Raw genomic sequence first — 121,896 nt, 5'->3', positions numbered from 1 at the left:
TCTTGCCGGACACGGTGGGGCTCGCCTATAATCCCAATGAGGCAGGAGGATCACAAGTTCAAAGCCAGTCTCAGCAACAGTGAGGCACTAAGCAATTCAGTGAGACCCTGTCTCTAAATAAAATACAAAATAGGGCTGGAGATGTGGTTCAGTGATTGAGCACCCCAAGTTTAATTCCCAGTACCCATTCCCCACCCCTCCAAAAGAAAAATCACTCCTTTGTTTATTCTCATATTAATTTGTTCAGTAGATAATTATCAGGCATCTATAATGTGCCAGGCTCTGCCCTAAAGTGCTTGCAACCCAGCCAACCAGGATGGTCTCAGCCATGTGTTTGGGTTCTTGTGAGGGAAGCAATCCAGCAATTAGTGTCTGCTGGACGCTCCCTGTCCTGGCTCAGCCAAACCTGCTTCTCCATTCACTGGAGAAAGAGCGAGTGGCTCTTTGTGTTGGATGAAGAAGGGGCCCTCGTTAGATGGGCTTGAGGATATTTCCACTGTGCAGCCCCTGAAGGCTGAGAAACGACAGCCTGGCAGCCACACCGCAGAGGGCAGCTGCAGCTGTTCTGAGTTGTTATCCAACAGCCACTGGCGAAAGGAGTGGTTTCCTGTTGAGTGGAGATCTCCGGGCCCTAGCTTGTAAGTCAAGATGTTCCCAGGAACAAATCGGTCAGGCAGCCTACTAAGGTTCTTTGGAATTTTCATTATGCCTCTATAAAACACAGGCCTGTGTCTGACTCCCCTAAAGGGACAGGAAGGCTCAGACCCTTATCCTGGGTAAACCTAAGAATTCTTGCTCTGTTCCCAGCACCAGCAGGAATGGATTGCTGTGGTGGTGGGGGGTGGGTGGGGCAGGAGGGGTAAGAGCGCCCCTGCAGGGAAGGATTTCTGATGCACTGACTCTATAAGAGAAGCAAGGCAACAAACAGATGCCCATGGGATTCACTGATCTGGATAAGACCTTCACTTACAAGTGATAACCCCAGCCAGAGTCGCTATAGGTGCTGTTCTGTTAACTGTGACATCTGCCTGGGGCCAGCAGCATACAATCCTAATCAAGGGATGAAGGTTTCTATTCTCTGGCCACCCTTGAACAACTCTCCTATATGCAGATTGGTGGCCCAAGTATAGTTTTGCTCACTGTTGTATTTGTGTGTGTGTGTGTGTGTGTGTGATGAATTGTTTTCACAGGATATATCGGTGATGGCAAATGGAGGATTTCACCCACTGTTTGGAGAATGGATAGAAGTCACACTTGGACTAGGTTGTACCTAAACCAGAGGACACTGGACTCTGGGTTGAGACTTTTTGAAGGGCCCTTCCATAATCACTTTTGGAAGCAAGAATTCAAGCGTCAACCCTGCTAGGAAAGATAGAGTGAATTTTTGGGTGTGGCAGTGAGAGGGGGATCATGACAGGGTGTTAAGGGAAGGAGGTGGGAAGCCAGCTGGGCTGGTGAGTGGTGGGAGGCATCAGATGTGTAGCCATTCCTAGGGCCTGCCACGCCCACTTCCTTGGCCAATGGGACAAGTGGAAGTCAACCCCACAACCCTTCCTTGTCAGCACCCGCAATCTTCATGGTATCAAGCAGGTAGTGATGGAACAAAGGCTGAGTTGGCGACATGTGCAGAGAGAAGACAAGAAGGTGATTTTGGGCCAAGACCACAGTGAAGGATGCAGACATTATGCAGGAGAAAGGTGAGACACGTAGAACAGGCAAGCTAGTTCACAGAGAGAACACACAGCACAAACAGAGCGGTAGAGGAGAGGTGGGGGTGACTACCAGGTCCTCCAAATGGTCCTGGCTTCAGACACTGGTGCACTGTTATCCTAGCTCATATGTAAGACCACAGGAAATAGAGGAAACCTCGCTGTTCTTAAGACAGACCTGAGTGGATGTGATTCACCACAGGGTACCTTCCATGGCTCCTGGTTTTCACTTTTTTCACAGTTCTGGTATTAACAGTCTCTATTTGTATGTCTCCCCAATAGTCAATAAGTCCTTGAGGCATGTCTTATTCATCTCTGTAATCAGAGCATCTGGGCTTTGTGGGGAACCATGTAAGTGACCAGCAATGTTGGAATAAATATTTGCATTTATTACAACCTAACGCAGAGGCTATGGAATGTGTAGCAGCATAGAACTGAGAAAGAAGATGTGTACCAGCCATGTAGGGTACAAGAGGTGAGCTGGGACCAAGAGATCTTCCAGGGGTCTGAAGTGGAAAACAAGGAATGTCAGGCAGTTAAAGGCGGAAGCAGAGTCTTTAAGGATGTGTGGGAAATGGCCAAGAAGCCACACGAACATGCTGGTCTTTGGGTCCTCACCTGTAACATGGAGGTGATAATGAGGGACCTCATAGACAATGGGAAGAGACCAAGAATGAGGGACATGAAAGTACTTTGTGAAGACCAAAATGAACACAGGTGTACATGATCCATACAGTTGATTAATACATCTCATGCATTATTGCCAACGTACTTGTGTGAACTTGGACCTCCACCTTAAAGTCCTTCATGCATGCAGAACAATGGTAATTTATTTGCTGGATTGGTGTGAAGAAGTAGTATCATAAAAAGTGCCTATCCCAGGCCTGGAGATGTAGCTCGTGGTAGAATGCTTGCCCAGCACATGCTAAGGCCCTGGGTTCTGTCCCCAGCACTTAAAAAAAAAAAAAAAAAAAAAAAGGTACTTCTTGGTTAGGAATCTACATTTTATTTTATTTTTTTGGCACTGAGGATTGAACTCAGAGTTGATTTACTACTAAGCCACATCACCGGTCCTTTTTATTTGTTGAGGCTGAGATCTTCCTGCCTCAGCCTCCCAAGTCAATGGGACTACAGGTGTGTACCACCTTTAAGGTCAAAGAATCTGCATTTTAAATAAGCACTCCAGTTAATGATGAGAGTGGTTTTAAGAAACAATGAACCTGGAGTGGTGGTCCATACTTGTAATCCCAGCAACTCTGAAGGCTGAGGCAGGAGGAGGGCAAATTCCAGGCCAGCCTAGGCAATTTAGTGAGATTCTTTTCATTTCACAAAAATAAAAAAGGACTGGGATGTAGCTCAGTGGTACAGCATTCTGGGTTCAATCCCAGTTCAAAAGAAAAAAAAAAAAAGTAAATGTGGTGATACTAGCCTGTAATCCTAGCCAATTTGGATAGCTGAAGCAGGAGGATACCAAGTTCAAAGCCAGCTTCAGCAATTTAGCAAGACTCTGTCTCCAAATTAAAAATACAAAAAATTGGGGATGTGGCGTAGTTGTTAAGAGACCCTGGGTTGAATCCCCAGGGCCCCACCACCCCCTCAAAGAAGAAAGAACAATGAAAAGGTTAAGGTGTTTTTTTTCAGGAAGCCAGGTGATCCACACCATATTATCATCTGTGGCCACAAGGTGGCAGCAGGGAGCACTAAAGAGAACTGGAACTTCTCCTAGGGCCCCTCAAACAGAGGGGACAGGGGTGGGCAGATCTGGGGATCAGGCTGTCAAAGGACCTTATATTGTAGAATGATGGAATCTGTTACTGCTGACTAATTCCCACCCGTCTCATGCAGCCTCTATGATGCTTTTTGTCAAACATTGCTGGCAGGAACTGTTAGCGTGAGCTTGGCAGGGCTGTGGGTGGTGATAGTGTGTGCTTCATATGGGTAAGTATGGGAGGCAAGGGGTGTGCACATCCCCGGAGGGGTTCATCAGGTAGAGTTACCTGCACAGGGCAAAGGACACCGGCGCATGTTGAAGAAGGGTCTCCATACCCTGCTGTGGGCTTGTGATTCCAGGTGCTGTTCAAAGCCTTCTCATTTTGTGAGAGATTAGGTCTGCAGCTGGGGAGCTGGCTGAAGACCAGGTAAAGGATGCCAGAATGATGGGGCAGTTGCCAATAGATGTAGCCAAAATGTCCCCAGCTGCAGCAGGGGTGGGTAAAGGATTAGGTGACAGTCCCCTAACCGGTCCCGGAACTAACACCCTCCTCCCTCTCACACATGCACCCTAGCCTGTCTCCCATCAACCCTGCCAAAGCTCAGAATAACTCAGAACCAGACAGCAGGATGGCATGGGCTCTGCTTGGTGCCCTACTCCTCTTGGGGCTCGTTGGTAAGGACAGGGGTCAGGGAGGCAAGTGGATACACAGAAATACTGACATGAAGGGACTAATAGAGAGCTTGGGTCCCCAGGTGGGATATGGTTGGCTTAGGAGACAGCTATAGAAAGATACAGAGCCTCAGGGACCTGTGAAGACCCACAGGGGCAGAGAGGAGAAGCCCTCCTGCCTCTTTGTGTCCAGTGACCCTTCCTTCTTGATTTTATCCCAGTCAGAGGTGAGGGAAAGAATGAGGAGCTGAATCTTTACCACCATCTCTTCGACAACTATGACCCAGAATGCCGGCCAGTGAAGGAGCCTGAGGACACTGTTACCATCACCCTCAAGGTCACCCTGACCAATCTCATATCATTGGTAAGATGTCCCACTCCCACCCTGACCTTAAAATCCCATTTCTGGCCCCAACTACTGAACTCTGTCCTAAGGCTCATTTCTGGCCTTGAAATCCTGTTTTCAATCACCCAAACTCCTATCTGCAGAACGAGAAGGAGGAGACCCTTACTACCAGCGTCTGGATTGGAATTGTGAGTCAAATCTGGGAAGCAGTGTGAGGTCTTGCCCAGGAGACCCTTTTCTCCCAAATTTCTTGGAGGCAGCACCAGGTGGGAAATGTGGGGTACATGTCCTTCCATCTCCCAACTCTTCATAGGATTGGCATGATTACCGATTCAACTACAGCAAGGATGACTTTGGGGGCATAGAAACCCTGCGGGTCCCTGCAGAACTCGTGTGGTTACCAGAGATTGTGCTGGAAAACAAGTAAGGACCAGTCAGGCCACCAGGCTGGAGGGGAGCCGGCCTCAGAGGCTGGGCAGGACTTGGGTGAGGTGGGTGGCTGGGTGCTTGGACAGGTGTACCCACTTGTGTTAAAAGCACGGTTTCTCTGAGCCCACAGTATTGACGGCCAGTTCGGGGTGGCCTACGAAGCCAATGTGCTCATCTATGAGGGTGGCTACGTGAGCTGGTTGCCTCCAGCCATCTACCGCAGCACCTGTGCCATGGAGGTCACCTACTTCCCCTTCGACTGGCAGAACTGCTCACTCATTTTCCGGTGGGAAGAGTTACTCAGAGGCCCGAATGATTGTGGGAAGGGCCTGCAGCAGGGGGCGGAGCAGGATGGGGAAGTGGGATTTCTGAGACCAGGCTTTGTCCGGAGGCAGAGCCAGACCTTGGAATGGGGTGGGCTGCTGGAGTTGGGTTCTAAGTAGGGTTGGGGCCGGTGGGCAGCTGTAGTCTTAGCTACTCTGGAGGCCGAGGCAGGAGGATTGCTTGATTCCAGGAGTTGGAGGCCAGCTTGGACAACATAGCAAGACTCTGTTTCAACAAAACAAAAGCAAAAAGGAAGCAGGGGTGTGCAGGTGGGGTCTGGGTAAGGCGGTGAAGCCTTATTTCTAGGCCATATCCAAGCTTCCAGGGAGGGGCCCACAGCAGGGACCCAGGTCTGAGTTTCTGGGTGGGGTCCCTGGTTCTGATTCCACAGCTCTCAGACATACAATGCCAAAGAGGTGGAGTTCGTCTTTGCAGTGGACGAAGATGGCCAGGCCATTAACAAGATAGATATCGACACCGTGGCCTTTACCGGTGAAGTTCCCTCTTGCTCTGAAAAACCCAATTCTAGATGGGGTCTAAAGAGAGGATTCTTTAGAGTGGGATTGCCCCAAACCAGGCATCCTGAGAACATATGTAGACAACTCGGCCTTAGCTTGACCCCTTTCTGAATTCCTGATTGTCACTTTAGTTTTGGCTCCTTGATTGTGATCTTTTCATACCCTGGCTAGGACTGCCCTTTTCTGCCCGATGTTCATGGCCCAAGCAATGCACCCTGGTCAGACAGCTGCATCTTTCTTGGCCAGAAGTTACAAGTTTCCATGGTCAGGTGTGCAGCTGGAGAGCAGGGCAGGATGCCCCACTTGCCAGAGTTGACTGACTGCACCTCCCATCCTGCAGAGAATGGCGAGTGGGCCATCGACTTTTGCCCAGGGATGATCCGCCACTATGACAGCGGCTCCGCTGACGGCCAGAGAGAAACTGACGTCATTTACTCGCTCATCATCCGCCGGAAGCCGCTTTTCTACGTCATTAACATCATCGTGCCTTGCGTGCTCATCTCCGGCCTAGTGCTGCTCGCCTACTTTCTACCAGCGCAGGGTAAGGAGTAGCCTCAAACCTAAGCCTGGGCTCGCTCCCGAGGTCAGGCCCGCTCTCACTGGGTGTTCGCTCCAGCCGGTGGCCAGAAATGCACCGTGTCTATCAACGTCCTGCTCGCCCAGACTGTCTTCTTGTTCCTAATTGCCCAGAAAATCCCAGAGACATCTCTGAGTGTGCCGCTGCTGGGCAGGTAAGGGCAGAGTGAATTCTGGCATTGGGGGCAGGGTCAATGTAGAAGTCGGAGTCAGAAAAGTTGGACATGTTAGCTTGGGGGTGCGACCGAGGGCGGCCTGGGTAGGGACTAGGCCAAGACCAAAGGACTCTAGAAATTTTGGCAGTCTCCTTCCCTCTTGGCTTTATTTGGATGCAGTGTGGGGCCGGGTCTGTGATGGATTTCCTGGTTCCCCGGTGTCCTCACTGCTTCTGGGCACCACCTTCATGTCTCCTGAGTATTTCTGGTGGAGGATAGTTGTCTTCAGTGCCTCCTCAGCCCCACCACCTCTGATCCTCAACACAGCCCCTCTCATCCCGAACTCACCGGTTCCCCGGGGATCCTAAGGCCCAGCTGGCGTCGCCATTGTTGCAGGAATGAGGTGGACCCTTGCAGACCGCGTCCACACAGGCACAACCACGCCCCCTGGACCAGGAGCCTGGCGCTGGCACCCGCTGCAGCCCCGGCTTGCTGAGCTCCCTGGCCGGCAGCCAGGGCTACCCGCGCCAGCGCTCTACCTGGATCCCCGGAGTTCAGGGCCAGGCCAGTGCTGCTGTCGCTGCTATCCAGTCTCCGCATCTCCTGCTGCACCCACAGGGCTGAGATCTGCATTGGGAGTATAGGGGCTAGAGAGGGGACGAGGTCTCTGCCTCGCTGCCCTAATTCCCTTACCCAGTCCCTTTTCTCCGCACTCCTCCTCACACCCTATCCCTAGTGCAGCACCTCTAACAAGGTGGCGCCAAAATTCATGATGCTGGATGCGGCTTCTCTTAGCACCAACACTAAGGTGGGCTTCCGGGCAGGCGGTTCCCGCGGCTCCAGAGACTTCAGTTCTCTGAACTTCTGCTCCAGATACTCGTGGGCTGCAGCCACAGCGAGCTCCAGTGAAGACAAAAGAGGGGGCTGGAGGGCCACCTAGAGAATGAGCAGGGATAGTGGATCATCAGGTGTGGGGTGCCTTTGAGCCTCTCTAGGCTGCCCTTAGGGTGGACTGTTCGCATAGCCTCACCTCGGTGGAGCTGTGGAAGTGGTAGACCCACAGCAGAGTGTCTAGGGATCCAGGAGTCCCCTTCATGGCTGCCACAGGTGGTGGGAGAGGCAGTAGGGCCTCACCGAGGGGGAGCAGGTAGGGTTTGAGGTGTGTTTGTGACATCAGAGAAGCCAGTATGTTGTAACGTCATGAATTCGGGGATCCTCAGGTATCTTATTTTCGTCATGGTGGTTGCCACGTTCATTGTCACGAATTGCGTCATTGTGCTTAATGTGTCTTTGCGGACGCCCACCACTCATGCCACGTCCCAGAGGTTGCGCCACGTAAGCCGCGGAGGAGGCGGTGGGGTGGGGAGCGGGGTAGGGGGATCGCCCTTGAGTGGCAGGTGGGGCTTGGAATTGATCCCTGCCCTGCCCCAGGTTTTGTTGGAATTGCTGCCGCGCCTCTTGGGCTCTCGCCAGTCTCCTGAGGCTCCCCGGGCCGCCTCAACCCCGAGGCGCGCGTCATCGATGGGCATATTGCTCCGCGCAGAGGAGCTGATCCTGAAAAAGCCGCGGAGTGAGCTCGTGTTTGAAGGGCAGAGGCACCGGCACCGGGCCTGGACGGGTGAGCACAGCGGGCCCCAGCGGGCCAATGGGGGCATCCGAAGTGGAGGAAACCTAGTGACCCAGCCCGGTTTTCGCCCCTGCCAGCTGCCCTCTGCCAGAGTCTGGGTGCTGCAGCCCCGGAGATCCGCTGCTGTGTGGATGCTGTGAACTTTGTGGCTGAAAGTACTAGAGACCAGGAGTCCACTGGTGAGGTGGGTTAGGAGCCAGAGGCAGGATGGGGAACTACAGAGGCCTCCCACTGTCTCCTGTGCCCCTAGCTCTTGCAGATATTTCTTTAGGGACTCAGCTTTACTGTCTCTTCCCCAGGAGGTGTCCGATTGGGTGCGCATGGGGAAGGCCCTTGACAACATCTGTTTCTGGGCTGCGCTGGTGCTCTTCAGTGTCGGTTCCAGCCTCATCTTCCTTGGTGGCTACTTCAACCAAGTGCCTCATCTCCCCTACCCACCCTGTATCCAGGCTTGAGCTTGTACCTGCTCCCACTACAACTGCCCATCCACCTCTAGCAGGAAATAGATTTTGAAAAAACAAGTGGCTGCCATTATGTATTATGTTCCCTTCCTAAGAGGTACCACAGTGACCATGTGGGCAGGCCTGGCCCCTGTCCAGGTGTCAACAGAAGTGGAGGGTGGATGGTTCAGGCAGGCTGTTGGTGCCAATCCTCCAGAAAGCAAGGCTTGCCCTCCTCAGTTCAGCCTTGCTGACCTCTGGGCTTTTCTCCAGCCCAGCCCTAGTGACTCCAGGCCTATGAGCTTCTAAGTTATGTTTATCCAGTTAATAGCTATTAGGAGAGACACCTTTGCAGGACTTGCAGGAAGCCCTGTGCTTCTTTGGCCTGACTCTGCTAGAATGGGTGGGGACCCAATACCCTCAGTGAAGGTCACCACTGAAGGCTGTGGCTGAGGATGCCCTGGTGTGCCCTGTCATGTCTTCTAGGTTTTCTTGGCTCAGCCCACTCCACCTCCATAATTACTCATCACAGATTCCATCCCCCACTCCCCCAGCCCTAATCCTACCAGTGCAATGGTGCATGCTCTCCCTGGCTAATATCCAGGGTTATGAGAAAAAACAGAATAATATGGGGTCTGAAATGGTGGGAGCTGGTTGAATTGTCTTTATTAACAAACGGGATATCCAAGGCCACTACATGGAGGAAGGGCAAGGGAAGGAGAAGGGCTACTTGCTGCTCACACTATATACAGATGCAAGCAAGGGGGGGGCACGGAGGGTGAGAGCTTCCTGCTCCCTCCCTCCACCAGGGAAGGGGAGAGGCTAGAAGAGATGGGGGCTGGGAAGGGGGGAATGTTTTGGCTGGCGGGGTCCCCACTCCGTTCCCTGGGGTTTGGGGGGAGGGGAATCATTAAAGTGCTTTCAGAAAATGAGGAAATGGTCCCTGCCCCTGGAGTGGCTGGTGACCCCCCTAGAACCTAGGGCCCAGTGACCCCCCCCCCAGAGTCTGGTACATTCAAGGGGGGAGCCGGCTCCCCTGACGTGCAAATAAAGGGGTCCAGGGCCCTGCCCAGTCAGCAGCAGTGGGGAAAGGGATCTAAGTCCCAAGCACTCTCCTCTTAAATGGAGAAAGGGGGGAGGGGCGAGGCCCACTCAATTCCTGGTAAGGGGAAGCTGTGTCCCTCCCCAGAAGTTGGGGACAGGCACAGTTGTGGGGAGAGAACATGTTGGGGAAGAGGGTGGTCACGTGATCACAAAAGCATCAGGGGTCAGAGGTCACGTTCCCAGCAGGCTCCAGTGAATCAAACCAGTAAAAGCAAAAGCCCAGGGAGGGGAAATAGGGGCGGCCTGGGAAGTCTGGCTGTGGGGGAAGAGCTGGGTCCAGTGTGGGGCAGCCCCAGCCCAGGGCCCCGTCACCAGTTCATGATGCAGTTACGGTTCAGAGTCATGAAGTAAACTTGGCTGCTGCCCCCGGAGCGGACTGAGGCAAAAAATACCTGGGTAGGAGAAGAAGTCACCAAGGGTTGGGGTGAGGGGTCTCAACTGGGGAGAGACAGAGGAAGTAATAAACTGCAGAATGAGACTGGGGTGCCTCTTCCAGCCCCACAAAAGGCAGAGGTATGCTACTAGATCCCAGGGGAGGAGACATCAGAAAAGCTCTCAGAACCAAAGGGGAGGTAAGGCAGACGTTAGGCCTGCACACTGTTTCTACAGGTCTCCTTTTAGGAAGACACCACAGCCATTCCCTCCCCAGATCTCTGCCCAGGGACCTTTAGATAAGAGAAAGAGCTTCCCACCTTGTCATTCCGCTCACACAAGAACTTGAGCCTCTGGGCCCGTTTGTGCATGAAGACCCCGTCCAGGTGGCCCGTCTCCACAGAACGGATCTCAATGGCTTTCTCACCCCAGCCCATTATCTGGTTGGAGCAGATGTAGGCTGTGGGGAGAAGGTGGAGGAGGGGCAGTGAGCAGGCTGCTCTCCTGTGCCACCTGAGGGGCAAGTGGCTTGGAGGGTGGTCATCACTCACCTACAGAGGTGGGCATCTCTCCCCACTGCAGCACCACATCCTTAATGATCCGCCCGTACGTGTTGACGTAGACACCCTCGTCCTCGTAGCACAGCAGCATCTCCATGCCATCAGTGTTGGGGAGGAAGATGATGGCGTGGGGCGTGATCTGGCTCTGGATCTGAGGAGGAGAAGGGTGGGCTGTGTCCCCATGGTCTGGTGCCCAGACTGGGTGGTCCCACTGTCCCCACAGCCCCACCAAGCTCACATGCACAGGGATGTAGATGTCGTAGCTGTTCCCCGAGTCTACATCCACAGCATGGAAGCCGGCACTGGAGCCATAGATGACCTTGAGCCGCTGTCCTTCCTCTACTGTCAGGTCAACCAGCAGAGGACGGTGAGGGAGGTCAGCAAAAGACTGTGGAAGAGAGGAGGAATTAGGGGAACAGGTGGAGAAGCCAGACGGTGAAAGGGTGTCATGGGGCTGAGGCTGAGATTACCTTGAAGGCCATGAATTTGTGGTAGGGCTTGGGGGCCCAGGCGTACACCTCCACTGAACTCTTCAGGGCAATGACCAGGAACTTAATACGCTCATATTTCACTAGAGGCAGGAAAGACAGACAGATGCAGGAACTTCCTTTCTCAGCCCCCTCTGGGCCTGCCACCAAGCTGCCCCAAGCCCAGGACCACGTGTCCAGCTTTCAGGCTCTCCCAGCATTTAGCCCAGGCTCTTTTTCTCCTTGGCCACTCTGTTAACATCCTTACCGACACGATAGTGCCCGCAGCCCTCCATGTCCCCCACAGTGGTCCAGCCCTGCTTCTTCTCCACTTCTGGGTCATTGTGCAGAATCTTGTTCCGGAGCCAGGACAGGTAATACACCCGTAGTTTGTTCCTTTTCCCTGAGGGGTGGACACACACACACACACACACACACACACACACACTCCCGTCCTCATTGGAGGTCCAGCTGCTGCCTCCCCACCATCCTGTCTGCAAACCACAAGTGTGGCCCCACCTTCTGGCTCCTGGACCAAGGTTGCCCTCCTCCCCAGGCTGAAGATGGTGACAAAGCCGAGGAGCTGAGCCCCTCCCCCCACTCCACATACATACCTGAGATGGTGATGAGCAAGTTGAGCCCTTCCAGTACGTCCATTTGCTGGAAGCGTCGCCGCCCAATGAGCCCATACACCTTGCCCTGCCCGCTTCGATCCAGCAACATCAACCCATTCTCTGTGCCCACCAACAGGTTGACCCCTGCAACAGGAGCCCTCGGGCAGGTCAGAAGCAGAGCCAGGACCCTCACCTGACTGTGAGCACAGGACCTGTGTTAGACCCCTCTTCAGCCTTCTTGGCCTGGCTTACCCCAAAGGGCTGCACAGAGGATCTCAGAATTGAATCGTTTCTTGTACTTGCGAATCTCGGGAGTTTCACTGTGAGCCCGGGTGTTGGTGGGGTTCACATTGACCACAGAGCCCTTCCTCACGTCGTACTGTAGCTGATCTAGCCGACCTCCTTCTCCACCTACTAGGGCTGCCAGGAAGAAGAGGGAGGGTAGGCTGCAGCCCTCTCACCTATCTCTTTATCTCCAACCCCCTACACATGGCCTTGGTACCTCAGAATATTCAGAAGGGAAGGGAAAGACTGTTGAACAAGGAGGTGCAAGGAAGAGGTACAAGGTCAAAAGACTTGGTTCAAGGGCTGGGGTTGTGGCTCAGCGGCAGAGCACTTGCCTAGCATGCGTGAGGTACTGGGTTCGATTCTCAGCACCACATGAAAATAAACAAATAAAGGCATTCTGTCTGTCTACAACTACCAAAATAAATTAAAAAGAAAAAAAGGGGGGAAAAAAAGGCTTGGTTCAAATCCTAATTGTCATTTATCCATTTTGTACTTCTGCCCAAGTCCCTTGGCCACCATTCTGAGCATGTGCCTCCTCTGTCAAGGGGTCTCAGAAGTCTCCCTGCCTCTGTGCCAGAGAAGGAGTTGAGGCCCAAAGGAGAGTTCCTGCCTGTACTCTGTAAAGCCACGTCCTCAGGGACACCTGCATTCCCCTCCAGGCCACCTCTGGGGCCCACCCCATGGCAGATTTACTTTCCTCACCTGTGATAGGAATGGTGTCCCCACTGCCTCCTGGCTGGTAGATCCCTAGATCCACAAACATGGTGAAGGAGCTCTTGCCAGGGGCCTTTACTAGTCCACGAGACTGGTACTGTTTGGGGGCAGTGGTAGTAGTTAGTCAAACAAATAAGACCCCAGCCTGTGGCCCTGCCCCTCTCGTTCCCAGGCCTCAGGTCCTCACTGAGAATCTCACAGTGTCCAGCCCCATCTACCCCTCTTACCACAGTGCCCCAGCCCCCCAGCTCTCCTGCCATTGCAGGGTTCTTACCCTATGGGCCTGTTCCAGCCCACTTACATCACTGCCCCCATCCTTGGAGGGGGGGCTTTGACCTTTGCTGTTCTCGGTTGGCGAGTGGCTGGGCTGAACCACATCTGGAAGGTTTGTGTAGCCATTGCTGTCAGCATGCAGCAGGCTTCGCTCCTCTTCGGGAGTCTGCAGAACAGAGGAAAAGTTTGGTCCTGGGACAGAAGAGGGTACGCCACAGGCATGGGGAAGGGCGGGAGGCCCACTCACACGCTGAACCACCATGGTGCCACCCCCATATGGGGGCTGAGTCCCGGCTATCTCCTCGACGTCATGAACCACCATGGTGCTGACACTGTCTGTGTCTCCATCGCTGCTGTGGGAGAGAGGAAGGTGGCCCTCCAAATCCTGCCTGCCACACACAAGTGCCACAGGAAGCAGAGGCGAGCCAAAGACTCAGGCTTCCAGTTTCTCTTCAAAACATGACCTGTTCTGGGCTGGGGATATAGCTCAGTTGGTAGCGTGCTTGCCTCACATGCACAAGGCCCTGGGTTCAATCCCCAGCATCACCAAAACAAAACAAAAAACCCACGACCTGCTCAGCCTTCACTAAGCAATCAGGTGCTCCCTGCATGGTACTCAGGGCAGATCGGTGCAGAGGTACCTAGAAAGTCCCACCCACAATGGACAGCACAATGGACGAGCAGAAACCCAGAACCTCCACCCGATGCTCCAGAATGGGGACCACTCGCCCTCAGGCCTGTTCACAGCCCCACCTCTCCTCCCCACCTATCATTATGGTCGAGGTCCCTCTTCTCCCCTTTCTCTGACATGGGACACCTCTCCCCAGGACACGCCATACCGGCCCCCAGGGGTGTCTCTGCTCCCCTCTGATGGTTCGCCATCGCCTTCTTCCTCATCATCTTCGCTGCTCTCCACCTCCTCACTGGATGATGAATAGTCCATGGCTTTCTTGGGAGGCCGCGGGGCCTCATCCAAGGTTCGCTCTTTGAGTAACACAAAATCCTGCAGGGGAGGAGAGGCGTGAGAGGAGGATGGAGGACACAGTTGGGCCGGGGCAGAGGAGGTACAAAGGGTACCAGTGCAGACCAGGGCAGGAAGCAGGAGAGGGCTCCCACAGTGGCCCCTCACTAACCTCACCAATCGCTCGCTTATAGCTCTGGGAGGGGCCGCAGGGGAAGAAAGGCAGCCAGGAAGAGGCAGGAGAGAGGGTTAAGAGAGGTTAGTGATGTGGACATGCCATCTATGACCCCCACAGTCCTTCCTCTCATGTGCATTAGTGAAGGCCCCCTGACACCCAGCCCCTGGGGCTCTGGAGGCTCCTCCACATCCTGCCCCTAAGCCCCGTCCAGGGTAAAGCAGGGCCACGCCTGCCACCAGATGACTCACTGCGGGCCGGCCTGGCCGTGAGCGGTGGTCATCAGGCTTGGCTTTGTTCCCAGGGGAGAGCACTGGGGAGCTGTCCAGTTTGGTGGAGGCTGGACACAGCAGGGTGAGAGAAGAGTGGTCACTGACACCTGGACAGGGATGGCCTCAAGCCTATACCCTTGGCTGATCCCTTGGCCCTGAGCCCAGAGCTCAGTAACATGTTCCATGTCCATCCAGGTCCCCCACACCCTGTGGGTGTTCTAGTTCACAAAGGCAGGCCTGTGGTGATCAGGCTGTCCAGGCCCAGGGCAGGCCATCGGGCCCAGAGCAGGCCATCGGGCCTGGGCTCACGTACCTCCCACTCGGTTTCGGTTTCGCTCCAGCGAGCCGGCCTGGGGGAGGTGCCCATGAGAGGCAGGGAGGACGCTGTCTGAACGCTCCCAGCCTGGGTCACTCCTCCTGAGGTCAGGGTTACTGTGAAGGGGTAGAGTGAGGGTGAGGGAGATAGGGGCTCCCCTCTGGGGTGTCAAGCTGCACTGCAGAGGGAACCATCACCAGAGGGAAGCAGGTGGCAGAAGTGAGAGGTGGGAGTGAGTGGAGGGACAACTCCATTACCTAGAGGCGTTGGGCGGGCCAGGGGGCTGAGCAGGGGGCCCTGGAGGCTTGGGGGTGCCCCGCTCTGCCCGCCTTTGCAGATAGATTTGCCAGGCGGAGTTGCTGCGAGGTCTGTGGAGGGAGCACAGGGTGCCGGGGCAAAGGGACTGAGGTGACTGGGTCAGGGCTTGCCCACCCCTAAGTGGGTAACTTGGTAAAGTCCCCTATTCCCTAGGCTGCCACCTGACTCCACCCAGATGTTACCTGGCACGGACAGCTTGAGCTGGCCGGGACCCTCCGGCCCCACTGGTGTTAAGGGCAGTGGCAATAGATGAGGTCCTCTGAGGCACCTGGAAAGGAGAGAGCACGGTCAGCACACCCCGTGCCAGCCCTGCCCGGGCACTCAGAACACAAGACACCTCCGCAGCCCTGAGGTGTGGTCCCTAGCTTTTATGGGAGTTAGTAAGTCCTGGTTATGAAGCCGGGAGATGGCAGAGCTGGGATTCTCACTCAGAAGGCTGCCCCAGTGCTTGAAGCACCCTGGTGCTTTTACACCCCCCCCCCCCCTTCAGCACAAGGAGTTACATGACCCAGCCTTGTGCCTTCAGTCTGGCCAGTTCACCCCGCAGGGCATGGGCCTTTCCCACTCGAAATTCTCTTTCCATCTTGCGTGCCCATCTGTTCTCCTTTCTTTCTTTCCTGTCACTATTTCTCTGCTTTTTCCTGGACCCCCACAGGGCTGTCCTTACCTTGGGTGGGGCCTCATTATCTGGCCGGACCCAGGAGGGGGGGTTCGGGCTGGGTCCAGGCCCTTCGGAGGTGGGGTCTGAATTCTGGCGAATGACAGCTCCGCGGGCACTGGGCGTGGCAGTTGGTGTAGGGACTGCTGGGTCAGAGTCGTGGGAGGCTGGGAAGGCAGCCAGGTTTCGGGTGGGCTGGTCCTGCAGGGACTGGGATCGGGGTACAGGTGCTGCATATGGCTTCAGTGGGACCCGGTGTGCCACCAGGCTCTGCAGGGAGAGACCAGGAGGGTGGGCTGCCTGCTCTGTGGCACATCCCCACCTGCCAGTTGGGGTCTGGGCTGAGAAGAGGCATTACTTGCCCCCGTGTCAAAGGGCACAGGTTTCCTGGAGCCCAAGAACAGATAGAAACACATCCAAGCTCATAGCAGCAAGCAGGCGATGGACTGTCTGTGCCCACGTGGCATTTGCTCTCTGATCCTAGGACTCCAGTGAATGTATGTATGGACGTGGACACGTGTACTCTGAGTATGACTACCTGTGTGTGTGTGTGTGTGTGTGTGTGTTATGACAGGAATGGGGAGACTCACCTTGTGCGGTCCCTCCTGGGGCTCCACCGGCCTCTGCATAGGAGGAGTTTGGGAAAGGGGTCCTGGAGGGCCAGGAGAGGCCTGGGGGGTTGGGGGCTCTGGCCCTGTGCTGCTTGGCTTCGTCTTGGCCAAGGGAGAGTTCTGCTGCTTGTTCATCCTTGTTCTCTCTTCCACCTATGATACAAAGGGCTGTCAAGCAGGCCAACTCTTACCTTCCTGGTCTCAAAATGTAGATCCCCACCTGCTCTAACAGCCCCAGTCTTACAGCCTGTGTTGGTGCTCCCTTCCCCTAATCAAAGCCCACTATTGGGGAACAACTGCTTTTTGCACTCTCCAGGGCTGGAACAGTGGGTCTGATGGACGGAATCTCAGGAGGCAAAGAAGACAGTGAGTACCTCTCGGGCCCAGGCTGGCTTATCAGCGGGATTAATGCCTCGACCATAATGATACAGAGGCTTCCTGTCCCCAGGCAGGATCTGCTGCTGCTGCTGCTTCTGAAGCTGCTGCTGCTGCTGCTGCTGCAGGGACTTGAGGTAGGCATGCTCCTGCTGCAGCTGCCTCTGGAGCCGTTCTGATTGCCTCTGCTCCTCCAGCTGCTTCCGCTTGTATTCCTGGGCCCAAGGGTAGGGAAAGAGGGCTCAGCAGGGTGTGACCATGGAAATTAGAGCAGGCGTGCCCTTTCTTTCCTCCAACTGCCTAGACAAGAGCTGCTTTCCTGTGATGTCTTGGGTGAGTCCTTTCCCCTGAAGTGTTCCCATCCCAGTCCACCAAAGCAGCTCTGGATGGCATCTTCCCAAAGGACGCCAAGGGACCCCATTACCAGCAGTAGGGCCTGTTCCTGGAGCAGCTGTTGCTGAAGGATCTCGAGCTGTCGCTGCTCCTCCTCTAGCCTGTGACGAATATATTCCTGGGGGGCGGGGGTGGGGGCACAGGGCAGGGAAAGAGGGAGAGGCAGCAGAGGAGGGGCAGCAGCGGGCGGCGAAGGGAGCGATCAGCAGGGTGAGGATGAGGAGGAGCAGGGAAGATGAGCCCCAGGGTGGGGGTGGGGGTGACGCAGCACAGATGGGAAGAAGAGGGCACAGGGAATGAGGAGGAAGCGGGTGGGGGCCATGAGGGAAGGTGCAGGGGAGGAGTCAGGGATGGTCAGAGAGATGGGGAATGAAGGCACAGAGACAGGAGGAGGGCAGGGAGCCAGGGTTGGGGGTTGAAGGGTGGGAGAAAACAGAGAGAAAGAGTGAAGCTAGAAAAGATAGGGGAATCTAGGGGTAGGGGAGCCAAGGGGGAAGGGCACAAGGGAGCAGGGGAGGCAGGCAGCAGGAGCAGGGGGAGGGTGGACGGGGAGGACAGGGCAGGTGGAGAGGGAGGCGGGTGTGTAGTGTGCGCTGGCGGCCCGTACCTGCTCCCGCTCTGCCTGCCGCCGCTCCTCCTCCCTCCGCAGGGCCTGCATGTCCTCCAGTCTCCGCTGCTGCTCCTTCTCCTGCAGCTTCCGCTGTTCTCGCTCCCGCCGCTGTTGCTGTGAACCAAAGACAAAGTGGTCTTTGGACCATGCCAGATGTTAAGACAGTCCAGCCCAGAAAGGGGGCCCTCCATGAACAGGAGCAGGTCTTCTTGCTTGCTAGGGGTGGTGGAGAGGACAGCTTTAACATGTTTCTGCAAATATACCTGCCCCTGTGCCAGAGGCTGCAAGGGCTTGGCTTGGGGGAAAATGGTTTGTTTAAGGTAGCTGTGAGCAGGGGACCAGAGGCTAAGAGCTGATTGTGTTCTTGGGGGGGCCTGAATTGGATGACACCTTCCTCTAACCATTACTCCACACAACAACAAACAAAACCAAGGCTCATCTGCAATAACCTCAGCGCCCCCAACTCCTGGACTCAAAGCAACCTTTGCCCAGAGGTCCAAATACAATGAGTGCAAGTGACACACTTTGGCCACCAGAGGGCACCAGATAGCCACACACAGAAAAGCAACCTTTGGATTTAAGAAACTGCCTTGACTAATCCATAGTCCCAGGTTGCCTGTGACTTTCAGAATCTTCCTGACCAATGATTCTGGGCTCCCCAAAACAAGAAAAAGTCAAGCTCAGTCCCAGGGACCCTTACACAAGAAGGAACTTGTGCTTGTTCTACAATGAGTTGCTGGAAGCCTTCTCCAGGAGATAACAACTTGTTACCCCAGATTCTGTTTCAGGCTATCCAGCACTACATGTATTAAAAAACTGACAAGAGTCTTAGCAGCCTTTCTTACAGATTATTTTTTGTTCTGCAGAGCCTACATGAGAGAGTAATAGGTGGTGTGGATGCTATACAAGTTCCTTGCCTCCTATTTTTGTTAAGCCCAGCTATGAACTTTGAAATTAGGTAATAATTCAACAAAAGATACATTCATTTAAGGCATTTAAAAAAAACAATCTATATTTTCTGTACCCCTGCAAAATAAGTAATTTAAACCTGTATGTATATGCAAATATATTATAATTGGTTGAAAAGAGAGAAAACTACACTTATTTAAAAATAAGATTCTGGTGGCACACACTTGTAATCACAGTGGCTTGGGATACTGAGGCAGGAGAATTGTGTTTTTTTTTTAATATATACCTTTTAGTTGTCAATGGACTTTTATTTTATTATATATGGTGCTGAGGATCAAACCCAGTGCCTCACACATGCTAGGCAAGTGCTCTACCACTGAACCACAGGATTGTGAGTTTAAACCCAACCTCAGCAATTTAGCTAGGACCCATATAGCTCAATGGTAAAGTACCCCGGGGTTTAATCCAAGCCAAAATGACCAAAAATAAAAGGAGACTTTGAAGGGGTCCTTTTCCTGTTCCGAGCAGATCAGCAGCACATCTGATAGTAAGATGAACACAGGTGCACTCAAGTACACAGATCCCTCTCCCTGAGCCTGGCAGCTCATGGAACCAGATACATCCAGAGTAGAGGTTTATAGCAGAAATCAAGAGAGGAGCAGTCTTGTCCTAGGGAATCGCAATGACCTTTCAGAAACTGGCTGTTCTCTGAAGGGTGCTGACAGTATAACCACATAGGACTGAGGGGACGGGGGACAGTGGATGGGGACCCAGGCCTGGAAACTGAGTTTCTAATAACAGAGGATAGAGCTTTTGTAGAAAAGTCTTAAAGAAGTGGGGTTGGGACGACCCAGCTCACTCCTTGTTCTTCCTGCTGCCTTAATGGAACCATGGTTGGGACCAGGGCAGAGGTCGGCCCTACCTCCTCAACCCGCCGCCGCTCCTCCTTTTGCTCCTCTATTCGACGCTGCCGCTGGTGTAGCAAGTGTTTGATGTGTGCCTCAGGGTCTCGTTGTTGCTGCTGCTGCAGCTGCTGCTGCTGTTGCTTTAAAGCCTCGGAGTTGCTCTTATTCTCCTGCTGGAGTCGGAGGAATTCCCTGCGTAGCGTGGACTCCCCAGGCACATTCATGATGGAGCTGGGTCAGTGTCACAAAAGAGTGCTGGGTCAGGACATGCTAGGTCCCCCCTCATCCCTAGGGTGCCTGTCTGAGTGGGTGCTTTAACTGCTAGAGTCTGCCTCTGGCCACTTCCAGGGGGGCCAGGAGATAGGTCTTTAATATTCTGGCGGGTACCCGCTGCATCCCTGAATAACGTCCCTCCTCACCACTGGCTCATGCGTTCATTTGATCTCTTTCTGGCACTCAGGGAATTGGTATATATAGGCATCTACCCTTTTAATGTCACCGCCACCAGATTTAGAGTCCTCAAAGCCAGGACCATTTTTGTCCCCTCAGCTAATACAGGATGGCCCCAATTCTTCCCTCTACCTGCCAAACCCACCTTGGCTCTCCTTCCTCTCCATGACTGTCATCTTCTTCTTCACTGCCGCTGTACTCATATTCTGTCTCCTCTGCAGGGGGAGATCACCGCTGTTTCTTCATCCAGTGCCCCATATCCCACCCTGGGCTAGGGAAACCTTAGACAGGGATAACTAGTAAAGGTCTGTCAGATAACCAGCATGAGGCTCCATCTGCCTCCCCAGAGCAGTGGGGAGGCAGGGGTCTCAGGTGTGGGCCAGGACAGAGATGGGGGCACGACCCCACAGGAGGGGGCATGGGGCAGATGTGCACATGCACTGACACATGCATGCGCTCAGTGTGAGATCTGCCAGGATGTGAAAGGGTGATCCTAATTTGGAAGGCTGACTCAGATCAAGTGGTTAAAAACCCATCTGGGGCTGAAAGTTTGAGAAAGGAGAGAGATCTTGGAGGAGAGCTGAGACCTGGGAGGTGCGTATGAAGTGGAGCCTCGAGGAGTCAGGGCTGAAGGGAGTGGGGGCTGAGGTATCTCCTAAGACCCACCACCTCCTACCTGCCCACTGACCTTTCTCACCCCGCTTCTTCCGGGACCGGTCAATGTGGTCCTTGAGCTGGATGCGGACCTGCCGCTCCGTGGGCTGGTCGCGGATGAAGGGAAACTTGAGCAGCTGTTCCGTTGGCGGGCGGCTCAGATAAGTCTTGATGAGACAGGTGTCAATGAAGTCAATGAACTTCTTAGACCTGGAAACAGTGGTGGCTCACACTGGGGGGCCTCCCTTGGAAGGGGAGGGTTGCAGGAGGAAGAGGGTGGACCACTTGCCCCAAAGCCACCATGACTTTCCTCCTGGCAGCTCCACTTCCCAATCCATCACCACCCACCACCCATACCTCTTCCACGGGGCAGATCACATACACAGGAGAGTATTAGGGTGGGGGTCACCCTGCCCAGAGACCTCTTTTTTCAGACCCCAAGCCCTCAGAGACCTACCATTTCTTGGACTTGAGCCTGGGTGGAGGGTTCCGAGGGATGAGGAAGAGGGCTCTCATTGGATGCATGTCACACAGAGCTGGGACAAGAAGAGACACCATCAATCCCTTCTCCACACTGAGGGCCCAAAGGACCTCTCTCCTCAACATGACCTCCCAGGACTACCTCCTCCTTATAGCCACTCTCTGGGCCCCCTCCCTTCTTTCCCATCCTACCCAGGACAGACTCAGCACTTACGGGGGGCTCCCTCTGCCATCTCGATGGCTGTAATTCCTAGAGACCAAATGTCACTCTAAGGAGGGGAGAGAGGAAGGGACAGGTGAATATTCCTGACAATTCTGCCCAGTAACCTCTCTCTGCCCATCATCTCCAGCCCCTTTAGGATCCCTTCCTGAGGCCCCTGTCCTCCAAATGATCCATCTATCCTTTCCTTGCCGTAAAACGTTCTTTACTAGGAACATGTCACCACATTTTCACTTTTTCCCCCCACTCTGTTCATGCGCCCAAACTTTCAACCTCCCCATCCTCCCCATCTCAATTCCTTTCCCTGTGGGCCCCATGTTCCACCTTCCCACGTCATACCCTGTAATCGTAGGTGGCATCAGGATTCTCATCACAGGCGATAACCTCAGGGGCCATCCAGTATGGGGTCCCAATGAAAGTGTTCCGCCTGCCCACAGTGCGGTCCAGCTGAGCACTCACCCCAAAATCCACTGTGAGATGGGAGAAGGGGATGTCAGCACAGGGAGTCCCCTTCTGCTCCCTTGACTCAGGTCCCGTGTGCACAGCAGCTGAGGCAGCTGAGGCCCTGGCCCCATCTCTAAGAGTGCTTAGAAACCCTCAGCACTCCCCCATCAATGTCCTGGAGAACTTGACAAGCCTTCCTATATCCTGGGGATCAAGGGACAGCATCCCAGGCAGTAAGGGTCATGATACCCCATCTCCCTCTGACAGATGCACAGTACTGGGAGCCCAATAGATGGCAGGTGAGAAGCTTCTCAAGTGCTTTTCATCAGAAGGGAGGAGGCAGGCATCCCAAGGCAGAAGACAGGAAGGGAAGAAGTAGACCTCCTCAGGATACAGGCATTAGACCTGAGACACCAAAGGAAAAAGGGGGCCCCCATTCTCTGCCCAGTAGGAGGGCCTCGCAGTGAATCAGCGTACCTAGCTTGACCTCAGCATTCTCTGTCAGCAGCACATTCTGCCCTTTGATGTCTCGATGGATCACCTTGTGGGCATGGAGATGGGCCAGACCCTGGGACAGCAGAGTGGAGAAAATCAGCCATGGTGTTGGAGGGTGTGAGAAAGAACAAGGAGGGGAGCAGAAGTGATCCATCTAGACAGAGGTGGGCTAAAGGTGCAGACCTTCCCCACCCGGGCCCCAGATATAAACTGAACTGTCCTGGGAGAAGCGTCCTCAAATTGGTGGCTCCCTCCCCATGAGGCCCTAGCAGCTGCAGTGTTACAAGAGGAGAAGTGGCAGAGCTTGGAGCATCTCCTTCAACACCCTGAGAGCTCTCAAAGTTGGGACCCTGTCTCCACCCCCATGCTCCTTAGAGTGGGCAGTTCTCTCTCCCCAGTGTGGGGAGGTTATATGCCCATGGAGAAGCTCTGGTAGGGTGACATGGGGAGGGGAGGGAGCCTTGAGCTTGGTGAAGGCGATCCCCCACTCACTGTCTTGACAGGGTCACAGTGAGAAAAAGTGTTGGCAAAGCCGCTCTCCCACTGTCTTGACAGGGTCACAGTGAGGATGAATGCTGGCAAAGCCACGCTGGTTGGTGGGAAACCGAAACCATGAGACCCTTTTTTATGTAATTGGGACTTTTCATTTTCATGCTTATATTTCCGACAGGAGGCATGAGTATGTTAAATGCCAAACAAATTAAATTTCAGATGGCTAGAACATAACAGGTAGTTCATGCCTTGAAGGCTGCTCTACTACCCCTCAGCATATCAAGGACAAAGTAGAAGGCTGTTCTTCTATCTCAGTACATTATGGACAAACCTGATAACGGACAATAATCATCCTTTGAAAGGTCATGAGAATTTTAGGCACCACATTGATTATATCAATTAGAACCCAAGCCCATATTTCCGGTCTCTTAGAAAACCTAATCAGTATGCTTATTTCACAAAGTTCACCACATGCAGTTTCATTTTTGTTTAAGGAAAGTTATATTATACACTTAGGAAAGTTAAAACATATAAAGATATATTCTTCTCTTTTTATAAATCCTTTCTTACTTTACATAGGGATATATGATGAGCATAGTTAATATTGGTGGAAAGTGGATTGATGTTTAGAACTTACTTTCTATTGAGAAAGATTATAAAGATATGAGAACTAGTGCACCTTGACTGAGAAACAAAGAAACTCTTTGAGAAAGCAGCTCAACCAGTTTTATGAGAATAAATTTAGGAATTAATTAAAACAGCTTTATAAGACACAGTTTTAGAATAATGTTAGAAATATTATTTTATTTAGATTCTTAAGTTTAGAAATTCTTAAGTTTTTAGTTGTATAGGTTTCTGATATGTTTTAAGAATGATTCATAAACTTTAGGATATTTTAAATATAAGATTTAAAGGGACTTTTTTAGATGGGAATTTTAGATTAGAAATAAAGTACAAGTGTACTTTAGGTTAATGATTGGTTAGGAGACTTAGAGTCTGGTTACGTAGTTTGGCATTAGTTAATAAGAAAATAGCATATCTTGGGAAAAATAGTAAATCTTGGGAAAATCTGAAAAATGTAAATTAGTGACGTATTTTATTAATGATTCTGTACTTTTAATAATTATATAACTGAAGGACATATCCTGGAAAAATGTAAATTAATGTTACATTTTTTGTACCCCCAATCATGGTTAAGGAAATGTCATGTCTTGGCAAAGTTTTAAATTATATAATCAATGACGTATTTTGAATCTATAATGATGAGAAAAATTGTAATAAAAGATGACCCAGAGAAAGCTGCATTAGCTCTCTCTCTGGAGATTGCTCAAATGGAACGACTCCTGTCTCATCTTTTCGCCAACGCCACTCATCCTTCAGGACTCCCTGGACCCCGCTAGGGCAGGACCCCGGCATGAGCTCACCCTGAGAATCTCCCTGCAGATGTAGGCGATACAGTCCTCCTTCAGGGCGTTCCCTTTTGTGTTCTTTACCAGGTCAGTCACTGAACCAGCACCACAGAACTCCATCACCAGCTATGTTCCAGGAAGGTACCAGAAGGGAAAGTATTCATCAAGCAAGGCCTCTGCCCCCTGCCAGACCCCTGGAGGAGGACCAGAGACCTTGGACCAGAACTGATCTAGGTCAGACAGCAGGAACTGCCTGACCCCTAAGAGGCACAGGACATCCTGAGATCAAGAGAGAAAGAACAAGAACACAGCTAGGAAAGAACTAGCAGGTGCATTTTCCTTGGGGAAGGGCCCAGTGCTTTCATCAGATTCTCACTGAGATCCCCAGATCCAAGTGGTTATGAACTAATGCTCTGTCTGCTGGGTACAGTGATAGACACTTGTGAAGTCAGCAACTTGGGAGACCAAAGCAGGAGGATTGCAAATTTGAGGTCAGCCTCAGCAACTTAAGGAGGCCCTGTTCAAAATAAAAAATTAAGCCAGCACAAGCCGGGTGCGGTGGCGCACACCTGTAATCCCAGCAGCTCAGGAGGCTGAGGTAGGAGGATCTCAAGTTCAAAGCCAGCTTCAGCAAAAAAGAGGTGCTAAGCAACTCAGTGAGAGCCTGTCTCTAAATAAATATAAAAATTGGACTGGGGATGTGGGTCATTGGTTGAGTGCCCCTTAGTTCAATCCCCAGTATACTCCATCCCCACCGAAAAAAAAAAAAAAGAAAAAAAAATTAAGCCGGCAGAGATGTGCATATCTGAAATCCCAGCAGCTTGGGAGGATAAGACAGGAGGATTATGAGTTCAAAGCCAGCCTGAGGGGCTGAGGCCATAGCTCAGTGGTAGAGTGCCTGCCTCGCATGTGTGAGGCCCTGGTTCAATCCTCAGCACCACATAAAAATAAATAAATAAAGATATTGCATCCCATCTACAACTAAAAAAATAAAAAAATAAAATAAAATAAAAAGCCAGGGCTGGGGCTGGGGCTCAGTGGTAGAGTGCTCACCTAGCATGCATAAGGCACTGGGTTCAATCCTCAGCACCACATAAATGTAGGATATAGTGTCCGCCTAAAACTTAAGAATAAAATCTTTAAAAAAATAAAAAAATAAAAAAAATAAAAAGCCAGCCTGAGCAACTTTGTGAGGCCCTAAGCAACTTAGTAAAGCCCTGTTTCAAATTAAAAAAAATATTTTATTTGGGGATGTAGCTCAGTGGTTAAGAGCTTTTGGGTTCAATCCCTAGTACAAAAATAAATAAATAAACTAAAAGGGCTGGGATGTAGCTCAGTTATAGAGTACCCTTGGGTTTAATCCCCAGTACTGCAAAGAAAAAAAATGGATGGGACATGTACATTTGCTATTAATTTGAAATAATTTGCTTGTGTCCTGAGTTTGGGCCCGTACTTGGGGCAGGGGAACACAGCGGTAAGAGACAGTGCCTAGTATGTCCAGAAGAGGGCGCCCAGCCACTAGATCATTGAGGCAATTATCTGCCACTACACACACATCTGGCAGGTTAACCCGTTTCTCACCTTTGTGTGTATGAATCTGTATGTCTTCAAAAAGCCTTAGAGCCTTTAAGGCCAGGACTATGGCTCATGCCCATCTATGCAGGGTATATAGAAAGTGCTTACTAAGTACTCGCCTGACTGACTGCTGGGAGGGGAGGCCTGGCATGAGCTCCAAAACTCCCAAAAGCCATTGCGATACTGCCTGCTGCTCTCCCCTCAGGGCTGGGTGCAGCACCACAAAGGGTGAGGCTAAGAGAATCCCATTGGCACCAGTGTTCAGGCAAGGGAGGGGAATGACTCTTAAGAATGTTCTGGGCCAGGAGGATCCTGGGCAGGCTTTGGTCAAATAATCATCCCAAAAGGCAGTACACTGCTGGGAGGGGTTTAGATCATGTCATTTCTGATAGACATTTTGGTTTTGTGGGTCTCCCTGGAGCTGTGCTTACAGGCAGGAAAACTGATGGACTAAGTGCCCCTCGTCTCTTCTAGCCCTTACCAAGATTTTACTGCCCGTCAGACTGCTCGGGGCAAAAATAGGGGCAAATACCACGCTGAGCTGTGCTGGACGGAGGGTCCATGTGAATCATGAGGTCCCTCTGGATCAAGAGACAAAAAAGGCTGTGTATACTGAAGGGAGGGTTGGCAGGCAGAGATGCTGGGCACTGACCCTGATTTCCACATAGGCAGCCTAGAGGGAGGCAGGGAAGTATGAAAGGAGTAGCCAGAAAGCATTTCTCACCCAGAGCTGGTCATCATTCCCAGGTGGGCTCTTCTTGATGAAGGCTCCATAGTAGGTGGCAATGTTGCGATGGTGAGAATACTTCTTCAACATGTTGATTTCCTGTTTGATCTCTTCCTCTTCGTCCTAGGTGAACATGAGGAAGTGAGTCTGCTGACCACTCTATCCCTCCACTGATGCCCAGCCTGCCCTCTGCCCTGTTCTACTCCCTACCTCTGTGACATCCATGACCTTGATGGCAGCCAGCTGCCCAGTCTTGACATGCCGACCCTGCAGGACAGAGAGGAGAGCATGGCGGGATCTGGGTCTATACTCAGAGAACAGACCAACAGAGAAGGCTTGATTCTGGAAGAGGCTTTATCTTTTAGCTTAATTCTAGTCTTACAATGTGCCCCTCACTGTGACCAGATGCCTCAGTGTACATGTTGGTCACAGATAAGCTAGGTGTGGTGGCACATGCCTGTAATCCCAGCAATTTGGGAGGCTGAGACAGGAGAATCAAGTATGCGGCCAGCCTCAGCAACTTACTGAGACCGTCAGCAATTAGGAAGATAATGTCTCAGAAATAAATAAACAAACAAACAAATAAATAGGACTGGAATGTGGCTTAGTGGTAAAGTACCCTGGGTTCAATTCCCAGTACCAAAAAAACAAAAAACAAACTAAAAAATCATGTTGGTCACAGACAATAGAGGGAGAAAGCACCTGAGTCACTGGGGCCAACAGAGCTCCTTAGACTGGACTGCCAAGCTACAAAGATGAAACCCCTCCTATAAAAAACTCAAGAGTGATTGTCATTTATGTCATTTATTCCACAGATTGAAAGCTAGAGTGGGAGAGAAAGATACTTCTCCATTCCAATGGAGGTAGCTGGGGGAGGGGCTGTCCCCTCACCTCTGTGAGGCAGAGTGCCGGGTGCTTTCTTGGCACGCCTACTCTAGACAGGAGGCCTCTCCAGGATCATCCCACCCCAAGGTTTTTTATTGGTTGTCAACAGGGAAAGAATAGAGACACAACTAAAGATCTTAAGGAACTTGGGGAAACAGGGACCCAGAGGAGCATAATGACTCCATCACTAGTCTTAATGGGCGGAAACTTCCCCTTTTTAACTCCCAGTTGTTCCCTATCCACCCCATCCTTCTAAAATTCCTAGGAGGAGCCATCAAAGGCTTAGACAGGAAAGTCCAAGGCTTCCTGAGAAGGGGGAGGGAAGGGGAAGGCAGCCACTTGTGCAGATGGACCTGGGTACTGCCAGCCCATGGATTATTTTTGTCCTCCGCAGCCATTCAAGACCCCAATCCCAGAGAAACAGAAGCACACAGAGCTACTATTTCCATGGCAACAACTAGGCAAGAGATGGGGAAGGGTGCCTGTTTCCCAAGGCTTACAAGGGAAGGAAGGCAAAAGAAAGTCAAGTGGTCCCAGTGACCCAATAAACAAAGAGAGGACTTGTGAAAATGCCAAGTGCTGTGTTTGGAGACAAAGAAGCAGGCTGTGTGTTCTAGGAGGCTGCTAGCACTCTTAACATCTCCACTCCCTTTCCCCCAATCCAAGTGTGGACAGTGGTCAGGCCATGTGAGAAGGCTGGGTTAAAAAGTACCATCAGTGGCTGAGAAAATGCCACTTCTGTGCAGGAGAAGGCAGACTCATAAGCAGAAGACCTGAGCTCTGGCTCCAGCTCTGTTGCACGAAGGTGTAGGAGGTCATGAAGCCACTTCCCCTCTGCAGAAGGCTACCTATAAGGGTCACCAACCCCAATTCCTGGGTCTCTTTGTGGTCTTCGGAGGAGTCAAAACATCATCTCTGGTCTGAGTTCTGAATTCCCAGATGACCTCTGACACCCAACTATGCTCCCCACTGCCTCCCTGGCTCCTCCCACTTCCTGTCCCACAGCCACCCAGCTGCAGACCTGTTCCTGTCCTGCCAGAGACCAGTTCTACACTGAGAGGAAAGCCCAGTCACATGCCCCACTTCTTGCAGCTGTTCTCTTTGCTCTCCTCTTTCTTGGGTCTTTTCTTTCCCCCCAGCCTCTGTAATTACCTGTAGCACCCCTCAAATCTCCAGAACTAGAAAGTACTTCGTCCATTTGAGAGGGCCTTGCAAATGTGGAGGTCACACTTCTGCACGATTAGAATCTCACCTTGTACACCTGTCCATAGGTTCCATTGCCAACCACCTCCACCAGCTCAAAGATTCCAGCAGGGTCCTGGGAAAAGGGGACAGGAGGGACACAGAAATAACAAAGTGTCAACACTTCAGAAAAGGACTCTGATGCTAGAGGGGAAAAGAGGGGTGTTCTGTCAGATGATGAAGGGTATATGAGAATGTCACTGGGGGGCTGGCAGGGCAACTATGGTGGCCAGCTTGCCCTGCCCCTGGATGGTTCAGAGTTCATGTTCTATGGGAAAAGTCAGGAGGGAGCTGTTAGGAGGGAGCATGGAAGTCAACCCAGATGGATTTTCAAAGACACTGAGCAGCTCTATTGCATCCGCACCTGCAAATGAGGATGTGAAGGACCCACCTCTGGGGTTGGTGAAAACTTTAAGTGATGTAATACTCATAAAATGCCAAGACGGAGTCTGGCACAGAGCGTGTGCTCAATAAACGTTAATTACCATCATTATTATTTTATTTTAAAGGCAGGGATGAAGAAAGCTAGCAGGGTGCACGAGGGGCTAGCAAGAATTCCTTCTCCTCTGGTCCTTTTCTCCCCTTCCTAGTCCTCCTGAGACTGGGGGTTTCAAGGCCAGGGTTGGAGGCACTTTGGGGCAGGTGAAAGAAACTCCAGGGAGGGAAAGAACAGATGTCGGTTAGAAAGGGCCCCTGGCGGACAAATGAGCAGGGAGAACTCCCTGTTCCTCCTCTTTTGAGCCAAGCAGTGCCAGGAGGAGAGGGCCCAGGGCTGAACAAAGCCTCTAAGAGGCTCTTGGGTCTGCTGGGCCATAGCAGGCAGCCTGGCCTCAGAGGCACAGCTGCCATGGCTGGGCTGAGGCCTCCCACACACTCCAGGCAGGACATTTTTTTTTTTTTTTGAGAGAAGTTAGCAGGTGGAGCTGCAAGCTGGAGAGAGGCCCTAGCAATGTCATTGCTCCTGCAGCTCCTGTGGAAAGGGCAGGTCCTTCTCCACCACTGCAGGGATAGGGAGGGGAGGCAGAGTGAGGACGGCACCTGAGAATAAACTCTCCAGGAAACACCCGGGCCCCTGTGCTGATCATATATAATCCAAGACCCCCTTCTCCCTCATTCTGAACACTAACAAGGTTTCTGAAAAAATAAAAACACAAGAAAATAAACCTCACAAGCAAGGCAAGCATACCCTTTATCCACCGATGTGAGCATACAAAACAAGAGTCAGGCATGGTGGAGACATAGCTCAAGGATTTGAAAGAATGTCCTCACTGAACTCGGTGCACTTTCTAGAGAGGAACTAGAGGGCAGGAATGGCTCCCTGAACCTGCCCCATCACAGCATGTGGCACATTCAGCAACTGCATTTACAGGTCTGCAAACTCCTGGGGAAAAGACCCATGTTCTCATCTCTCATTAAGGCTGTCCAGCACCCAGCCCAGGCCTGGCATTTGGCAGCCTGAGAGGAACTGCGAGCCTGCCCCAGAGGGCACTTGACAGAAGTTGGAGACCTCCCAGGGGCTCTGATGGGGTCTGGGCTGACCAGGCCAAGAACCTCATGGGGTATGTTCAATTATTTTGCTTCTATTGAAGTTATTACTAAAAAATCTTTTACTAGTTTGTCTAAAAAAATCAGTAAGGTTCACAGTAAAGAGGCATCATTGGGGTGGAGGGCAAATGAGAGGTTTGTCTGCATCTGAGAACTGCAAGAAACCTGGAAGAAGTTCTCATGTCTAACTACAACGCCAGACTTAGAGCTTTGAGGAGAACACACTTCCCTAAAGATCTCCCCAAGGGCTGGGCATGGTGGCACATTCCTATAATCCCAGTGGTTCTGGACGTTAAGGCAGGAGGATCACAAGTTCAAAACCAGCCTCAGCAATGTTGAGGTGCTAAGACACTCAGTGAGACCCCGACTCTAAATAAAATACAAAATAGGGGATGTGGCTCAGTGGTCAAGTGTCCTGGAGTTCAAGTCCCCAGTACCCCCCCCTTCCCCCCAAGTCTCCCCAAGATCCTGGCACAGCAACACACACCTATAGTCCCAGAAGCCCTGGAGACTAAAACAGTAGGACTGCAACTTCAAAGCCAGCCTCAGCAACCTAATGAGATCTTGGGGAACTTAGCAAGACCCTGTCTCAAAAATTTAAAAAAAGGGCCTCTCAAAATTTTTTTAAAAAGGCCCAAGGCCTCAGTGGTTAAGCATGCTTGGTTCAATCCCTGGTATAATGTGTATGTGTGTGTGTGTGTGTGTGTGTATCTCCCCAAGACAAGAGCTCATCCCTTCTGAAGCCTCACAACTTTCATAGTTGGGAAGTCCTTTCTTGAATCTAACTTTAATTCTGCAGTGGAGGGAGACAGAAAAAAGGATAAAGGTTGTGATTTTCTGAATGTTCCTGATCTAAGAGGGAAAATAATGATGGGCCTGGTAAAAGTACAGTGATATAGCACCACCTCCTAAAATCACTACAAATAAATCTTAACTTTGCAATCCTAATTTTCTTTTTTTCAAAGATTGCAGTAACTTATACTAAGAGAGAGGAGAGAGAGAGAGAGAGAGAGAGAGAGAGAGAGAGAGAGAGAGAATTTTAATATTTATTTTTTAGTTCTCGGCGGACACAACATCTTTGTTTTGCATGTGGTGCTGAGGATCGAACCCGGGCCGCACGCACGTCAGGCAATCGCGCTACCGCTTGAGCCACATTCCCAGCCCATGCAATCCTAATTTTCAATCTGTCTCCTTCCTATATGTTTGGGGGGAACTAAGGAATGAGGTAATCTGAGGTCAGACATTGATATTCAATGGAGCCCCGCCCACTCTGCTTGTGGAACAGCAGCACATTTTCCCCATCAAAATCCACCCCTAGCATCGTGCTCTGCAGCTGCCCCTCCCTTCTCAGCATCACTGTCCCGTCTCCTTTCAAGTGTCCTGATTCACTCTCAATTCCTGCACCTGCCATGTCAGCCCTGTCCCTTCCGTCCTCCTCCGTGCAGCTCCTGTCCCTCCACAGCTCTTTTTGCTGCCACTGGCCAATTTGATCCTCCAAGCACAGTGCTCTCCTAATTGTCCCAGCACTGTCCCAGCTCCCCATTGCTGGAGGTCAGCCCGAGCAGCTCTGCTTGGAATCCACCCTGCTCTATCATGAACCAACCAGTGTCTGCATTTGCCCTGCACAGAGCTAGGCCCTAATGAGGGGATATCGATAAGAAAACCTTATTTCATTCATCCTTTAAATATTCATTAGGTACTAATTATGCAGCAACTCCTGAACTAGGCACCATGGGAGCTCAACCATGTATAAGAAGCATATCACCTCATCATTTTACAGATAGGCCAAGTATCCAAAATGGACATGTGGCGGTATGTCATAAGAGCAAATGAAGAAACTGGTATGGTGGAAAGAGCATGGGAGAGTGGCTTTCCAGTGAGAATTTGGGCATTAACCCTGTGTGTCTGGGACCTCATCTTCCTCCCACAAACTGAGAGGGAGTTGGACTGGGTAAAAAGCCTGTTTTATGGTTTCAGGGGAGAGAATTAAATTCTAGTTGGGAACGTCTGGCCATCTCCCTGGAGGACTTTGGAGGCTGGTAAGTTTTCAACTAAAGAGAGGAACTAAAGAGCAGAGAAGGCCATGCGCCGCTGAGGGACAGCCAAGATTGAGATTAGGGGAGACGAGGGAGTACATGTCTATGGGGCATTTAAAAATAGGATCTGGAGATAAAGATTTGGAGAGAGATCTTGAGTGTGAAAGACATAAGACAAAATACTGAGGAACAGTGTCCAGGGAAAGCAGAAAGGGAGAGCCAAGGCCAGCCTCAGAAGTAGCTGCAGGCTGCACACTAGAGGGCAGGTGAAGAGACACCAGGAGAGGGACGACCCTGGAGGCCATCCTGTAGGAAGGACAGGGTGAATGTGGCTCAAATGCTCCAGAGCAGTCAGAGGACACTGAGAAAACACCCCTGGCCTTAGCCTAGGGAACCTTTGTGGGAACTGCAGTTGCAAAAACAAGGCGGAGAGCAGGGGCCAGAGGAGGCAGGGAGCAATGAGGAAGTAGAGACTACAGGGGCAGCACCCTCTCTGGAGAGGCCAAACTTTGAGAGGAAGGGGAAATCAGATGATGCCTGGAGGAGGCAGCAGGGTCAGACAAGATGGTTTTCAAAATAGGGAAGAGTGTTCATGCCCGAGGAAGGAAAGAAACCAAAAAGGGAGAATGAGAGAGGAACTGTTTTTTTAAAATAATATATGTGTACATATAGTTTTTTTCTTGTTTGTTTTTATAGTGCAGGAGATTGAACCCAAGGCCTCACACGTACTAGGAAAGTGCTCTATCGCTGAGCTACAACCCCAGTCCAGGTGTACGCATATTTTTATTCCATAATATATAAATGATCTTTCTCTGGTTTGCAGTAATGATAAAATCCAACAGTGCCTATTTCTCTCTTATTCAGATACCCATGGATTAGAATGCCCAGAGAGGTATAATACAATTCAGATTTGATTTTTGTGTTAATTAGGCTACAAATGTAGCCCTTCAAATATGGCGCCTCCATTCACCTCTTCGAAGGTGAGGGGTCTCCAGAAGGAGGTGCTCTGCTCCTGGGAAGCCCCCAGGCAGTCCTGGCTGGCCCTGGCACAGCTTTACAATGTGCTGTCAGTCTTGTCTAGCTCTTCTTCGTGATGCCCCCAATTCTGTTCTCCTCTCAGGAATCTGCTTTTTTTCTAGCCAGCTGTCGGAAGATAGGAAGAGATGATAACCAGAGCATGAGGATATCGCTGAGAAGAGTGAGAAAGGACAGGGAGAGATGAGAAGTGAATAGACAGTGGTCTCCTGAGGTCAAGAGGAAGGAAGATGAACGTCGTGGCGTATGCCTGTAATCCCAGCAATTTAGGAAGCTGAGACAGGAGGATTACATTTGAGAGTAGCCTGGTCAACTTAGCAAGACCCTGTCTCAAAAATAAAAGGGGCTTGGCTTTCTTTATTGATCTTATCCCTGCCCTGAGTTGAAATTTCTCAAGAACAAGACCAAGTAGGTACATTTAAAAGAATAATCTAACAATAAGACATTCCCACTTGGCACTTCGATTCAATATTGTACTGCAGGTTTTAGCCAGAATGATTAAAAAGAAAAAGAAATGAGAGGTATCTAGAGGCAGGCACAATGGCACATGCTGGGAATCTCAGCAAACTCAGGAGGCTGAGGCAGGAGATTGCAATTTCAGGGCCAGTCTGGGCAATTTAACAAGACCCTATCTCAAAATAAAAAATAAAATATACAACAGGCTGGGGATGTAGCTCAGTGGTAGAGTACTTGCCTAACATGTGTGAGGCTGAAAAGATTTTATTTAAAAAGTAAAAAGACAGCCAATAGGATGGGAGAAAACATTTTCAAATTATGTATCTAGGGGCTGGGGCTGGAGCTGGCTCAGCAGTAGAGCACTTGCCTAGCACGTGCAAAGCCCTGGGTTCGATCCTCAGCACCACATAAAAATAAGTAAACAGATAGATAGATAGATAAATAAATAAAGATAGTGTGTCCAACTACAACTAAAAAAAATTATGACTCCAATAAGGATTCTTACAATTCAATAATAAAAAGATAAATAGGGCTAAGGGTATAGTTTAGTGGTAGAGTATTGCCTAGTATTTATGAAGCTCTGGGTTTGATCTCCAAACACACACACACACACACACACACACACACAAAATGAAGATAAAAAGAAAGAGCCAGAAATGTAGCTCAGTGGTAGAGTGCTTGCCTAGCATGCACAAGGCCCTGGGTTCAATCCTAACATATATCAAAAAAATAAAGAAAAAACATCAATAGCCCAATTTATAAATGGGGAAACCCTTTAGCACTGTGGACCAGAGCCTGAGGTGGTCAGGGGCACCACCTGCAGACTATGGGTGAATGCTGGTTTTTGTATGCTGGCCATGCAGCTCTTGGGTTGGGGTGGGCTTTGAGGAGCGCCCCCCCCCCAGGGTCCTTCTGTCCCCTGATTCCCTAGGAGGCCTGGCACTGAGCAGAGGTGCTCTCCAAACAAGATTGCACACTCTGGGCAGCACTTATTGTGCCTGTGGGGTAGGGAGAGAGGGAAGTCTGAGCCAGGTAAACAAGTAAAATTAAAACAATAAGAAACGGGGAAAGGATCTGAATAGCTATTTCTTCAAAGAACTTATATTCAGTGGCCAAAAAGCACATGAGAAGTTGTTCAATATCTATAGTCATCAGGGAAATGCAAATCAAAACCACAATGAGAATACCACTTCACTCCCACTAGAATGGCTATAATCAAAAAGTTCGGACAATAACAAGTGTTGATGAGGATGAGGAGAAATTGGAACCCTTGTATATTGCTAGTGGGAATGTAAAATAGTTCAGGGCCCTTTGGAAAAAAGTCAGGAAGTTCCTCAAATGTTGAAGAGAGTTAACATTATGACTTAGCAATTCCACTTCTGGGCAGACTCTCAAAAGAACTGAAAGCCCATGAAATCTGTACATGAATGTTCACAGCAGCATTATTCATAAAATCCCCAAAGTAGAAAAAACAAGAATGTCTGTCAACTGCTGAGTGGATAAACGTGGTATGTGTGTGTGTGTGTGTGTGTGTGTGTGTGTGTGTATATATATATACACACACACACACAGTGGAATATTACTGGCAATAAAAAGGAATGAAGTGCAGGACTAGAAGTGGTAACAGTAAAGAATCTTGACAGTGTTATGCTAATGAAAGAAACCAGTTACAAAAGGTCCACGTATTGTAGGACTCCATGTCCAAAAGAGGCAGATTCATAGAGACCTAAAGTAGATTAACGACTGCCTGTGGAAGGGGTGAGGGGGGAATGACAGCAGCTGCGAATGGGGGCTGGGTTTCACTTGGAGCTGATGAAAATATTCTGAAAGTAGATACTGTAATGTTTGTACAAATCTGCAAATCTACTAAAAACCACTTTAACAACCTTTAAAAGGGTGGAGTTTATGGCATATGAATTATATTGATGAAGTTTTATTAAAAATAACCCTAAGTGCTGGGCATGGTGGCACATGCCTGTAATCTCAGCAGCTCAGGAGGCAGGAGGATTGCAAGTTCAAAGCTTAGTAAGACCTGTTGCAAAATAAAAAAATAAAAAGGGCTGGGGATGTGGTTCAGAGGTTAAGTACCCCTGGGTGAGATCCCCCCACCCCACCCCCAAAAGACAAAAAAAAAAAAACTTTAAAAAAAAAGTATTTACCGTAGTGCTCAATAATTTATTTATTTAGTTATTTATTTTGGTACTGAGGACTGAACCCAGGAGCACTTAACCACTGAGTCACACCCCCCAACCCTTTTTTGTATTTTATTAAAGACAGGTCTTCCCAGTGGCTGGGGAGGCTGAGGCAGGAGGATTGTGAGTTCAAAGCCAGCCTCAGCAACTTAGCAAAACTCTAAGCAACTCAGTGAGACCCTATCTCTAAATAAAATACAAAATAGGGCTGGGGATGTGGCTCAGTGGTGAAGTTCCCATGAGTTCAATCCCTGATATCCGTCCTGCCACCCCGAAAAAAAAAAAAAAAAAAAAAAGAACAGAGTCTTGCTGAGCTGCTGAGGCTGGCTTTGAACTCACAATCCTCCTACCTCAGCCTCCTAAAATGCTGGGATTATAGGCATGTGCCACTGCAGCCTGTGGGGAGTGGTGACTTGGCTCAGGATCTCTGACTGTCTCACATCAGGAGTCTGTGCCTGGGCTGGGAACTTCCTGTACAAAGATGCAGGTCAAGATTGCCCAGTTGCTATGGTGATGTCCTGCTAAAAGATTTTATGCAAGGCATAGGACTATTGGTCTTGATCCTGAGTTCAGACACCAGCTGCCAGGGGTAGAGAATTATGAGCACAAAAAGGTAACTATAATCGGACTTTGTCCTTCAGCCTACCTGCATTGACAAAACTTTCTCACAGAAAACCCTTTTGATGATAGAACCTACATAATAAACATTCTAAGCTAGCTCCGGTCATTGTTCCTCCATCGGAGGATGGTGTCCCACATAGCTGGTCCCAGCATTCTCTCTATGTGTGTCTATCAGTCTTTTCTAATCCCCCATTGCCCCTTGCCAGTTTCTGAATTAATGGCCATGCAGGTTGTGGCAGCAATTGGCTTAATAAATTATTGATTAATGACAATTTCCATTCTAAGAAAGTTACCCTGCCAGGCACAGTGGTGCACACCTGTAATCCCAGCAGCTCAGGAGGTTGAGGCAGGAAGGCCACAAACTCAAAGTCAATCTCAGCAATTTAGCAAGGCTCTAAGCAACTTAGGGAAACCCTCTCTAAATCAAAAATAAAAAGGGCTTGGGGGTTGGGGTTGTAGTTCAGTGGTAGAGCGCTTGCCTTGCATGCATGAGGCCCTGGGTTTAATCCTCAGTACCACATAAAAAATAAATAAAAATATTGTGTCCATCTAATTTTTATATATATAATAAATATTGGCTCACTGGTTAAGTACCTCTGGGTTCAATCCCTGGTAACAAAAAAAAAAAAAAAAAAAGGAGAAAAAGTCCTGAGTCAAAAAGCAAATAATAACATATGATAACTCATATGATTAAGAATTTGATAATTTGGTTTCTATTCCTGGATTTTCCACAAACAGGCTGTGTTTTGGGGGCAAGTCACTTAAACTCTCTGGGTGTCCTTTTGATGCATCAAGAAAACTCTTCAATTCTACTAGAATTTCAGGTGTACGTCCACACTCCATGGAGCTGCCACCTTAATGCCTACTCCTTCCTTATTCTGTGTCACTGACTGCTAGGCTGGGGAACAGAAGAGTGAATAAACTGAGACAGCTCCTGCCATCCTGGTTTGCACAAAACAACTCTACAATTGATTATTTAAGGGGCTGGGATTGTGGCTCAGTGGTAAAACACTTGCCTAGCATGTGTGAGGCACTGGGTTCAATTCTCAGCACCACATAAAATAAATAAATAAAATAAAAATATTGTGTCCAACTAGAACTTAAAAAAAATTGGCCCAAGCCACAAACAGAAAGCTGTCCCAGCACCTCATCTAAAAAGGCAGGCTATCACATGTCCCTTCCCCTGGCCCCGCCATTACAACTTAAAGAGATCTCCCACCTTTGCTATCTCAGAGTTTGCACTTACTGCCCACAATCCTCACTGCCCTTTAATAGTTATAATAACAAGCAGTTTTAAAGCATCTTCTTTGTTTCTGGTACTACCAAGTACTTGTATAATCTCAGCCAGATGTGGTGGTGCACACCTGTAATCCCAGCTACTTGGGAAGCTGAGGCAGAAGGATTATAAGTCCAAGGCCAACTTGGGCAACTCTAGTCCCCGTCTCAAATAAAAAAAAATTTAAAGGGCTGGGAATTATCTCAGTGGTAGAGTGTTTGCCTAACATATACAAGTCCCCAGCACTGGGGGGGAAAAAAGTGTAATCCCATAACTAACTTAGAGGTAGGTACAACAATTACACTCATCTATAAACTCCTTCAAGTGAAGGAAAAATCAGAGCAATTACATGACTTGCCCAGGGTTACACACAGCTAGGAAGTGGTGGAGCCAGGATCTGGCCTCAAAAATCTGATCCCAAGGCCTACAGTGTGCTTTGCTTGGCTCACAGCTCCTGTGGCCTAAAGGACTGTGTTTTCAAACATTTGGTTCCCCTTCTTGCCTCAGTAAGAGTCCAAGAGATGGGTTCCTGACCTAAGGCAGCCCATCCAAGACTGAAGGAAACAATGACTTGAGGGCAAACTTCCCTTCAGCCATTCCAACCAGGTGGAAGATGCCAGATGGTACATGGACAGCCAGGACTACTGAGGCTTTATACCACAGGTAAAGGAGAGCAGAAGCTCTCAGTGAGCAAAGAGGGACGATGAACCTAGAGATCAAAGCATATGCAGTCGGAGAGGGGACAAGAGCTACAGAGGGGACAAGAGCTACAGAGGAGACAGAGTGGGAGAGTGAGCAAGTGAGTGATTTTAGACACCCCCTGCTGTTACCGTGAATCCAGAACCACCCTGCAATTCCAGTTCCAGAGAACCATCTACGCTGCAGTTCTGGTGCTCAGACTCTAACAAAATTCTTGACCTTAAATAAAAATAACGTTGACAGCCTGACACTGTAAAACAGGAGTTTTACAAAGACCAACTAATTTAATCCTCACAGAACTCCATAAGGTAGACAGTAGTATTATTCTCACTTTACAGAAGAGGAAACTGAGACTCAGTGGAGGGAACCAACTTGCCCAACGTCAAACAGCCATCTCAGTGGTACAGCCAGTGTTTAGATGGTAACTGGGTTTCACATACAGTATGAGAGTTGGGCAGACCTATATTGATATGGGTGCTGAAATGAAAAATAATGGTAGAATTTTTTCCATGCCACTCTGTCTCTGTGACATACTCAGGATGCACAGTGAGCATGTGAAGCCAGTATATGAGTGCTTTCTTCCTCTCACTATAGTTTTTTATTTAAGCATATCTTATCATCCCATATTTTACATATATTGAAATTATAGCCAGATGTGGTGGCATACACCTGTTATTCCAACAACTAGGAGTCTAAGGCAGGAGAATTGCAGGTTCGTGGCTATCCAGGGCAACTTAATAAGATCTTGCCTCAGAATAAAACACAAAAAGGGCTGGGATAAGCTGGTTGCAGTGGCACACACCTGTAATATCAGTGTCTTGGAAAGCTGAGGCAGGAGGATTGCAGGTTTGAGACCAGCCTTAGCAACTTAGTGAGACCCTGTCTCAAAAAATAAAAAGGGTTTAGGGATGTGGTTTAGTAGTTAAGTGCCCCTGGGTTCAATTCTCAATACCAATAATAATAATAATAATAATAATAATAATAATAATAATAAAATATAATAATAAATAGAAAGGGCTAGGGATATAGCTAGCTAACTGGTACAGCATTTATGTGGTGTGCATGAGGACCTGGGTTTGATCCCCAGTATGGAGGGTAAGGTGGGATTTTACATACTTATATTTTCTGGCTGATGAAGAGACTATGGAAAGAATCACAAGTGTTGGACCTACTTATTGAAGGGCGGAACTCTGAGACAACTGACACATCTTTTTGTGTGGTCAAAACAGTCAGCAAAGTTGGGGAGGTAGCTCAATGGCAGAGCATTTGCCTAGCAAGTATAAGGCCCTGGTTCAATCCCCAGCACAGGAAGTTGGTGGGGGGTGGGGGGAGGTGAGAATAATTTTTTAAAAATATTTTTTAGTTGTAGTTAGACACAATACATTTATTTATTTGTTTGTTTGTTTATTTATTTTTATGTGGTGCTGAGAATAGAAACCAGGGCCTTGCATGTGCTAGGTGAGTGCTCTATGCTGAGCCACAACCCCAGCCCCCGGAGGTGAGAATAATTTAAGGATATAGGACTGAAAGGATGGAAGAGATACAAAACTGGGTGGGTCAGAGAAACACATAGCCTGAGATGGGCAAAGGGGCAGAAGGGCGCAGGCACAGTAGGGTATGGACTGCCCCTCAGACTCTGCACCCCTGTCTTGAAGCCTCTTTTGATTATTGCTAGTGTGAGAGTCTCCCCAGATAGAGCCCAACAATTCCTCAAGGCACTGCTTATGCTTCAGACTCTCCTCAGCACTGGGCAATGACAAGGACAGCATACTGATCCTTCCCAAGGCACCCACTTACACCTTCACCTTGGACTCTGCTTGCTAGAGCTGGTCAGGAAAGAATCAGACACAGGGCAAGGGCTTTACCACTGAGCTATACCTCTAGTGCAAAGACTTTATACCATCTAAAAACCTGGCGGGAGCTTTTAAGCTACCAACAAGGAGAGAAGAGAATTAATATCCTGAGAAAGTTACATGTGTAAAATATAAAGGGTTAGATTTGCTTGTGAAGCAACTGCAGGAGAAGCAGATAGGATAGGAAAACGGATCCCTCACTTTCTGCTGACCCATGAGTTTTATAATTATAGAAATTCAGAACTGGAAGGGTCCATTATGAATTCCAGAAGGTCCTGAGAGCTGCTAAAATGGTAGAAAAAATTAGAACCATAAAGACTGGGGGGAACTTTGGTTTGGGTCGAGGGGAGCGAGGGGGGGGTTGGGGCTGTGGAGATGGGAAGGACAGAAGAATGAGACAGACATTATTACCCTACATACATGTATGGTTACACTACTGGAGTGACTCTGCACCATGTACAGCCAGAGGAATTAAAAGCTGTACTCTGTTTGTGTCAATGTCAAAATTCTATTGTCATATACAATTAAAACACACACACACACACACAAAAGAAAGAAAGAAAAGAAAGAGTTTGGTGTTAAAAAAAAAAAAAGACTGGTGGGTGGGGGATGGAAATTCTTGGGAAAGAAGCATACAAAACCCTAGTGGAGACAAGGGAAGAACTGGTCTCGCCTATGCTTCGAGCCCAACAGTGATTTTTCATTCAGATATGCCCTGGCAGGTCCTGCTGCTGTAGCCAGTGCCTTTCCCAGGCAAGGTTACATCCTATCCCAACAGGGGAACAGTGCCAGGAGGTGGGTGGGACTGCCACAGGGTGTCGGGGACAGGAGGACAAGGCAGAGTGAACCAACTGTGAGGATGGGAGAGGGGGGACCCCACTTTCTGGGCTGCAGTCCCACCTGAGCACTCACAGGAGACAGGCTTCCTCCTGTCACCAACCGTGCCAGGACTCTACAGTGTGGGGAGAGACCCAGGGAAACTTCTGATAAGACAGAAACAGAAGGGAAGAGGGGGAGAACAGAACTAGGGGCCACCGGAGACAGAGAATGGGAACTTGTGGCATAAAGAGGGAAGCCAAGCCAAGCAACTCGCCCTGGAAGACAGGGCTGCCAAGGCCTACGCAGCCCTTGTTCTCTGGTTCCATTTCAGAGGAGACCAGGACTAGGCTGGGCTGAGAGGCTGGTCCTCCTCCCTCCTGGCTGAAAACAATAGGCCTGGTTTCCTAAGCTCTTCCTGTAAATCAGAGGGCCCACAGGAAGCGGAAGAGAGGGGCAAAGGCAGTAAAGTGCCAAGGGAAAGCTTGGAGGGGGGGGGTTTTCACCTCCCATAAACTTGGCAGCTCCTTCAAAGCCACCCCTCAAAACACCAACCATCCAAGTACTAAAACACTGCATTCTGTGAAAATGCTGGATTTTTGGTACTGGGGATGGACTAAACCCATGGTGCTTTACCATTGCACTACACCTATCCCCAGTCTGTCTTTTATCTTTTGAGACAGGATCTTGCTAAATTGCTGAGGCTGGCCATGAATTTGTGCTCCTTCTGCCTCAGCCTCCCCAGCTGCTGGGATTACAGGTGTGCACCACCATGCCCAGTCAAATGCAGTTTTAAAGCCCATCCCCTAGTCCTCCTACCAACTGGATTAATAATCCTAATCTCCTTCTATGTGAGATTTTCTGATGCCACCACCAGGGAAGGGGCAAAAGTACTGGCAAAGACATGGAAACAGGGGCAAGTGTTCTGATCGAGGGGGTGGAGTCTCAGACAACCTTCAATTAGATATGAATAGCTAGAGGATGTGTGCAAGAGGAGAAAATACAGGGAGGGACTAGGAAGAAGACAGACTGGAAAAGAAAATGGGAGAGGGGAAGGGAGGCCAAGGGTAGGGAGGTGATAGGAAAAGTCCCAAGAGGTCACCCCCCACTTCCTACCCAGTAGAGATACCAGACACAGCCCCAAAGCAGAAGTCAGAAGTCTGCCAAGTGAATCAAGGGAGGATATAGTGTGACCCATAGGGCTTGGTGTGGAAAGCAGGCCCAAAGCCAAAGCATGAGAGTTTAAATATTCCTAGGGGGAGAAAGGAAGTAAATAGGGGACAGATGCTTATTACAGCACCTCTTCACTGAGCCAATAACCAAAAGGAAGAAAGAATGGGTAGAGGCTGAAACCCTACCAGTTCCCTATTATCCATCATGCCCACTGATAAGCGACCCCCCCTCCCAATATTGCAGATTGAACTAAGAGGTACTCTACCTCTGAACCACATCCCCAGCCCTTTTTATTTTGAGACAAGGTCTTATTTTAACTTGTTGGGGCTGACCTCAAACATGCGATCCTCTTGCCTCAGTCTCCCAAGTTGCTGGGAATACAGGTAGGCATCCAGCCAAACAGAAGTCTTTAATACAGCCTTCTCCAAACTCCTTTTCCCAGCTTTCCTTACTGCCTGAAATAGACTCTCCACTCTGAGAGTCCTCCCTCTCACACTGTGGACTTCAATCAGACCCCTCTGTGCTGATTCTACACTGTGAAGTACCACTCCTCTGTGTATCCACATTTTGAAGTGTTTTTATGGGAATGAAGCTCAAGAGGAAGGAAATCAAGTAGGCTTCAGGAGTAGATGGGAGGGAAAGAAGGCAGGAAATTTATATAGGGGAGGAATGGTGGTTATAAGCGACTCCTCCTGGGTCTCATAAGCCAGGATGTGTGAAACACGCACGCACACACACGCTTGCAGATACACGCAGAGGCAGAAACAAGTCAAGACGTGACACATCCATGAACGCAAATTCCATTCTCATCAGAAACCGGTCAGAGCAGAGGGGGCCCTGCCTGCAATGAGGAGGCTGGGAACCTGGCGTCCTAAGTTGGTTTTGCTGCCTCCATGTAAGGCTCCCCACAGACCTGGCAGCCTCAGACAGGGCCAGGTCTAGAGGTCTTTACAGAAGGAGAGGCCTACAGGAGGTGGTAACTGACATGTGGAGAGAGGAGAGAGCTTTTGGGAGCAGTGTGGAGTATACAGGCAGTGGAGAAGGGAAGGCAGGAGGGAGAAGAGGGGACCAGAAATCCAGCAGCCTAGTGCTGGTTCTAAAATGGCCGCAGGCAAGGCAAGGACAGATGGTCCCTTTCTGATGCTGTGCTGGGGAAGGAGGGAAAGGGAAAAGGGAAAAATAAACACCATTACACTCAGGAATTTAAAAATAAACGGAAAAACCTAAAAGATAAACAGCCTGCTTCTGATGTTCTGTCTGTCTCCAGTGCCTTCTAGGAGAAAATAGAGCTGTAGGCCTGGGAGGCCAACCCCTAACCTTGGGTCAGGAGACTGCCAGAGGTCATTCTAGCCATCCTTCTGTCCCCAATCAGAAGATCTTGCAAAATCTTCTAGGCAGCCAAGATGTATCTTGCCTTTATCTCCCCAATCTTCCTTCCCAAGTCCCACCTTAGGTTGGTAAGGCCTTAGTTTTTTTTTTTTTTTTTGGGGGGGGGGGCGGTACTGGGATTGAACTCAGGGGCTCTTGACCACTGAGCCACATCCCCAGCCCTATTTTGTATTTTATTTAGATCAGGGTCTCACTGAGTTGCTTAGCACCTCGCTTTTGCTGAGTCTGGTTTTGCACTCAAAATCCTCCTGCCTCAGCCTCCCGAGCTGCTGGATGACAGGCATGTACCACTGCGCTTGGCAAGGCCTTAGTTTTACACACAAGAGTCCCTGGGTTAAATCCCCAGCACCCAAAAAAAACCCCAAAACAAAACAAACAAAAAAAGCATTTCTTTAAAATGTTACAAGCTGTCAGAGCAGTTAGAGTCTATCTCCTCCACAAGGATCAGTCTCTGTCCCTGGCCTGCAGAATTAATTTCATCACCTCACAGCTGTGGCCACCACCCCGTTGCCCAGTGCTTCACAATCTACTAGGTGCTTTCAGTCATTATCTCATTTGCACATCAAGCCTGCAAGGTGGCTGAGCAGGAATTATTACCCCATTTTACAGATGAGGAAACCAAGACCCTGACAAGCTAAAGTCACGGTAAAGCCAGAACTCAAGTCTGCTGAGACTTCTGATGGTAACACTACACTGCTGTTATGGCTAGCTTCCCCCTGCCGGTCATGGGCTCAAGAGATGAAGCTGCAGGTTCAGATGTGACTGCCTCACAGCTGACTATGTCAGGTGTGGTTTACTTTGGTGTCCTTGTGTTTCTTGCTGGTGTGAGTCAAGGCAAGGGGCAGGAGCCCCGCACTCTACCGCATCTTTCAGTTCTATGCCCACCCTTTCCTACTTCTGGGTCTTTGCACCTTTTCTTCCAAGTTCATCACTCTCCTCTTTACCAGGATGTCTTATGCCCATCCCTTTAGATCCCAGTTTGGACATTACCATCTCCAGTCCCTGCTCCTGCAGTACCTGAACCACCCATTTCATGATACCAATTACATTTTTGTGATTGATTTTTTGCTTGTCTGTCAACTCTGATAGACTAAGTTCTTGGAGGTCAAGGCCATACTCAAAGCCTATCTATGCAATGAATGAATACAGAAGTAAAAAAAAACATTGGTGTTTCTAGAAAAACCTTCCTTGCTCCTTAAAGCAGTGGTTTCTAACACTAGTTTGGAGTTATTTCCATCCTTCCAAAATGATCCTTAAATATTCGCTTCAGTGCACTATGCCAACAACTAAAAGTGAATCCTTTTTGTCATGTGAATTAACACTCCATAATTCATTTGCTTGGTAAATAAGCATTACCAGAAAGTGGACTTTCTTAAAGGAGGAAACTCCTATATGATCAGCAAAACCCAAACAGAACATTAATAAAGGCCCAAACATCACCGAAGGCAACAGGGCAAGAAGAGATGAAGGGAAAGCCTCCTGGAGGAGAAGAGAGTTAAAGATGCTGGCAGAGGCTGGGTTGGGTGAGTAGGGTGGAAGGAGGCCCCATCTCAGAGGACAGCTTACTGGAAGGTTCAAAAGTGTAAAAGGAAGACTCAGGGTGGGTCCTCTCAGCTGAAGCAGAAAGCACGACAGGATGGTGGCGAGATGCAACTATAGGGGATGGTTAGTGTTCTTACTGTACTAACAACCAGAAGGCCTGGATGCTGGTTCTGATGTTTTCGTGCAGTTTAGGCAAACAAGCACATCATTTAAGCTCTCATGGTCTCTTGTCCTTATCTACCCAATCCCATGTCATAAAAATTCATTGATGTAGCCCAGTGCAGTGGTACCCGCCCCAGCAACTCTGGAGACTGAGGAAGGAGGATCTCAAGTCCAAGTCCAGACTGGGCAACTTATGGAGATGCTGTCTCAAAAGAAAAAAAGGTCTGGGAATGTAGCTCAGTGGCAAAGCACCCCTGGGTTCAAACCCTAGTACCTCCCACCAAAAAAAAATTCATTGATGTAAAAACATTCTGAAATCTATAAAGTGCTACAAATTTGCCTAGAGTCTTTGTGAAGAAATTGGCTCCCACAAAGCAGAGAAACTGTTAAGAGGTGATTTACTGGAACCATTGACATCAGTGGGACTTAGGGTGAAGAGCAGCAGGTCAGGAGAAAAGAAAGACAAAAAGTAGAGAGGGCAGGTGAGGGAGAAGAGAGGAAATAAGACCTGTGGCCTTGGAGGCAAGGCCCACTAGGGGAAGTCCCCAGGAGCAGGCACCAGGAAGAGCAGGAGAAGGCACGGTCTAGAAGCAGGAGGAGCAGGCAGGCAGGGAGATGCCAGGCCCCTTCAGGCTGCAGATACCAAGCTAACGGAGGAGGACAACACTAGTAATCAGGGGTTGGATAATAATAAGCTTTCTCCCTGCTGGTTTTCAATGGTAGCACAAACAAATCATTATACCTCATTGCCAACCTCCTACTGTTGGAGTCAGGTGTCCACAAATCTAAGGGGAAAAGACTAGGGAAGCTTCATGACCAAGAAAACCTGTGCCTTGTCTTACCCCCATGTTGCTTCTAATTTCAGAAGATATTTGGAGGCCATGAGAATTCGGAGAAGGAAGGTAGGGAACAGTGTCACAGGAGGTCAGAGAGGATGAAAAGGAGGAAGCACAGAGGTGCAAAGCTGAGTCAGTTGGAAGAAGAGAGGGTGGAGGGTGGGGCCGGCAGGAAGGTCTGAATCACGGACTTCAAAAGGAAGGACAAGGTTACTCTCCACAGTGTGGAGACCAGATATTCTCTGGCTCTGCCAAGAACCAACCCAGAATAAATTACAGCCCAAGGGATGTGGGTGAGACAAGAGGAGGAACTTCCTGACCAGCAGGATGGAGCAAGCATGTTCACACAACTTTTCACCAGCCCTGTCTCTCTTGTTTCTCCTAAGAAACCCTCTCTGATTCCTTTCATACCAACTCTGAAGGCCTGGTGAACCAGTTCTTGCATTCATTCAACGAACACTGAGTACCTGCCATGTGTCAGGCTCTGCTAGCTACTAGGGCAGGCACCAAATACAACAGAAACAGTTCTTTCCTCCATGGCCCTTACAGCCTAGTCAAGGAAGCAGAGATTAACAAGGACACATCAGCTGGGCGTGGTGGTGCATGCCTGTAATCCCAGCTACTTGGAGACTGAGGCAGGAAGTTTGCAAGTTTGAAGAGAGATTCTGTCTCAAAATAAAGAAGCAGCCAGGGATGTATCTCAATGATAGAGTGCTTGCCTAACATGTGTGAGGCCCTAGGTTCAATCCCTAGTTCCACTTTGTGTAAAACTGAAAGTACTGAGTACTATCAGAAAGATTAAAAGGAGGTTGTGATGGGGAAGAGGGCCTGGAAAGGCCTGCTAAGGAAGTGATATTTAAGGATAAGTGAGGATTAACCAAACAGAGGCCAGTGGTACAGAGGGCCCAAGGGGGCTCTAAGGCAGGAGAGAGGCTCTGGTCTCTAGGCAGCAGAGGAGCCAAGCATCTCTAACCACCGAGCCCTGAGTCTGCGCCTTTGATGACACTCTTTAGACACGTTTGTACGAATGTCTTGTTTCTCACAACCTATTTCACATATCCCAAGTCTATCCTCATCAGAATGTCCCCAGGGGTGAGGCACAGTCCTCTCAATCCCCACCATCTGAGTACTTCCTCTGGGTGGGTCCAGAGCTTTCACACAAAGCAGGATCAGAGGGACTGCCCGGTGACTGCCAGAATTCCTGACTCAGTGGGCAGGACAAACAGGAGTTTCATGTCAGGACAGAAGATTTCAAGTCACTCTATTCTAGTGATGCTGGAAGACTTTCAGGAGATGGCAAAAGGATCTAGGACAGGGCAAGGGGAGTCAGGCTCACAGAATTCCAGACCTGCACCTGGGGCTGTGACTCACCAGGTGCAGCCATTAAGATTGAAATCAATAGACCAAGTGGTTTTCTCTTTCTTAAACAAAACAGTAAGTCAGGAGAAGAATGTTAACAGAACCCCAGAAGACACCCTTTCTGGGTACTTTCTTCAATAAGAGAAGCTGCAGCTACCACCTATCTAATGAGTATTTGCTGAAGGAAGCACTTCCCATGGCTTTTATTTAATCCTCTTGTCAACACTATTAGGTGGGTCTTGTTATCTTCAGTTTACAAAGGACAGAATGAGGTACAGGGGTACTGATTATTTGCCAAAGATCACATAGTAAGTAGCAGAACTCGGATCTGAATCCAAGTCTCCAAGGTCTACACTGCTGGAAGGCTCCACCTATTGCAACCTCCCCTCATAAAACCAAGTGAAAATCCCCTGTCTTCCCAAGCCAGTCCTCACTTGGTTCCCACTGCTCTTCCTCTTCAGCACTAAAGGACAGGAAACAGTCTTTAGAGTGCACATATTCCGAAGGTCATCTGTGTCTTCCCACAGATGCTTGGCCCCATGCCCACTCTCCAATATGGTGCCCTTGCTGAGATCTCCATACTGGGGACTGACTGACATCTCCTAGACCAGCTCTAAACCACCAGTCCACACTGGCAACCACTTCTACTCTCCCTATCAATCTCTCCCAACCCCTTCGCCCGGCTTAACACACAGTCACCACCTCTTATGAGTGCCTTTCCTTGCACAGAGAACGCTGCAAATCCCACATCTGATCTACTGATATGATTAAACAGCCACTCAGATTTTTAGGAAGGAAGGGACAGAAGAAGGGCTCCTGGGTCTGGAGGGAACTTGAAGAAATCATACTGGCTCACTAGGAAAGCACACACACAGGGCCCTACCCTGGGGGACTGAATCACCTCCAGGGGCAGGGCCCTGGTGTATGTAGGTTTCAAAGGCTACCAAGGTGGTTCTGATTGCACCTCTGATTAAAAGCCACAGAGTTCCTACACCCTTGTTTTTTTGGTGAAGAAACTAAGTCCCAGAGACACGTGAACTAGAAATGCAATGGAAACTAGATCTCCCAGCTCCTAATGTCATGCTCACTTCATGGATCACATTGCTCAAAGGCAGTTAAACCAAGCTGCACAGACTCTCCTATCAGCAGGGCTCCAAGTGGGAGCTCAATAAAGACATCAATTTTACCCAAGGACGTCCTGACACCAGGGCAGCAGATCTGGGCAGTTACAGGGCACTCATTGTTAACCTGTAAAATATATCTAATCTGCAAAGGCTGTACCTGGGACCCCAGGACAACCATCACACACTTGAGTACATTTCTGGTGGGGACCAGGCAATCCAGCAAATTAACCAAGCATATGAGTACCAAAGTCATTTCTAACTAGCTCTGGGAAGTTGGCCTATTGCTGGAACCTTTTAAAATGTAAAATGCCCAACCCCCCATGTCTGCTGTAGGCACAAGCACTCAAGTCACCTTTTACTTTTATTAATGATTATGATGACAACAACACCCAGGAAGTGCATAAAAGATGACACCTGGGAAGACCGAGTTTCTAGGAGTCAACACTGAAACATTTCTTTATTCAATCTTTGAGCACTAGGGTTGGGTAGACCAGGTTCGACCCAAGGAAAACAATCAGGCTCAATTCATACCTGACTCAATCTAAGAAAAAAGGAGGCTTTAGATTGTAGAAAGCAACTGTGGTGAGAAGGGCCATTCAATATTGGCAGCCCTAGAAGGTGAGGTTGAACACATGTAGCCTCCTCTAAGGTCATGGAGAAGAGGCAAAGACCTTACAAGTCCACTAGCTTTCCCTGCATCCTTGCGATGAGGATGCTATTTGAAAGACATGCAGAGGTCTTTGTGCTGCAGGCGTTTGCCTGGTAATCTAGGGGCATAGCCCTGACCAGTGCACCCTAAGATACCACCCCAACCTACCACTCAGTGGACTCTGTGCCTGGATTTTGACCTTCAAGGTGGGCCTCTCGAAGACAGGGGGCTCCCCTGCCCTCCTCTCTTCCATTCTTCCAGGTTCACTGTAAAACTGAGTCTCTCTCTCCCTCTTTTCCCCTCTTCCCCCACTGAAGATCAAAGAAAAAAATGTAAATCATGCGGACAGGGAAAGAACATCAAATTGCTTACATCATCCATCCTAAGACATCCACTCACTGCCAGGTCATGCTTTGGGTTTGTCCAAGGCTGTGGACACCACAGAGGGATAAGGAGCCTGACCTGGCTCTCAACCCTCCCTTCAACACACATACCCCCTCACACACAAATACAGAAAGGCAGTTAAATCTTATTATCTTCATCCTCTAAACGACCTTCCTTCCAACTTCCTCTAGCACTTGCCCCCAGAGCCCCAGGATGAGATAAAGTAAGAGATTGAGAACAAGCAAGGTGACAGATAAAAGCACAATGGAATTGGAAAGCAAGTTATAGCTGGGAGCTGAATACAATAGAAACCCTTCTCTTTCCACTGCCCAAACCTCTAGTGATTCCATGCAGCCATTTCATTTAAGCCTCCAGGCCTACCACCTTGGAGCCAGGAGGGAGGGCAGTGCTCTGGGCTGGCTTATGACACACGGATTTCTCAGTTCACCTCACCTGACTCAACAGATATTAAGCACCTGCTATGTCTGGCCCTCTGCTCAACTCTGCACACACACAGAGGGATGAGCTGTAGAGTGGTGGGTGGTTGCCAGGGGTTGGGGGAGCAGGGAACAGACTGTTACTGTTCATGAGGAAGACTGAAAAAGTCCTAGAGATGGACAGTGGCAACGGCAGCACAACGATGTGAAAGTACTTGATGCCACAGAACTGTACCTTTAAAAATGGTTAAAATGGTAAGTCTAATGTTATGTATATTTAACCATAATAAAAAAGATTTTTTTAAAAAGCAGTGGGAGGAAATGAGACAGCCTTCCTCTCTTCCCTATGAAGAATAGGCCTTCTTTTGAATTATTCAACTCTCTTTCCTCCAGACTAAATCTTCTGCATTCTTTTGCACATCTTTTCTCCTCTTGTCATCCAAGTGTTCTATCCAGTGGCCCAACATCCAGAAATCCCCATCAGTTCTGGGCACAGAACCCACCATGTGCCCTCCAATGCCAACCCCCTCACAGTTTCAAAGGCTCAGGCTAAGGTCCCTTACTCCCTCCTACCCTCAGAACTGCCCCAGGTATACCAATAAAATCTGCCTCCACTAGGACACAGATCTAGACCATGTGCTCCTGGAGGGCAGAAACCATTTCTCACACAGGCTGTTTCTAATCCAGGAAGTGGGCCACATTCCAAAAGTCTCCATGTACGTTACCAAGCAGCATTATGGATGGTGTTAGAGCCCTCATCAAGCCCACAAGTCCTGTTTACCATAGGTCACAAAAATATTATATATTTATGATTCAAGCAAACAGAGAGCAGCACAGGCTGCACATGGAGCAGCACGCTGGCTACACACGGCCCCAGCCCACCCACATGCACAGGGTGAATGGAAGATCAGGTTCTGCAGTGAGTCAGACCTGAGTCTGAATCTGGGCCCTGCCACTTACTGGCTGCCCAACCTCGAGCAAATTATCTAATTTCCAAGTAACTTCTCTAAACCTTGGTTTCTTCATGTTGAAAATGTGGACAATCACTCCACCTCAAAGGGTTATTGTGAGGGATAATGAGATTACATAAGCAAAGAAACTACTGTATAGTAACTGCTCCTTGTTGTTCCTCTTCCAGCCCCCCAACTCCCCTTCTGAAATGAATCCACATTAAAATATAAATAACTTGTATCAAAGCAATCATTGTTCTGAACTGAAGAAAGAAAAAGAAGGGTTCACAAGACAAGACTGAAAGGACAGAACCACACGTTCCGGGTCCACACTCGGCCTGTTCCCTCCACCTTGCTTTCACATGTGGGCCCAAGGTAGTTTCCAGGGTGAGTAATGACTTTGTTAAGGTCGGAGAGACATCTCCAGCTTCTCTTGAACCTCGGCTCGGCAAGGCCACCCGACTGTCAAGTTCTGTTCTCCTCACTCAGATCCGGAGACACAGGCGGGATGCTGCCTTGCTTAGTGCCTCTGCTCAGGGCTTGGTGTCCATTATTCCTAACTCCAAAAGATGCACTAGGGCAAAGTGCCTTCTACCCTCTGGTCACTCCCTTACAATTTGTGTGATGACAATCATTCTTCACCTCCGTCTTCCAGGGGACAGCCGGAGGACATGAGAGAAGAGACAAACATGCCGACCCCTATCTCAAGCACTGTGCACACATGCTTACCTCCGCTTCACGATGCTTAGGCTTTGGGGTGCCCTGCCTAATTGGTTTCTCGAAGACTCTGTCCTCAGCCACTCAGAATGAAAGCCCAACTACTGCATGCTTCAGCCACTTTCTTACAAATGTGCCTTGAAAGAAAGAGTGGGTGGGTGATGAAGAGAGAACACAAAAATCTTCCTTACAGTCTGGCTCAGAGCCTACCCCCTTTTACCTTCAGAGGTGTGCTGGCAGACAAATAAAAGCTGTTAGTCTAAGAGATATGTGCCATGCACAAAAATAATTTAGAGCCCTGTATTTTCCTCTCTGTACCCAGAAAGAAGTAAAGAAGGGGACATAGAAGTATTCCTATTTCACAGAAGAAACCTGTCTAGTCCTTCTCCTGGCTTCTACCAAACCCATAACCAGTTCACCAGGGCTCTAGTGGCAATCTGGGTGGAGAAACAATTCTCTAATGCACTGTTCCCAGGATTGCAGGATGGTTAACATGCCTGAGCCCCACATACTAAGTGCCACTACTGCTCCCAAAACATAGTGACAGTTAAAACTCCATGTCCAACATTTTTCAAACATGTGGACAGTGCCAGAGTGGTTGAGAACCACGACTACACACTTGTATGGTTTTGTGTCCCATGGTGCCCAGCATACATGAGGCACACTTCATGACTTATGAATTGAATCTAGTAGGAAAGCACAAGTCTCTTAGATTTGTATTTCACCAAGCAAACAGTTACTGAACTGCTACTATATACTCAGCACTTTTATAGGCATAGTATCGATAAGAAATATGGATCACAGTCCCTATACATAAGGTAGTGGGGACATCATTCAATACAAAATGATTCATAAAACATCATTCAATACAAAGCAACAAGCTGAGCATGGTGTCACATGTCTGTAATTTCAATAACTCGGGAGGTTGAGGCAGGAGGTTTGCAACTAAGCAAGATCCTAAGCAATTTAGGAAGACCTTGTCTCAAAAGTTAAAAATAAATAAATAAAAATGGCTGGAGATATAGCTCAGTGGTAGAGTGCCCCCTGGGTTCCCATCCCCAGTATCAAAGTACACTCACACACACATACACACACACACACACACACACACACTCCCTATCAATTTATCTATCTATGAACGTATAATCAAATTAAATCATAAGGTCTATAAGGAAGCAGATAAGATTATCAGTTAAGGGCTGGCATTGTCAGAGGAAGCTTTGTGGAAAAAACCAGAAGTTGAGGTGGCTCTTTAAAGGACAACTGCCTATGGAAAACTCCTCTAAACCTGTGGTTCCAAGAGAAATTCAGGAACCCAAGCCCTTCAAGTCCCATCCTAGAATGGTCCTTCAGTAGAAGAGGGTTGCTCAGTGGTAGAAATTTTCCATTTTCCCTCAGAAGACCAGCTTTTATCAGGCCTACATTACAGAGGCCTTTTGCCCCAAAGGCAAGGCAGAGGTGTCTAAGATGGAACCAGTAGCATTCTGTCACATGCTGAGTGGTGGAGTTCCCAGGTGTGACTACAGAAACTCCCCACTTCACCTGTAATCTCTGGCCCTGAGAGTCTCCTGCTCTGGTGATGTGAACTTCTCAGGCGAGTGTCACATCTTAACTACCTCCTCCGCCAAAGGTCTCTAGGTCTCTGGCCCCCTTGCTCACCAACCACCTCTACTTTTCTTAGGCAAACAGTCTCTATTTCCTCCATTCATCTTCCTCCAGCCTCTTGGGCTCCTCCCACATGCTGTGCCACAAAAGCTCCTTGCAGCCCATCCCACCATCCTCTACACCACCAACCACCTGACATTCAAGCTGCTCCTAGAGTCTGGCTCCTCTACCAAGCCCAAGACTTGTGGCTTCCCCAACCCTGTTTCTCTTCAAACATGCAAAATCAGTAACACTCCCCCTACACACCCCACTCATCCTTTACTTATACACAATGTAAATTGAGAGTCTCGTCTATTTTTATACACTATCTAATGTTAGGAAGAATCCCACTTACCACAGACCACAAGAGCTGAGCCCAGGCCTGGGCCTACTTGTTCTTATTTCTGGAAGACTGACTGACCTATTCTAAACCCTTGTCACCACTTAGCCACCATACAAGCTAATAACATCGAGTGATACACCCTTCTCCCACATACAAGCTCCAGAGGACAAAAGCACACTCTCCCATCCTCTGCAGAGCCACAGACCTGTACTTAAAGACTCTTCTCAATAAATAAATGTAAGGGTCATATAGTCATATGCTCTTTTCATATATACTGTGGATTGAACCCAGGAGCACTCTACCACTCAGCTACATCCCCAGTCCTTTTTATTTTGAGACAGGGTCTTGCTAAATTGCCCAGTCTGTCCTGGAACTTGCAGTTCTCCTGACTCAGCCTCCTGAGTGCTGGGATTACAGGCTGCGCCACCAACCCCAGAACATGACCTTATCTTTTGAAACAAACTATTTTTTCACAAGGTTCACAAGACATTCTTTTGGAAGTTAAGCCAGCTACAGTTTTGGCATAAAACCTATACACATTTTCCTCTATACTTTAAAACATCTTTAGGTAACTTATAATACCTAATTCAGTGTAAACACTATGTAAATATTTACTATATTATATTGCTTAGGCAATTACGACAAGAAAAATCTGTCTGTACATACTCAGTGCAGAAACATTTTTTCCCCTCCAAATAATTTTGATCTGAGGTTGGTTGAATCCACGGATGTGGAACCCATAGATATAGAGGCCCAACTGTTCATGATTATTTGATTAATGTCTCCATTCACTGCTAAGACTATGAGAACCTTATCTGCCTTGATCATTACTGTGTCCTCTGTACTAGGTCCTTCCTCAACCAGAACATGAAATCCCACTCACAGTTAGCAGGTTCATCCTCAGGCTATCTGACCAGTTGATAACATTTCTAGGGGCTCTCTTAGGTCCACTATTTCTAACCTTAAGTAAGAACAAAGAAACTCATGTACCTTTTAGATTGATACCCATTAGAGGATTTTTCTATAGTTGGGAGAATCCCAAACTCAAGTTAAGGACTGGCTGGCTGGGAGGAGAATGGCAAGAACTGGAGAGAACAAAGAATTAATGGGAGGTGTGAACAGGGTCCAAGTCTTCTACCAAACCATGTTTATGTATTCTCCTTTAGTCGGTGGGCATTCAAGAAATGCTTTAGAGTTGGCTTATTAACTTGATTACTTTTGTTCTGTTTCTTCAACCTAGGGAAGAAGAAACCGAGGAGAGAGGTATAAAGTAGGTGCTGAGGAGGATAAGAACTGAATATCAGATTCCAGAATGACTGATTACTAACCTTGGGACAATGGCAAATGTGTGTAATTCACAGCAATCATATTTAATGCACATGTCCCAACCTTAACAGTTCTAAGATACTGAGGAAAGCACAACAGTTAAGAAAAAGGGAGCCTAGCTAGGTACAATGGTGTGCACATGTAGTCCCAGCTGCTTGGAAGGCTTGGAAGACAGAAGGATCACTTGAGCCCAAGAGTTCGAGGCCAGTCTGGGCAACATAAGACCCTGTTTCAAAAGAAAGGAAGGAAGGAAAAAGAGAGCCTGAGCTTGCAAAGGCATTTGGATGCTCCCAAAGTTCTGATTAAACAACTGAGTACAATCTCACAACTTGTTATAGAACCTGGTTCTCAACACTAAACTGACGATACTCAGTGACTTGGGAAGGATAGTACTGATAACCTTCTGATGTAACTTTACCCAAAGACAGAACAGTTCAGCAGGCGGACCCTCAGATGGTTTCTGGAGATGCCCTCCAGGCCCAGCACTGTTATTTATTGCTGGGTTACGAGGTTACCACATTCCTTATTTACAGACCTATACTAGAACATAAATTTGTTGACAGTAGTAGCACATTTTCTGCCTTCTTGTCCCTTATGTGACAAGAAGATGTTCTTCATGGCCCATCTATGTCACAGGCACACAGTTCACAATGGGAAGGAAATGGAGGCAAGACGTGACATCAGGGTCCTATGCAGCAGCATGTTGACTGAACTCTTGGGGCAAGAGTAAAGGGGTGGAGAAGTCAGCTCTCTTGCTCATCCTCTTATTGTTATCCTAACTGTCAAAACCTCACTTTCCCAAAGAACCTCCTCTGTATGTATTGCTAAAGGCTATGGTAATCTGTCCTATCTCACAGTATAATGGGTCTGGAGAATGGCTGAATATCTAATACCAGCAAAGTTCTCTGTACTCTTCCTTCCAATGTTTGGCCAAAGCATCATTTCATTTCATTCCAAATGCCACAAGCTCCCTAAATGCCCCCCCCCATATGCATTTTTTCTAGGAAAAAAGTCAGGAAATAACCTTACTCTGCTGTAAGAGGTCAGCCTTCCCATTCCCCTGTCCAAGGCATCTGTTTGGACAGCTAGCACATCAGAACACAGCAGCAGTCCCACCCTGTGCAGCAGCCTAGAAATACATGCCCAGAATTGCCAGCTTTCCAAGTGGTGCTGGCTCCACAGCCGTATGAGAAGAGAAGGAAGGGGAAGAGACTTTTCCAGAAAACAGCCACAACAACAAAAAAATCATTTGAAAAAGAACATCTCTGTCAGCAACTACCACCTCACAACAAGTCCTTCTTGAATGTGCTCTACATTATTTCAATTTAGCAACACTGAGCCCAGCTTCACAGTTTCAAGGACACTGCAGTCTAAAACTTCTAACTGGCTGGACAGTAAAGAGAAGCTGTTTGATTTATGAAGTGGGTCAAACAGAAGCAGTGATGCAAAAGGAAAGCGGTCAGCCTGGGGTCTTTCTGTCGCTGTCCCATTCACTTCCTCCGCTCATACTTCATCCTTTGTGAGAAGCTCAGAGTTCCAAGCAAGAAGATTCTTCTGGAATCTAACCGAGCTTGGACACAGAGAAAGAAGGTTTGAAACAAGACACACAAATTTTCTCTTGGATCATCCTAATTGTATTTCAAGGACCATTGCTCAGATGGAGGCATCCAGAATTCTGTTTATTACAAGGCCAGGTCTGATTCCAAAAGCATCTCAGAAAGGATACAATCTCAATGATGTGTATACATAAATGAGGGGAAGAGGAAGCATAACAACCTCTACTGAACACTTTCTCTAAGTAAGCACTGTGCTAAGAGCTTTCGATTGTTAGAATACACACAAATTCAACAAGCATCTGTGCTCTACTGTGTGCAAAACACTGTTCTAGATGCTGGGATACAAAAATGAACACAGCACTCAAAATCCTAGCTTTCACAGAACCTACATTTCATTTTATTTTTGTGATGCTGGGGATCAAACCCAGGACTTTGCACATACTAAGCAGGCACTCTGCCAACAGGCTGATTCGCTGGCTTGAATTTGCATTTCAGTCATGGTTGACAGAAATAAATCTATGTCAGCTGGTGATAAATACTACGAAGAAAGATAAAGCAGACTAAGGAAATGCTATGTAAAATTTTGTATAAAAATAAAGCAGGGAAGGGAGTGCTATTTTAGACAAAGTTGTCCTGGAAGACTTCTCTGATTGTTAGCAGTAATAAGGACTACCACATACGTGTGCCAGGAAGTGGACAAGAATTTAACGTGCAGCATTTCACTTAATCCCCGACAACACTAAGTTCAATACAATCACCATTCTCAACACATAGAAGAAAAAAGGAGCTCAGAGGTAAAATTCTTTGCAGAATCTGCAGTAAGGGGAGTAAGAGTAAAGTGGATCCGAGGTCCAGGTTATACAGGAAATGAAGAGGCCAGGACTTGAACACAGGAATGCAATTCCAGGCTCCATGTATCTCTTCTCTATACTGTGCTACCATGTTAGTGGAGAAAAAGAGCCCCAGAGATGTCAGTGTAGCCAGGTATGGTGGCACATGCCTGTATTCTCAGAGGCCTGGAAGGTTAGGGCAGAAGGATCTCAAGTTCGAGGCCAGCATAAGCAATTTTATGAGGCTCTAAGCAACTTAGCGAGACCTTGTCTCAAAATAAAAATTATAAAGGGCTGGGGATGTGGCTCACTGGTAAATTGCCTCTGGGTTCAATCCCTGGTATCAAAAAAAAAAAAAAAAAAGGAAGTCAGTGTGGCTATAATTGCAAAGTAGCAGATGCACCTGGCAACTTCACTTCACACATGGCTAAGAGATTAATGCAATTCAGTCTTCCTACTATCAGACTATTAACTCTCATCACCAGCTGAACAGCAAGGCTTATCTTGAAACAAGAAGAAAGACACCTTAAGTTCTTTAAGGCCAGCTACCGAATGCTGAACATGGTCCTCTGCCACCCCGACTCCAACCCCCAATACATAGTCATGTAAGTCAAGGGAGACATCCTTTACTGCCAATTCTCCAGATTACCATTTCTCTCTTGAAAGCAGAAAGAGAACAGGTGATGACTGAGCCAGCTGCTCGACAGAGCCAAGGCAGCTCTGAGGTGAACTGGAGGGGACAGACATTGAGAAAAGATAAGCAGCAAGGAAAACACAGGCCCTCTCCAGTCCTATTTCAAAGAAAGCACAGTTCTTCTTCAAGCCCTGGAGTGCTGAGCTGGTAGAGAGGGACACGGAAGGTTTCTTCAGAAGCATAAGACAAGACAGACAAGCACAAAGAGCAGACACCCAGCTCTCTTGAGGGAAAGGAGAGGAGAATAAGGCAGGGGGTTATTAAGGAAGGAGATTAACATTGCTTCAAGCAGGGAAGTCCCGAAGGGAAATACCACATCCAAGGTCAGAGAGTATTTACAAAATTGCTGGAAATCCCAGGTTGAGAGTCCAGGCCCATCTACCAGGGAGGCTAAGAGGAAAGAGAAGCCCAAGTAGAGTCCCACAAAGTTCAAATCAAAGGTCATGGTTTGGACCCACCCATTTTGTAACTATATTTTAGTTATCAGAGCCACAGAACCTGTAGCCAGAGTTAATCAACAACCAAGGTGAGCCAGGAAGGTGGGGTTCATCCCAGCGTGGACCACACTAAGGGACATTTACACAGCCTGGATTTGCATCTTATATTCCAACTGACTGGAGTACCACAGTTTAAACCCTGGCTGAGCTGATCTCCTAAAGTCTTCAGACCCTCTCCCAAACACATACACATACACACACACACACACACACAGAGAGAGAGAGAGAGAGAGAGAGAGAGAGAGAGAGAGAGAGAGAGAAATTCAATGCTTGGTCTCTCTTCCCAGCAACTTATCATCTTATCTCCAGCAAGTCAGGTTTTATAGCCCAACACTGCATCAAATAAATTATGACCTGAATGGCCAAGAAAAAACTGTGTCACCTAGAGAAACCCAATTAACAACATGACTCTGCTCTCTTCAATTCCTCTCTTCCCTCCAGTCATATCCGGGGCACCTGTGTGGCTGACCGCCTTTTCCCATTCCTGGCCATGTTCCTAGCTAACTCAAAAGCCAGAAGACAAATGTGAATAGGGACCTCCTGAGAAGCTCACCTACAGAAGCAAAACCTTGCTCTCCTTGCACCTTGACCTGTTGAGAAAGTTGGAAGGGCACTAGATCAAACACCACCTGGGTGACAGCCTTAAGTATTCACCTTGAAATGACTACATTGCACTTAAGCCAAAGCTTCCAGCTGAAGAAAAATATAAATGCTGCTAAAAGCTCCTAAAGGAGAATAAGTAAATTCCCCACGCGGGGACAATAGAAAGGTATTCTGAAGAAATTCCTGCTGCAGTTGTTTCCTCTAAACCTCTTTCCTAATTAGCCCCTCCCTTGAGAGATCATCATTACCTCTACCCCCACTGCTTTTCCAGACTTCCAGACTGATCACATGCAGCATGTGTTTTCTGTGTGTACATATATGCAAACATCCTTTCCTAGCCCGTGCTAGAGTTTCTGAAGGGAATAAATGCTTCCCCTCCTCCCCCAGTGCACTTGTCTATCCTCCTGGCCCCACACTGCTGCAGAGTTGGTAATGTAATATCAGGGACCCCGAGACCGGAAATGCCTGGATCTGGACTGCTGCACTTGAAACCCCGAGAGAAGGGACAGGGAAAACTGAACGTGGGGCTGGAGAGACGGTAGGAGGTGTGGGGTGCAGTGGGGAGGCTGAAATGCAGACCGACCAGGGAAGAGCTGCAATTCAGGGGTGGGCGAGGAAGAGAAAGAGGGATGAGGGGGAGGCTGTCAAGGCAGTTGCAAAGTCAAAATTGGAGAACCGAGGAAGAGAAGGGGGAGGAAAGAGATAAGTAACAGCAAGGGTGTAAAGAGGGCCAAGAGGAGGTGAGGGGCCATAATAAAGACTATGCAGGTGATGAAAGGGGCCTGGTGACTCTCGAATACCTAGGAAGAAGGGGGTACTGAATCCCAGAGGGTAGGGGTGGCAGGGAGGTGTGGGGGCGGGGCACCACAGGGTGGGGACCAAACTGGCTCCCACAATCTGCAGCGAGTGAAGCGAGAAGGAGAGCAGAGGGCGGGGGCCCAACAGCGGCGGTAGCCCGGGAAAGGGGCAGGGGTCGCAGAGAGGAACCGGGCTGGTGGAGGGGGACGCCAGGAAAGCACGTGAAGCGTGCAGCCACCAGGCTCCCTCCCTTGCGGCGAGGTCAGTAACCAGGGCGAGGCTGGGGGACGGCGCGCTCACCCGCAGGGCGGACAGGTCGATGTCGTCCAGGCTGCGGGCGGGGGCTGGGTCGCCCATGGCCTCCGCCGGGAACGGGGCCCCGGGGCCGCTCACACTCCGGCTCGGTTATTCCACTGCCGCCGTCGCCGCTTCTCCCCCATCGGGGGACCCTGGGGGCGGACTCCACCGCGCCTCCCCCGGAGAACGCGGAGGGGGGAGGGCCGGCGGGAGGACCGACCCACCGACTGACAGGAGCAATCGCCCCGGAGTCTGCAACCCGAGCCTCCCGACTCTCTTGCGCAGGCGCGGAGCGGCGGTGCCCCGGGAGGGTGGAAGAGGGAACGTGACGCGAGCGCGCCGGGTTCCCCCTCCCCCTAGGCGCCGGCACCTGCGCGCAGGCGCAGCCGAGCAGACGAAAGGCGCGCACCAGGACTAAGCGACCGCGCGAGCCTGGCTTGAAAGAAGTGGGCGGCGGCCGGGGCGGCCGCAGAGCGCGCCCACCAACGGGTGCGCCTGCGCACACGGTTTTTCTTCCCTTTTCCTATTTTTGCCCTTTCTCTCTCCCGTTTCCTTCCTAGATCTCCTTTGACGCCTTTCCTTTCCTTTCCCTCCTTTCGCGTGCCCAGCTGCCAATCAAGCCATCCACCTCTCTATTTGCGGGGGAAGGGAGGCGGGACCCAACCCCCTCTATTACTTTGGGGAGTTGTTATGGTAACTCCCCACGCGAAGGCTGGGTGGCCTCTAGATAGGACGGGCTGTCCACCCACCCAATTGCCATGGCAACTGTGGAGCCGCTGAGGGAGGGGCCTCTCCGTGAGAATTTGGCTGGAGAAACCACGTGGGAGTTGGGGGGTGGAGCGGGCATTGGCTGCCTCGGGAATGCCCTTTACTCTCTACCCCAGCTAGAGTGAAGAGCGTTGAAGAGGGGAATCTCAGATCTGAGCATAGGGAATCCCACTGCAGACCTTTGTCTCTGCACCTCTCATAAAGTGTTCTGCACAGAGGAACTGTTTGATCATTGGAATCGCCAGTGGCAAAGGGGAAGAGGAAGAAACTGTCTAATCCCTTAAAACTTGCTCAGGTCACCTGAGATCTAACCAGGTTGGCATAGCACCCCCCCCCCCCCGCCATTAGCCTCACTAAAGGCTGGATAATGCTATCTAAGAACAGGGAGTCACATTCTGCCCCCACTGACTAATTTGCTCTGTGACCTTGAGAAAATCGCTTTGCTTCCCTGGGCTTTTCTTTCATTGCAAAGTTCAGGGGGAAGTCTTTGGGTCTCAAGATTTCTTCCAACACTAATACAATCTCTGAAGGGCCCCAGCAACCTTAATATAAACATCACTTAGGAATCTGACGGGTAGTACAGGGCTATATCCCAGCTACTTGAGAGACTGAGACAGGAGGATCACAAGTTCGAGGCCAGCCTCAGCAATTTAGTGAAACCCTGTCTCAAAATAAAAAGGGCTGAGTATGTAGCACAGTGGCAGAATTCCCCAGGGTTCAATCCCCAAAACCAGAATGAAAAAAAAAATCTTAGGAAAATTTGAAAGAAAGGTCCTTGGAAAAGAGTTGAATGACCTCTTTTCTGGACCCTTAGCACATCTTTAAATCACCTCTCTTGAAGGCTCTCTTGACCCACTCTGAATTTGGCTCTTCTGTTTTAGCTACCTGGCTTAAGCCCTTTAAATTTAAGACTTTTGAGTTGCAGGTGTCTGTTGACTCTCCTTAAAGGTAAGAATAATATCAGTCTTGGGTGCACAGGGCTTGGCACCTGCTAGAGCAAATGAACACTTAAGTTGAATGAAGGCCTCTGTTGTCCAGAGAGGCACTATAATAGTTCAAGGTCAAGACCACTGGATAGGGCTGGGGTTGTAGCTCAGAGGTAAAGTGCTTGCCTAGCATATGAGAGGCACTGGGTTCCATTCTCAGTACTGCATATAAGTTAAATAAAAGTCCATTGACAAAAGAAAGAAAGATCATTGGATATTAAGAAAAAGTATAGATTTCTCCACTCCCACCCTTCCCCCACCCCCACCCCTATTAGGGATTGAATCCAGGAATGCTTCATCACTGATAGCACACTTAGTCCCTTTTTTATTTTTTTATTTTGAGCTAAGATCTAAGTTGCCCAGGCTGACCTGGCATTTGCTATATCTTCCTGCCTCAGCCTCACAAGTAGCTGAGATTTCAGGGTCGCTCTACCACACCCAACAAAATGCATAGAATTTGAAGTTAGCACTTTAGGCAAATCACTACCTCTCTGAGGCTCAATTCTAATCATCTGTAAAACAGAGATAATAATAGACGTTAGGATAAAATACAATTATAAATGTAAAGCACTCAGCATATACTAGACCCTCAATAAATTTACTAGTGACTGACTCATAAAGTATTTAATAGTTATTAAATGAATGAATGAATCAATCAAAGTCACAGGGGTGGAATAAATGGCCACCCAATCCTCAAGAGGCAAGAAATCTGGGTGTAAACAGGACAAAGAACAAGTTTGGCCCTAAACTGATAATTACTTTTTTGTTGTTGTTCTTACTGGGAATTGAACCCAGGGGCACTTTACCACTGAGCTACGTCCCCTGACTATTTTGTATTTTGAGATGGGGTTTTGCTAAATTGCTAAGGGCCTCCCTAACTTGCTGACACTGACCTCCAACTTGCAATACTTCTGCCTCAGAGTAATTGCTGGGATTAGAGGCCTGGGCTACCACACCTGGTTCTAAGATGATAATTATTGAAGCTAGAGTAGGAATCCATGGATAAACATGAATCTGTGAAGATTCCTTATCCTATTCCCTACTTTTGTATATTTTTAAGTTGTCTATGAAAAAAACAAAAAGATACACTAATGGTAGAGGGAGACCTGGACCAGGCATCAAGAAAATTTAAAATACAAAACATACAACAGGGGCTAGAGATATAGCTTAGTAGTAAAGCGTTTGCCTGCCATGCATGAGGCCTGGGGTTAGATTCCCATCATCAAAAATAAAATAAGATGGGCTGGGTTTATGGTAGAGCGCTTGCCTAGCAAGTGCAAGTCCCTGGGTTCGATCCTCAGCACCACATAAAAATAAATAAAATAAGGTATTGTGTCCAACTACATCTCATAAATAAATAAATAGAGGCTGGGATTGTAGCTCAGTGGTAGAGCACTTGCCTAGCATGAGTGAGGCACTAGGTTTGAGCCTCAGCACCACACAAAAACAAATAAATAAAGGTTAAATTCTTAAGGAAAAATAAATGAAAGCAGTACCTCTTTAAAAATAATAAGGGGCTGGGATGTGGTTCAGTGGTAAAGTGCTCACCTAGCATGTGTGGGGTGCTGGGTTCGATCCTCAGCACCATATAAAAATAAAGATTTTTATGTCCACCTACAACTAAAAAATATTTTTTAAAAATAATAATAAAATAAAAATAAGACCAGCTGGGGTGGCTGGGGATGTAACTCACTTGGTAGAGTACTTGCCTTGTATGCATAAGGCCCTGGGTTCAACCCCAGCACCACAAAAAGAAACAAACAAAAACTAGGGGTAGAACATCTGTTTAGCATGGCTTCTATCCCCAGACCCAAACATACAATAAAAGATTAATTATAGAACCCTTGGAGGAATAATGAATGTTGTATTGGCGTAGTTGTCTACCACCAACCTTTCCCTCCACGCTGGGCCTACAGACTTTGTTTGGTTCGGTGCTGGGGATTGAACCCAGGATGTCAGGCATTTCAAGCAGGTGCTCTGCAACTGACCTACACCCTCAACCCCTAAGCCAGCTTCAGCAACTTTTCCAAGCCCTAAGCAACTTAGAGCTAGTTTCAAAAAAACAAATAGGGCTGGGGGTGTGTGGCTTGGTGGTTAAGCACCCCTGGGTTCAATCCGTGATACCTCCCAAATATAACTATTTTTATTCTAAGCCCTCTCCTACTGTTCCCTTACTAAACACTGGCACTTGCTAGAGGGCTTCCAATCAAGATTTGAGGACTCAGGAAGGAAAGTCAAGTTGCCAATGTTAAGTAGAGGCCCATTTAGCCCCTGGCCCTGCCTGGGGCAACTACTGCCTCCACCTTACTCCACAGTTATGAGGTACTCTCTTCTTAGGAAAGAAGTACTTAGTACCAACAATGAGGCTAATTAATAGAATGCCAATTAGTACCCAGAGATTGCTCTGTGTGGGAGGGGGATTTCTTGCACAGAAGTGACTTTTTTGGTCTGGGGATTGAATCCAGGCACTGACAGTGGCTTCTTTAGAGAACCAGAAACCTGAACTCAAAGGAAAGGATGGGGGGGCTGGGGATGTGGCTCAAGCGCGCTCGCCTGGCATGCGTGCAGCCCCCGGGTTCGATCCTCAGCACCACATACAAAGATGTTGTGTCTGCTGAGAACTAAAAAATAAATATTAAAAAAAATACACAAGGCCCTGGGTTCAATTCCCAATACTGCAAAAAAAAAAAAATTAATTAAAAAAAAAAAAAAAAGAAAGGATGGGGTGGGCACTTTATGTCCTCTTCCCATCATCACCCCCCTGAATCCCCATCTTGCAGGAAACTTCATTAAACTTGCTTTACTCTGCTTGGTTTCTTTCTGCTTTTGTGGCCAATTGTGATACTGGTGATTGAGACTGGTGGAATGGAAGGGCATAAACTAGGCCCAGTGATCAACTTTTTTCTAACTTTGAAATATTTCAGACATATTAAAAAAGTCATTTTAAAGAAAAGTTATGAATATATAATCTAATAGGCATGGTAGCCCACACCTGTAATCCCAGCAACTCAGAAAGTTGAGGCAGGAGGTTCACAAATTCAAGTCTAGCCTGGGCAATTTAGCAAGACCCTGTCTCAAAAATAAAAAAATAAAAAGGACTGGGGATGTAGCTCAGTGATAGAGCAACCCTGGGTTCAATCCACAGTCCAAGAAAAAATAAATACGTTAGTAAAATTTTTTAAAAAATGTATAAAACCCATTACACATGTGTGTATGTGTGTGTATATATATATATATATATATATATATATATATTTATTTATTTATTTACACATACACACACTGTGTGTGTATATACATTTATGTATAGTCCATAAAGTGTTTCATAAACTACGTATTCACTACTCAGTATAAAAGATAAATTGAGTTTATCTTCAATTGAATTGAAGCTGTTTGTGTACCCCTCCTGGGAGGTAGCCATCCTGTTTGGTGTTATTTTCTTTCCTCCACTATGCGTTTTAGTCTTTCCTCTTGGGCATTCCTTCCAATAGAACTTTGTGTAGTGCTAGAAATGGTGTATATCTGCACTGAATAGTATGGGGGCTGTTAGCAATAAGTGGCTATTAAACACTTGAAATGTGGCAAGTGTGAAGCACTGAATTCTTTTTTGCTTCTCTCTCTTTCTTCATTTGTGGTGTTGAGGTTCGAACCAAGGTCCTAAGCATGCCAGACAAGAGCTCTACCTCTGAGCCACATCCCCCACCCTCTCTCGTTTTAATTCATTTAAATTGAAATACCACATGTAGCTAGTAGCCACTATGTTGGACAATGAAGCACTGCAACCTGCCTTAAGGGTGAGGACTTTGCTGCACTTAATTCTATGAGTCTAGAACAGTGGCTGGCAGATAGCAGGAGCTCAGTTAATATTCAGATCAGCGACTGAGTCTTTATAGCAAGCTAGCCATATAAGTATTATTCCCATTTTCCTGTCCAGACCACTGATGCCCAGAGAATTAATGTATCTTGATAACTTCTAAGTGATAAATCCAGTTTTCCCTGACCTTGATCTTTCAGCCCTGCCTCTGTTTGGTACTGGGGATTAAACCCAGGAGCACTCCACCAGAGCTATATTCCCAGCCCTTTTTATTTTTTGAGAAAGGGTCTTGCTGAATCATTCTCAAGCTTGCAATCCTTTTGCTTTAGCTTCCTGAGTTATTCAGACTACAGGTGTGAGCCACTGCACCTGGCCAAGCTTATACTGAGTGTGTGTGTGTGTGTGTGTGTGTTGGGCTTTGAACCCAGGGTCTTATGCATGCTAAACATGAGTTCTACTCCTGAGCTGTACCCCTAGACTCAAGCATGTACTTCTTAACCATTCCAAAGGGGTTTCACTAAGCTCCTCTGGGTACTGCCACTTGAATAAGAGGCAGCCTGTCAGGCCCTTCTCAGGGCACGCCTGTCATTGGCAGCTGCAGTATAAGCTCCAGGGTTCTCCGTGTCTTGGTTTTGCTTTGCCCTTCCTTCTACTGAAGCAGCAGCACTGTGCTCTGAAGCTACAGACAGAAGCACGGAGATGCATGCAGACAGGAAGAAGAAAGGAGTGGGGATGGGAGAGAAGGTGTAGGAGACTGGTGTCCTTTGTCGGCAGGAAGGGGGTGCCTGAGACGAGCACTAAACTCCTTCAATAAAGAGGCATATGCCTTTTCTAAACTTTTATTTATGAAATGCTTATTGAACTGTTACGAAGTTAGTGTCTGTCAGCAGGCTGGTGGAGGGAGTTAGTGTGCCTTCCTCCCTGACCCCAGTGGGGGCTGCAGCCAGAAGTGGTTCTATCCTTCCCTCCATCTTGGCAGCAATGGGCTGAGAGAGACCCTGGGGTAGGGAGGGAATCCAAGGGCAAAAGAAGGAGAGATGGGGAATGCCCAGGGTAGAGTCCCCTCCTCCTAGAATAAGAAGCTTGACTTCAGGTGTCTGGTAGGAATTATGCTTCTCTGGAGCAGTGGTTTCAACGCCGAGGCAAGGAGGATGAACCCCAAAGGGACCCTCTTCTGCCTCCCCAGACCAGGTTTGGGAGTGCCTCTTTGACTACTTTTCAAGTAAAGGTTCTCTATGATTTCTCTAGTCCCCTCCAGGGATGCCTGCTTCCTCAGATCTCAAAGGGCACACACCGTCAGTCCTCAGGGTTTAGGGACAGAGAGCCAAACATGGTAGAGTTCCACAGCTGGTGACCTCTCCCTGTCTGAAGCCTCAGCTATGTCCACACTTCTAGGGGTATCATCCCCTCCTTGCTCCCCAGCGGGGGCAGCAAAGACTCATCCTCCAAGAACTTGAGAGGGAAGTGAACCAGGTGGCCCTGGACCAAGTTGAGCTCAGACCTGGCCAAGGAAGGACTGACTGTGGCCAGAGGTTCCACGGTCACATATTCCCGGAGAGTCCGCAGGGAACGGGTGGCATTAGACGGCAGACAGCGGAAGATCTGGGGACAGGAAAGCATGGAAGCCAGTTACACTTGAAGACGCTTGCACAAGAGTCTAAGCTAACTGGCCTAGACTCTTGACTCCCCTTACCACTTCTCAATATCCCCCATGTTGACTGGGGCCACTAAATCCCCTAATAGTAAATGCTCCCTACTCAAAAGGCAAGTCCCCCTCCCCCCCATCTCCTTTCTGAGAATGACTGTTTCTCTCCACCCCACCTTCAGCAAGATGATTCATCAAATCCCCAAGGCCAGCCCCCCCTCAGCTCCCACCTGCTCATAGATATTGGCATTGTTCTCTGCTGTCTCTTGCCACAACTGGAAGAAGTCATCACAGATAGGGTCTCGAAGATCCAGGTCTGGCCGGGCATTTGCCCCGAGAATCACACTATGGAAGAAAAGATCCGGATGGGGCCAAATTAAGATTTTTTTTTTTCTTTTTTTTAGTTGTCAATGGACCTTTATTCTATTTATTTATTTATTTATAGGTGTTGCTGAAAATCAAACCCAGTGCAAAAGCTCTACCACAGCCAAATTATGATCTTTAGAGAACATGAATATCAGAAAAGTTATAGTATCTCTACCCTGGTACTTCAAACTAGATGGCACTATTAAACTGTAAAACAAGTAAATGAGTCCAACAGAACATTGATTTGTCTCTATTTTTAAATTTTTTTTTCTTTTTTTGGTGTTCCTACTTTGCTGATAGCCTAAACTGGATTAGCCTGCCTCCTGGGAAACTGAACACTAGCTCTAGGCAGTTCTCACATCTGACTCAAAAGGCAAGTCCCCCTCCCCCACCCCCTCCTTCTTGCAGCACCCCACCCAGCTCTACCTGAAGCAGTGCTTCCGCAAGCTCAAGGCAAACCTGCCAGCCTGATATTCTGCCCCATCCATCAGGGATGGCTCCATCTCTGTGTCCTCAATCAGCACCGCCAGTTCGCTGTCTCTCTTCCCCAGCAAGCTCCGGTCATTGATGTTCGCAGAACCTGTGGTAGGTGCAGGACATGCTGCATCTGCCTTGGCCCAGGGGCATCCTCAAATATCCCATCACCTTTATCAGAAAACTGGCCTGTGGGCAAAACCTCCCTTGACCCTCAACTGTAGTCTCTGTCATCCCTTGTCACCCCTCTGCCTCTCTCCACCCTCCTATTGATGCTAGGGGCCCAGATCCAAAACTGACCAATGATGACTGTCCGGTCATCTGCAATGAGCAGCTTGCTGTGGATATAGATGAGTTCTGAGACTGGGTGCCCGCCCAGCTCTCCGTGTGTGCGGAGCCCGCAGATGGACATGTAGTCCCGCCACGCTGTCCCCACTGTACATAAGAGAGGATGGGGAGTGAGGTGAGAAGTACCCTCTATGTGCAGATGGGGCCCTGTCCCACCTCTCTCCTCATTTCAGAAGCCCTGCCTAGAGTCTAATCTGTACACTTCTCTTGGCAGTGAAAGGCCACCTGGAGTCTGGGTAGCCCCAGAAGCACAGAAGAATGACAAGCCCCATGCAGTGGCAAAGGCCTGTAATCCCAGCACCTCGAGGGGCTGAGACAAAAGGCCAGCCTGGGCAACTTAGTAAGACCCTGTTTCAAAAATAAAATGAAACTGGGAGCAGTGGCACACGCCTGAAATCCTAATGGCTCTGGTGGCTGAGACAGGAAGACTGTGAGTTCAAAGCCGGCCTCAGCAACACTGAGGCACTAAGCAACTCAGTAAGACCCTGTCTCTAAATAGTAAAATACGAAATGGGACTGGGAATGTGGTTCAGTAGTCAAGTGCCCCTGAGTTCAATCCTTGGTACCTCAAAATAAATGACTGAATAAATGAATGAAATTAAGCAAAAAGAGCTAGGGAATACTTCAGTGGTAGAATACCCTTGGATTCAATCTCCCCAGTACCATAAAAAAAATAGAATGACAGCCTCCTTTCCTTACTCCCAGACCTCCAGCTCCCTAAGGTCCCTCTCCCCAGAGGTCTGGTGGGGGCTTGACCCAGTCCCCAGCACTCACTGGCTGCTTTGAGGCGATGCAGGATTGAATACTCCCCACGACACAGGGTCCTGAGAGGAAAAAAAAAAGGTGAGGGAGGTGGAGGCTGGGCAGGGGAAGGGAGGTTTCAGGAGAGGTGGACCTCAAAGGTCTAGCAGGAAGGAGTCAAGACAGAGTTAGGAGGGGGCATGGGCAGAATGAGACGCAGAGCCTGGCTGTGGTCACCTGTAAGTGAAGTGCAGAATGGCCTGGATGGAGTTACCTCCACCCGTGGAGATGTCACCCTCGAAGCCAGGGAGCAAGGGCAAAAGCACGTATACTCTGAAACACTGTCCCTGCCTGGGGAAAGGGGCAGAATCAGAGGTGTGACCGTCCTTTAAGTGAACCCTACCCACTCTGGCTGGGCTTAAACCATGCCCACTGTCCCCACCATCCTGAGTCCACCTTACTTGTGGGCCTTCAGGATTCTGTCCACAATCTCATCGCCCACCTTGTTCAGAACCGTACGCCCATCTGAGCAGCTAATGAAGAACTGATTCTGGGACAGGGACCAGAGAAAGACATCAGCAGCCTGGCCCCAAGCCCTGTCCTCACTCCCCGCCCCCCAGTCCCTAGCCCAGGCCTTGGTCTTGCACTTCCCCATCTAGTCCAGGCCCACCTACACCAGCCCTCCACGATCACACTTGCACTCTCAGCCTCTCCCCTGGGACATCCCTTCCATCATCTTTCTCCACCCTCACCCCCATCAGACCTCAATGTAGAGGAAGTGCTGGCTCTCCCTGATGGTGTGCAGATAGGCATTGAGGATAGAGTTCTCCAAAGTTCCTGCTGACCAGCGGTCCACAGACCGCAAGACCTAGTGGCACAGTGAAAATAATGTGGTTTCTAATCCCAGAAGAGGTGGAATCTTGAGAGCTCTCACAACAGGGAACATGGGTGGGGCACTGGACTAAGGGTAAAGGGAAGAGTGATCTGGCTGAAGTCAGGAGCCTCACCTGCACAGTGGTGCACTGTCCCCCAGGGAGTGTGAAGGGGAGCTGGTGTGCGGTGCTGGTGGACTTAGGCAACAGGTAGGGGTACACGGGTATCTTGTACTTGGCCTTGGTGGTCTGAGGTAGAGGGATGGCAGAGTTAGCAGGAGGTGGGCAGCTAAGCCTGGCTCTCCCTCCCTACTTCCAGATGCCCTGGAGGAGTGAGTACCTTGGTGAAGTTCCAGCGCTGGATGAAGTGCCGGGCGAGGTCTCGGGCAGCTGAGCCATGGATGACCACTCCAACGTCCCGCCATGGCATCCGTGGTGTGGTCTCCCTGTCAATGAAATCTGGGAGCCCCAGGCGAGTCAGGGGAGAGGTCAGGCTGGTCTCTTGGGGATACCTGGGGCAGGAGGAGGAGGAGGAGGAGGCTACCAGATGGAAGGCTACATTATCTTTAACCATGTCAACCAGTTCTCAGTCCCAGCCTCAATTTCTGCCCCTGCTCCAAGCTCTTGGAGGCCTTGCAGGAAGGAAGCCTCACCTTCAAAAGGCCGGTCCAGCTGCACCCAGTCCTTGGTGATAAGATTGCTGTAGTCCTTGCCCAGCCAGAAGAATTGGTTGTGAGAGAGGTCTGGGGTGGTTGCAGAGTCTGGGCATGGGGTGGGAGGCTGTAGGGGCAACATGGGGCAAGGCGAGGTCATGGGGCCATACAGAGCCAGGCCAAAGAGAAGACAGGAACACTGAAATAGGCTGAGAGAGACAGAGACAGTAGGAATGAAAGAGAGTTTGATCCTTCATCCCTCCCCTTCAGCTGCACTTTTAGTTAGTGAAAATGGGGAAGAGACTGGGCTATAGTCTTTTCAAAGTGGGTTCTTGGGATTCTAGAAAGATTGAGGGTGGGCAATGCTTGGAATGACTGGAGGGGGAAGGGTAGAGCTGGGAAGGCATGTGGATTTCGACTATCTGAGTTTGGGGGGAATCTCAGGAAGGCCATGGGAGAATTACCTGTAGGGTGGTTGATTCAGAGGAGTCTCCAAGGTCAGTGAGTCGATAGTGTAGATCATCCCAGCGGCCATAGGCAAGGTCCAGACCCCCCAAGAAGGCCACCACTTGGTCTACTACCAGAAGTTTCTCATGATGAGCCCACAGTGTCACTTGGTCTGGGTGACGCATCACCTGGAGCATGTGTAGAGGAAGGAGTTCGTGAGGGTGGATTTAGGTAAGAGAAGATGGAGAGGGAAAGATGGAAGGATGAGACCTCCAGGAAGGGGGCTTAGAGGGGATGGGGAAGTGTGGTGAGGAGGACTCTTCTGTGGGAGGGGTCTCTGAGGCAGAGAGTCACCTTTATATTGGGGTGCAACAGCATCAGCATCCTCTTGCTATAGCCACTGTTGATGCCCAAGGCCAATTCCACTTCCTTAAACAGCAGTACAGACACACGGACACCCTCCTCCTGGTGGTGAATAAGGGAATTAAAAACCTGTACCTCTCCCAGATTGGCCCCTTTCTTCCCTCCCTTCTTCATGTTCAGGATTCCTATATGGCCCTCCACCCTGCCTGAAGATCCTAGATGCTCTGCATGCAACACTGCCTTAATGCTTGCAGCAAACTTAAGACCAACTTATCTACTCATCCACTCATGTATCCACACGTCTACCCACCTACCTTATCTATCTATCCATCTTCCCAACCATTTACTCATCATCTTTTTTTTCCTCCCTGTGGTGCTGGGGATTGGACCCAGGGCCTTCTGCATGTGAGGCAAGCACTTAACCAACTGAGCTATATCCCCAGCCTACTCATCATCTTATCTACCATCTCTCATTCATTCCCCTTCCCACCCACTCTGTATGCCTCCATGTTTCCAACTCATATTCTTCCATTCATCTCCTTTTCCATTATCTATCCATCCACTTACCCAGTCACCTTCCATCATCCATATAGCCTTCCTCCCAGCTATCAACATCCACAAATGCCCCCTTATATGACAGGTGCTGTGCTTTGAACTAGAACTAATGCTGTTTATCAGTCCAGTACGAGATATACACGTACACCCCAGGTAACAATAACATGCTATGGGTACCAGGAGCGAAGTCTGCCAGTACTGAGAAGAGGTGATGTCTGACTGACACTGAGCCAGGACAAGCATATTTCCCTCCCCTGAAGTCTCAGATTCCCTATCTTATCCCTTGCTGCTGTCCTTCCAATCAACCTTCACCCACATGCAATCCCACCATTCCTCCTTTCTAGCCTGATCACTTTCCTCACCGCCTTCCTCTTGAGCATAATGTCCAGTCTCCAGTCGTCTGAATGGGCTGGACGCTTCAGGTAAATCTCAGGACTCAACCTAGGATTCAGGGCAGTAGGTAAGAGGCAAGCTGAGCTCCAGCCAGGCAGCCACTCTTTGCTTCACCTGTATGCGGATCTGCTACGGGTCTACCCTACCCTTTCTCTCATAGGTCTTTCCCCACTCACCACCAGTCTGTGATGAAAATCTCTTCTCGAGCTCGAAGGATGGCATCTGCTACAGCAGCAAAGTAACCTGCCCCATTCACGAACCTGGGGGGAGGCCAAGCCAAGGAGGTCAGGGGAGGTAGAAGCCAGAAAGTTCTGGAGAGTGAAGATGGGAGGACAGTCATAAGTCAGAGGTGAAAGCAAAGTCAAAGATCAGGAATTATCTGAAAAGTCAGAGGGTATCAAAGTGGGGTTTACCAGTATGATCTGCCAATATGAGCTACATTAAAAAAATGATAAAAGACACAATAAACTAAAGAAACGGACTAAAGACTAGGAGGATTAATATATTACACATAAAGAACTCCAGCAAATTGATTAAGAAAAAGACACTGAAGAATGCAAAGAACAGAAAAAATTAAATTTAAAGGTCTGGAGCTGTAGCTCAATGGCAGATGCTTGCCTGGCATGCATGAGGCACTGGGTTCGATCCTCAGCACCACATAAAAATAAATAAATAAAAGTAAAGATATTGTGTCCATCTATAACTAAAAAAATGTTTAAAAAATAGTTAATAGGAAAAGATATGCAAACAAGAAACTGAAATTAAAATGAAATAACTTTTTTGGGGGGTAGTACTAGGTATCAAATCCAAGGCCTCATGCATTCTAGGCAAGCATTCTACCACTGAGCTACATCCCAGCCCCATATGCATACACTCTTCAATACCATTAAATATACATAGTAATTTTAGTTCTAGTAATATACGCTTTTTTTTTCCTTTTTGTTTGTTTGTGGTGATGCTGGGATCCTAACCCAGGGTTTTGCATGTTTTACCACAGAGTTACACTTCCCTTTCTAGGAATACATATTCTAAAATGCTTAGGCAAAGACTGTGTTTATGGAAATATTGTCTATGAGAGTGAAAATAGGAAAGAACCCAAATGTTTAATCTCTAATACATGTAGTAAGTGGAGGGGAGTTGCAAGAAGAAGATGCATATATCATTTATGTTAAAAAATAACATGTGCATGCACTTATAAAAATATGCAGGAAAGGATCTAAGAGGATAAATATCCACTACTGTCAGGGTTATTTCTGGGAAGAGAAATGGGATTGCTGGGACAGGTATAAGGAAGGAGTAAGGAGGAATAGATAGAGTGTTATGTAATGAGTGAGTTTTTTTTTTAATATTTATTTTTTAGTTGTAGGTGGACACAATATTTTTATTTCATTTTTATGTGGTGCTGAGGATAGAACCCAGTGCCTCACGTGTGCTAGGTGAGAGCTCTACTTCTGAGCCACGACCCCAGCTCCAATGAGTTAATTTTTAATCTGTCTTTTACTTATTGTGTTACTGAATTTTGACTTTTTGTTTGTTTGTTTGTAGTGTTGGGGATCAAACACAGGATCTTGGGGGGGAAAAAAGTACTAGGAAGGTATTCTACCACTGAGCTACATCCCTAGCCCTTGACTTTTTTTTTTTTTTTTTAGTACCAGGGATCAAACTTAGGGGTACTTAATCACTGAGCCACATCCCCAGCCCTTTTTGTATTTTATTTAGAAACAGGGTCTTAATGAATTGCTTAGCGCCTTGCAAAATTGCCAAAGCTGGCTTTTAACTCAAGATCCTCCTGCCTTAGCCTCCCAAGTGGCTGGAATTCAGAAGGCATGTATTACTGCTCTGGGCTAGCCCTTGACTTTTTTTTTTTTTTAAGTTGTAGATGGACACAATACCTTTGCTTTATTTATTTATTTTTATGTGGCCCTGAGGATCAAACCCAGTGCCTCATGCATGCTAGGCAAACACTCTACCACTGAGCTACATCTCAGCCCTACCCCTTGACGTTTAATAACTAACAGTCTAGGATGGTGGTAAAGAGCAGTCTTGACCCCGTCTTCCCACATTTGAGTCCCAGTTCAAGTGTTCACAATGAGTGTGACCTTGGGTAAATTACCTAACATCTCCTTGCCCCAGTTTTCTCATCTACAAAAGAGAGACAGCTGCACCTACTTCACAGAGTTGTGAGGATCCAAAGGTTAATGCATATAAAACAATTAGTTTGTGGAACAAAGGAAATGCTATGTAGTGGTAGCTATTGTTAGTTCTTGTATTTTTTTTTTTTTAATCTCAACACTACCTCCAAGAAAAAATTCATTCCACCACTCCCCTCTGCCTGTGGTAAAGTCTGACCTCTTGGCTTAGCACACTGACCCTGCAAGATCAAGTGCTACTGACTCCTAGGCTCTTCTCTGACTGTTCCTCTCTGCAGTAATAATCAGTCTTCACGGTTCCCAAACATGTCAAGCTATTTCTACATTCTTTGCCTGGACTGCCCTTCTCCATTTTCTTTATCTTGCTAAAGCAAACCTCAGGATTATCCCTTCTGGAAGTTGGTTCTGACATTCCATTGCCGTGGCAGATGCTCCCCCTCTGGGCTCCTTACACTATCTATCATGCTTACAGCAAGTTCACATTGTTTTATTATTAGATCACCTACTTCCCTAAACCAAAGAAGCCTGTATCATTGCCACCACTGGATGGGCATATAGTAGTACTTAGAAAATGCTTAATAAATGAAGGAATAAATCAGAGAGATTTGAGGAGATCACAAACAGAGAGGGTTCAGCTGGGTGTGGGTGTTCAGGCCTGTAATCCCAGCAACTCAGAAAGCTGAGGCAGGAGGATCTCAAGTTTGAGGCCAGCCTCAGCAACTTAGTGAGGCCCTAAGCAACTTAGCAAGATTTGTCTCAAAATAAAAAATAAATTGGACTGGGGATATAGCTCAGTGGTAAAGCACCCCTAGGTTCAATCTCTAGTATGAAAAGAAAAAGAAAGAAAGTAATAAAAGATAGAAAGAAAACAAACAAAATCAGAGAGATTAAAGAGTTCCTAAGAGGTCAGCAGTTAGGAAGGAGGGGAGGTCAGCAGCATCAATCAGTGTGGTTAAAGCAATCTGGGAAATTGGAGGAATCAAAGTGGGCATTGGAATCAGAAGGTGTCAGAGCAGATAAAAGAGAGGGTCAAGAACTCAGAGAAGACCAAGGGGGTCAAGAAAGCCACACACAAGCTCAGAGGGATTTCAGTGTCTCACCACCGGGCTAGGGTCCCAGGCCTGGGTGGGGCATAGCTGTCATGCCGGTGCAGCTGTAGGAAGTCTTTGCCTGGGCCCTGTGCCAGCTCAGTGATCTCCTGGCCCCACCACCGTGCCTGCCGGTAGCTGCTGCACTTGAGAATCAAGGACCTGGACAGAAACAATGAGATGAACCACCTATGGTCTCACCCAGAGACTTCCCAGCTTTGGCTGTTACTTTTCTTTATTTTTCCTTTCTTTTTTTTTGGGGGGTGTAGGAGGTGGGGGGACTGGGACTGAACCCAGAGGCACTTTACCACTGAGCCATATCCCCAGACCTTTTTTATATTTTATTTTGAGACAGGGCCTCACTAAGTTGCTGAGGCTGGTCTCAAATTTGGGATCCTCTTGCTTCAGCTTCCTGAGTTGCTGGGAGTACAGGCCTCCACCTCTGTGCCCGGAACTGGTTATTACTTATCCCCACTTCCTTCCTTGCCCCTAATCATAACTCCATAGACACAGGGCATACACCTACCTTACTCACAGTTGTGTCCTCAGCAACTAGCACTGTATCAGGCAATTAGATTTGTTGAATGAATAAATGAATGAATGCCATTCCTCGTCTTTTACATTGGGAGCCCTTCCTCCAGGCTTGTACTAATCCCCATGTCCTTTGGTCCTGACTTTAAGAGCATACCAAGCATCTGGCTGAACTTGTTCCCTGCTTTAAAACTGTAGTGGATCCTGAGGGTGGGGGTAGAAAAGCCTTCCTCTCCTGTGATGTTTTCTGCTAAACTCAATTCAGGGCCATGAGCTATTCTCCACTCACCAGTTGACTCTCACACCAGGGAGCTCTTACCTGTGGGAGGTATCGATCCGCACCCCATACCGTGCCTCTGTTCTCCTTTTCCCCACCTGCACCTCGAAGCCAGGGTCAAAGAGCTGAACAAATGAGATGGCACCAGTCTCCAGGCGCATGTACAACAGGAAGGAGTCTTTCACCACCAGCCACCTGGAGCAGGAAGGGCTCTGTGCTTTCTTCCCTGCCCTCCCAATCTCCCTTCTCACCTGTATCCACTGTCTGGCTGCTTAGCCTGAGCCCTCACCTCTTGGACCAGCGGTAGCAAACTTGGTCTCGGCCACAACAGGTGAAGCCAGGAACATGGTGACCACCGGAGCGCTTCCGGATTACCCCTTCCCTGCAGGAACATCAGGAAAAGAGAGATAGATGCTGGGTGGGGACTCCAGACTCTAGCCTACCCTGCATTGCCTGCCTTGTTCTCAGGCAGGGATAGGGATGTGTGCAGATGGCTAGGTGAGGGGTCCATACACTCACAGTCCTTTGGAGCCCAGGTCTGGGATAAAAGAGAGCTGGCTGACTTCCAGGAACTCTGTCTGCAAAGGAAAACAAAAGCTTGGAGGGAAGGCCTGACTTTCAACCCCTCAAACTATAATAAGTGATTCTGAGTTAGAACACCCCCTGCCTCCTGGGGGTCTAATTATCCTGCTCCACCTCAAAGGACCCAGGCATCCAGTCTTTGGACCTTACCATAGCATGGTAGTTGCGATAGAAAGACATGGTCAGGAGATGATTGAGGTAATTCTCCAGGTACTTCTAAAGTAAGGATGACAGAGAGAGAGACAGATGAGACCAGAGACCTTTGCACACTGCATACCTTTCCAGAGGACCTCGTGTCTGCTCGCACCTGTTTGCTGGCTGCATGTCTGGTGGAGCCCTCAGGACCTGCTCGGGGTAGAGAGGGCATCTCTCTGTTGGCTGCCTCTCGGCCTGGAGAATGGGCAACAGCAAAGCTGTGGAAGGGGTGGGGTGAGGCTCAGGTAAGAGTTGCAAGGCTTGGTGCCTAGACAGTGAAGGAGGGGTCTTGGAGGAGGGGAGAAGGCCTAGATGCTGGCAGAAGGAAGGCTCCCTACCCTGGGAATGGAGACAAGAGAAGGGAAAGGCTGCCAAGGGTATTTTGGGCATTCAGCCCAGCTGAGATATTGGCATAGAACCATGGAGAGGGAGAGCTGAGCAGAGAAAGTTTCCTGGTAACCAGGTCAGGGGAGGGGGCCCACCAGCTAGAGTTGGGGGGAAGAAGAAAGGTTATAACTGGGGGTGAAACAGGCAGAAAAGTGATATCTGTCACAGGAAAGGGGCACTTGCCCTTCACAGGAAGCAGTGTGGTCCCCCTCACCGAGCCAGAGGTAGAAGACTCATCAAGACTTTGTGTCTCAGGAGGTCCCGATGCAACTCTTGGAAATGACGGAACTTCTTCTTGGTTGTCCATGTAAAGTCACCATGAGTCAAGCGGACAGAATACAGAGTGCAGGTTCCTATCTGGGGGTGTGAGAAACTGAATCCATGTCCCCTGATTGGGTCCCAGTCCCCCAGTCTGGCCAGGATTCCCTCTAAGCCCCTCCCAGGTGCCGGCCCAGCCACCTTGGATCCACTGGTGTATCTTTCAGTGCCCACCACCTGGGCTATGACAGGGACCCCAGGGGCGAACACCAAAGGGTGTACTTTCAGAGGCTGAAGGTGGTAGATAGCCAGAAAGGGATGCATTCGGTCAGCTGGGAAGAAAAAAAAAGGCCAAGGGTATAGAATCCAAGAGGCCCCAGCACCCAGACCTCCCCTCCCTCAGGCTCATACTCCCTGTGTACCTGGGTCCTCTCCCTCCCTCAGAGTGTCCACCTCATCCGGCTCCATATGTAACTGGCTGGAGTCCAGGTCGTCCCCAGAAGGGAAGGGGCTCTCCAGGGTCGCTGTCATCCTAGGAATATGAGGAGGCCTCAGCAAAGTGACGTGACCTTCAGAATCTGGCCCCCATCCTAAGCTCCATGGTCCTCATCTTTTCCACTCATCTACCTCTGGCTGACTCCCAACCTTTCTCTGATTACAGACCCATTGATCTAACAGCCCCACCAACCCTCGAGTAACCTCCATCCCTTCCTGCTCAGGTCCTTCATCCAGAACCCTTCAGCCCCGCCCCTCGTCCCTTATTCAGGTCCCGGGGGAACACCCAGACAGGCCCGGATGGCCAGGAACTGGGGTATCGCAGAAACCTGGGGAAGGAGTCCAGGGTGGTTAAGAGGTCCCGCGGGGCTCAAGCCAGGCCAGACCAGAAGGGAGAGAGGGTCCAGGCGGGAAGGAGGAAGTTACGCGGTCCCGCCCGGGAGAGAAAAGCCTAAATCTGGGCGTGTGGTTGAGTCAGAAAGCCCAGCAACCCCAGCCCATTCCCGTCCCCGCCCGATTTCCGGGGCCGGGACCTCTGCGGCGCCCCCTCCCCGGCCCCCTCACCCTGACTGCGGGAGCCGGCGCCCTCGCGGGTTCGCTAGCACAGGGAGCACAGATGAGCCGGAGCCAGAGCCCACACCCCAGAGGCCGGGGCGGGGCCGGGGCTCAGGGCCTGCCCTTGGGGGCGGGACGGCCCCCCAGCCTCACCTCCGCGGGATTCTCGTCTATTCAGTCCCGCCCCCGCCGTCCTCTGCCCGCCCCGCTGTCCCTAGCGCCGCAGTGGCCCCAGGGCCGCCCATTACCCGGGGGCGCCATCTGCCACCCGTTTCGTGCGCCCTGCAGGCGCTGTCGGCCGGTTTGTCCACCCGTCCCGCGCCGTCTGTCACACCTTGTTCTAAGGCCACCCAGAGAGCACTCAACGCTGCGCACATTCCTCCGCTCCGGCTTCGCCCCCGGCCAGGCCAGCCGCGAGCTCTGCCTGGAATCCTGGCGCAACGCGCCTCCACCTCGGGAACCTCCTATGCCCCCTTGCTGAGCAGGCTGCGAAACCACCTCGGGCCTGGTGGAGGGAATTGGGGAATAAAAAAAAACCCGAAGTGTGGTGGCTGCAGAATCATTGCTGTGTGAAAGTTTGCATTCTTTCATTCATTCACAAAACATTTATTGCGTGCAAGGTCTGTGCCAGACACTGAGGGTACAATAGTAAACAAGAGCCTCAGAACCTGTTATGCTGGAATTTACAAACTAGGGAAAAACAGGATATTTTTTCAGATCCTAAGAGTAAAGCTATTTCTTTCTCTCTCTCTCTCTCTCTCTCTTTTTTTTTTTAAAGAAAATTTGTTATTTCAATAGATATTTGTGTTGTTTCTAGTTTTTGTCCATTCGAATAAAGCCTCTATGAACATCTTTGTGTGTCTTTATGTGCACATGTGTTATAATTTCTCTTAGGGTGGAGTTGCTGGATTGTAAAAGCATGTTTAATTTAAAAGAAACTGCCTTGCTTAGCATGCATCAGGCCTTGGGTTTAATCTCCAGCACTGAAAGGAAAAAAACAAAATTGTCAAGCCTCCTTCTAAAATGACTATTCCAACCGGGCTTTATTCTGGAGGCTGAGGCAGGAGAATGGCAAATCCGAGGCCAGCTTCACAATTTAGCCAGGACCCCCAAGCAAGTTAGCAGAACCTTGTCTCCAAAAAAAAAAAAAAAAAAAAAAAAAAGGCTGGGGATGTGGGGATGTGGCTCAGTGGTTAAGCACTTCTGGGTTCAATCCCCAACACCAAAACAAAGAGCAAAAAACAAAATATTTCAAATTACATTTTCAATACCAGTGTGTGGTAATTCCAGTCATTCTTCAGCATAGCCAACATTTAATATAATATTGTCAATCTTAAATTAGTCATTCTAAAATAGGTGCATCATTGCAACTTCATTTTATCTCTTTTTTTTTTTCCTTTTCTTCTTTTTTTTTTTTTTTTTTGGTATGGAGGATTGAACCCAGAAAGGCTTAACTACTGGACTACATCTCCAGGCCTTTCAATATAGGTCTCTATAAGTTGCTTAGGGCCTCCATAAATTGCTGAGGCTGGCCTTGAACTTGCAATCCTCCCTGTTTCAGCCTCCTAAACTGCTGGGATTACATGTGTCCACCAGCCACTGGGTCCAGCTTGTATGTCTCTTAATATTATGATGTTGACCATGTTTCTTGTTCTTACTACCATTTATATATATTGGGTAAACTGCCTATTCAAGTTTAAAAGAGAGAGAGAGAGACAGAGAGAGAGAGAGAATTTTTTAATATTTATTTTTTAGTTTTCGGCAGACACAACTTCTTTGTTTGTATGTGGTGCTGAGGATCAAACCTGGGCCGCACGCATGCCAGGCGAGCACGCTACCACTTGAGCCACAACCCCAGCCCAAGTTTTTTGCTGATTTTTAAAAATCATGTTGTCTTGCTGGATTATGAGAGTTTTCCATATATTTTGGATACAAGTCTCTTCACAGAAGTACATATTGTAAACATTTTGTCCCAGGATGTGATGACTTTTAAAAAAAATTTTTTTTCAGTCCCAGGGTTCTAGGGATGAATCTGGGGCACTTTATGATTGAGGTGCATCCCCAACCTTTCTAATTTTTTTTTTTTTGAGACAAGGTCTCACAAATTGCCCAGATTGACCCCGAATTTGCCATCTTCCTGCCTTAGTCTCCCCTGTTACTAGGAGTACAGACATGCTCCACAGTGCTCTGCTCATTTTCTTAACAATTGTACCTTTTGAAGAGCTTAAGTTTTTTTTTTTTGTTTTTTTTTTTTTTGTTGTTGTTTTGTTTGTTTGTTTTTAAATGGTTTATTCTTTCTCTTTCTCTATCTCAGTGCTTGGGGTTGAGCCCACACATGCTAAGCAAACACTACTTCTGAGCTACACCCCTAGCCCTGTGGTCTATTTAAACAAACAAACAAACAAAAATAGACCAAAGGTCAGTAACAATTCCTCTTTTTTTTTTTTTTTTTTAAGGTTCTGGGATTGAATTCAGATGTACTCAGCCATTGAGCCATTGAGCCACTGAGCCACATCTCCAGCCCTATTTTGTATTTTATTTAGAGACAAGGTCTCACTGAGTTGCTTAGTACCTCGCTTTTGCTAAGGCTGCCTTTGAACTCGTGATCCTCCTACCTCAGTCTCCTAAACCACTGGGATTACAGGTGTTCGCCACTCTGCCTGGCTCCCTATGGTCTATTTTAATAATAGAATATTACTTAGCAATAAAATGAATAAAGTGTAAATGGTGTAGCCCACTTTAGAAAATAGTTCAAGCGAGGCATTCCCAGTACTGGGTATAGGGGAAGAAAATAGTTTAAATTGTTAAATGTAGAGTTACCATATGACCAATAATTAGACTCCTAGGTAGATAACCAAAGAGAAATGAAAATAATCCCTCAGAAAAATTCGTGCACACATATTCACAACAGCATTACTCATAATAACCAAAAAGTGGAAACAAGCCAAATGTCCATCATTTGGATACAAGTCTCTTCTTAGAAGTACATATTGTAAACATTCATGAATTAATCTCTGTACAATGTAATGTTATCTCACCATGAAAAGAAAATAAGTACTGATACATACTATTAGTAACATGGATGAACCTTGGAAACATTAGGCTAAGTGAAAGGAACCAGACACAAAAAGCCACGTGTAAGATTCCATTAATTTGAAATGTTCAGATTAAGCAAATCCATATAAACAGGAATGACAAGAATGGTTGACAGGGCTGGGGAGAAGGACAAATGGGGAGTAAACTCTAAAGAGGACAAAGGTGCTGGGGATCAAACTCAGAGACTTGCACACTCTAGGCAAGTTCCCTATCACTGAACTACATTCCCAGCCCTGAATTGTGTATGTTAAAATTGTGCATGTCAATTTTATGGTATGTGTGTTATATTTCAATGAAGCTATAAACCATATAAACTGTTAATTCATACCACAGGGATGAATTTCAAAATCATTATACTGAAGTAAGCAAGACACAAAAGAGTAATACCAGATAATTTCCTTTATACCAAGTCTTAAAACAGGCAGAACCAGCCAGGTATGATGGTGCAACATTGTAATCACAGGGACTCTGTGGCTGAGGCAAGAGTATTGCAAGTTTGAGGACAGCCTGGGCAATTTTAAAATTTTTAAATTTAAATTTAATTTTTTTTTTTTTGGTACCAGGTATTTAATCCAGGGGTGCTTGACCACTAAGCCACATCTCCAGCCCATTTTTTTTTTTTTTAAATTGTGAGACAGTGTCTTGCTAAATTGCTTAGAGCTTCACTAAGTTGTTGAGGCTGGTCCCAAACCTGTGATCCTCCTGCCTTAGCTTCCTAAGCCACTAGGATTACCAGTGTGTGCCACTACATCCAACCAGCCTGGGCAATTTAGCAACACCCTGTCTCAACATAAAAATTAAAAAGAACTAGGGATGTAGTTCTAAATAAAAAGGGCTGGAAGCCAGGTGTGGTGGCACTGTCTGTTACCCCAGTGACTAAGAAGACTGAGGCAGGAGGATTACAAGTTTGAGGTCAGCCTCAGAAATTAAGCCAGGCCCTAAGCAACTTAATGGGACTCTGTCTCAAACTAAAACATTAAAAGGGCTGGGGATATATCTCAGTGTTAAAGTACCCCTAGATTCAATTCCCAGTACTAAAATAAATAAATAAATAGATAGATAGATAGGCTGGGAGATGTAGAAAAAAGTAAAAAATAGAGAAGGCTGGGGATATAGCTCCGTGGTAGAGTGTCTCTAGGTTCAATCCTGATTACTGGAGTGGGGTGGGGTGGGAACAGACAAAACCAATCAATAGAAATCCAGTTACTGGCTGCCTGTGTCAGGGTATGGGGAAAGACTGACATATAATGGGAATTTTCTTTTATTTTTTTGCAGTGGTAGGGATTGAACTCAGTACAGCTAGGCAAGATCCTTCCCTCTGAACTACATCCTATGCTCCCAAAGGAATTCTTTAGAATTTTTTTTTTTTTTTTTGTAGTTGGGTTTGAATCCAGAGGTGATTTATCACTGAGCCACATCCCCAGTCCTTTTTATTTTTTGAGACAGAGTCTCACTAACTTGCTTAGGGCCTAGATAAGTTGCTGAGGCTGGCCTTGAACTTGCAATCCTCCTGCCTCAAGACTTCTGCGTCGCTGGAATTACAGGTGTGTCCCACCATGTCTGGTTATAAGGGAATTGTTTAGGGTGATAGAAATCACTCATATTTTGATTGGAGTTGATGATTATATGAGTGTATATACTGGACAGAACTCACGGAACTGTACATTATGTGTATTGAATTGTACATACATTTTTACTTCAATGGTTGTAAAAAACAAAACAAAACAGATTTCTAAGTCAGGCCATATAGTATAATAGTGCTTCCTAAAATTTCCCACGGAATGGTACCCTTAGGCAACAATGATGCACTATTTGCTGAGTTTTACTCCAAGGCACTTGGAATTCTTGGCTAGACTGCTCTCAACTCAAAAGCTCCCAGACTAGGCTCTGGCCAAGCTACACAGGCTGAGGACATCAATGCCTGGGAATATGGTTGGAAAGCTCAGTGTAGTGGTTAATGGAGTCTTCTCTGTAGTCAGACAGACTTCGAGTAGGGTTGGGGAGGCATGATTCCATTCCTGCTCTGCAATAACTACCTCTGTGACCTAGGGCAAATTATCTTATCTCTTAGTGCCTCTTTCCTCATCTGTAAAATCAGGACAGTAATAATAATAATCTTAAAAGATCATTGAGTTCTAGGGGTGTGGTTCAGTAGCAGAGTATAGGCTTAAGGGCCTGGGTTTGTTTCCACCCCCCCCCCATCATTAACATGATTAAATGAGATAAAAATGTAAGTCTCTAGCATCTACTGGGCACTGCATAATTAATCAATTACAACTATCCCCATAAAAAATGGTCAAGAGTGCTGGGCACATGACACTGTACCTGTTGTCCCAAGGAGTCCAAGACCAGCTTGGGCAACATAGTGAGACCCCCGTTTCAAAACAAAGAAATAAACATAAAAGGGACAAAAGCTGCCAGACCATTTAATGAGAACATAACATTTCCCTGTCTAGTAAAGTTTCTCATTCACCTTCGGTACTCCCTTTTTTTTTTTTTTTGTATCAGGGATTGAACCCAGGAGTGTATAACCACTAAGCTGTATCCCCAGCCCTTCTTATTTTTTATTCCAAGATAGGGTCTCACTGAGTTGCTAAGGGTCTTGCTAAGTTGCAGAGACTGGCTTTGTACTTGTGATCCTCCTGCCTCAGCCTCCTGAGCCACTGGAATTACAGGTGTGTGCCACCATGCCTGGCTCAACTCCAAATCTTATTCTAAACTTAAAAAAAAAAAAAGTGTTGGCTAGGTAGCTCAGTGTAGAGTGCTGGTGGCAGGACAAGCTAGCATGCGCAAAGTCCTAGGTTCAATCCCCGGTACAGAAAGACAGGAAGGAAGGAGGGAAGGAAGGGAGGGGGGGGGGGAGGGAGGGAAGGAAGGAAGGAAGGAAGGAAGGAAGGAAGGAGTGAGTGTGGGCAGGCTGGCTAGCCATATAACTTAGTGACAGAGCACATGCTTATTAGCATGCACAAGGCCCTGAGTTCAACACCTAGAAGAAGAAAAGAAAGAAAATACAGATTCTCAACCCTGGCAGTGTCTAGCCTCTGGCACCAAGTTCTCAGGCATTGTTCTACTGAATTTTCACCAAGTCATAGCAACTCTGTGTTTATCTCTGCCATTCCATGCTACAGCCACCCCCCCACCCCATTCTGCTGCTTTTACATGAGTATCAGAGAGAAACTCAAAATTAAAGGGGCACAAGAAATAAATGTCTGAGGATGTAGCTCAATGGTAGAGAACTTTCCTTGCATGCTTAAGGCCCTGGGTTCAATCCCAAGTAACACACACACACACACACACACACACACAGGTGTCTCAATGGGGGGTATTCTCTCCCATTCCCTCCTCCTCCCTGCTCTTCCCCTTCTATCCCCTGGCGCCTATAATCACCAGGCAGTCTGAGGCTAAGTGGTAGTTTTGCCCTTGGTGGGGGGGCTTAGAAACCACACTCCTCCCCTTGGGGCCCTCCTGGCCATTCCCAGCATCCTGGTCTTCTCCATTGTTGAGATGGGTCTGAAGGGTGTATGGTGTTTCCCATGGTGTGGGTGCCGGAGACAACGGGGGACTGAAAGAGGAGCAGGTATGAGGGTTAACTGAGGGAACAGGGGGATTGTTAGGCATACAGATAGACAAGTGTACGGGGAGAAAGATAAACCCTCAAACCAGCAAAGGAAAAAGGATCCTGTATCTCCCTGGTTTGGAGGTGGATTCCTCACTTTCTCACAAGACTGGTTAAAGACTTTGCAGAGTCCAATACAAAATGGAACAGTGGTGCCCTGTGGCAAAATTTAAAAACTTCAAGATGGTGACAGTAGACCACTATTCCAAGCGTGGGAGACTTTCTGAGCAGGAGAGGGACTTAGGGGGATTTTGCAATTGCTTAGACTGCATGCCTGTGAAGCCAGCCTTGCTTTTAAACATCCCTGCTGCTGCCACCAACTTCCCTCATCCCTCAGACTCCCAGGACAATTTCTTTCCTCTTCAGCTACTGATGGGAGGTGGTGTGGGGGGGGAGTTGAACCCTAACCACAATCCCTTTCTTCCTCCTCCAATCTCCCTTATAGGCCTGGGTTCTGCTGCCCCTCCAGATTCCAGCCCAGCTATCACCCCCATGGTGACTGAGGGAGGGCCACCCTCCCCAGGGGCTGGTGCCTACTTCAGCAGAAAAGCCCGACTCTCCTTCCGCCACCAGCTGCATGACGTAGCATCAGCCAATGACTCCACCATTTGAAGGGAGGCAATCAGGGGCTGAACCTCCAGGAAGACTTGGAAACCTCCCTTCACCCCATTTCTCAATGGTCCCAGTGTCTGGCTCCCCCAAATCTATCATGATCTTCTCATTAAATTCTTTCAGACTTTCCAAGTGTTCTGTGTATGACTGGAAGGTTGGCAGGGTCAAGGCACTAAGGCTGAGTATAAGGCTGAGGTGGGAAGTGTAGCATCAGGTGGGAGTGGGTCACAGGAATGGTGACTATGAGGCAGACCCCAGGTGTGCTAACAGGAAAGTAAATTTGCTGAAACCCAGCTTCAGAGATGAGTGTGGTGAGAACAAGTTTGGGGAGGTTGGTTTGCAGGGTATGGTGGCGCTTGCCTGTAATCCCAGAGACTCAGGAGGCTGAGGCAGGAGAATTGCAAGTTCGAGGACAGCTTCAGCAATTTAGCGAGGCACTAAGCACTGGTTCAAAATTAAAATAAAATAAAAATAAAAGGCTGGAGATGTGGCTCAGTGGTTAAGCATCCCTAGGTTCAATCCCCAGTTTGGGGGGGCAGATTGTGGGAGATTGGGCAGGACAGATGGGATTAGGGAGCATATCATTCAATAAATATTTGGTATTAACTGCCTGCCAGATATAGAGAATGTATCATTGAATCAAGAAGAAAAAACTCTATTTCTATTTCTTTCTTTCTTTCTTTTTTTTATCTGACTTTCTAGTTCAGGGAGAAGACAAGTAAACAAATAAGCATGACAATATGAGATACTAACAAGAAAATAAAACAGGGTAATGTGAAAATGAGATGGCAGAGGATGGTGTTTCTTTAATTTCAGATGGATAGGAAAGGCTTTTCTGAGTTGAGACCTGAACGACAAGCAGCCAAGTGAAAGCTGGGAAATGAGGTATCAGTGTAGGCCACTGACTCTAGCATACCACTCTGATGCAGGATAGGAGTGAGGCTGTATATATGTGGGGGAAGGGATATATGGTAAATTTCTACCTTCCACTCCATTTTGCTATAAACCTAATACTGCTGTAAGAAACAGTTTCAAAAAAAAAAAAAAAAAATCAGGCTGGTGTAGGGCTGCACACCTATAATCCCAGTGACTGGGGAGGCTTGAGTCAGGAGAATCACAAGTTGGAGGTCAGCCTTAGCGACTCTGCTGGACCCTTAACAACTTAATGAGAACCTGTCTCAAAAAAATAAAAAGGACTGGGGATGTAGTTCAGTGGCAAAGCGCCCTGGGTTCAATCCCCAGTAACAAAGAATAAATTAAAATTTTCACAGGACTGGGGGTATAATTCAGTGGTAAAGCTGTTACTTAGCATGGATGAGGCCCCCCAGGCAGAAAAAACAGTAAATGGTAAGGTTGTAGGAAACTAAAAATAAGGAATGACTGGAGTGTCAAGGTTAAGAAATTTTTGATCTTCAAAGTCTTGGTAAGGAGCCAAAATATTAGTCCAGGTGGTACGGTAAGACATTGAAGAATGTTAAAGCAGGGAAGCAACATGGTCTCATGTTTACAAAAGTTACTTCCCTTGCTGTATGGGAAAAGGACTGTCCTAAGGGCAAGTAGGAAGCAGAAAGGCCATTTAGGAGGTTGTTGTCATTCAGAGATCATGGTGGTTTGGATCAGGATAGTGATATGGAGATGGTAAGTAGATGAATTCTATGGATACTCATCTCTACTGCCCTCTAAACCCCTCCAGGGCAGGATATTATGCATACTAGAACAAGGTTTCCAAATGTATCTTTTATCCCCTACACTGGAGAAAAGAAGACTAAACATTTGTCACTGTCAAAAAGCATCACTGAATTCCTTTAGGTCCTTGAGTTGGAAGGAACAGAATCCATTCTTAGCCTTCTGTGAGAATGGTGACTTTCAGAGCCAGTCTAAAGCATTTAAATTCCACTTGCAGACAAGACCAACTTCTTTCCCCTGAAGCCAAGGAAGTACATTGCTATGTCCTGACCACAAGATGAGGTAACAGAGGTATGAAGAAAGAGAACCATGAGGTGAGGCTAAAGGAGAGTTCTTCTGGTCTTGGGCCAGTAATCACTGATGATGACTGGTATGCCAGGAGAGATGACCTCAATCTCAGAATTCTAAATTCTACCTTGGACTTAAACATAGAGGGGTAGGTATTGTTGATAGCCCTCACATTAACCATATTCTAATAGTTTAAGTAGCTAGAAATGATAGAGAAAAGGAAATACGGGGATAGTTTGGAGAAAGAGGTTTGAAAACCAACCATGTAGCTGGGGGCAACCATATAGCATGTGTCACTGTTGGTCATCAATTCTAACAAACACACCACCTGGTGTAGAATGTTGAAAGCAGGGGAGGCAGTTGTATGTGGGGACAGGCATATATATGGAAAAATCTCTAACTTCCACTCTATTTTAATGTAAACCAATACTTCTCTAAAAAAGTTCACCAAAAAAAAAAAAGCAAAAACAAATCCTTAAAAAAAATCAGGTTGGGTGCAGTGCATACTTCTACATGCTTGTAATCCTGACTATGTGAGGTTTGAGATAGGCTGGCAGTGAGGTAGGAGGACGGCAAGCATGAGGCCAGCCTGGACCCTGCTGGAATTACAGCTCAGTGGTAAAGCACTTGCTTAGCATGTAGGAGGTTCTGTTATGATTAATCCATAACACCACAAAAAGACAGAGCAAAGAAAAGAAGGGGGAAGGGGTGGAGAAGGGAAAGAGGAGAAGAGAGGAAGAAAGAAAATCACACATGCAAAAGCTTAGTGAAGAGTGGTGGAACATTCATAAACTCCCTCAATCTCCAGTGTAACTCCTCTTGAGTTTGGTGCAGTGGTTTGTACAAACTACTAGTGGGCCAGACAAGTTCAGGCTTGAGGTTAAGAAAGGAACCTCAAATTACAAAGACTCTCTTTGACAAACTGTTTATTAAATTCTTATCGGTACGGGGTGAATATTATTACATCCTAGAATCGCAGACTTAGGGAGGTGGTAAAGTAGCAATGGTGAATTTGGGTATCTGGTCTCCCAAAAGTACCTGCCGCTCTACCCCCGATTCTTCAATGGCTGCCAGGCGGATCACCCCTCCACTGGAGCCATCCCGTTCCATAGCCAAAGCAAGAGCTGTGGATAAAAGGAGGAAGTTGGATTTGGAGTTAGTTGCTGGGAGTACTGTAATAAATGAGAAATGTTGGCCTGGCTTGGGTAGGGAGGGTTGACGACCACAGGCCCAGAAACCCAAGTTCTCACCATTGGCAGTGAACTGCAGACACTCTTCCTTAGTCATGCCTTCACGGTAGGTAGCATCAACATAGCCATAGATATATGAACTCCCAGAGCCTCCAATGGCAAAGGACTGCCTTACCATCATACCTCCCATGGGAACTGAGTATACCTGCCAGACGAAGGAGAACAGTCACAGTGTATACCCTTCTCCCAGCACATGTACATCCACCTTCCCATTGTGGGATCAGTCTGGAGAGAGTTAATGGTAACTGAGGTAGAAACTGAAATGAGAAACAGAAAATGGTCAGAGTAGAGAAAGGATCTAAGGCAAGGCTTCAGTGCTGGAGTAGATTATCTCACCTGTCCTCCTTCTTGAGGATCCCAGCCAGCAATGATAATTCCCGCCATCAGATCTTCCCGGTATCGGTAACACATCTCCTTAAAGAGGCTGGCTGCTGTGTGCACCAATGGAGGCTCATTCAGTTCAATGCTGGAGGGTTAGGTGGGGGTTACAAAGAAAGCAGTCTTAGGTCCTGACAGTGAGCCCACTTAGTGCCTCAGGTCCCAGTTCCCTTCCCATACTTGCTCCTTCCCTGCCCACAAGCACCTGTGGAATCCAAGCTGATAAGTGACAGCATCTGCTACAGCCTGGGTGTCAGCTGCAGAGCCTGAACGGCAGCAGAAAATATGGTCATGAATAGGAGTCAGCTTGTCAGTCACTCGATTGGCGATATAGGACCTGCAGGATGGCAGAATAGTGAGGGAAAGATCCCACCTGCCTCCCACCTCCATCCCATCACTATCCACAGGGGAATGGGGGGTACCTGGGGTGTGTGTGTTTTCAGGGATAGGAAACCAGTATTGCTTATTGGTTCTCATACAAATGGAAGTAGGCTAGATGGAAAACAGACTTTTATAAGGATGAATGAAACTATAGAAATACAAGCTGGGATAAATCTTTCTCTCCAGGTAGACGAGAAATTTCCCTGCCCACATTAGTCTGGAGGATTAAGGATGGGCTGGCAGGGCTAGGGATGCGTGGCTCAGTGATAAAGCACTTGCTTGGCTGGCCACAGGTTCAATTCCCCAGCACCGAAAGGAGGGAAAACAGGATGGTCCGGCAGGCAAGAAAGGGAAAGATGGGAAAATCTTTCATAAATCTGTCCTGAGCTCACCCAGTGGTTGTTCTGGAGTCTGCTCCCAGAACCACACCCCCGTCAAATTGCACAGCCATGATAGTGGTCTGAGAAAAGGGAGAGAAGGGTGAGTCTAAACTTTTCCACATTCCCCAACATACATAAACCTCAACAATTCCCTCCCCAGATCCCATAATACAAAACTCGTGCGCCGCGGACCCATTTTCCAATCCTGTCGGGGCCTCTACATTCCTCAAAATACCAGAATTCCAACCCTCAAGCTCAGAGGTTTCATTTGCCCTGAAAGATAGAATTTCACGCTTCAACCCACCCTTTACTCCCCATCACCAACGTACCACACCACTCTAGTATCCTCAGAATACCTCTCCCTCCGCCGTGAGCATAACACAGTCCACCTCCCTTCTCAACCCCACTTGGGCTTTATCCTCCCCAGTTGTGCACATTTTCTGAATCCTGACTCCTTCCTCACCCCTGTGGAGACTTCCCGGTTTTCCCAGTCTGGGGCGACAGCCTCCCGCCCCCAGGCGGGTGCGGGACCCTCTCCTCGAGCAGCAACTAAGGTGGCCGCCATCTTCCTCCTCCTGTGCTGCCACAAAGCAACTGTCGTAAAGCGCTCTGTCACTCTCTTTGAGGCCTTCTGGGAGAGAAATCATGCCGCGGTTGACGGCAGAAGGGAAATGAAAGTAGAGGGTAGGTTATTTTGCGACAGTGAGCACTTGATGGCAGTGTGTCAGGCAACAAACTAAAGAGAGCGGGGCAGAGACACAGCGAAAAGAGAAAGTCCTGCCTTGCTGTGGTGGCGCACGCCTATTACCCCAACGACGGAGGATCGCAAGTTTGAAACCAGCCTTGGCAATTTAGTGAGATCCTGTTTCAACATAAAATAAAAAAGTTTTGGTGGATGTAACTCAGTGGTAGATCATTCCTGGGATCAGTGCTTAGTACAGGGGAGTCCGGAAAGCAGGGGATGTTGCTCGGAGGTAGAGTACTTTTGCATATGCAAGGTCCTGCGTTCAGTACTGGCCTGGGCTGTACTGATCTGTCTGATTGGAGCCTGGAGATCTGAGTTGGAATAATCGTGGGGTGTTTTCATTTTTCTTGGCTGTAAACCTAGCAGCGGTTGAATTACTGGGTCTTATGGTAACTCTGTTTAACATTTTGAGGAACTGACCATTGTTTTCCGTAGCGACTGCACCATTTTTTATATTCGGACCAGCCATGTGTGAGGATTCCAATTTTTGTGCATACCGACCAACACTTGGTATTGTGTATCTTTTTTTTTTTGTCGTGGCCATCCCAGTGGATATGAGTGCAAACTTCTGGCTTTTTTTTTTTTGCATTTCTCTAATAATTAGTGATGTTGAGCATATTTCCATGTGCTAATTGGCCATTTGTGTATCTTCTTTGGAGCAATGTTTAGTTAAGTTCTCATTTTTAAATTGGGATTTTTTTTTATTGTTGGGTTATGGGATTAAATATTTATTTATTTACTTTTGAGACAGGGTCCTGTTGTGTTGTTCTGCGCTGACTTTTTTTTTTTTTTTTTGGTACTGGGGATTGAACTCAGGGGTACTCGACCACTGAGCCACATCTCCAGCCCTATTTTGTATTTTATTCGAGGCAGGGTCTCACTGAGTTGCTTAGCTCCTTGGCATTGCTGAGACTGGCTTTGAACTCGGGATTCTGCTGTCTCAGCCTCCCAAGCCGCTGAGCTTTTTATATTATTCTTGATATTAGAAACATCCCGTATATGATTTCCAAATATTTTTCTCCCATTGGCTTGTTTTTTTAAAAAAAAATTATTGGTTGTTGATAGACCTTTATTTATTTATATGTGGTACTGAGGATTGAACCCAGTGCCTCACACATGCTAGGCAAGTGCTCTACCATTGAACCATAGCCCCAGCCTTGGATTGTCTTTATACTTAATTCATTTGTATTCTTTGAAGAAGGAAAGTTTTGATGTGTGTGTGTGTGTGTGTGTGTGTGTGTTACTGTGAATCAAACCCAGGGCTTCATATTTGCTAGGCAAGCTCTGTACCACTGAGTTACATTCCCAACCCTTTAAAAATTTTTACAGATTCTTTCTAAATTGTTCAGGCTAACCTCCAACTTGGGATCCTTCTGCCTCAGTCTCTGGAGTCAGTGGGATTACAGGATGTGCCACTGTGCCTGGCACCTGTGTTTTCTTTGAAGAGTTCTGTAGTGCTTACTCTTACATTCTTAGATCTGTGATCCATTTCAAGTCATTTTTTGTATATGATGTGAAGTCTAAATTCATTTATTCCTCTTCCTCTTCCTCCTCCTTCTTTTTTGGTACTATGGAATGAACCCAGGGGTGCTTAACCACTGAGCCACATTTCTGGCCCTTTTTATTTTTTATTTTGAGAAAGGTTCTAAGTTGCTGAGGGCCTTGCTAAATTGCTGAGGCTGGCAACTTGCAATCCTCCTGCCTCAGCTTCCCAAGCCACTGGGATTACAGGCATGCCCACCACACCGGCTTAAATTCATTCTTTTGCATGTAGTTACCCAGTTGTTCCAGCCCTATTTGTCAAAAAGGTTATTCTTTCCCCCTTGAATGTTTTTGGCATCCTTGTCAAAAATTAATGGACCAGGGAGCTGGGGTTATGGCTCAGTGGTATAGTGCTTGCCTAGCATTTGTGAGGCACTGGGTATGATTCTCAGCACCACACATGAGCAAATAAATAAATAAAGGTGCATCAATAACTAATAAAAATATTTTTAAAAAATCAATGGGTCTGGACTGGGAATATATCTCAGTTTGCAGAGCGCTTGCCTAGCCTGTGCAGGGTCCTGGATTCAATCCTCAGCATCACCTAAAAGAAAAAAAAAAATCAATTGACCAAAAGCTAGAGGTGGTGGCATTTGCCTATAATCCCAGTTACTTGAGAGGTTGAGGCAAGAGGCTTGCCTTGAGTCCACAATTAGAAACTAGCTTAGGCAACACAGACTCCAGCTTAAAAAAAAAAAAAGCAATTTACCAATAATATATGGATTTATTTCTATACTCTTCTCCTGGTTTTATTCCAATGAGCTATTATTTAATCCTCATGCCAGTATCATACTGTCCTGATTACTGTAGCTTTGTAGTACATTTAAAAGAAAATTATCCAGTATATCAGTGCATACCTGTATCCCAGCTACTTGTGAGGCTGAGGAAGGAGGATTGTTTGAGCTCTGGAGTTCTAGATTAGCCTGGGCAACATAGACCACATCTCCCCCCCCCAAAAAAAAAAAACGCATAAAATTTTAAAGCGTGAAGTTCAGTGTCATTTGGTACATTCAAAATGTTGTATAACCATCATCACTATATAGTTTCTGAATGTAGTAATTTCTGAAATTGGAAGTGTGAATCCTTCAACTGTGTTTTCCTTTTCAAGATTGTTTTGGCTATTCTGGATCCCTTGCATTTGCATATGAATTTTAGGAGTAGCTTGTTCATTTCTGGAAAAAAAAAAAACATAGGAATTTTGTTAGGGATTGCATTGCACCTGTTGATCAATTTAGGAAAGTGCTGTCTTTTTCCTGTACTGGAGATCAAACCTAGTGCCTCATACATGGTATTACTACTGAGTTACGCCCTGGCCTTTCTTGTATTTCATTATAATCCCTTTTTGTGTGTGTATGCTGGTCTTATGTATCTATTCACTGTACTACTGAGCAACATTACTAAACTCTTGGCCTCATTTGTGATTTAACTAATTATTTTTTGAGCAGGAAAGTGACAGGAAATAAACTGCATTTTAAAGTGTTACTTTTTTCTGCTTTACTGACAATACATTATTGGGAGGGAAAGGATGGACAGAGGGACAACTAAGAAGCTGTTGCAGCTGTGTTTGATGGCACATGCCTGTAATTCCAGTGACTTGGGCGGGGCTGAGACAGGAGGATTGCAAGTTGGAGATCAGCCTCAGCAATTTAGCCAGGCTCTAAGCAACTTCCCAAGACCCTGTCTCAAAAAATTAAAAGGGCTGGGGGTGTGGTTAAGTGGCCCTAGGTTAAATCCCCAATACCAAAAAAAAAAAAAAAGTATTGCAATAAAATTAGTTATCCATAAAGTTGTCCTGGACAAGGATAGTAGTGTAGTAGTGGTGGAAAAAGTGGGAAATTGTTAGATACTCACATATTGGATGTTGATGTGATGAATGGGAAACAGAAGAGTCATATTACAAGGTTTATGGTCTAAGGTCCTGAAGAATGGAGGTATTTACTGAGCTAGCAATGACTAGTTTGAATATGTCAGGTTTGCTATGCCTAGTTGACATCTAAGCAAAAATGCAGAATTCACAGTTGTAGACATAGGATTCTGGAGTCCAGAAGAAAGTGTATGGGAGGTATAATTTGGGAATTTGCGAACGAAAAGGGCAGGCTTTTTCATGTTCAGTACTGTTTTGGGAGTGGCCAAAGAATCATTTGGTAAACATAGGATAGATTCAAAGTTAGGTCGTGGAAGGGAGAGTGTGCTGTTCATTCAAGGAGACAGAACAATGGACAAGATGCACTTTCAGGGGGAAGGTGATGGGATCCGTTTTGCAGATGTTGTTTGAGCTGACTGTGGATGTCATCAGGAAAGAGTTGCTGTTTGTCAGTAGAACCCAGAAGACAGGTCTGGGCTGGAGACGTGGCATGGAGTTGGCAACTGAAGCCACAGGAGTGGTTGAAATAGGTCAGGAGAAGCTTGATCCTTTCGGCTGCCGGGAACAGGAATGACACATCTTCCCATACTCTGTTTCCCTTAAGTGCCTGCCATCATTACACAAAATGCCCGATGTCGACTGCTGCCAAAGAATACTTCATTCCTCACGGTTCCTCCCATTTTCCTGAGACTACAGAAAGAGCGAGAAGCTCAAAATCATCCCCGCTGGGGGCGGGACTTGGCTCAGACGACGTCACTGTGGGAGTGGGGCAGCCAAGCTGCCAGCTCAGGTGTCTCCCGCCAGTATTGGGGTCGTGATCCTGGGCTGCGCTGATCCCTTCCCAGGGTTCTCCCTTCTGGGCTAGTCTCTCGCCACTGCAGACTTCAAGCCAACGGGAGGAGTCCGACTACCAGTCCCTGGGTGCGGTTGTAGACATTCTCCAGGGTGCCAGCGGCCCGTCAGTTGTATCCCGCGCGTCCGCTCTCTGGTTCCTGGGCACGCCAGCTCCAGCAAGCGGCCGCGAGTTGGGAAGGCGAGGAGAGCGAGGCGGGTGGCGTGACGGATGAGCCAGGGGTGATATGGGGTCAGGAAATGTGCAATAGGCTTCGCTGCATTGCGTGCCGGCGTCCGGGCCTCTCAGCTTCCTTGTCGCCACCCGGTGGAGGCAGATCTGGGACCAGCGCAGCGCGCGGTGCGGCAAGAGCAATAACATTCGTGAGCCCAAAGACCCGGCCAGCCGAGTCCCTGGGGACCCTATCTGGCAGCTCCTGCATTCCTGCCTGCTTCTCCCAGACCGCCATGGTTGTCAGTGATGTGTAATGGGTGGAATCTGGGCCATGCACGCGAATCTCCAGTGCTGTCACCTTGGTGAAGACCTTGCTTGTGGTGAAGGCGAAGGTGGAGCCAAGGGGAGTTAGGAACCTGTGTGCTTGGTGGTGGGATGGGGGAGATGATTTGAGAGGGCGAGGGAAACAAGGAGGTGAGGACTGGCTTGTAGGAGAGAGATCACTCACCTGACTAGTTCCTTCCATCCTGACAATTCCACATCCCCTTTCCAATTTCAGACTGGCAATAAAGGGCCTTATCATGCAGCCCAGCACTCCCTGAGGCCCGGGACAGCAAAGCTCTTCTCTTTGGGTACCATCAGAGAGTCTGGCTCTTGCTGGATCTACTTAACAAGTAGCTGGATTAGGCTCTGAACAGATTGTCCCTAAGGTCTAGCTTTGGTCCTTTTCTGCTATACTCTCAGCTTCATGATGGGAGAGACATGAGGAAGAGGACTCATCCTTCACCAGACCCTTAGCCTAGCTCCCTTTCCCCCTGTTCAGGGTTCTATCTGGGACTCTCAGACTCAGCCCTGGGGTCTTGAGCATACCCTGTCTTGAGCATACTTGAAAGGCAGTGGACCTTCTGGAATGCAGGACTTTGCCAGGGCCTGCAGTCTGACAGGATGCTTGGGAAGAGGGGAAACTAAGCGGTGAGGTCCAGAGAAGGGAGCTTGGGTTCTAAGGGCCTAGACTCCTGACTTTTTCCCTGAACAGGTAAGGAAAGAAGCCATTCACCAAGGATCTGAGCACTGAGATGAAAAAGCACTAACACAAAAATAGAGGAATTGCCTGGTGGAACCAGCAACACAGGGCAGGGTGAGGCAGTGAGACCCGCCATGGCTGCTGCTGAGACCACTGCCCCCTCACTAGCCCCTAGCCAGTGTCCTCATAGGCCTCCAGGAGGGAAAAGATGTGGGCAGTGACCTGAGATGCAAATTAATTTATTATTAAATTAATTATTAACCTTTTAAGACCCCTTCCCCTGTATACTTTGCCCCAAAGGGCAGCTACCCTAGGGTGAGGGACTGAATGAAGATTTGCGGGGAATTGGCAACAATGACACATCTCTACATTTCCTTTTCCTGTAGGGCCAGCTTATAGTAAGAGGCAGCCTAGGTATTACTGGGGAGAGAGGCTAGGGTAAGAACCAGTTCCCCTACTGTGGACTGTAAGTTAACTCTGGACTTGGATTCCCTCCACTATAAATTGAGGATAATAATAGGTACTTGCAAGCCTCATGTGAGGATTAAATGATAATGTTTGTGAAAATGTTGTAAATGGGAAAGCTGACCACAATTGCCCTACAAATCTTCCCAAGTTCAGTGGGGCAGGGGAGGTCTTTGGGATCCAGCGACCACCCACTTCTAAATTTTCCATTCTATTCCCAGAGAACCTTGTCATGATCTAGGTACGTGACCTTTCAATTATGTACTTTAGGTTTTATCCTTTTACATTCTTTTGGTTTAACTTTTTAAACTCCAGATTGATTCCACAGTCATTTATAAAAATTATCTTCATTAACTACTTCCACATGCCAGGCCCTACTAGGCCTCCAGAATATAAAAGTGTTCTCCCAGAGCTAAACATCCATTGAGGGAGAATTTTCTATTTGTTTTCCCCACTGGAGTTCTGAAGAAGACAGGGGCCTTGTTTTTCTTGGATGCTTACAGGCCAAAACTCATTATTACTAAACAAATAGGAATTGAATAAGCAAAGCTGTGTGTATGAAGGGTAGGCAAATCAGGGGTGGAGCCCTCTAACAGATCTAGACAGGTTTTGTTTGCTTTTTGTTTTGTAAATTAGAAGTCCACCCGGTGGAAAGAAAGTAAGGATATAGTGGGGGCATATGGTGCAGCAGCTCTGGAGGCCAAAGCTGTAGGATCACCATTTCAAGGTCAGCCTGAGCAATTTAGCAAGGCCCTAAGCAACTCAGCGAGATCCTGTCTCTAAATAAAATGTAAAAGAAAAGAGGGCTGGGGATGTGGCTCAGTGGTTAAGCGCACCTGGGTTCAATCCCCGGTACCAAAAAGAAAGCTTGGATACAGGAAGTGATGGAAGAAACAGCCTGTTTTGTTCTTAGGGGGTTCTTAGAGCCTTATCCATAAACATCTTAGAGTTGGGTATATCTGGTACTCTGGATTCTCAAAGGGTCAGCACTCCAGTCTCTAAGAAGATCCATCCCAATTCCAGCAGTTCATGAATTCTTGCCATATGCTCACTCTATGCTCCTCACGTCCTGGAGCTCCCTAGGTTACCCCTGGCCAATCCTGTCTCTGAGGCCTAGTCCTGGTCTTTGTTCCCAGTGTTGGAATGGTTCCCTGCTTGCTGGTTTGACTTCAAGTCATTTGTCATTTCTGGGCCTTAGTTCCTTCATCAGCCATATAGGAAAGGTAATTCAGATTTCCTAAAATTGTGAGGATTAAATAAAATATGTCTGCAAAGCATTAGCTACAATTTGTGTCCTATAGTAAGCCTTTAGTATGTGGTTATTATCTCAACTTGCCCACTGTCACTGCCCCTCCTTTCTTAGCTTTGGGACTCTGCCTTCCTGAAGTCTGTGGAGTTCCGGGAACAGATTAGTTTTGAATGTCACTTAATCCTGGAGGCCCTTCCGCAATTGGAGCCTAGATTGGGGCTGATAGGGACTGGACTGATATAAACCTGAGTTAAGAGGCCTGATTCACAGACTCTGCAGGATGGAACTGAGTGTGGGAACCAAGCTGCTGATGCTGTTGTGGGCCGTGTACTGCAAATATGCGCTGGCAGATGGGCTGATCGGCTACCCTGTCATTGAAGTGACCAACGGGGGTCCCTGGGGCGACTGGGCCCTGCCTGAGATGTGTCCTGATGGATACTTTGCCAGCGGGTTCTCACTTAAGGTGAGAGCTCTAGGGTTTGGAGGGGGTGGATATGGCATGGGGCCATGGAGCCAAGGATGGCAGTCCCCTGACTCATCCTTACTACCCAGGTAGAGCCCCATCAAGGCATTCTCGGTGATGACACAGCTCTGAATGGGATCCGGCTGCACTGCACACGTGGTAACTCTGAGCTCAACACTCAAGTTGTGGAGTCCCAATCTGGAAAGTGAGAAGGGGCAGGGGCCAAGCATGTCTTAAGGTCAGGGCATGTCTCTTACCCTCCTGTTACATGCCCTCTCCCAGCAGATAAACTCCTCCTGAATTATGGGGCAGTTTAGATTTGAGGAGGTGGATGGAAATCCACCTGTCTGCACCTCACGGAAGGTCAGGTGGTTAAATCCAACCGAATGGGGTTGCCCTGACCTGCCTTGGAAAGTCCCACGTTCTGGGTTGGCCTCAAGGTGAGTAGGGAGTGCTCACAGAGCTAGCGCTTCTCCTCTTCCCTTATAGGTGGGGTGCATGGAGTGAGCCTCTATGGTGTCCTAGTGGTGGCTTCCTAGTGGCTTTCTCACTTCGGGTGGAAGCACCCATAACCCCTGGGGACAACACTGCAGTGAACAACGTGCGTTTCCGGTGCTCAGATGGCACGGAGTTGCAGGGGCCTGGGCTGGACTGGGGAAAATTTGGAGAATGGAGCACGTCTTGCCTGAAAGGTGCGTGTGGCTTACAGACCAAGGTTGAGCAGCCTAGAGGCCTCCGTGATGACACTGCACTTAACGATGCACGAGTATTCTGCTGCCTCACCTAACCTTGTCCTAACATTGTCAAAGTCCTCTCCCCGGCTGGCCCGGAGGCTAGTCCCATCCCCTGGGGATTAAAACATTTTCATCTTGACTTTGGTTTGACTTGTTTTAGGAATGAGAAACTGTGTCTCCTTGTTTGCCTACTAACCCAGTACTGGGCCAGGTCTACATTTGAGTGAGACCTCAGGCGGTCCACGGTAGGCTGCTGCAACTTATGGGCCCCTTCGTCATGAAAAACAGTGTGTGTGTGTGTGTGTGTGTGTGTGTGTGAAGGAAGTCTCTGGCTTTCTGAGGACATCTGTAAATACCCCACCCTCATTAAAAGCACAGGTTGTCTCCTTTCCAAGTTACCGGTGACTTCAGGTTAAGAAACTTCTGCCAAATCAGGAGGTGACAATGCTACAATAGCTTTAAGTCTTCATCTTCTAGAGTTTAAGAGGCTAAAGTGTCTTTTTCCATAGTTTCCAAACCCCCCTTGCTAAATCCAAATTTGACTTTTTAAATACTGTTAAGGACCTTTTGTCCTTCATTGCTGTTCTCTCTGCCTAGAATCCCCCAGGTACCTAGATGGTTAGCTCATCCTTCAGATTTTAGCTCAAATCTCATTTTCTCAGACTTTTCCCTGTCATTAAAAAACAAAAACAATAAACAAAAACACAACAACTCCATCAGTTAATATCTATTCTATTACCAATGTGTTTTTAAAAAGTTTTTACAGCTGGGTGCCCTGGTAAACACCTGTAATTCCAGCCACTTGGGAGGCTGAGGTAGAAGGATCACCAGTTGGAGACCAACCTGGACAATTTAGCTGAACTTGTCTGAAAATTCAACAAAAAAGGGTGGGGATGTGTGTAGCTCAATGGTGTGATAGTGCACTCTCAGAGCATGTGTGAGGCCCTAGGTTCAATAATCTCCAGTACTGAAAATAGAACAATAATTAAATAAATAAATTAAAACGTGTTAACCATCAACTAAAATAATCCTTTGCTTCTATTAAAAATTGCCTTTTCCACTCCTGGAATGTTCAATTCTTTGAGAGCACAGAACTCATCTGCCTTGTTTACTACTGTATTTCCTGCACAACTTAATAGCTCAGTAACTTTTCTTTTTTTTTTGCTCAGTAACTTTTCAAAACAAAACAAATGGGGTGTAGGGGCTCCAACAGGGTCAGGAGAACACCAAGCTCAGGAGGCCCTCAAAGACTCTTGCTGATTTAGGGAGTAATCTGAGCTGGGAGGGTTGAAGGGGGACTCAAAACAGTTTATTCCAGGGGCTGGGGATGTGGCTCAAGTGGTAGCGGGCTCGCCTGGCATGCGTGCGGCCCGGGTTCGATTCTCAGCACCACATACAAACAAAGATGTTGTGTCGGCCAAAAACTAAAAAAAAAAAATAAATAAAAATTCTCTCTCTCTCTCTCAAAAAACAAACAAACAAAACCAGTTTATTCCAGTGAGCCAGGGAGTGGGCGTCAAACGACCCTCGACCCTCCTTCTCTTCTTTGTTTCTTTCCCGCCGGCGCCAGTGTTCAAACCCTACTGGTAGGAAGCCTTAGCCCCAATTAGAATTAACTTCTTGGGCCCCGGAACTGACATATGGAAGAGCTTGCCAATAAATGAGCGACCTGTTATCTACCTCAGCCCCTGCTACCTCTCTTAGACCTATATAAACACACAGCCATTTGTAATAAAGTGAGACCTCTTTGGTAATCTGTGTCGTGTGGTGCAGTGTTTTCTAGTCTTACAGTGAGGACCTAGCCAGGAGCAAGCAGGTCCCTCCACAACTCCACCTCATGCTGTCCCACCTCCTTTTTCCTCCAGTTCTCACAAATGACACCAATAATATAACCAAAAACTTGGTCCTTGTCCCCAGTGCCAATTTAACAGTTTTGAGAAAAAAGTAAAAGTAATTTTATTGCTTTGCTAGTGAAGGAGAAACACAGGGGAGTCCTGTCCCAGAGGCTATGAACTGCCCATCAGGGAAAACAGAGGGCTTTTAAGAGGCTCTTCAAAGGGCTACATTCCAAGTGTGCCTTGATTGGGGTGGGGGGTGTCCCAGGAGTCCAGATAGTGTGTTAGGATTTCCTTGTTAATTTGGGAGATATTCACTTCCTAGAACCTCCGGCAGACAAGTACTTCTCCTCACCCCCATTCCCCCAGGTTAGGGAGGGGGAGAGGTAGAGGAAAAGAAAAACATCCCTTTTATTCCAGTGAGCCAGGGAGTGGGCGGGCCAGGGAAGGGGTCCAGGAGAAAGCAGGTATAACCTGGCAGTCAGTGGAGGCTCAGTGAGCAGAGAGCCCTTCGGAAAAGAGAAAGACAGTGAGGCTTCAGAGCAAGGAAGGCTACATTCAAAACGTGAAGTGGACAATGAAGAATATGGTTACCTACCTGTCCTCCAGCCCCACTCTAAACTCCTCCCATTACCTGGCCACCAAAGGGGCCTGCCAAAAGTAACTCCTCCTGTTAGGTTGGTGGTGGCGACTTAGAACAAAGCAGCCCAATTGGGAAAAGAACATCAATCAGATGCCAACGGAAACACCTGTCAATCAGCCAGATCTCCTGACTAAAGCCTGTTCATCAGCAGGACCCCCTGGCCAATCCTGGAGTTCAGCCAACTCCCCTGACCACCTTCAGGGGGGCAAGGGACCCTAAAAACACCTTTTCCTGTCCCAAGCCCTTCCCTTCCTGCTGTAAGCCCCATAAAAGTCCAGTCTGGTCAAGCTTCCACACGGTTTCTCCTCAGACCCTTCCCCTGTCCACTCTGTGGGTCTGATCGAGTTCCGCCGGGGAGTGATATCTCAATAAAGCCTCCTTCAGCGGCTCTTTTAAATCTGCCTCCTTTGGTTGCTGCCTGCCTTGCCTGATGTGATACCTCCCATGACCTAGGCAGCTAAAAATTTATAAAACCCAGATCCTCATGATGACCTGATGTCCCCCACCCCATTCCCCAGATGTGCCTCTCTGGAACTGAATAAAAGCATCACTCCCTCCATTTTTCTTTTTCTTTTTGTATTCGCTTTCATGTACTTTCAATCAAATGATAAAATAATAGCGTTCACCAGGTACACGCCACACAGCACGATCTCCAGGCAGGAGGCAACCACTAGCAACGAGAGCAGCGTCACATTCCAGGGCACCACTGTGAGTGGCTCCTCGCACAAATTCCAGTAAGCATTGTACTTCAAGTAAGCGCCTCTGTGGACAGGTAGGCTCCAGTGAGTGAAGGAGGTCACAGGGCACCCTACCCCCACCCGCAGTCCCCTCCACTGGCAGGGTGGGATTTTCAAAGGGTTAGTTAGACCCACATGGAGGGAATTCTCCTGAAGCTCAGTGGCACCCACGTAGGAAGAGCATGGGAGTCATGGGATGCAGAGACTGGGGGTCACTAATAGATGCTAAGCCTTACTCGGGTTCTTGGAAGTGGTAGTCCCACTCGCCGTTTATGAAGCATTTGGGTCCAATTCTGAGGCCGACTCCTGACACGGAGAGGCAGTAGATGGCACCAAGCATTCCGAAGATCGAGCACAAGAAGGAATGTGGAATCTGGACCAGGTGTGGAAGGTGGGCTGAATAGGGCCACCCTGTCCCCATTTGTGGCCTGATGGCGCCTAGCTCTGTCCCTTATATTGCCAAGCTCCTCTGGAGCCAGGTTGAAATACATTCCTGGGGCTGGGGATGCAGTCCTGTAACAGAGTGCTTGAAAATACATTTTCCTATAAACCTGGGGCTTGGAGTTAGGCAAAACTAAGGGCCAACAGAGATTCATGGAGGCTAGGAACTCTGTAGAGGGTGCTGTGGCTCTGGGAGAGACTGGTTCAGAGATCAAATCCTCAATCGCTTTCTCCTTTTTGGGCAGGTGGGGGCGCCCTGGGGATTGAACCTAGAAGTGCTCTACGTCTGAACTACTTCCCTAGCCCTTTTTATTTCTTTTTAATGAGACAGGATCCTGCTAAATGGATGAATTTGAGATCCTCCTTGCCTCAACCTCCAGAGTCACTGGGATTACAGGTGTGCACCACCACGTCCTGGCAAAGCTCTTCTTAATTTGAATCTCACCCAGTCTGGATGTGCAACCGCTGCCAGAGCTGCTACGATTCCCGACCACAGCACCTGTGGGACCAGAGTCAGTGTGATAGTGTGAACCCTCCACCCCAACCTAGGTCTTCAAGATATTCACCTCCTCTGGAAGCTGCCTATGGTGTCCTCAGGCCTTTGGACTGTAGGAAGACTTTACCTCTACCTGTCCTGGAGCATGGTTGGGCTCTACCTTACTTTATCATTATTTATGTGCCTACCTTATCTCTGTCCATATGGCAGCTTCCTTGAGAGTTGGGTTCACTATTAAATATTCCTCATAATTCTTGGCACGTAGTACGTGCCTTTCTGAATGGGAATATGGAGGCCCTGGGCCACACTACTTCATGCTCAATGAACTGATTGGTTTCTCTGGGTCTCAGTTTTGTCTTAGTAAAAAGGGTTTATGAAACCTACTTCACATAGTTGTTCTTAGGATTGAATGGTAACTGGTGGGCCTGGTATCAAGACTGCTTTAGAGGAAATGCTCCTTAGCTATAAATATCTTCAGCAGTGGGAAGAGGTAGTGGTGTTGGAAGGTCTGGTGAGCTAGGATATGGTAGAGTGGGTTCACAAATGCTGTGATGTGGGTTGTGGGATTTCCTAAGATCCAGCCCCTGATCTTTTTTTTTCCTGTGACTTTTCTCACAAAGTCCATCCCCTTCCAGGGAATCAGCTATTCCCTCTGCCAATAGACACCTCCACATGCCTGGAGATCTAAACCCAACTGCCTGAAGGATGTGTTCACTCAAATGTCTTGGTTTTAGCTCAGATTCAGCCTGTCTCAGAGTGAACTCATACTATTTCCCAAATTCATCTCCCTTCGATTTTGGGAAATAATCACCCACCACGTCACCTAGGCTGGAAAAACTTTACTCCTTCGGCTCCCAGTCAGATCTCAAGTCCTTTTGACTCTTCCTTCAGTGGCTCCTGAATCTGTCAGTCCTTTCTCCTTCTTTCCCCATTCAATTTCTAATCAAATTCCATGTGGAAGATATTCTTAGCCTCGCTACTAAGTTCCCGTAGCTCTTGCCCCATGCCACCCCACACTTCTTCCTACATGCTACCACCAGATTAATCTTGGTCTTGCCAGGGTACGTTGGTACATACCTGTAAACCCAGCCACTCTGGTTTCTGTATCCAGAAACTCAGCAGCAGAAGGAGACCCTATCTCAAAATAAAAATAAAGTGCTGGGGTTGTAGCTCAGTGGGAAAGTGTTCCTGGGTTCAATCTGGGGATGGTGGGGGGTGTTATTTTATTTTTTGTTTTTTGTTTTGGTACTGGGAATTGAACCCAAGAGCATTTAAATACTGAGCCACATCGCAGCCCGGTTTTATATTTTTATTTAGAGATAGGCTCTCACTGATTTGCTTAAGGCCTCCCTATGTTGTTGAGGCTGGCTTTCAACTTGTGATCCTCCTGCCTCAGCCTCCTGAGCCTCTGGGATTATAGGCTAGCACCAGCAAGCCCAGTGGGAGAGGAGCTTCTAAATCCTAGCAAGTCCTTTGAGGCTCCTCACTCTGCCTCCAGCCTTGTCATTGTCTTCATAGCACCTTTTTTTGTTCATCTCCCATCCCTGGAATTCTATAGGTGTTTTGATCCTTCCTTCCCTGTTGGTATATACCATAAAAGTGTTTTGTTCTTTTCCAGGAAAGGGGCTGAGAGTTTTAGTTCTCTTATATCATCCCCAGTAACCACAGAGAAAACCTGATGAGTTGAACAAAATTTCCACTAGCACTTTCTTTTTTTGGGGGGTGGGGTACCAGGGATTGAACTTGGGGGCACTCAACCACTGATCACACCCCTGCCCTATTTTGTATTTTATTGAGAATCAGGGTCTCACAGAGTTGCTTAGCACCTTGCTTTTGTGAGGCTAGCTTTGAACTTGCAATCCTCCTGCCTCAGTCTCCGGAGTCCCTGGGATTACAGGCATGTACCACTGTGCCCAACTTCCATTAGCACTCTTGCTCTCCTGCTCTTGTGTCCAGGCAGATTCAGGGTCAGTGCTAGTTCCCTTTGCTGGTGAGGTCAATTACTGGGAGGTTCTAGGATGCAAAGATACCTAAAATTACCTCTGGATTTACTAGTGTGTGTGTGTGTGTGTGTGTGTGTGTGTGTGTGTGCGCGCGCGCGCGCTGCATTGCTGGAAATCTAATCCAGGTTATCAGGTTATTGCCATGCTAGGTAAATGCTCTACCACTGAGTTACATCCCCAACCCAGATTTACCAGTTTCAAATGAACCATCGGAGAGTTTTACTTTTGGTCAAAGTATTTGTCTACCTTTGTGGTCTAAGCTTCCCTTCTTCCTCCCTGCTGTCTTATTGTCTTCATGAAAAGAGAAGAGTCATCATTAATTCAGGAGGCAACACAGTTTATAGCTTGAATCTGCTCACTTCTCTCTATCGCATGGCCACTGGCCTATTTCAAGGTACTGATTTCCCCTCTATGTCATTACTCCCATCTTCTGCATTTATGGCTGACCTACTACTATTCATTCTTCACACAATAGCTAGAGGATCTACTTCAATCCAGTGGGGAGTGGAACAACTCTCACTCTGTGCTGATAGAAATGAAATTTATTCAAAAACTCCCAGAAAACTATTTGCCAGTATTAGCACTGAATATTTGTAAATCTTAAGATCCAGCAGTGGGGCTGGGGATGTGGCTCAAGCAGTAGCGCGCTCGCCTCGCATGCGTGCGGCCCAGGTTCGATCCTCAGCACCACATACAAACAAAGATGTTGTGTCCACCGAAAACTAAAACAATAAATATTAAAAAAAAAAGATCCAGCAGTGTTGCTCCTATCTAAGAGTAACAGTGGAAATAAACACATATGCTCACCTACGATGCCTATAGGAAGGTTGTTATTGACCTTATTTGCAATAAACCCAAACTGAGAACTAAATGTCCATCAACAGTAAAAGTTTAATTTAAAGTGTATTCACATAATGGCATGCATAAAAAATAAAAACCTACAGCTACACAAAATAACTCGGATGGCTCTCACAATATGATATTATGCTAAAGAAGCCGGACACAAAAGAGCACATAGTGTATGATTTCATTTTAAATAAAGTACTGAGCAGACCAAACTAGTTTATGGTGTTAGAAGACTGAATAATCATTACCCTTGTTGGTGGGGGTAGTACCTGGTGAGAGGCATGTGTGGGATTCTGGTAATAACAATCTGTGTTTTGTTTGCTTGTTTGTTTTTTGAGATAGGGTCTTGCTATTTTACTAGGGTTGACATGGAACTCCTCGTCTCAGCCTCAAGATCCTCCTGCCTCTGCTTCCTGAGGAGTTGGGACTACAGGTGCATGAATGAACTGGTTTTTAATCTTGGTGCTGGGTCCGTGGGTATGTCCACTTTGTAAAAATTCATTGAACTGGGGCTGGGGGTGTAGCTCACTAGGAGGGCATGTGCTTAGCATTCACAAGTCTCTGAGTTCAATCCCCAGCGCACATGCATGTATACACACACAACCCCCAAACCAAAAAGAAATAACAAAAATCCTTAACTTCTTGCCCTACCTCTTTATAATAGTTTTATTTATTTATTTACTTATTTTTGAGGTACTAGGAATTGAATATCCAGGGCACTCTGCCACTGAGTTACATCCACAGCGTGCATGTCCTCTCTGTGTGTGTGTGTGTGCGTGTGTATGCATATATATACATATATACACACATACGTGTATATATATGTATACATATATATGATCTAATTTTCCAGGTTGGCCTCAATCAAACTTATGATTTTATTCTCTCTCTCATTTATTTATTTATTTTGGTAGCACGGACAATTCAATGTAGGGACACTCTCCACCAAGGCATATCCCAGCCCTTTTAATTTTTAATTTTAATTTTTTATTGCCCAGGCTGTTGTCAAACTTGCCTCAAGTTTGCTGGGATTACAGGCATGTGCCACTGCATCTGGCATAATCTTCCTTTTGAGTAACTGGAATTTCAGGTATGGGCTACCACGCATTCCTGGCTTACTCTCTCTCCACTTCTCTCTCTTGCTCTCTCTTCTTTGCAGTATTGCTGGGGATCAAACCTAGTGTCTCATACATGCTAGATAAGTGCTCTACCACTGAGCTATTCCTCCAGTCCTATTTATTTTTATTTTTGATGGCACCCCCTGCTGTCTGAAATCATCTTACATATTTATTTACTTCATTCAGTGATTATTAACCAAGCTCCTGTTAGGTGAAGGCACTGTTCTAGGCGCCAGGCACACAGCAACCAACAGAACAGGCAGCCCTTGCTCTCATGGGGCTTCGGGTCTTGCTTCCTTCATACCATTTGCCCCCCTCTAAGGAACCCAAGATTTAAGGGGAGCAGGGACCTTGTCTGTGTCTCTGTGGTGTCAAGTGGTACTTCCTGAGAGTGACTCAGGTGTAGAGGGGGAGGAAGACAGTTGTGAGTGAGAATGTTGGGAGCACAGCCTTGGAGATCACCCCTGAAAAAGACTAGTAGACTGGGTGGAGGAGTGTGAGGTAGTTTAGGCTGGAGAAGGGGCATGAGGTGACACTGGGTGAGTGTGTAGGCCTGGGGGAGTGTGACATCTCAGAGAGAGCTGAGATCTGAGAGATGGAGAATAGTCCAACACTATGAATCCATGCAAGGGATGGGAAGTAGAAGGGACTTCAGAAGGTAAGAGAGAGTTGCTAGGTTAAGGAGAAGTATCCTTGCTTAGCTAATAGAGGTGTGATTCAGAAAAGGGACAAGGTGACACCTCTTCTAGAGAATGTTATCTGTCATCTGTCCTGAAAAGAGGGAAACTCTGCTGGGTAGATCTTTCATTTTTGCCCAATACAAATACTACTTCCCCTAAATGGGGAAAGAGAGGAGGAGGTCCAGGAAATCTGTGACTCCTCTTCCTCCACTTCTCCTAGCAGATCCTCATCTCCAGGAAGCCTTGGGGGCAATTTCTCTGCCTGACTGACCTGCTTCTGAGTTGATCCTTAGCACCCAGCACAGAGTGGGCATCCAGAATGTGGGCTGAGAGTCAGAGGATGAGGAGGAGGGAGGGACAACATTGAGCTGAGAGGTAGAGTGACTGATGGGTGACATCACTGCCTGGCTCCAGACATTTTTGCTGCACCCCCAATGCCTATTGCCCTGCCCTGATAACCTTCCACACAACCAGCTGCTCCTTCTGCTTAGACCTTTGTAGTGAGGGGTCCCCAACATCTGCTCAGCTGTGAGGGTGGTGGGGCCGAGCAGATAGGACATGCTTTGACCCAGAAGCAAAGCTCTTTAGAGACTTGAGCCTCCCCTCCCTGACTTTCCCTTCCCTTAGACATTTATCTCAGGTCCTTGGGGGCTCTTCCAGGGCTGTCTACAGAGTGCTGAGTGTGTAGGGAGTGGGTTGGGCTCTGCTGGGTAGATTTCACCAGCACTTACCGTCCCATCTGGAACTCCCTCCTTTTCCCTCTCTCCTCCCTTCCCATTCAGAACCCCTCATGGTTGTGCCCACACCCCTGATCACTGGCCTGTGCTCTAGACTCCTCACCATCAATCCCCCGCCGATGAAGCCAGGCAGGATCAAGACATGCAAGCTGAGTTGGTCACTGCTCCAGGTCTTCCCATCAGGCACCAGTAGGAGGGAATTGGCCACGATGCAGACTAGGGAAAGAGATATAAGGGAGAGCCCCACATAGCGGGTACACTTCTTCAGATCCATGGCAAGGCAGGGAGTGAAAGTGAGCCGGAGGTTCCAGGATCCAGAAGTAAACAGGCTGGAGCATGAGTAAAGGGCAGAGAAAAGAGGTGGTAGAAACTGAGAGAGTCAGAATGATAAGGGAGAGAGGCCCTTATCACCAGCTGCAGCTTGTGAGGGGAAAGGGAGGAGGTGGTGATGGAACAGGTGGGGGAGCTAGTCACACACTGCAAGCTGCCTGGTGTCAGTGTCTACTTTCTCTTTTTCTGCACACACCTCTCTGTAGTCTCTCTTTGGTTCCTTCCCTGTTTGAAGACTTAACCAATCCATTTCATGCCTGTAAGTCTCAATTCCCTCATCTTTATAAGGGGTAGAGTGACACCACTTGCCTCCTGAGCTGGTTGTGAGGGTTCCTTAGGACAAGGGGAGTATTTTGTAAACTAGACAGCACAAGAAAGTGTATTGTGGCCTCATGATTTCCATCTGTCACACAGTGTCCCTCCTAGAAAGAAATGAAAAGGATGATAGGCTTCAGTTGTTTTTATTTCATACACACACACACACACACACACATGAAATATACATATGGTAATCTCTCTCTCTCTCTCTCTCTCTCTCTCTCTCTCTCTCCAGGGATTGAATCCAGGGACACTTAAATACTGAGCCACTTCCTAGATATTTTGTATTTTATTTAGAGACAGGGTCTCAATGAATTGCTTAGGACCTCACTAAGGGCTGAGGCTGGCTTTGAACTTGTGGTCCTCCTGCCTCAGCATTCCGAGCTGTGGATATTATAGACATGTACCACCGTGACTAGTATCATTTCATATTCTTTTTCTTTTTTAAAATTTTTTTTCTGTAGATAGACACAATACCTTTATTTTTTAAAATTTATTTTTATTTGGAGCTGAGGATTGAACCCAGTGCCTCATGTGTGTTAAGCAAGCCACTCTACCACTGAGCTACAACCCCAGCCCTCATTTCATTTTCTTAATATTTGTTTATTGATTTCTTCTCCTTTTGAGACTAATACCTGTTTCTCAGGGTAGACTTGAGAATGAGGCCTGATTTGTTAGAATATTCCATTATCTGGCATCAATGTTTGACTCAGTGACTGCTGTACAGTCCAAGCCTGTTCCATGAAGAATCCATTTTAAAAATTCATTTTTTTTTGTTGAAGTGCTAAGATTGCTGGTGGCTTGTTTACACCATGAGGCAGGGCCTGCCTGTTTGAGCAGGAAGTCAATCCAGAGGAAAGAACCCTGAGAGATGGAATGAGGTGTAACGACATCATTTGAATCTGCATATCATGCCATGCCTGATCACTTCTTGGAATCTTTTTTTTTTTGTACTAGTGATTGAACCCAGGGGCATTTAATCACTGAACCACATCCCCAGCCACCCCCCCACTTTTTTGATATATATATATATATATATATATATATATATATTTATTTTAGAGACAGGGTCTCACTGAGTTGCTTAGGGCTAAGTTGCTGAGCCTGGCTTTGAACTTGTGATCCTCCTCCTGCCTCAGCTTCCTGAGCTGCTGGGATTATGGATTTGCGCTACCACACCCAGCACTCCTTGGTCCTTGGAACCTTTTATTTTTTTAAAATTTAAAAAATTTGTTCTTTTTAGTTATATGTGACACACTACCTGTTCACTGAAGGAGAAATGCAGGCCGCTAATAATATTGATAAGAGCAACCAAGTTTCCCTGAAGGAGATAATGTGACCAGATCATGAAACTGGGAGATTCTCAAGATAGAGCTCTCTTAGCTTTACTGTCATTTAAAAAATTAGACTACTTTTTCTAGACTCTGATAAGACACATTTTCTCCTGTATTCCCCTCCTGTGGCAGGAAAAAGACCAGAAAATCTTTTTTTCCCCCAATGTCAAATTTTAATGTGCTGATATAAACCAAAGTTTAATCCTCTATGGTTGAAGTAACAAGAACTTCTTATGTATCAAGACAATCTCTTATGTCTAGTTTTATTCTTTATTTCTTTATTTATTTGTGGTGCTGGGGATTGAACCCAGGGACTTGTGCATGCGAAGCAAGCACTTTGCCAACTGAGTTATATTCCCAGCCCCTTAAGCTTTATTCTTTAGAAACTTTGGCCAAACAACTTCTATTTTAGGGTATTACACTACATTACAGAGTCTAGATTTGTCTTTAAAAGCTAAAGTTGATAAATATACAACATCGACATGCACGCTGTGTTGGTCAGTGCTCCAGGTCTTCCCATCAGGAACCAGTAGGAGGGCATTGGCCACGATGCAAATTAGGGAAAAGGGTATAAGGGAGAGTCCCACATAGCAAGCACACTTCTTCAGGCACATGGTGGACAGTAAGTGAAAGTGAGCCTGAGGTTTCTGGGTCCAGAGGAACACAGTTTGGAGCACGAGTAAAGGGCAGAGAAAAGATGTGGTAGAAACGGGCAGGATCACAATGATAAGGGAGAGAGGCCCTATCACTAGCTGCAGCTTGTGAGGAGTGGGGGTGGATGCTGATGGAGCAGTTGGTGGAGTTAGTCACACACTGCAAGCTGCCTGGTGTCCATGTCTTCTTTTTCTGCATCCATGTGCTCACAGTCTTTGATTCCTTACCTGTTTGAACATATCACCAAGCCATCTCATGTCTTTAAGTCACAATTGCCTCATCTCTATAAAGGGTAGAGTGTGGTACCACTTGCCTCCTGAGCTGGTTGTAAGGATTCCTTAGGACAAGGGGAATATTTGGTAAACTAGGCAGTTCAAAAATTATGTACAGTGGCCTCATCATTTTTCTTTGTCACATTGAGAGATTTCCTCCCAGAAAGAAATAAAAAAGATGATAGCAGGCTTCAGTTGTCAGTTTATTTATATATATATATATATATATATATATATATATATATTATAATTTTTTTTAAAAATTTAACTGGGTATTGAACCCAGGAGGACTTAACCACTGAATATCTCCAGCCCTTTATCATTTTATTTAAGACAGGGTCTTAGTGAGTTACTTAGGGCATCACTAAGTTGCTGAAGCTGTCTTTGAACTCATGATCCTCCTGACTCAGACTCCCAAGGTCTGGGAGTACCACCATGCTTGGCTTCATTTTATATTCCTAATATTTGTTTATTGATCCTCTCTCCTTTAGCGATAACTACCTGTTTCTCAGAATAGACTCGAGACTGAGGCCTGATTTGTTAGAACATTGCATCATTTGGCCTCAACATTTGACTCAGTGATGACTGTACAATCCAAGGATGTTCCATGAAGAATCCATTTTTAAAATTTATTTGTGTTCTTGTTTTCATTTATCAATTGGAGGTCAAAGAAGTTCTTTTTTTTTTGTACCAGAGAATGAACTCAGGGCCACTCAAGCACTGAGGCACTTCCCAAGCCACCCCCACCCTTTTCTTTAAAATATATTTTAGGGGAGATGGCGGTGAATAGAGTGTGACACCCCCATGTACCGCGTCACTGCGCAGGTGATTAGCGAGTTTAGAACGGCCAGAAGCTATCTTGTTAGGAATTTCCAGCAAAATTGGGGTGCACTGAAACCTAGAGGAAGAATTTCAACACCCGAGGATCAGTTACTGCTGCTCAATCGCGAGTGAACTGTGCACCTGGACATTCAGGCTGATTGATCACTGGCCTGCCCCACAGCCGGAGCCTGCGCACCGCCAGCAACGCAGAGAAATGGTGCTAAGGAATCTGTTGGGTCCTGCCAACTGTGCCCTCACGGTGCTCCAGGCTGTGTTCTGGGTTTGAGATGGGGGAGAGAAACAGTCCAGATCTGCCCTCCAGACCAGACACCCCACCGAGGAAGCAAGCGGCCACCATCTTGGAGAGCTGACGTCACCATCGCCAGTTTCCAACAGATCCGACCCCATCGCAGCAAGTTCAGCGATAGAACAGGTGTGTGACATTTAGTTCTTCTCCCATACAGTGGGGAAATCGCATAAAATATCTCCCCAGCTTTCTGGGGGCGTGATTATCAGAGTGATCGTGAATAGAGGCATGGGGAAAGGTAAAGGCACCTGACCTCCAACTCCCCCCTCCCACCAGCGGCTAAAACAAAACCTGTCGCGCAGCTCTCGGGGGAGTGTCTATCAGAGGGAATCGAAAGAATAGGAGGCCGGTTCCCAATAGCCACACTCCACATCCAGGAAACTGCAGGCTCAGAGTGTAGCTTGAACTGTGAAGAGGTACCACACTGGGGAAGGCCTGTCTGGTGGGAGAAGCGAGGAGACTAGAGGCCAGGAATAAACCTAAGTGAACAGAATTGGAGAGATACCAGGTGGGGGAGGAGGGAGTGGCCTCATATGGATTGTTTCCTACAGACAGAGCGCAAAATCTTGGTCCGGAAGGCAGAGCTCCACCTACTGGAAGCTAAGAAAATAGAAGCCAAACAGTGCTTTATTTTTTTCTCTTTTTTTTAAATTGTAATTTTTACTTTACTTTATTATTTTTTTAATCATTTCTTCTTTTTCTTTTCTATTTTTTCTTCTTTCCCTCTCTCTTTCTTGGTTTGCTTCCTTACCTTTTCCCTATCTTTCCTCCCAAGCACGACCACTCCGATTATGTGTAATTTACAAAATGCAAATAGATGAATATTATGAGACAGTCTATAGTCTGCCTAAGCCCCTAACTACCCCCAAGTACTCCTGTCTATTCTCTTGTTAATATCCACCTGCATTTGAGCAACCCCCCAAAGAAGCTAAGATATACTAACCTCCATACCATCATATCTCCCGACCTTAACATAAAATCCTAAGTTCAACCCTCAATTCTCTACATGCCATCAAAATCTCTAGGCCTTTAATGAAACTAATGAATTTACCTTAAATCACAATTAAATCCAACATCTCTAAACATTGTCTCCCAACACAAAGGAGAAATCTTGGAGCTATACAAAACCAAAACAAATTTATAGGAGAAAACAGAAACACAGCAGTCAAACAGAGTTGGAAAGTAACATGAGCACCATGAAAAAACAAGGGAAAAAAGGATTACAAACAATGCAGGATAACTTAAATTTACAGGAGAACCTAGAGATATCAGAAAAATGGACAGATAAAGAACTCAAGGCATACCTGACTCAGATGGAATGGAATCTTAAAGAAGTCAAAGACAGCAAGTCCAAATAATGAAAAAATACTTTGAAAATGAATTATATAAACAGATTCAAGAAGCAAAAAATCAACTCTACCAGGAGATAGAGATTAAAAAAAATCAAACAGTAATACTAGAAATGCAGGAAACCATAAACCAAATCAAAAACTCAAATGAGAATATTACAAGTAGACTAGATCAAGTAGAAGTCAGAACATCAGATAATGAAGACAAAGTATATCAACTCAAAAAAGTATAGTCAATGCAGAAATGCTGGTAAGAAACCACGAGCAAAACATCTAAGAGATGTGGGATGTCATAAAAAAACCAAACGTAAGAGTCATTGGGATAGAGGAAGGTATAGAGGTCCAAACCAAAGGAATGAGCAATCTGTTGAATGAAATAATTTTAGAAAACTTTCCAGACATGAAAATATGGAATGGTTTGCAAATCCTGGAAGCCTACAGGACCCCAAACATACAAAACCGTAATAGACCAACTCCAAGACACATTATTATGAAGATATTCAACATACAGAACAAGGAGGGAATATGAAAAGCTACAAGAGAAAGGAGGCAGATTACATTCAGGGGTAAACCAATTAGGTTAACAGCTGATTTTTCATCACAGACGTTGAAAGCGAGAAGATCCTGGAACAACGTATTTTAAACGCTGAGAGATAATGGATTCCAACCAAGAATATTGTATCCAGCAAAATTAAGCTTCAGGTTTGACAATGAAATTAAAATATTTCACAATAAACAAAAGTTAAAAGAATTTGCAGCCAGAAAACCAGCACTGCAAAGCATTTTGGGCAAAACACTACAAGAAGAGGAAATGAAAAACAGCACCCAAACCAACAGTGGGAGGTAACTCAGTAAAGGGGGGAAAAATAATCAAAGAGGAAAAACAAGCCAAATTAAAATAAACAAACAAACAAATAAATAAATAAATAAAAATGACTGGAAGTACAAACCATATATCAATAGTAACCCTAAACGTTAATGGCTTAAACTCACCAATTAAGCGACATAGGCTAGAGACTTGGATTAAAAAAACAGATCCAACAATATGCTGCCTTCAGGAGACTCATATGATAGGAAAAGACATACACAGCCTGAAGGCGAAAGGTTGGGAAAAATCATACCACTCACATGGTCCTTGGAAGCAAGCAGGAGTGGCTATACTCATATCAAATAAAATCACCTTTAAACCTAAGTTAATACCCACTTGAGTCAAAGTGTGGAATATGATATGTCAAGAAATTTGTAATGTTTTGAACAACCAACAATAAAAAATTAAAAAAAAATAAACCTAAGTTAATCAAACAGATAAAGAAGGACACTATATACTGTTAAAAGGAACCATTCACCAACAAGACATAACAATTATCAATATGTATGCACCAAACAATGGTGCTGCAACATTCATAAAACAAACTCTCCTCAAGTTCAAGAATCAAATAGACCACAACAAAATAATTATGGGTGACTTCAACACACCTCTCTCACTATTGGACAGATCCTCCAAACAAAAGTTGAATAAAGAAACTATAGAACTCAATAACACAATCAATAACCTAGACTTAACCGACATATATAGAATATATCAACCATCATCAAGTGGGTAAACGTTCTTCTCAGCAGCACATGGATCCTTCTCAAAAATAGACCATATATAATGCCATAGGGCAGCTCTTAGTAAATATAAAGGTGTGGAGATAATACCATGCATCTTATCTGATCAGAATGGAATAAAACTGGAAATCAATGATAAAAGAAGGAAGGGAAAAATCCTGCATCACCTGGAAAATGAACAATATGTTACTGAATGATCAATGGGTTACAGAAGACATAAAGGAGGAAATAACAAAATTCTTAGGGATAAATGAAAATACAGACACAACATATTGGAGTCTATGGGACACAATGAAAGCAGTTTTAAGAGGGAAATTCATTGCCTGGAGTTCATTCCTCAAAAAAAGAAAAAAACCAACAAATAAATGAGCTCTCACTTCATCTCAAAACCCTAGAAAAGGAAGAGCAAAACAACAGCAAATGTGGCAGAAGGCAAGAAATAATTAAAATCAGAGCAGAAATCAATGAAATTGAAACAAAAACTATTGAAAAAATTGACAAAACTAAAAGTTGGTTCTTTGAAAAAATAAATAAGATCGACAGACCCTTAGCCATGCTAACGAAGAGAAGAAGAGAGAGAACTCAAATTACTAACATACGGGATGAAAAAGGCAATATCACAACAGACACTACAGAAATACAGAAGATAATTAGAAATTATTTTGAAACCATATATTCCAATAAAATAGAAGATAGTGAAGACATCGATAAATTTCTTAAGTCATATGATTTGCTCAGATTGAGTCAGGAGGATACACACAATTTAAACAGACCAATAACAATGGAGAAAATAGAAGAAGCCATCAAAAGACTACCAACCAAGAAAAGCCCAGGACCAGACGGGTATACAGCGGAGTTTTACAAAACCTTTAAAGAAGAATTAATACCAACACTTTTCAAGTTATTTCAGGAAATAGAAAAAGAGGGAGCTCTTCCAAATTCATTCTATGAGGCCAACATCACCCTGATCCCGAAACCAGACAAAGACACTTCAAAGAAAGAAAACTACAGACCAATATCTCTAATGAACCTAGATGCAAAAATCCTCAATAAAATTCTGGTGAATTGGATACAAAAACATATCAAAAAATTATGCACCATGATCAAGTGGGATTCATCCCTGGGATGCAAGGCTGGTTCAATATTCGGAAGTCAATAAATGTTATTCACCACATCAAATAGACTTAAAGATAAGAACCATATGATCATTTTGATAGATGCAGAAAAAGCATTCGACAAAGTACAGCATTCTTTTATGTTCAAAACACTAGAAAAACTAGGGATAACAGGAACTTACCTCAACATTGTAAAAGCTATCTATGCTAAGTCTCAGGCTAGCATCATTCTAAATGGAGAAAAATTGAAGGCATTCCCTCTAAAATCTGGAATAAGACAGGGATGCCATCTCTCACTACTTCTATTCAATATAGTTCTCAAAATACTGGCCAGAGCAATTAGACAGACAAAAGAAATTAAAGGCATAAAGATAGGAAAAGAAGAACTTAAATTATCACTATTTGCGGTGATATGATCTTATGCCTAGCAGACCCAAAAGGGTCTACAAAGAAACTACTAGAGCTAATAAATGAATTCAGCAAAGTGTCAGGATATAAAATCAACACGCATAAATCCAAGGCATTCCTGTATATCAGTGACAAATCTTCCTAAATGGAAATGAGGAAAACCACCCCATTCACAATATCCTCAAAAAAAAAAAAATAAAATACTTGGGAATTAACCTAACAAAAGAGGTAAAAGATTTATACAATGAAAACTACAGAACCCTAAAGAGAGAAATAGAAGAAGATCTTAGAAGATGGAAAAATATACCCTGTTGATGGATAGGCAGAACTAATATCATCAAAATGGCGACATTACCAAAAGTTCTCTATAGGTTTAATGCAATGCCAATCGAAATCCCAATGGCATTTCTTGTAGAAATAGATAAAGCAATCATGAAATTCATATGGAAAAATAAAAGACCCAGAATAGCAAAAGCAATTCTAAGCAGGAAGAGTGATTCAGGCGGTATAGCGATACCAGATTCAAACTATACTACAGAGCAATAGTAACAAAAACAGCATGGTACTGGTACCAAAACAGGCAGGTGGACCAATGGTACAGAATAGAGGACACAGAGACCAATCCACAAAATTACAATTATCTTATATTTGACAAAGGGGCTAAAAGCATGCAACGGAGAAAGGAGAGCATCTTCAACAAATGGTGCTGGGAAAACGGGAAATCCATATGCAACAAAATGAATCTGAATCCCTTTCTCTCACCATGCACAAAAGTTAAATCAAAATGGATCAAGGAGCTTGATATCAAAACAGAGACTCTGCGTCTGATAGAAGAAAAAGTTGGTTCCAATCTACATATTGTGGGGTTGGGCTCCAAATTCCTTAATAGGACACCCATAGCACAAGAGTTAAAAACAAGAATCAACGAATGGGACTTACTCAAACTAAAGAATTTTTTCTCAGCAAGAGAAACAATGAGAGTTAAATAGGGAGCCTACATCCTGGGAACAATTTTTACTCCTCACACTTCAGATAGAGCCCTAATATCCAGAGTATACAAAGAACTCAAAAAATTAAACAATAAGAAAACAAATAATCCAATCAACAAATGGGCCAAGGACCTGAACAGACACTTCTCAGAGGAGGACATACAATCAATCAACAAGTACATGAAAAAATGCTCACCATCTCTAGCAGTCAGAGAAATGCAAATCAAAACCACCCTAAGATACCATCTCACTCCAGTAAGATTGGCAGCCATTATGAAGTCAAACAACAACAAGTGCTGGCGAGGATGTGGGGAAAAGTGTACACTTGTATATTGCTGGTGGGACTGCAAATTGGTGCAGCCCATTTGGAAAGCAGTATGGAGATTCCTTGGAAAGCTGGGAATGGAACTACCATTTGACCCAGCTATTGCCCTTCTCGGACTATTCCCTGAAGACCTTAAAAGAGCATACTATAGGGATACTGCTACATCGATGTTCATAGCAGCACAATTCACAATAGCTAGACTGTGGAACCAACCTAGATGCCCTTCAATAGATGAATGGATAAAAAAAATGTGGCATTTATACACAATAGAGTATTACTCAGCACTAAAAAATGACAAAATCATGGCATTTGCAGGGTAATGGATGGCATTAGAGCATATTATGCTAAGTGAAGCTAGCCAATCCCTAAAAAACAAATGCCAAATGTCTTCTTTGATATAAGGAGAGCAACTAAGAACAGAGCAGGGAGGAAGAGCATGAGAAAAAGATTAACATTAAACAGGGAAGAGAGGTGGGAGGGAAAGGGAGAGAGAAGAGAAATTGCATGGAAATGGAAGGAAACCCTCATTGTTATACAAAATTACATATAAGAGGAAGTGAGGGGAAAGGAAAAAAAAACAAGGGAGAGAAATGAATTACAGTAGATGGGGTACAGAGTGAAGATGGGAGGGGAGGGGAGGGGAGGGGGGATAGTAGAGGATAGGAGAGGCAGCAGAATACAATAGACAATAGTATGGCACTATGTAAAATCGTGGATGTGTAACTGATGTGATTCTGCAATCTGTATACGGGGTAAAAATGAGAGTTCATAACCCACTTGAATCAAATGTATGAAATATGATATGTCAAGAGCTTTGTAATGTTTTGAACAACCAACAATAAAAAAATAAATAAAATAAAATATATTTCAGTTGTAAATGAATCTTTTAATTTAATCAGTTAATTTATTTATATGAGGTGCTGAGGATCAAACCTGGGGCCTCACACAAGCCAGCCAAGTGCTCCACCACTGAGCCACAACTCCAGCCCCTCCCCATCCATATTTTGTATTTTAATTAGAGACAGGGTCTCACTGAGTTGCTTAAAACCTTGCAAAATTGCTGAGACTGGCTTTGAACTTGTGAACCTCCTGCTTCCACCTCTGGAGCTGCTGGGAATAGAGGCAAAATTCTGTTTTTTGTTGAGGTGATGAGGTTGATGGTGGCCTGTTTCACCTTGAGGCAGGGCCTGCCTGTTTGAGCAGGAATGATTCCAGAAGAAAGAGCCATTCAGTGAGAGAGTGAGGTGTTATGACATCATTTGTATCTGCACATCCAGTCATGCCTGAAGCCTGATCACTTCTTAGAACCTTCTTCCTTCCTTCCTTCCTTCCTTCCTTCCTTCCTTCCTTCTTTCCTTCCTTCCTTCCTTCCTTCTTTCCTTCTTTCTTTCTTTCTTTCTTTCTTTCTTTCTTTCTTTCTTTCTTTCTTTCTTTCTTTCTTTCTTTCTTTCTTTCTTTCTTTCTCCAGGGATTGAATCCAGGGGAGCTAATCCACAGCCATGTCCCTAGGCCTTTTTGTGATTTTATTTAGAAACATGGTCTCACTGAGTTGCTTATGTCTAAGTTACTGATGTTGTCTCTGAACTCGTGGTCTTCCTTCCTCAGTATCCTGAGCCACTGGGATTACAGGTGTGGGCAACAAGCCTGGCGCTCCTTGGTACCTTTTCTTTTTCTTTTCCCCTTTAAATGTTTTATTTGTTCATTTTTGTTACACGTGACAGTAGAATATATTTAGACATATCATATGTATGTGGAGTTTGACCTCCTATTTTAGTGGTTGTCCATGACGTGGGGTTACACTGGTCATGTATTCATATATGAACCTTGGAACCTTTTGATAGTGTGAATTGGTTTGAGTTGTGTTTCTGGCAGCAAGAAAGTAAAGAGTAGATTTTGATACAGAGAGTAATGCTTTAAACCCTGGCTTCATGAGGGCCTGTGGTAGAGATATGGGGATTCACACTTTAGGACCAAGACCCAGCTTAGTCTCAGGCACAAATAGGAGTGTGCAGCCCCCTGCAGAATTAGCCCCCATACTTGTAGGTTGTGGTAGTGCCCATGGAAGAGACGAGGGTAGCAGTAAGTTCCTTGGGACTTCACAGGGCATGCAAAGAAAAGTGGTATCGCATGGAAAGTGGGAGCCACGTGGGGACATCTGATATGGCTTTTCCCCAAGTCCCACTCAAAACACTAGAGAGACGTGGATAATGGAGCAAATTACCACTAACACTGAGTACCAGGATCTGAGAGGAGTCCTTGCTGTTTATAAGAAGGAGAAGCTGGATGGAAAAAAAGCTATGAAGAATTGACCTCTAGAGAGAGGACACCTGAAAAAAGAAAATGCTTTGAACTTTCCCCAACAGGTTTCCTCTGACGCATAGGCAATAACTGTGGTAAATGATATTTGGTTTTGCTTCTGGTGGCTTGTTGAATGTTTTAAAAATATTTCCCTGCGCCTTCCAATATCTTCTGTTCTTTTTCTTTAAAGTT

At 47.0% G+C, this 121,896-nt stretch overlaps 9 protein-coding genes across 28 annotated transcripts; 3 read left to right on the top strand and 6 right to left on the bottom strand.

The window, feature by feature from the left end:
* The first annotated feature begins 401 nt into the window (after positions 1-401).
* On the top strand, positions 402-8,588 carry Chrne (cholinergic receptor nicotinic epsilon subunit). The gene is made up of 14 exons (XM_046424994.2): positions 402-638; positions 1,191-1,697; positions 3,995-4,095; positions 4,314-4,456; positions 4,582-4,626; positions 4,752-4,861; positions 4,998-5,153; positions 5,583-5,683; positions 6,050-6,250; positions 6,326-6,440; positions 7,661-7,775; positions 7,872-8,058; positions 8,145-8,251; positions 8,367-8,588. Exons 2-14 carry the CDS (start codon positions 1,597-1,599, stop codon positions 8,520-8,522), a joined length of 1,638 nt encoding a protein of 545 aa, XP_046280950.2. The 5' UTR covers positions 402-638; positions 1,191-1,596; the 3' UTR covers positions 8,523-8,588.
* On the bottom strand, positions 6,437-7,662 carry CUNH17orf107 (chromosome unknown C17orf107 homolog). The gene is made up of 3 exons (XM_046424998.2): positions 7,471-7,662; positions 7,185-7,376; positions 6,437-7,067 (listed from the first exon to the last, which is right to left on the bottom strand). The coding sequence occupies exons 1-3, from the start codon at positions 7,612-7,614 to the stop codon at positions 6,774-6,776; spliced, it is 630 nt and encodes a 209-aa protein (XP_046280954.1). The 5' UTR covers positions 7,615-7,662; the 3' UTR covers positions 6,437-6,773.
* Positions 8,589-9,148: 560 nt separating the features above from the next.
* On the bottom strand, positions 9,149-60,608 carry Mink1 (misshapen like kinase 1). Of its 14 annotated transcripts, none has more exons than XM_046424978.2 (34): positions 60,318-60,608; positions 28,486-28,551; positions 26,559-26,615; positions 26,346-26,471; positions 24,062-24,172; positions 22,128-22,218; positions 21,546-21,676; positions 21,201-21,255; positions 20,964-21,042; positions 20,541-20,716; positions 19,998-20,067; positions 19,420-19,633; positions 17,586-17,702; positions 17,010-17,096; positions 16,585-16,800; positions 16,190-16,363; positions 15,609-15,869; positions 15,124-15,209; positions 14,881-14,991; positions 14,621-14,739; positions 14,287-14,375; positions 14,033-14,056; positions 13,739-13,902; positions 13,147-13,252; positions 12,928-13,065; positions 12,615-12,723; positions 11,877-12,044; positions 11,625-11,768; positions 11,279-11,413; positions 11,014-11,114; positions 10,782-10,931; positions 10,535-10,694; positions 10,304-10,443; positions 9,149-10,003 (listed from the first exon to the last, which is right to left on the bottom strand). In XM_046424978.2, exons 1-34 carry the CDS (start codon positions 60,372-60,374, stop codon positions 9,920-9,922), a joined length of 4,116 nt encoding a protein of 1,371 aa, XP_046280934.1. In that variant the 5' UTR covers positions 60,375-60,608; the 3' UTR covers positions 9,149-9,919. The 14 variants fall into 14 exon arrangements, with proteins under 14 accessions (XP_046280934.1, XP_046280935.1, XP_046280938.1 ...); XM_046424979.2 differs by having other exon boundaries at positions 13,147-13,249; XM_046424982.2 differs by having other exon boundaries at positions 15,609-15,809.
* A 6,099-nt stretch (positions 60,609-66,707) lies between these two features.
* Pld2 (phospholipase D2) lies at positions 66,708-79,586 on the bottom strand. 6 transcript variants are annotated; one of them, XM_046425081.2, is made up of 25 exons: positions 79,506-79,586; positions 78,630-78,739; positions 78,409-78,539; positions 78,164-78,306; positions 77,675-77,780; positions 77,518-77,583; positions 77,305-77,363; positions 77,075-77,167; positions 76,828-76,980; positions 75,990-76,139; positions 72,916-72,999; positions 72,709-72,787; positions 71,783-71,893; positions 71,446-71,616; positions 70,982-71,108; positions 70,669-70,787; positions 70,464-70,577; positions 70,220-70,324; positions 69,918-70,006; positions 69,694-69,807; positions 69,490-69,539; positions 68,668-68,802; positions 68,320-68,473; positions 67,758-67,872; positions 66,708-67,484 (listed from the first exon to the last, which is right to left on the bottom strand). In XM_046425081.2, the coding sequence occupies exons 2-25, from the start codon at positions 78,736-78,738 to the stop codon at positions 67,260-67,262; spliced, it is 2,802 nt and encodes a 933-aa protein (XP_046281037.1). In that variant the 5' UTR covers position 78,739; positions 79,506-79,586; the 3' UTR covers positions 66,708-67,259. The 6 variants fall into 6 exon arrangements, with proteins under 6 accessions (XP_046281037.1, XP_046281035.1, XP_046281038.1 ...); XM_046425079.2 differs by lacking the exon at positions 79,506-79,586 and adding an exon at positions 79,267-79,373; XM_046425082.2 differs by lacking the exon at positions 79,506-79,586 and adding an exon at positions 79,267-79,373 and having other exon boundaries at positions 68,353-68,473.
* A 6,271-nt stretch (positions 79,587-85,857) lies between these two features.
* Positions 85,858-86,581, top strand: CUNH17orf114 (chromosome unknown C17orf114 homolog). Its single transcript, XM_046425012.1, has 2 exons — positions 85,858-85,930; positions 86,415-86,581. Exons 1-2 carry the CDS (start codon positions 85,858-85,860, stop codon positions 86,579-86,581), a joined length of 240 nt encoding a protein of 79 aa, XP_046280968.1.
* Positions 86,582-89,464: 2,883 nt separating this feature from the next.
* On the bottom strand, positions 89,465-91,562 carry Psmb6 (proteasome 20S subunit beta 6). 2 transcript variants are annotated; one of them, XM_058572789.1, is made up of 6 exons: positions 91,408-91,562; positions 90,957-91,024; positions 90,389-90,520; positions 90,142-90,271; positions 89,806-89,950; positions 89,465-89,699 (listed from the first exon to the last, which is right to left on the bottom strand). In XM_058572789.1, exons 1-6 carry the CDS (start codon positions 91,507-91,509, stop codon positions 89,635-89,637), a joined length of 642 nt encoding a protein of 213 aa, XP_058428772.1. In that variant the 5' UTR covers positions 91,510-91,562; the 3' UTR covers positions 89,465-89,634. The 2 variants fall into 2 exon arrangements, with proteins under 2 accessions (XP_058428772.1, XP_046280998.1); XM_046425042.2 differs by having other exon boundaries at positions 89,465-89,679.
* A 3,412-nt stretch (positions 91,563-94,974) lies between these two features.
* On the top strand, positions 94,975-100,458 carry Vmo1 (vitelline membrane outer layer 1 homolog). Its single transcript, XM_046424962.2, has 3 exons — positions 94,975-99,302; positions 99,392-99,507; positions 99,792-100,458. The coding sequence occupies exons 1-3, from the start codon at positions 99,120-99,122 to the stop codon at positions 100,087-100,089; spliced, it is 597 nt and encodes a 198-aa protein (XP_046280918.1). The 5' UTR covers positions 94,975-99,119; the 3' UTR covers positions 100,090-100,458.
* On the bottom strand, positions 95,280-99,967 carry Gltpd2 (glycolipid transfer protein domain containing 2). Its single transcript, XM_046424960.2, is given in 4 exon segments — positions 95,280-96,055; positions 96,057-96,193; positions 96,195-96,332; positions 96,334-99,967. Coding segments are annotated over 4 exon segments (702 nt in total). The 5' UTR covers positions 96,685-99,967; the 3' UTR covers positions 95,280-95,979.
* Positions 100,459-101,494: 1,036 nt separating the features above from the next.
* Positions 101,495-109,913, bottom strand: LOC124079435 (transmembrane 4 L6 family member 5-like). The gene is made up of 4 exons (XM_046424963.2): positions 109,676-109,913; positions 104,138-104,191; positions 103,488-103,624; positions 101,495-103,276 (listed from the first exon to the last, which is right to left on the bottom strand). The coding sequence occupies exons 1-4, from the start codon at positions 109,844-109,846 to the stop codon at positions 103,111-103,113; spliced, it is 528 nt and encodes a 175-aa protein (XP_046280919.1). The 5' UTR covers positions 109,847-109,913; the 3' UTR covers positions 101,495-103,110.
* Between the last annotated feature and the right edge of the window lie 11,983 nt (positions 109,914-121,896).

This window comes from Marmota monax, unplaced genomic scaffold (genome assembly GCF_021218885.2).
Source record: "Marmota monax isolate L192 unplaced genomic scaffold, Marmota_monax_Labrador192_F-V1.1 WCK01_AAM20220418_F8-fsc00218, whole genome shotgun sequence".
In the NCBI taxonomy this organism is placed as follows: domain Eukaryota; kingdom Metazoa; phylum Chordata; class Mammalia; order Rodentia; family Sciuridae; genus Marmota; species Marmota monax.
This window is presented reverse-complemented; position numbering and strand designations above follow the sequence as displayed.

Coding starts and splice junctions, on each gene's coding strand:
- Pld2 (XM_046425081.2), bottom strand. CDS start 78,738: ATGACAGCGACCCTGGAGAGCCCCTTCCCTTCTGGGGACGACCTGGAC. Junction 69,540..69,693: donor ATTCTGCACTTCACTTACAG/GTGACCACAGCC, acceptor TTTTCCTCTCAG/GACCCTGTGTCGTGGGGAGT. Junction 68,803..69,489: donor GCATCGCCTCAAAGCAGCCA/GTGAGTGCTGGG, acceptor TCTTATGTACAG/TGGGGACAGCGTGGCGGGAC.
- CUNH17orf114 (XM_046425012.1), top strand. CDS start 85,858: ATGGGTCTGAAGGGTGTATGGTGTTTCCCATGGTGTGGGTGCCGGAGA. Junction 85,931..86,414: donor GGGGACTGAAAGAGGAGCAG/GTATGAGGGTTA, acceptor TCTCCCTTATAG/GCCTGGGTTCTGCTGCCCCT.
- CUNH17orf107 (XM_046424998.2), bottom strand. CDS start 7,614: ATGTCACAAACACACCTCAAACCCTACCTGCTCCCCCTCGGTGAGGCC. Junction 7,377..7,470: donor ACTTCCACAGCTCCACCGAG/GTGAGGCTATGC, acceptor CTCATTCTCTAG/GTGGCCCTCCAGCCCCCTCT. Junction 7,068..7,184: donor TTGGCGCCACCTTGTTAGAG/GTGCTGCACTAG, acceptor CTCCCAATGCAG/ATCTCAGCCCTGTGGGTGCA.
- Mink1 (XM_046424978.2), bottom strand. CDS start 60,374: ATGGGCGACCCAGCCCCCGCCCGCAGCCTGGACGACATCGACCTGTCC. Junction 15,210..15,608: donor ATAATGAGGCCCCACCCAAG/GTAAGGACAGCC, acceptor TCTCCTTTCCAG/GTGCCTCAGAGGACCTCATC. Junction 10,695..10,781: donor ACATCTACATCCCTGTGCAT/GTGAGCTTGGTG, acceptor TCTCCTCCTCAG/ATCCAGAGCCAGATCACGCC.
- Psmb6 (XM_046425042.2), bottom strand. CDS start 91,509: ATGGCGGCCACCTTAGTTGCTGCTCGAGGAGAGGGTCCCGCACCCGCC. Junction 90,521..90,956: donor GACTCCAGAACAACCACTGG/GTGAGCTCAGGA, acceptor GCCATCCTGCAG/GTCCTATATCGCCAATCGAG. Junction 90,272..90,388: donor TATCAGCTTGGATTCCACAG/GTGCTTGTGGGC, acceptor CTAACCCTCCAG/CATTGAACTGAATGAGCCTC.
- Chrne (XM_046424994.2), top strand. CDS start 1,597: ATGGAACAAAGGCTGAGTTGGCGACATGTGCAGAGAGAAGACAAGAAG. Junction 6,441..7,660: donor AGTGTGCCGCTGCTGGGCAG/GTAAGGGCAGAG, acceptor GGGGATCCTCAG/GTATCTTATTTTCGTCATGG. Junction 7,776..7,871: donor CGTCCCAGAGGTTGCGCCAC/GTAAGCCGCGGA, acceptor GCCCTGCCCCAG/GTTTTGTTGGAATTGCTGCC.
- LOC124079435 (XM_046424963.2), bottom strand. CDS start 109,846: ATGGATCTGAAGAAGTGTACCCGCTATGTGGGGCTCTCCCTTATATCT. Junction 104,192..109,675: donor TCATCGGCGGGGGATTGATG/GTGAGGAGTCTA, acceptor CTGGTCCCACAG/GTGCTGTGGTCGGGAATCGT. Junction 103,625..104,137: donor CGGTTGCACATCCAGACTGG/GTGAGATTCAAA, acceptor CACCTGGTCCAG/ATTCCACATTCCTTCTTGTG.
- Vmo1 (XM_046424962.2), top strand. CDS start 99,120: ATGGAACTGAGTGTGGGAACCAAGCTGCTGATGCTGTTGTGGGCCGTG. Junction 99,303..99,391: donor CCAGCGGGTTCTCACTTAAG/GTGAGAGCTCTA, acceptor CTTACTACCCAG/GTAGAGCCCCATCAAGGCAT. Junction 99,508..99,791: donor GTGGAGTCCCAATCTGGAAA/GTGAGAAGGGGC, acceptor CTTCCCTTATAG/GTGGGGTGCATGGAGTGAGC.